Source organism: Coregonus lavaretus (genome assembly GCF_964263955.1).
Source record: "Coregonus lavaretus genome assembly, chromosome: 2".
NCBI classification, from domain to species: Eukaryota; Metazoa; Chordata; class Actinopteri; order Salmoniformes; family Salmonidae; genus Coregonus; species Coregonus lavaretus.
In genome coordinates this window covers 50,102,049-50,239,611 of record NC_139989.1, presented here as the reverse complement: position 1 = coordinate 50,239,611, position 137,563 = coordinate 50,102,049, and the positions used below count along the sequence as shown (strand labels likewise).

General features: G+C 43.5%; 6 protein-coding genes and 1 pseudogene across 8 annotated transcripts; 3 read left to right on the top strand and 4 right to left on the bottom strand.

The window, feature by feature from the left end:
- The first annotated feature begins 23,080 nt into the window (after positions 1–23,080).
- Positions 23,081–45,451, top strand: LOC311146227 (serine/threonine-protein kinase SBK1-like). Its single transcript, XM_084182734.1, has 4 exons — positions 23,081–23,314; positions 27,933–28,171; positions 32,651–32,853; positions 41,609–45,451. Exons 2-4 carry the CDS (start codon positions 27,985–27,987, stop codon positions 42,392–42,394), a joined length of 1,176 nt encoding a protein of 391 aa, XP_084038860.1. The 5' UTR covers positions 23,081–23,314; positions 27,933–27,984; the 3' UTR covers positions 42,395–45,451.
- Positions 45,452–51,357: 5,906 nt separating this feature from the next.
- Positions 51,358–61,403, bottom strand: LOC311148564 (uncharacterized protein). 2 transcript variants are annotated; one of them, XM_084185549.1, is made up of 6 exons: positions 61,314–61,403; positions 56,595–58,645; positions 56,162–56,255; positions 56,020–56,069; positions 55,657–55,728; positions 51,358–52,411 (listed from the first exon to the last, which is right to left on the bottom strand). In XM_084185549.1, exons 2-5 carry the CDS (start codon positions 58,641–58,643, stop codon positions 55,687–55,689), a joined length of 2,235 nt encoding a protein of 744 aa, XP_084041675.1. In that variant the 5' UTR covers positions 58,644–58,645; positions 61,314–61,403; the 3' UTR covers positions 51,358–52,411; positions 55,657–55,686. The 2 variants fall into 2 exon arrangements, with proteins under 2 accessions (XP_084041675.1, XP_084041676.1); XM_084185550.1 differs by having other exon boundaries at positions 61,022–61,369.
- Positions 61,404–61,643: 240 nt separating this feature from the next.
- LOC311144469 (uncharacterized protein) lies at positions 61,644–81,803 on the bottom strand. Its single transcript, XM_084180494.1, has 23 exons — positions 81,536–81,803; positions 80,418–80,495; positions 80,199–80,264; positions 79,598–79,749; positions 79,251–79,335; positions 78,933–79,104; positions 77,882–78,098; positions 76,744–76,849; positions 71,557–71,661; positions 71,264–71,320; positions 70,977–71,045; positions 70,750–70,839; positions 70,527–70,636; positions 69,851–70,361; positions 69,625–69,729; positions 66,858–69,497; positions 66,542–66,689; positions 66,264–66,381; positions 65,836–65,995; positions 65,475–65,576; positions 65,093–65,179; positions 64,735–64,894; positions 61,644–63,781 (listed from the first exon to the last, which is right to left on the bottom strand). Exons 1-23 carry the CDS (start codon positions 81,659–81,661, stop codon positions 63,765–63,767), a joined length of 5,481 nt encoding a protein of 1,826 aa, XP_084036620.1. The 5' UTR covers positions 81,662–81,803; the 3' UTR covers positions 61,644–63,764.
- Positions 81,804–85,706: 3,903 nt separating this feature from the next.
- On the bottom strand, positions 85,707–93,536 carry LOC311142935 (splicing factor U2AF 65 kDa subunit-like; annotated as a pseudogene). The gene is made up of 12 exons (XR_014615227.1): positions 93,488–93,536; positions 92,535–92,709; positions 92,303–92,406; positions 91,892–92,043; positions 91,649–91,765; positions 91,400–91,538; positions 91,198–91,277; positions 89,465–89,555; positions 88,417–88,539; positions 88,228–88,314; positions 87,881–88,123; positions 85,707–86,098 (listed from the first exon to the last, which is right to left on the bottom strand). The product of XR_014615227.1 is annotated as a splicing factor U2AF 65 kDa subunit-like (transcript).
- LOC311142927 (dehydrogenase/reductase SDR family member 7C-B-like) lies at positions 92,488–100,016 on the top strand. Its single transcript, XM_084178678.1, has 7 exons — positions 92,488–92,761; positions 98,029–98,185; positions 98,312–98,424; positions 98,621–98,831; positions 98,916–99,008; positions 99,175–99,321; positions 99,432–100,016. The coding sequence occupies exons 2-7, from the start codon at positions 98,032–98,034 to the stop codon at positions 99,644–99,646; spliced, it is 933 nt and encodes a 310-aa protein (XP_084034804.1). The 5' UTR covers positions 92,488–92,761; positions 98,029–98,031; the 3' UTR covers positions 99,647–100,016.
- Positions 100,017–101,622: 1,606 nt separating this feature from the next.
- Positions 101,623–128,956, top strand: LOC311139424 (heparan sulfate glucosamine 3-O-sulfotransferase 6-like; the record flags this gene model as incomplete). Its single annotated transcript, XM_084174300.1, has 3 exons — positions 101,623–101,905; positions 125,469–125,814; positions 128,335–128,956. 3 exons carry the CDS (start codon positions 101,623–101,625, stop codon positions 128,954–128,956), a joined length of 1,251 nt encoding a protein of 416 aa, XP_084030426.1.
- A 1,396-nt stretch (positions 128,957–130,352) lies between these two features.
- LOC311150466 (germ cell-specific gene 1-like protein) lies at positions 130,353–134,981 on the bottom strand (the record flags this gene model as incomplete). The annotated part of the gene is made up of 5 exons (XM_084187966.1): positions 130,353–130,665; positions 130,877–130,988; positions 132,665–132,817; positions 133,580–133,627; positions 134,681–134,981. The coding sequence occupies 5 exons, from the start codon at positions 134,979–134,981 to the stop codon at positions 130,353–130,355; spliced, it is 927 nt and encodes a 308-aa protein (XP_084044092.1).
- Between the last annotated feature and the right edge of the window lie 2,582 nt (positions 134,982–137,563).

The window sequence follows — 137,563 nt, the reverse complement described above, 5'->3', positions numbered from 1 at the left end:
CTGGATAAGAGCGTCTGCTAAATGACTAAAATGTAAATGTAATGTTATGTAATGCCAAAAAGATAGTCTGAGATCATCAAAGTATCCAATTGTTTACATGTTTCCCTTTCACAAACACCTCTCCTCTGAGACAACTGAAACATATACTTTGCGTTCATTTCACAGGGGACCCAAAGGATTACCCCTCCCTGGAGTTTCTCTTTGGATTGATGACATCCCCCCAAGGCACATTGTTCACCCAAATAGCAGGCAGGTAATCTGTGTGTGAATCATTGCTATACATTTACTTAATCTGGTTTAGAGGAAGAAAAATATGACCTGATCTGATTACTGATAAAAGAGAAGCACCAACACAAGAGAATCTACAAATGAAACCACTTAGGCCTCCATGAAAAATGCTTGTTTCAGTCATTCTGGTATGAAGTAAGAATGTCAGGGCACATTCACACAGCATCAGTAGTGAACTACATAACACATCATTGATTACCCACAGTGATATACCAGTATACCCTCAAGTGTATATGGTTTATATATATATATATATATATATATATATACACATACATACACACACAAACTCAAGCACACTATCATAGAAAAGTTATTCAAATGCGTATCTGCCCTCTCATTGGCTAGAATGGTCCCACCTGATCTCATCTGCCTACCATCGTTGAGGACATGTATTTGGATTTAACAAGTGACATCAATAAGGGATTATAGTTTACACCTGGTCAGCCTGTCATGAAAATATCAGGTGTTCTGTTTTGTATACTCAGTGTATATCAACATATTGTGTTACAACGCCCCCTGTTGGAATTAAAGTAGGCCTACTGTGATTTTACTGTCAAGATGTGTTGTTACAATGTTTTCAAGTGAAATGACTACATGTGTCAAATCAATTGGTTTATTTTTGCAACGTGTAGCATTGTTGACAATGCATAAAAACGTATTTTTTTCTGAAGTGACGAACAGCTCCCTTAATTATTTTATGCTGGCGGTAATGCTGTCGCCCGAGAAATATAACAGGTGTTTTCCGAAATTGTTCTTCAAAAGCTACTTACTTATTTTTTGCGTTTGTTCTTATAACGAAAGTCACACAGCTACTTACTTAGTTTTGTGTTTATAGGCCTCATGTTTTTTCGGCATATTTGGTTCTTGCCTTATCCTACTTTTTGTTTGTTGGAAATCTAGGCACCATGTTGACACGTTGCGAAGGGAGGTGACAAGCATGACCATTAAAAGGTTATCTGCACAAAAAAGGAGCCGCAGTCTAGTGTAAGTGATAGTATATAGTATATAGTTCACACATTTTTCATGGCTGCCTATAGTATACTTGAACTATAATTTGCTGACTTATTATGAACGTTAGTGTGCAACATCTTTTACTTGAAAAATACGAAAATGTGATTACATTTTATTCACTCACATCAATGAGAAGCCAGTGTTATTAACAATAGTCAAATAATAATGAACGTTCTATCTTGTTCATATAATTTATTCATCTCTTTACCACTAGATGCCAGCATTTTCATTTAACTGCACTGCTGATACCAACACTGCGGACATAGATAATGTAACTGCTAGTTACATTTATAATAATCCTAAACTGTGATACCCTGTTCTTTATCCACAGGGCTGTTGAAAGAGACCGGGTGTTCTCTGTTTTTATGTAATCACAGAATGACTGGCTCCTGCTAAAGCATCCAGCTGACATAAATAGGATTTTAGGGATTTTGTCATCAGAATTTCTTGGTGACAGGAGAAGTCCACAGATCCCTGCATGTTCAGGAACATGAGATGAGACAAATTGTCAGATTACTCCCTGGCGTCAATGCCCAATCTGAGCTAAGGTACTGTCAGCTGTAGCGGTGGAGGGCTCAAGTATAGCAGCAGCTCTGCCTCTGGTTCCATGTGAAGGGATTTAAGAGACAAGCTCCTCTATTCATGGCACGGCTGTATTCTTTTGTATGCAGGCTGTGGGACATTGTAGACACTGAAGGCAGGCTGCATCTGAAACACTTAGGCGGTGTGACTGAAGAAAAAGCAATCTAAGGATGGGCTGAGTCTGCCAACTAGACTGACGTGAGAGAAACATCCAGTAGGGGCCAATAGATGTGATAGCATACATACATTGAGCTCCACAGGAGGATGCTGAGGAAGGACGACTCATAATAATGGCTGGAACGGAGTAAATGGAATGGCATGAAACACATGGAAACCATGTGTTTGATGTATTTGATACCATTCTACTAATTCCACTCCAGCCATTACCACGAGCCTGTCCTCCCCAATTAAGGTGCCACCAACCTCCTGTGTTGAGCTCTCTTATCCACCTGACTTCAGCCTAAAACTCTTCAACCTCTGAAAGGTTATTTGGCAATAATCTATTTGGCAGAAGAGAGAGACACCGTGGAAACACAACAGACCAAAGTACAAGACAGTGTTTGTTTTGTTAAGTAAAGTTCAATACTCGCCACCACTGTGGAACTAGTTGGTATTCCACCCCTACACTCTGTCTCTGTGTTCTGTTTTGCTGCTGTGTTCTGTTGGACGCCTCAGTGAAGCGTTACTTCCAGGCCAGCATGGGCTCAGTGGGTGTTCCTGTGCCCTGCGCTGCCCTGTGATGCCTTTGCACTGCCTGCCGCTGCGTGGCTGGACTGGAGAGCAGGTTGGCGGGCAACTTCTCATTCCTCCACCTCGTCTTCCCAGCTGGCAGCGGGCACCTTATCACCAGACTCAGATGATGGAGCATCCGCTCATCTCTGTCTGGGTTTCTCCTCACTGTTTCCAGTTCATCATCTTAGGCTAACTTTTACTTCAGTTTTGTTTGTTTTGGTTCATAGATAATGACATTTCTTGTATGTAATAACCACTGAACATTTTGATTTGTGAGCAGCAGGGCAGTGCCAATTCACTTGCCAATAACACCCAGTGCCTCAATGAGAACAGTGAACCACAGCAGGTCATTGTTTTTGAACATCTGTCAAAAATAAAGTCAGCCAAAACTCTCTTGAGCACAGCATGTTCAGGAGCTTTGGCTATGCCACAAACCATAAATCAATTCATCACCCAACTGTGGGGCCAACAGCAGTAGAAAACAAAGGGATTCAAAATATATCCAAAGCCTATTTTCAGGGAGGCATCGTTGAAGTTGATGTAACACAGCTTTAGAAAGAGAACATTATGCAGAGGGTCCTGGAGACTGGAGAATAAGCACACAATCCCCCTGGACAATGACAGACTTTACCTTCCCACAAGCCATTGCTATTCCAGGATTATGACTACTCTTTCTTTCCAAAATGCCCCTGACTAAAAACTATCTAGACTAATGCCCCTGCTAGACTATCTAGTCTAATGCCCCTGCTAGACTATCTAGACTAATGCCCCTGCTAGACTATCTAGAGTAATGCCCCTGCTAGACTATCTAGAGTAATGCCCCTGCTAGACTATCTAGACTAATGCCCCTGCTAGACTATCTAGACTAATGCCCCTGCTAGACTATCTAGACGAATGCCCCTGCTAGACTATCTAGAGTAATGCCCCTGCTAGACTATCTAGACTAATGCCCCTGCTAGACTATCTAGAGTAATGCCCCTGCTAGACTATCTAGAGTAATGCCCCTGCTAGACTATCTAGAGTAATGCCCCTTCTAGACTATCTAGACTAATGCCCCTGCTAGACTATCTAGAGTAATGCCCCTGCTAGACTATATAGACTAATGCCCCTGCTAGACTATCTAGACTAATGCCCCTGCTAGACTATCTAGATTAATGCCCCTGCTAGACTATCTAGACTAATGCCCCTGCTAGACTATCTAGAGTAATGCCCCTGCTAGACTATCTAGACTAATGCCCCTGCTAGACTATCTAGATTAATGCCCCTGCTAGACTATCTAGACGAATGCCCCTGCTAGACTATCTAGAGTAATGCCCCTGCTAGACTATCTAGACTAATGCCGCTGCTAGACTGTCCTTGGTCCATTATGTACTGTAAGTAATTAATGCAAATGTGAAACTCATGCAGTATAAATGTGCAATGACTATCCGCGATATTGTGCAAGGGCATTGTTTTTGTATGCCAATTATAGCCTGCAGTGCAGCGCGCAACAAACTCCAGACAAAAAGGGAAGTGCTTCTTTTGACAGTGAGATTAATTGCAGTATATCTTGTCCTTTGATGCATTATAATGCTGTGTTATGTTACTGAGTTCAGCCAGTCTCTTCTAAGTAAGTGTTGTGGCTCTGGCTGTGTCCTGGTGGTGGCTGGTGACTGGCTGTCCTGGTGGTGGCTGGTGACTGGCTTGTTGTTGTTGTTGTACACTGAGTATACCAAACATTAGGAGCCTCAATTCGTTGGGGCATGGACTCTACAAGGTGTCAAGAGTTCCACAGGGATGCTGGCCCATGTTGACTCCAATGCTTCCCACAGTTGTGTCAAGTTGGCTGGATGTCCTTTGGGTGGTGGACCATTCTTGATACACATGGGAAACTGTTTAGAGTGAAAAACCCAGCAGCATTGCAGTTCTTGACACAAACCGGTGGCCTGGCACCTACTACCATACCCCTTTCAAACTGCTACAGACCTATATCCATCCTGCCCTGCCTTTCGAAAGTATTTGAAAGCCAAGTTAACAAACAGATCACCGACCATTTCGAATACCACCGTACCTTCTCCGCTATGCAATCCGGTTTCCGAGCTGGTCATGGGTGCACTTCAGCCACGCTCAAGGTCCTAAACGATATTATAACCACGATTGATAATAGACAGTACTGTGCAGCCGTCTTCATCGACCTGGCCAAGGCTTTCGACTCTGTCAACCACCGCATTCTTATTGGCAGACTAAATAGCCTTGGTTTCTCAAATGACTGCCTCGCCTGGTTCACCAACTACTTCTCAGATAGAGTTCAGTGTGTCAAATCGGAGGGCCTGTTGTCTGGACCTATGGCAGTCTCTATGGGGGTGCCACAGGGTTCAATTCTTGGGCCGACACTTTTCTCTGTGTATATCAATGATGTCACTCTTGCTGCTGGTGACTCTCAGATCCACCTCTACGCAGACGACACCATTTTGTATACATCTGGCCCTTCATTGGACACTGTGTTAACAAACCTCCAAACGAGCTTCAATGCCATACAACACTCCTTCAGTAGCCTCCAACTGCTCTTAAACACTAGTAAAACTAAATGCATGCTTTTCAATCGAACGCTGCTGGCACCCGCCCACCCGACTAGAATCACCACTCTTGACGGGTCTGACCTAGAGTATGTGGACAACTACAAATACCTAGGTGTCTGGTTAGACTGTAAACTATCCTTCCAGACTCACATAAAGAATCTCCAATCCAAAGTTAAATCTAGAATCGGCTTCCTATTTCGCAACAAAGCCTCCTTCACACATGCTGCCAAACATGCCCTCGTAAAACTGACTATCCTACCGATCCTTGACTTCGGCGATGTCATTTACAAAATAGCCTCCAACACTCTACTCAGCAAATTGAATGTAGTCTATCACAGTGCCATCCGTTTTGTCTCCAAAGCCCCATACGCTACCCACCACTGTGACCTGTACGCTCTTGTTGGCTGGTCCTCACTACATGTTCGTCGTCAAACCCACTGGCTCCAGGCCATCTATAAATCACTGCTAGGCAAATCCCCGCCTTATCTTAGCTCATTGGTCACCATAGCAGCACCCACCCGTAGTCTGCGCTCCAGCAGGTATATCTCACTGGTCATTCCCAAAGCCAACACCTCCTTTGGCCGCCATTCCTTCCAGTTCTCTGCTGCCAATGACTGGAACGAATTGCAAAAATCTCTGAAGCTGGAGACTCTTATCTCCCTCACTAACTTTAAGCATCAGTTGTCAGAGTACCTTACCGATCACTGCACCTGTACACAGCCCATCTGAAATTAGCCCACCCAACTACCTCATCCCTATATTGTTATTTATTTTATTTTGCTCTTTTGCACCCCAGTATCTCTATTTGCACATAATCTCTTGCACATCTAGCATTCCAGTGTTAATACTATTGTAATTATTTGGCACTATAGCCTATTTATTGCCTTACCTCCATAACTTGCTACATTTGCACACACTGTATATATATTTTCTGTTGTATTTTTGACTTTATGTTTTTTACCCCATATGTAACTCTGTGTTGTTTTTATCGCACTGCTTTGCTTTATCTTGGCCAGGTCGCAGTTGTAAATGAGAACTTGTTCTCAACTGGCTTACCTGGTTAAATAAAGGTGAAATAAAAAAATAATAAAAAAAAAGGCACTTCAATCTTTTGTCTTGTCCGTTCACCCTCTGAATGGCACACATACACAATCCATGTCTGAATTGTCTCAAGGCTTAAAAATCCTTCTTTAACCTGTCTCCCCCCCTTCATCTACACTGATTGTAGTGGATTTAACAAATGACATCAATAAGGGATCATAGCTTTCATCTGGACACACCTGGTCAGTCTATGTCATGAAAAGAGCAGGTGTTATTCATGTTTTGTATACTTCAACTACTGCAGCTTCACAGTGGGACTTGGCAGAGCAACAAAGAAGATCAGAGAGAGAGGAGGATTGGGAAGTGTGTGATGGAGAGGTGGCGTGCTGCTCACATCCTCTTCAGTTCAGTCACACACAGGCTGGCATGAAGATACACAATGCAAGTGTGTAGCACTCTCACATCCGAGGCTAACAGAGGCTCTACTGTGGGGTTAAATAGCAGCAATAAAATATAAATAACAGTCAGCTTTAATCCCTGTCGGGCCTCTGAGACTGGTGGAAATCTATTTGTTCCTTTTCCAATCCTCAGATTACTCCTGTGGTACTACCCAACAGCAAATATGCTGTCTGATCACTGAGAACAACTTGGCAATGTGTATTTCAGTTATTTATAGACAAAGGAAAATGCCACATTTGCAAATACCAGTCCCATTATGATTACACAATACAAATATGGACAATGTACATAGACGTTTCATATGGATAATATCATCTGATCATTTAATGAGATTTCAAAACTTTAACTGCATTAAATCACAATCTTTTAACAATCTCCTCAAATGAGGAGATGCACTGTAGCTAACCCTACACAGTGAACAGTCACAGAGAACAGCCCAGTCTAATGGACTCAGCTCTCATTCTCAGATGGATATGGGATCTAATCATGGGGCTATGGCATAACGAAGATCACTTTGAAAACAGCTCTCTGAAGTCAGTTCAAAGTGACATTTCATTTACTGCATTCCCTCTGTGGATATAAATAAATAAGAGCTTGAAGAAAAAGGACAGGAGGCAGCTTTTAATCCTGTCGCTTTAATTCGGCAGGCGGGCAGAGAGTGGAAGCGGGGTGGCATGGCGTGCTGGCCTGCGAGGGGAGGGGAGGACAGGGAGCATGGCTGAAGGCTAGGCAACACAAAGTCCTCAGCCAGCTGCCCCGAGGTCGAGGACGGTCAGAGGGGTGGAGAGCCTCACTGCTATAGGGATGAACCACTTTGACTTTTACTGTGACTAGAGAGTGGCTCATCCCATCTGGTCTCCTGCAGTAGGAGTAGTATTGTTTGTGTAGGGAGTTACTTGCAGACCGCTCCACCAAGGCAGTGTGTGGTGTGGTTAGAACATACTGTATGAAGAGCACTGTGCACACTGTAGTACATCAGTTCAAATATATGACAAACCTCTACTTTGTTTAAATTGAGGCCATGTTTTGGATACCACACTATCCATGTATGTGCGTCATCATGTCACAAAGCATTCAAATACTGGTTTATATTTGGTTGCAGATGCGTCATAGTCAGTGCAATCCTTAGGTGAACCTGTCTATTATATATTAGGAAATTCGGTTCATTGAGGTGACTTTCTGACTCACTGACTTGTTCAGTTCCTCTGCTAGAGATGAGCTGAGAGCTCTTTATGTGTCATGTTTATGTGAAATCTTATTGGTTACATTTGGATAGGCAGGATTTCATTATCTTTTGTACTCTGGCAGCAGCAGCAGCCTGCAGAGACAGAGTTGAATTTCACACTTGCTGAACATTTGCAACTGATTATTTAGAGAGTACTTTAGCTGAGAAAATGTTACTGCCAAACTTCTATCAAGACAGCCAGTTTCATTTGCCTTGTATCTTTGATGTGCATCATTGACGTACGTGTCGGCTGAAAGAGAACCCTTGGTACCATACATTCTGAATGGTTCTGGTAATTAAATCACTGTCACGTTTCTACAAACAGCAAGAGAGAACACCCCAACGTTCAAGGCTGGTTTCCACTGAGATGATTAAAAACCTATCGTCTTTCTCATCTCCCTGGCTCTGCAGCCACAGGAGGTCAGCCTGTGGCAGATACACATCAGCCTCTACTGAGTGGAATGAATTGGGAATAGCTGGACTGTGCAGTGGTGATACAGTATCTCTCCCTCTTCAGTTCCTACCCCTGGCTGGCTCGGGCATCCATAACCCCCCTTTTCACAGGGACGGGAGGTGGCTGGTGCTGCAGTTCCTTGATAATAAGACAATGTTAATATTCTGTGTGGTGAGCTATGCATCAGAGCGCGGGTCAGAGGATTGGAACGGCACGTCGTGGGAATACCCGTGAGTGCAGCTGTGTCGGTTTGTCGGAGACATGCTGTATTTCTTAACACTTACACACACAGGCACACATCACACACATGAGACCCACACATGAAACCCACACATGAGACACATACATGAGACCCACACATGAAACCCACACATGAGACACACACATGAGACACACACATGAGACACACACATGAGACATACACATGAGACCCACACATGAAACCCACACATGAGACACACACATGAGACACACACATGAGACATACACATGAGACACACACATGAGACACACACATGAGACACACATGAGACATACATGCAACTTGTCGTTTAGTCATGAAGCTGTTGTGATTGACTCCCATGATCCCAGAATACTACAATACACTTAACTAATTAAAGGCATGTTTGCACGTCATGAACAGCTACTGCTATCGCCACAGTTATATTCACAAAGAAGGGACAGCAGTGGCCAGATTGTCCATGTCTAAAAATGTCTCTCCTGGTGTGCACTTGCACGTGTCAGTGTTGTGTAGTGTCTGCTACACGTGAAGCTCTCGTTGGCCTCAGTGGGCAGCTAACTGGCTAACTCCACTGTTTCAAACACATACGCCACACGGCAGATGTTCAACAACAGGAGAGCTCCAAAAAGCAGAAAGGTTTTTCACAACTGTGTTTGTATTCTACACACATTAGAGGTTTGGTCAATAGAGCCCAGGTATAATCAATATAAATGATTCTGCCTGACAGGCTGACAGAACCCATTATACCAGGCCAGTTACATAATTCAGTGGATTTCCTGTGTTCCCATAACATACTGTACTGGGTGGGGTGCTTTAATCAAACATACCACAGTCCAGAACATTGTTGTTTTAGGCCCCACTACAGTCACTGTTTGGTAAACAAAAGAGAGTGGAAATGAGGTTGGGGATTGTTACTGGTAATTTGTGACCTGGTCAGATTTGGGGTGATCCCTGCGGTTCTATGGTTCAGTGGAAAAAGAGTGTTCTGATGTTGAACTCTATGATGGCAGGTTGCCAGTTAACCTCTCAACACTCTAATAATATTACACACACACACGCTCACGCACACACACACACACACACACACACAGACACACATACACACACACACACACTACATATGCCCACACACACATAACATGCACATACATGCATACTGACACCATACACACACTCTCACACACACACACACACACACACACACACACACACACACACACACACACACACACACACACTTTCACACTCACCACATGCTGATGCTACTGTCCATTATCTATCCTGTACATACAGTGAGGGGAAAAAAGTATTTGATCCCCTGCTGATTTTGTACGTTTGCCCACTGACAAAGAAATGATGAGTCTATAATTTTAATGGTAGGTTTATTTGAACAGTGAGAGACAGAATAACAACAAAAAAATCCAGAAAAACGCATGTCAAAAATGTTATAAATTGATTTGCATTTTAATGAGGGAAATAAGTATTTGACCCCATCTCAATCAGAAAGATTTCTGGCTCCCAGGTGTCTTTTATACAGGTAACGAGCTGAGATTAGGAGCACACTCTTAAAGGGAGTGCTCCTAATCTCAGTTTGTTACCTGTATAATGTTATGTGGGCAGCTTGTCTCTCCCTTTTCTGTTTCCCTTCCTCCTTGTTTTGTCCCCTCTTTTTCTGTTGTTTGTGTGTTTGTCCCCTTTATGTGGGTGTGTCTGGAGTGGAGCAGGGGGCGTGCTCAGGATCTGCCTCTCCTGTGCAGCTGCGGGTTGTTTCCAGTGATTCCTGCCTACGCAGCTGCATCCTATTCTCTCATCAACCTGCACTACTTATTCCTGGGCATGGCTCTCCACCGGCGCCAGATCGTTGTTCTTACCAGAGCGGTAACTTGGCTCACCAGTAAAGTTATTTTGTCTTTGTCTTCAGCCTGGCTCTCCACTCTCCTTTACCTGTCGTTTGTTTTGTCTTCAGTTCGGACATACCTCCCAACCTGCCTGCCTTCCTGCCGGTCGGTCTGCCTGCCTGCCTGCCTGCCTGCCTGCCTGCCTGCCTCAGCCTCTCCTTCCTCCGGAGCCGACTAGCCCACTCTGTTCCTTTACGTCAGTTGTTTTTGGACTAAGACAATTTGAACTTTTATTAAAACATTTTTGTTTCTTCCACTCCCTTTGTCGTGTTGGTTTCTCTGAGTGCTGGGTTGAACCATAGCCATAACAGAACGATCTGGCCATGGACCCAACAGAGAAACAGCACGGGGCAAACAAAGACAGCTTCCAACAAGCTATCCAGGCTCAAGGAACGTTGCTAGGACAGCATGACCAGTTGATTCGGACTCTTGTGGAAGATAATCATCAACTGCTGAACCAGGTGACTCAGTTAACTACACACGTCTCTAAATTGTCTGTTATCAGTTCTCCATCTCTCTCTGACCCCCAGTTTGATGCACCCCAAGTTGTTTCCTCGGACACTAGGCAGGCTTCGTTCCGTCGGGAACCCCCTGTCACGTCGCCTGAACCGTTCAATGGAGAATTGGACAAGTGCCGGGGATTTTTGCTTCAGTGTGACTTGATTTTTCGGCAGAGACCACTGTCGTTTTCTACTGATTCATCTAAGGTACATTATGTTCTGGGGCTGTTAAGAGGGAAAGCTCTGGTTTGGGCTGAGGCTGTGTGCTCAGATCAAACTTTGACTGGATTGACTTTTGCTGATTTCTCTGCTAAATTGAAGACTGTTTTTGACCATCCTGACCATGTGGGTAATTCCTCCAAGATACTTTTTAATTTGAGGCAGGGTTCTAACAGTGTGGCAGAGTACTCTATTGAGTTCTGGACGTTGGCAGCGGACTCCAAGTGGAACAATGTGGCACTTCAAGGAGCATTTCTAAACGGTTTGAATGAAGCCATTAAGGATGAACTGGCTGCTCGTGATGAGCCACATGATTTACATTCTCTCGTCTCCCTGTCCATCAAGCTAGACAATCGGTTGCGGGAGAGGCGTCGGGAGAGAGGCGATCGGCCACATCTAGGAGGACGAGTTCCCCAGCCTTCAACCACTCGAGTCTCGCCTCTCCGGAGTCGGCAGCTTCTTGTTCCTGATTCCATCCCGAGCACAGAGGAGGAACCTATGCAAGTGGGTCGAGCTCGACTACCTCCAGCTGAGCGGCAACGGCGCCTCCAGGCGGGTGAGTGCCTGTACTGTGGAGACGCCACACACATTCTGGCTACATGCCCTAAGCGGCCAAAAGACAAGGCTCGCTCGTAACGGTGGGTCTACTTGCGAGCCCAGAGTTAGATCCTGAACCCATCATTCCCCGATTACAAGTACCTGTAACCTTACGTTTCCAGAGTCATTCCCTGCCACTCTCAGCTCTCATAGACTCAGGTGCAGAAGATAACTTTATTAGCCACCAGTTCGTTACACAAGCTCGTATCCCCATGGAGCCACTACCTACCCCCATCCGGGTCACAGCCCTTGATGGGCGCCTCCTCGCGGAGATAACTCATCAAACCACCCCCGTTTCCCTAGTGATTTCTGGCAATCATTGTGAAAGCATTCAGCTAAGAGTTATGTCTGGCTCAGCTACCTCCCTAATCCTTGGCTTCCCCTGGTTGGCTCTTCACAACCCACAAATTGATTGGACACGTCACACCATTCTCAGTTGGAGCACTAACTGCCATTCCGAGTGCCTGAGGTCAGCGGTTCCCCCCACTAAGTGTAACCCAACTCCTCCCTCAGCTCCTCTTGATCTGTCATCTGTCCCCAAAGAATACCATGACTTAGCGGAGGTTTTCAGTAAGGACAAGGCTCTGTCTCTACCACCACATAGGCCTTATGATTGCCCTATTGAACTGCTCCCTGGTGCTCCCTTGCCCTCTAGTCGGTTATACAATCTGTCCCGACCGGAAAGAGAGGCAATGGAGCAGTACATTGGTGATTCTCTGGTCTCGGGCATAATCCGTCCCTCGTCGTCTCCTTTGGGTGCAGGTTTCTTTTTCGTGGAAAAGAAGGACAAGTCGTTACGCCCCTGTATCGATTTCAGGGGTTTAAACAACATAACTGTTAAAAACAAGTATCCCCTTCCACTCATCAACTCAGCTTTTGAACCTCTGCATGGCGCCACAGTGTTTTCCAAGCTCGACCTCAGGAATGCTTATCACCTTGTCCGAATCCGAAAGGGAGATGAGTGGAAAACCGCTTTCAACACTCCACTGGGACATTTTGAGTATTTGGTCATGCCCTTTGGGCTTTCAAATGCCCCTGCGGTTTTCCAAGCCATGGTGAACGATGTTCTTAGGGATTTTTTGAACCGTTTTGTCTTTGTATACCTGGATGATATTCTTGTTTTTTCCAAGTCACCCGAGGAGCATGAGTCACACGTCCGTCAAGTCCTTCAACGGCTCTTGGAGAACAAGCTGTACGTCAAGGCAGAGAAGTGTGAGTTCCACAAACAGTCTACATCGTTCCTTGGATTCATAATTGAGAGCGGGCAGGTGAAGGCGGACCCCGAGAAGATCCGGGCAGTGACGGAATGGCCCACACCCACCACCCGTAAGCAACTTCAACGATTTTTGGGCTTTGCTAACTTCTACCGTAGATTCATTAAGGGTTTTAGTAGAGTGGTGGCACCCCTTACAAGACTCACATCTCCTAAAGTCCCTTTTCGGTGGTCCCCTGAGGCGGAGCAGGCGGTAGGGGTTTTGAAGGAACTGTTTTCCACCTCCCCCGTGTTGATACACCCCAATACCTCTCTGCAGTTTGTTGTGGAGGTGGACGCGTCGGACTCAGGTGTGGGAGCAGTCCTCTCCCAGCGCTCCCCCACTGACCAAAGGCTTCACCCCTGTGCTTTTTTCTCCAAGAAATTGTCACCCACAGAACGGAATTACGACGTTGGAAACCGGGAACTGCTGGCGGTCAAGCTTGCACTGGAAGAATGGCGGCACTGGCTGGATGGAGCTGAATTGCCGTTTGTGGTCTGGACTGACCACAAAAACTTGGCTTACATCCAAGCCACTAAGAGACTCAACTCACGCCAAGCCAGATGGGCCCTGTTTTTTAGTAGGTTTAACTTTATTCTTACATACAGACCGGGGTCAAGAAATGTTAAACCAGATGCTTTGTCCCGCCAGTTTGCTGACCCTTCGGAGACCAGCGAGCCTGAGGCAGTCCTGCCTTCCTCATGCGTCGTGGCGGCTGTTCAGTGGGAGATCGAGTCTCTTGTGAAGACTGCACTTGCCACGGACCCGGGACCGGGTGATGGACCTCCCAACCTACTCTTTGTTCCCGAGACGGTCCGGTCTCAGGTGTTGCAGTGGATTCACACCTCCCGTTTTGCTGGTCACCCTGGGATGAGACGCACGTTGACGCTGCTTAGGAGACATTTTTGGTGGCCTTCAATGGAAACTGACGTTCGGGCTTTTGTGGCAGCCTGTTCAACCTGTGCTCGGGGCAAAGCCTCCCATCAGTCCCCTTCGGGGCTGCTGCTACCCCTCCCAGTTCCCAGCCGTCCCTGGTCCCACATTGCCATGGATTTTGTCACCGGCCTACCCAAGTCTGAAGGTAATGATACTATACTTACCATTGTGGACAGATTCTCTAAATCTGTCCACTATATAGCATTACCAAAATTACCGTCTGCCAGTGAGACAGCGGACCTCCTAGTCCAACATGTATTCCGTCCCCATGGAATACCTGTGGACATCGTATCTGATAGAGGCCCACAGTTTACTTCCCGTGTTTGGAAGGGTTTCTGTTCTGCTTTGGGTGCTTCCGTTAGTCTGTCCTCAGGGTTTCATCCCCAGACCAACGGTCAAACAGAAAGAGCCAATCAAAACCTCGAAGCAACCCTTCGTTGTGTGGCTGCTCAACATCCATCATCCTGGGCTAAACATCTGCCCTGGATAGAGTACGCCCACAACTCCCTCACCGCCTCTGCCACCGGTCTTTCACCCTTCGAGGTTACCATGGGTTATCAACCCCCTCTGTTTCCTGCTCAGGAGAAGGAATTGGCTGTTCCTTCGGTTCAGGAGAACCTCCGCCGCTGCCAGAGAGTGTGGAGCGACGCTCGGGAAGCATTGCTTCGGACCACCGACAGGAACAAGACAACAGCGGATAGGAGCAGGACTCCCGCACCTGTGTTTCATCCTGGTCAAGAGGTTTGGCTGTCATCTAAGAACGTACCTCTTCGTACCAAATCACGCAAGCTGTCTCCTCGGTACCTGGGTCCGTTTGTGGTGGAATCCATCATTAACCCCGCTGCGGTTCGTTTGAAGTTGCCTTCAGCCATGAAGATACACCCTACCTTCCACGTCTCCCAACTGAAACCTGTGTCCTCCAGCCTTTTGTGTCCGCCGGCTGATCCACCTCCACCTGTTCGCCTCATTGACGACCATCCGGCCTACACTGTCAGTAGGCTCCTGGACTCTCGGAGGCGGGGTAGGGGTCTCCAATACCTAGTCGATTGGGAAGGTTATGGACCAGAGGAGAGGTCTTGGGTCCCTAAGCGTTTTGTGTTGGATCCTCAGCTGATCACGGACTTCCATCACGACAACCCTGACAGGCCTGGTGGGTCGCCAGGTGGCGACCATTGAGGGGGGGGTACTGTTATGTGGGCAGCTTGTCTCTCCCTTTTCTGTTTCCCTTCCTCCTTGTTTTGTCCCCTCTTTTTCTGTTGTTTGTGTGTTTGTCCCCTTTATGTGGGTGTGTCTGGAGTGGAGCAGGGGGCGTGCTCAGGATCTGCCTCTCCTGTGCAGCTGCGGGTTGTTTCCAGTGATTCCTGCCTACGCAGCTGCATCCTATTCTCTCATCAACCTGCACTACTTATTCCTGGGCATGGCTCTCCACCGGCGCCAGATCGTTGTTCTTACCAGAGCGGTAACTTGGCTCACCAGTAAAGTTATTTTGTCTTTGTCTTCAGCCTGGCTCTCCACTCTCCTTTACCTGTCGTTTGTTTTGTCTTCAGTTCGGACATACCTCCCAACCTGCCTGCCTTCCTGCCGGTCGGTCTGCCTGCCTGCCTGCCTGCCTGCCTGCCTGCCTGCCTCAGCCTCTCCTTCCTCCGGAGCCGACTAGCCCACTCTGTTCCTTTACGTCAGTTGTTTTTGGACTAAGACAATTTGAACTTTTATTAAAACATTTTTGTTTCTTCCACTCCCTTTGTCGTGTTGGTTTCTCTGAGTGCTGGGTTGAACCATAGCCATAACATATAAAAGACACCTGTCCACAGAAGCAATCAATCAATCAGATTCCAAACTCTCCACCATGGCCAAGACCAAAGAGCTCTCCAAGGATGTCAGGGACAAGATTGTAGACCTACACAAGGCTGGAATGGGCTACAAGACCATCGCCAAGCAGCTTGGTGAGAAGATGACAACAGTTGGTGCGATTATTCGCAAATGGAAGAAACACAAAAGAACAGTCAATCTCCCTCGGCCTGGGGCTCCATGCAAGATCTCACCCCGTGGAGTTGCAATGATCATGAGAACGGTAAGGAATCAGCCCAGAACTACACGGGAGGATCTTGTTAATGATCTCAAGGCAGCTGGGACCATAGTCACCAAAAAAACAATTGGTAACACACTACGCCGTGAAGGACTGAAATCCTGCAGCGCCCGCAAGGTCCCCCTGCTCAAGAAAGCACATATACAGGGCCGTCTGAAGTTTGCCAATGAACATCTGACTGATTCAGAGGAGAACTGGGTGAAAGTGTTGTGGTCAGATGAGACCAAAATCGAACTCTTTGGCATCAACTCAATTCGCCGTGTTTGGAGGAGGAGGAATGCTGCCTATGACCCCAAGAACACCATCCCCACCGTCAAACATGGAGGTGGAAACATTATGCTTTGGGGGTGTTTTTCTGCAAAGGGGACAGGACAACTTCACCGCATCAAAGGGATGATGGATGGGGCCATGTACCGTCAAATCTTGGGTGAGAACCTCCTTCCCTCAGCCAGGGCATTGAAAATGGGTCGTGAATGGTTATTCCAGCATGACAATGACCCAAAACACACGGCCAAGGCAACAAAGGAGTGGCTCAAGAAGAAGCACATTAAGGACCTGGAGTGGCTACCTCAATTACCTTGTACCCCTGCACATCGACTAGGTACTGGTACTCCCTGTATATAGCCATGTTCTTTTCTACTCCCTCTTTTAGCCATGTTTTTTTTGCTCATTATTTTTATTCATTTTTCACTGTGTATTTATTCCTTGTGTCACTATTTCTATTCTTTATTTAATTTTGTATGTTATCTTTAACTCTGCATTGTTGGAAAATGACCTGTAAGTAAGCATTTCACTGTTATGCTACACCTGTTGTCTACAAAGCATGTGACAAATACAATTTGATTTGATTTGACACAGTCGCTGTCAGGCCTTTTCAAAACACTTCCACCGCACTGGCCCTGACTAATTCCCCTTCCAATGCAAACTCTCCATTTGAGAGGGCCTAATTACATCAATCTTCCACTGCTCCTTTCCAAAGCCCTGAAAGAGTAACACAGTGTTCAGAAAACACAACAACAGATTAACATCAGCTCAGAGAAATGAGGCCTGGCTATCTCAGAGGAAATGGCTGTACAGAGCAGAGGTGTAGGAGGAAGGGCAGTGTACACTAGGTCTGAGTAGTGTTGTTGTTTAGGAGGCAATGAGAGAGGGAGTGAGGAAGGTAGAGATTAGGACACTGGGCTGCAGCCCAGGGGGATGTCATGACGGGTGGGGAGCACTCTGGGAGATTGCCACAGTAACCTTCAGAGAAGGGGCCCCAGCTGTTTGACGGCCTGGCTCTCTAATAAACCTAGTCAATGTCAGTCAGTCACACTGAATAACAGAAGCCAGCGTCTGTCTGGCATGCAAATCAGTCCAAATGAAATGGAATGGATGGTTACATTTTCTCCCTGGTCCAAGTCTCATAGTCTGTGAAGACAGCATTTGAGATCGCATGTGTGGATGAGTGTGAGCTAGTGTGAGGTTGTGTGAGCTAGTGTGAGCTAGTGTGAGGTTGTGTGAGATCGTGTGAGATCGTGTGAGCTAGTGTGAGATCGTGTGAGCTAGTGTGAGCTAGTGTGATATCGTGTGATATCGTGTGAGATCATGTGAGGTAGTGTGAGATCGTGTGAGATCGTGTGAGATCGTGTGAGATCGTGTGCCTTTATGTGTTTGTGTGTGAGACTTATAGAAGGCTGGTGCTGGTGCCGAGATTGTGCCACTGCTGCAGGTGTTCCTCTCTCTCTCTCTCTCTCTCTCTCTCTCTCTCTCTCTCTCTCTCTCTCTCTCTCTCTCTCTCTCTCTCTCTCTCTCTCTCTCTCAATTTAATTCAATTCCATTGAAAGGACTTTATTAGCATGGGAAACATTTACATTGCCAAAGCAAGTGAAATAGATAATAAGCAAAAGTGAAATAAACAATATAAAATTAATAGTAAACATTACACTCACAAAAGTTCCAAAGGAATAGAGACATTTAAAATGTAATATTATGGCTATAATATCTCTCTCTCTCTCTCTCTTTTTCTTCTTCTCTCTCTCTCTCTCTCTCTCTCTCTCTCTCTCTCTCTCTCTCTCTCTCTCTCTCTCTCTCTCTCTCTCTCTCTCTCTCTCTCTCTCTCTCTCTCTTTATCCCTCTCTCACGCTCTCTGTCTGTCCGTCTGTCTGTGTGCTCTGCTCTCTACAGCAGAACCCTGGGACCTCATTATTCAAGCTCCAGGGGAATTGATCAAACAATGCATTTAAACAGGGAGCCATGATAATCAGCCAACAGCCATCTAATTAACGGTGCTCAGGAAAACATGTATATTTCTGCAGCCGTCTGCCACAACATTCAAACATTTTCCACCAGCATTTTAAACCCAAGGCACATTTATATGTTTTACAGCTCAATAAGTTAGTTGTTTGTGTTGCACAGAGGGACACAGAGAGGGTTTTTGTAAACTGTCATGATGAGGACCCGAAAAGAGAATTAGTCCTTTATACTGTACCGATGGAGAGAACATTCAGACTGTCAACACAATCTGTTACTATTGTGTCATATAATTTATTTCCATTCATCACATTTCATTTGCATGTTTATGTCATGAGTGCTCTCTGATACAAGTAATGGCGCCGGAGGGAATGGCTGCCGTTTTATGGACTCTTAACCAACCGTGCTATTTTGTGTGTTTTTTCGCATTGTTTGTAACTTATTTTGTACGTAATGTTGCTGCTACCGTCTCTTATGACCGAAAAGAGCTTCTGGACATCAGAACAGCGATTACTCACCTTCAACTGGGAAAATAATTGTATTTAATGAGTTGGACAAGAGGGATTTGCTCCAGACACCCGACAGGGCCCTCATCTCTGTCATTCGCAGTAGAAAGAAAAGGAGATATCGCGGAAGGAGATCGGGGTGCTTGATAAGGAGCCGGCAAAGAGTGGCTAATCTGCCTTTGCCATCGATACTATTGGCCAACTTACAAATGCTTGATAATGAAGTGGATGAACTACAAGCACGTATACCCTACCAACGGGACATTAAAAACTGTAATATCTTGTGTTTCACCGAGTCGTGGCTGAACGAAGACATGAATAACATACAGCTGGCGGGTTATACACTGTATCGGCAGGATAGAACAGCAGCCTCTGGTAAGACAAGGGGTGGCGGTCTATGTATATTTGTAAACAACAGCTGGTGCACGATATCTAAGGAAGTCTCTAGGTTTTGCTCGCCTGAGGTAGAGTATCTCATGATAAGCTGTAGACCACACTATCTACCAAGAGAGTTTTCATCTATATTCTTCGTAGCTGTCTATTTACCACCACAAACTGATGCTGGCACTAAGACCGCACTCAATGAACTGTATACGGCCATAAGCAAACAGGAAAACGCTCATCCAGAGGCGGCGCTCCTAGTGGCCGGGGACTTTAATGCAGGGATATTTAAATCCATTTAACCTCATTTTTACCAGCATGTTAAATGTGCAACCAGAGGGAAAAAAAACTCTAGACCACCTTTACTCCACACACAGAGACGCGTTCAAAGCTCTCCCTCGCCCTCCATTTGGCAAATCTGACCATAATTCTATCCTCCTGTTTCCTGCTTACAAGCAAAAACTAAAGCAGGAAGAACCAGTGACTTGGTCAATAAAAAAGTGGTCAGATGAAGCAGATGCTAAGCTACAGGACTATTTTGCTAGCACAGACTGGAATATGTTCCGGGATTCTTCCGATGGCATTGAGGAGTACACCACATCAGTCACTGGCTTCATCAATAAGTGCATCGATGACGTCGTCCACACAGTGACTGTACGTACCCCAACCAGAAGCCATGGATTACAGGCAACATCCGCACTGAGCTAAAGGATAGAGCTGCCGCTTTCAAGGAGCGGGACTCTAACCCGGAAGCTTATAAGAAATCCCGCTATGCCCTCCGACGAACCATCAAACAGGCAAAGCGTCAATAAAGGACTAAGATTGAATCGTATGTGAGAATGCTATTCATTGACTACAGCTCAGCGTTCAACACCATAGTGCCCTCAAAGCTCATTACTAAGCTAAGGACCCTGGGACTAAACACCTCCCTCTTCAACTGGATCCTGGACTTCCTGACAGGCCGCTCCCAGGTGGTAAGGGTAGGTAACAACACATCTGCCACGCTGATCCTCAACATGGGGGCCCCTCAGGGGTGCGTGCTCAGTCCCCTCCTGTACTCCCTGTTCACTCATGACTGTATGGCCAGGCACGACTCCAACACCATCATTAAGTTTGCCGATGACACAACAGTGGTAGGCCTGATCACCGACAACGACGAGACAGCCTATAGGGAGGAGGTCAGAGACCTGGCCGTGTGGTGCCAGGACAGCAACCTCTCACTCAACGAGATCAAGACAAAGGAGATGATTGTGGACTACAGGAAAAAGAAGAGGACCGAGCACGCCCCCATTCTCATCGACGGGGCTGTAGTGGAGCAGGTTGAGTGCTTCAAGTTCCTTGGTGTCCACATCACCAACAAACTAACATGGTCCAAGCACACCAAGACAGTCGTGAAGAGGGCACGACCAAACGTATTCTCACTAAGGAGACTGAAAAGATTTGGCATGGGTCCTCAGATCCTCAAAAGGTTCTACAGCTGCACCATCGAGAGCATCCTGACTGGTTGCATCACTACCTGGTATGGCAACTGCTCGACCTCCGACTGCAAGGCACTACAGAGGGTAGTGTGTACGGCCCAGTACATCACTGGGGCCAAGCTTCCTGCCATCCAGGACCTCTATACCAGGCGGTGTCAGAGGAAGGCCCTAAAAATTGTCAAAGATTTCAGCCACCCTAGTCATAGACTGTTCTCTCTGCTACCGCTTGGCAAGTGGTACCGGAGCGCCAAGTCTAGGTCCAAGAGGCTTCTAAACAGCTTCTTCTCCCAAGCCATAAGACTCCTGAACATCTAATGAAATGGCTACCCAGACTATTTGCATTGCCCCCCCCCCCCCCCCCCCCCCCCCCCCCACACACACACACACTTTAATAACTATACCTACATGTACATATTACCTCAATTACCTCAACTAACCGATACCCCCGCACATTGACTCGGTACCGGTACCCCCTGTATATAGCCTCGCTATTGTTATTTTACTGCTGGCTCTTTAATTATTTCTTACTTTTATTTCATATTATTATATATAGTATTTTTTGTGTGATTTTTTGGGGTATTCTTTCTTAAAACTGCATTGTTGGTTAAATGATTGTAAATAAGCATTTCACTGTAAGGTCTGCACCTGTTGTATTCCGCGCATGTGACAAAATACATTTAAAAATAAATGTATGCACTCACTAACTGTAAGTCGCTGGATAAGAGCGTCTGCTAAATGACTAAAATGTAAATAAAATTACGATTTGATTTGATTTGATGTTCAGGAGACCAGTGTGCCACAATGGGAAGCAATTTTCCCCGCCACACACACACATACTCTCTCTCTCTCTCTCTCTCTCTCTCTCTCTCTCTCTCTCTCTCTCTCTCTCTCTCTCTCTCTCTCTCTCTCTATGTTATGACACAAATATTAATCTCTCTCTCTCTCTCTCTCTCCTCTCTCTCTCTCTCTCTCTCTCTCTCTCTCTCTCTATGTTATGACACAATATTAATTCTCTCTCTCTCTCTCTCTCTCTCTCTCTCTCTCTCTCTCTCTCTCTCTCTCTCTCTCTCTCTCTCTCTCTCTCTCTCTCTCTCTCTCTCTCTCTCTCTCTATGTTATGACACAAATATTAATTCAAACCCATGCCTCCAAATAAATCAATGTATGTTTTCTGTTGCTGACGTGTGCATGTCTAATGGGCCTGTTAACAACCGTCCGGCTATGCCAGACTGCCAGTTGGAGAAATTGTCCCGTCTCTCACTTGAGGCAAACCCAGTTACCAGCAGAATACCAATCCACTGCTGTGACGCAGGTCCTGCGTCTGGACACGCTCGGATGAGGATGAATCAGACCAAACCAAAATGATCTGGAGGCAATCCGGTTAGTAGTGCAGTGGAAAGGGATTCTAATAAGCCACAGTTGTGAGTAGCCTGTCCTCTGTGTCCATTTATAAATGGATGCTCATAAAAATATAACAAATTAATGACTCTGGTCACATTCTGTGACTGATTTTATGCATTTGAAAAAAAATTTTGAGTGGATGCAATTGCCTACCTGTCACAATATTTGACAATAGCTTGACACATGCATCCATTGCTATCTACAAATGAACAGCACACCAATTCCCTACCCTCACATGCCAGCAATTTGCAATTTACTAATAATGGTAACAATGCATAAATGGAATTCTGGACTAGCCTATTCAGCAATGCATTGGCCTACTCTCAGACTACTCTCTGGCTCACTCCACATAATCACAGCTTTACACTGGTTCAATGTAAAGAAGAACCACTGGGGATGGAAAGAGCTGCCAGTGCAGATCATGGTCAGCAGTACACTTTAATCTTTATGTGAGAATGCTTTTACTGCCTTGCCATGGTGGAATTCTGCCATGACCCTGAATCAAACTCTCTCAGATACATCTTCTCTGAGACCAACACTATAGGCTACTCCCATATTTTATTTTATTCCTCTTGTGTTTCTATTTTTTATATTATTTTTTAACTCTGCATCGTTGGGAAGTGCTCGTAAGCAAGCATTTCATGGTAAAGTCTACACCAGTTGTATTCGGCGCATGTGACAAATACAATTTGATTTGATTTTGACACCTGCCGATGGCAACACCTGTTCCCCACACATTTGTAGGCTATTTAAACGTCCTGGGTCAAATATTACTCTAATACACTACATTATATCTGCTCCACTCGTGTTCTATTTGTTGTTTATTCCCATTGCGCAAAGAGAGAGAATGTTGGGTTCTGTATGGAGACAGAAGACACTCTCCCTCCCTTATGTCGCGCCGCTGCTGCTTCGCTCTGCTCTCGGATTGGACGGCCGCTGCGGAGGGCTGGCGTTAATGCAGCCTCGCTGCCTGGCAGTAGTTGCATCTAGCAGCCGTAGGCCAACAGAGACAATAGGGCAAGTCAGGCTGGCAGAGGTACTGACGAAGCAGACAGAAGCACCAGCAAGGTGAAATTGTGCGCCGCTGTGCATATCGGCAACAAAGCGTTGAATCTACACTACTCAGAGATACGGTTTTGCATAGGAAATCAGTACCGGTTATCCTGTTATACAATTAAAGTTTCTGCTGAACGAAATGACAGCACCAGCTATTGCATGCAGTGCAATCTGAAAGGTAAGAGACATTGATAACAATGAATCATCTATGTTGGTTGGATCATTACAATTTCAGTCAATTTCTCAGTGCTTTTATTTGGATTTTATAGACCTGTTTTGGTTATTGATTTTCCTTGCATTGCATAAGGTTTCACACATATTCATTATTCCAGTTGGTCTATTTTCATCCCATACTGGCATGTTTACAAGCAAGTGGAGGTGCTTTAAATTATGGTTTAGAATTAGCTACGTGGTTTTAATTTTGTGCTTACATCTCTCAAATGGTTATTTGTTGTGCATTATTGTCTTACAGTAGCCTATTATTCAATACATATATGGCATCATAACATGTAGCCTGAGACAAGTATAGTAAACAGTAGGAGAAGGACAATGGGTATGATAGCCTATGGCTGAAGCTATTTGGCATTAGATAGCATCATAGTAATATTGTAAGAAAAACATTGAAATAGCCTTGAAATGAATTGCAGTTATATTTATGTATATTAATGAATACCTGTGAAAAAGGCCATTTGAAATATAAATGATGCACTCAAGTGCTACATCTCTCATTTTAAACTGTTGTGTATTGGTATGGATGTTCCTATGCTCTCCTCAGTGCCTTGTCTATTCACTCTCTCTCTCTCTCTCTCTCTCTCTCTCTCTCTCTCTCTCTCTCTCTCTCTCTCTCTCTCTCTCTCTCTCTCTCTCTCTCTCTCTCCCGCTTTCTCTCTCCCTCTCTCGCTCTCTCGCTCTCTCTCTCTCACACACACACACACACACACACACACACACACACACACACACACACACACGTTTACCTTTAACACACATCATTTTCTATTCTTAACACCTAACGTTCCATATGAATCATCCATGCTACTTGTAGACACAACATGTAATTGTTCTCGTCAGACTCTTGTTCTGGGACAGGTGATCCAAAGACTTGTGTTTTTTGTGGTCACTTAGCCAGAGCATTCAGAGGATATCCATTCTACCCTTTGTCTTTGTCAGCTTCATCTCGCACTGGCCATACAGCACTATATCTCATGGAGAAACAGCTGTAGCATTCAGAGCATATGCAAACTATATTCTTTGTGAAGTGTCCCCTCACTGGCCATACAGTAGATGTCATGGGGATCCTATTCAGATACTCAGCATTATCCTGAGCAGCAGGTTGGATGACTTTCCTCTCAGACAGACAGTGACAGTGTTATGTAAGTAATGTGAGTAAAAACAGTTGACCTTGCTGTTGGTGGAGGTTGGAGAAACCCCTCAGGTGATTTGTAATAGTTTGCGAGAGACAGACAACAGAAACCCATCCCTTTCTTACGACGCAAACTCCATTCTAGATGTACCGTTATATCATTCAAATTGTGAGCTTTGTGATTTGAGAGCATTGTGGGTATTGTGTTACTGGCACTCACCTGTTTGTATTTGACAATAATACCCCCAGGGCATCAATGTGCCAGTCTGTCTGGCATTTCTCCAGGACTGTGAGAGGAAACAACATTGCCACCCAGTATACCTAGTCCTTGGGATATAGCCTATTTTACTAGGGGACAGACCCCAGGAGAAGGACTTCTGCACTGTTATATCTTTTGGTCTAAATTGCTCTCTGTTACAACACCAAATAAACCATGTTGACCCTTATTATTCATAAGTGTTATTACTCATGACAACTAAAGCACCCTCCACACAGGCTGACCTATTCAGCACATTAGTTCTGGTATTATACAAACACACAAAGCTATATTCACGTTCCCTTGCTGTTTGGAAATGTAGGACAATGTGACTTTTTTGAGGACGGTAAAATGGGCTGTGTTAGCTTTGTTCAAACATTTACAGCAAATGGAGGCAAATGGCCTCCACTCCTCAGTTAAACAAAGGAAACAGTACATTGGCTGGATGTTCTGTTGGGGTTTAGGACATACTCCAACAGCCTGCCAACATGGTCAATGGCCCAGGTAATTGCAATCTCACTGCATGAATGGACTTCAGTCCAGCTGTAGTAGGACTTCTCTAAGAAACTGTTATACCTTAGTTGGAATACCTACTGTACTGGACAACAACACAGAGAACATGCTATGCACACAAAATAAACTATAGATGGAGGCTGTGTCGCATTCATGGATGAATACATTTTACTACATCAAAGACCATGTCACAATTCACATTTTAATCTAAATGGCTAAGTAAGACATGACAGTGAAAGTGTGTTACAGAGGACATGGGACAAGTTTATAAGAGTGCCAGACTCCTCATTTAATCATGGACTGGGCAGCAATCATCTGCATCGTAATTGTGGGAGACAGGCAGTGCCATAAAGAATAAATCACAAAACTGTGATCACATTTCAGTTCACAGTTCAGTCTCTTGATTTGTGTAGATTTTGACATATTCATCAATCATTTACATTGTTGTTCTCCCTCTAGAAAATCATACTTGATCAGATCAAATCTTTCTAACAGAACTTGAGATTCACAATTTACATTGTGTACCTACAAATGAATCACTCCAGCTCATATTAAACTAGAGTGATGGTAACATTTTGTAGGTGGATTACCTCTTTACTACCAGATCTATTGATTAGACATTAGACATTATTATTAGGTGTAAATGCTCAAGAATGGACTTTAGCAGGCAACATTGATCAGCTGGCCAAGGCAGCTCTTGCTTTGCTGCTCTTTCTGTTGGGGTTGTGGTGTGTTTGTGTGAGTGAGTATGAATGTGTCTGTGTGCACGTGTGTGAGTGTGGAGAGCTGGAGGCTCACTTTGTGCTGGTTGTCACGTGTCCTACATATAGTCACATAGCACCCAGACAGTAAGTAAATATTCCTGGCATCGCCAGCAATTACCTACAGCCTGCCTGCCTGTCTGCTCTCTTTGAGCTGTGAGCTGCAGCAAGGCGACAAAAAGGTCCTCAGTGTCCAGGCCTCTCACTGCACTGCCCAGCCCCTCCCCCATCTGCAGAACTGCCCAGGCCCCTCCCCCACCTGCAGAACTGCCGCTCGGGCCCTCCCATCACCAATCCTCAGCGACCACCTTTTCTCCAGTGTGTTACGCAAAGACCAGCGTCACATGGGGATACAGAAGGAGGAGGGGTGGGGATGAGGGCTGTGACTCAAGGTACACCAGTCAAACTGTGCTCCGTCTGTGCTTTGAATACAGATGAGCTGAATCCCATTGAGGAGAAACATGGCACGGTGGACACAGTGCTCTATCTGTGTGACAAACGGAGCTTGGCGCTCCCAGAGGTCCTCCTGGGAATAGCGGTGGCATGAATATTCCGGGGACGGGTAGCGGGGACAGGGAGTGGGGATGGGGGGCAGGGAAGGAGCGGGCCTGGTGGCTGCTGTGGGGCTGCGTCAGGGCTGCAACAGAGGAGCAGAGCTTAATTACCGCTGTTTGACTCTCCTTTCATCTCCAGGCTCTTTGATATGACACAAACCGTGTGTGTGTGTGTGTGTGTGTGTGTGTGTGTGTGTGTGTGTGTGTGTGTGTGTGGCTCTGGTTCATCTTCATATGTAGAAGAGAGACGGGAGTGGGCTGCCTAGACTGTTGTGTTTTAATGACCTTGTCAGTGGGATGCTGACTGGACTGCTGCTGGTAGTCATAGTACTGCTCTGATGGACAGCCAGCTGGTTCCCCTGTTGAAACAGCCCCCTCGGTGAATTGTCACATATGTATAATGCATCAACTCACAGAAAAACAAGTACACACACACACACACACACACACACACACACACACACACTGTGGAGCCATCCCTGAGGCATACACAGATGGACTATCCACAGGATGTTCCTCGCATCCTGTCTCATTCAACACATTCTTATCTTCATTAATGAGAGATGGCACAATTCTGCTGTACCATCAGGGCTGTGAAGTTCATTTAGTCATTCAGAGATGTGGCTGCCCTGGATGATGAAAGGATATTGCAAATGAGTGTTTCTTGGCTTGTCGTTACATGGTCTTGCATCAGACGGCTGACTGAAACAGATCTGCAATGAGCTGAGCTGACAAACTTTCACCGGCAGGCAAGATAACGAAAGTGCCTGTCAAGAATGAACCACTGTTCTCACTGTGTCTCTCTTTTGCCATGCAAGTGAATGTTGAGTTGATGCTCTGAGTAATTTGAGGCTCAGACCTAGACTAAAGGTTTCATGGATCTCACAGAACTCTAACAGGAGACATTTTGCAACCAAGTTTTGGAGGGCATAGAAGAGTAACAGAAGAAGCATAGCCGAATGATCTGAATCCGGAGTGGAAGTGACTGATTTGTGAAGTGGAAAGGGAATTAGCTGTCTCTGTTCTTTCCTATGCAGTGGTTGTGTGTTCCCCAGCACTGTTCTCTGGATGGAAACAGAGGGCTGTGATCTCAATCACTTGAAAGGGGCTCCACACAGCGGAAAGTAGATCTGTGTTTAACGCAGGATGCAATGGTTATATAAGAGCTTATTTGTCTCGGATACAAAACACTCTTTGATGTTGTCGATAAGCGAGGTGTGTGTCTCTGTGTGTAGATAGAGGTGGGATACAAAAGCGATGGGTGTATCCACCATTTTCATTGTATAGCCTATGTGCCTATCGCTCTTTAATCTTGCATTCCTTCCTGCTCCTCCTGTTAACTTCCTTAGGAACTGCAGCAGTCACCAGATCCCTGTGCTCCAGGCATCTCTCCCAGGTAGAATGAGCTCCTCTCCCCATGGGTCCCATGGGTCTGGGTCCCACGCCTCCATCGACATCCTGGAGGAGCTGCAGCTCATTGCTGCCCAGAACCTGGAGAAACTGGACATCAACAAGTACTATGAGGTCATCAGAGAGCTGGGTAAGGGTACCTATGGGAAGGTGGACCTGGTCATCCACAAAATCAGAGGTGAGTTTGTCTGTGATGGAAGCTACCTGTGCCTTTGAGAATAACCAATGTGTCATATTCATGTCAGTTGGTCTATTTCCGACAGACCATCAACAGAGCGCAACAAAACAGAAACATTGCTTGCTGATGTGAAAACAACCAAATCATATTTTTTCTGGGGTTTTATATCAGTGTTTATAATTAGAAAATTCAGTTTCACTCCAGATTCCATCTAAAATGTAAAAAATAAAATAAAAAATGTTTTCCATGTCACAGTAATCTTACACATCTTTGAAGTATTTAGATCGCTCCACTCTTTAAAGAATTCATTTGTGGACCATCATTCTAGTGAATGCAGCGTCCCTAGTTTCGGATAAGCAGTGAAGCACAAACTCCATCCAGATTGCTTATCAAAATGACCTATTTTAACAAATCTTTTCAACCTTTGTGACATAAAATCCAAGCCAAAATGTCAACCATCTGCTCAGTCCACTTTACAGTCTTGTTTAACAAACTCAAAAGTGGGGGGAAAGCAATTTACCCTCCTACATCTAGAGGAATAATGAAATACACAAGCCACCAAAGTGCACAGTTTAACTGTCTGTCCTCAGCTCTTTTAAAAAGCAGTGAAAGGGCACACCATCAGGAACTATCCAAAACCACTATTACTGGATTGTCATTAGACCTAAATCATGTACAAAGACACTTACATGTTAAAACACCAGTATTTACCCAGCTCTCGGATCTCACGCTGCCGCCATATTACATTCCCCAATTCCAACATTTGACGCTATCAGCTGAGGACATAAATAATAAAGATTTATTGCCGTCAGAGATGTGTTGAATAGTATTTATATGATTACTTCTAAATCATGCTGCTGTGTAATTGGGTTTTAGTGAGTCAGGCCAATTTGCTACGCTATCAAAGCTCTGGGAATTAGGGTGGCTGTAAATTTGGGTATGAGTATAATCTTAGATTAGCATGATTCATAGGGGAGACCAATCTTCATTTTATAGTTTGATTATAGCTTTGATAATGCTCACTCAATGCATAGTACAGGTGGATATTAGCTTGAATGTAGAGCTGTAGTTCTAGAATAATTCATTGCATATCAGTCATCATGAGGGATTAACCCAATTCATCAAAAATGTATATTAGGAAATCAAATCATTTTGAAGCAAGCTATCATAACAGTTCTTCACTTTCAAATCTGATTTAGTTAAAATTAATATTCACAATTTCTCTGTGAGTGAATATCCATCTAAACCCCTGCATAATGTACAGTATGTTCAATTACTATTTACTGTTCACTTTTGTATAAGTCTATAGAGAGACGATATTAGTTATCTTGTATTTGCAGTGCAAATATTTTTCTAATACATTTTTCAATATTGATTTTAATAGTTCAACATTCCGTTTTTACCATATCAATGATCTTATCATTTGGTATAGTTTTAGTTTTATTTATTCACGCAAAAAAAGACAAGTGAAAGACAAACAGTGCCGTTAAAAAAACAAGGTACAGTAAAGATGTGTGCAGGTGAGGTTAGAAACCCAAGAGGACTTTTATGAAAACCAAAAAATATACAGTGCATTCGGAAAGTATTCAGACCCCTTCCGTTTTTCCACATTTTGTTACGTTACAGCCTTATTCTAAAATTGATTAAATAAATAAAATCCACATCAATCTACATACAATACCGCATAATGACAATGATTCAGACCCTTTGCTATGAGACTCAAAATTGAGCTCAGGTGCATCCTGTTTCCATTGATCATCCTTGAGATGTTTCTACAACTTGATTGGAGTCCACCTGTGGTAAATTCACACACCTGTCTATATCAGGTCCCACAGTTGACAGTGCATGTCAGAGCAAAAACCAAGCCATGAGGTCGAAGGAATTGTCCATAGAGCTCCGAGACAGGATTGTGTCGAGGCACAGATCTGGGGAAGGGTACCAAAAATTGTCTGCAGCATTGAAGGTCCCCAAGAACACAGTGGCCTCCATCATTCTTAAATGGAAGATGTTTGGAACCACCAAATCTCTTCCTAGAGCTGGCCGCCCGGCCAAACTGAGCAATCGGGGCAGAATGGCCTTGGTCAGGTCAGGGCCCGTGTAGGTCAGTTGGTAGAGCATGGCGCTTGCAACGGCAGTTGTTGTGGGTTCGTTTCCCACTAAGTCGCACTCACTAAGTCGCTCTGGATAAGAGCGTCTGCTAAATTACTAAAATGTAAAATGTCAGGGAGGCATAGGTTCACCTTCCAACAGGACAACGACCCTAAGCACACAGCCAAGACAACGCAGGAGTGGCTTCGGGACAAGTCTCTGAATGTCCTTGAGTGGCCCAGCCAGAGCCCGAACTTGAACCCGATCGAGCATCTCTAGAGAGACCTGAAAATAGCTGTGCAGCGATGCTCCCCATCCAACCTGACAGAGCTTGAGAGGATCTGCAGAGAAGAATGTGAGAAACTCCCCAAATACAGGTGTGCCAAGCTTGTATCGTCATACCCAAGAAGACTCGAGGCTGTAATCGCTGCCAAAGGTGCTTCAACAAAGTACTGAGTAAAGGGTCTGAATACTTATATAAATGTAATATTTAAGTCATTTATTTATAATACATTTGCAAAAATGTATACAAAAAACAACAATTTAATCCATTTTAGAATAAGGCTGTAGCGTAACAAAATATGGAAAAAGTCAAGGGGTCTGAATACTAAACAGATTGTTCAATCAATTAAACAAATAAATTAAACAAAGCTCATGGTGGTGTCTTTCAAACGACTCATAAGGTATAAAAGGTCAGACGGTCCATTGAGGTTCAACAGCAGGAGCATTCTCTGGCTAGTGAATTGAGAATTGACAACAGCCGTTGCAAGCCTTTTGTCTGGCTTTGCATTGTTGTTTTTTTCCGATGACTTGTCTGGAATTCTGATCTGTGCCTTTGTATTATGCAAGAACAAATGGGAAACGTCCTCTTGCAACTGACCTTTCCTACAAGTGGTTGCATGCTCACTAATTTGTGCTCTGACCAGAGCTGAGGTGGTGCTATTGGAGAAGCTTCTCTTTTCCCCTGAGCTCACAGACCCACTGTGGCACCAGGGAGAAACAGACATTGAGGCGTTTCAATCTGGCAATTTTCCACCTCATAGTCTTGGCCTTGTCCCTTTCCCATATTTCCTCTGCTAATTTCTGTGTTCCTGTCGTTTGGGGAAATAGGCTGTGGTCGGTAGAAGATACATTTCCTTCCAGATTGCTCTGCTCTATTCCCCCCAGACGACAGAATCCATTTCATGCTTCCAGTGTCTTTACATTATACAGTGAGTATACAAAACATTAGGAACACCTTCCTAATATTGAGTTGCACCCCCTCCCCACTAACCCCACCCCCCCTCCCTTTGCCCTCAGAACAGCCTCAATTCGTCGGGGCAAGGTGTCGAAAGCGTTCCACAGGGATGCTGGTCCATGTTGACTCCAATGCTTCCCACAGCTGTGTCAAGTTGGCTGGATGTCCTTTGGGTGGTGGACCATTATTGATACACACGGGAAATTGTTGGGGGTAAAAATAACAGCAGCGTTGCAGTTCTTGGCACAAACTGGTGCGCCTGGCACCTAATACCATACCCCATTCAAAGGCACTTAAATATTTTGTCTTGCCCATTCACCCTCTGAATGGCACAAATACACAATCCATGTCTTCAATTGTCTCAACACTTGTGGTTCTCTGTAGCTCAGCTGGTAGAGCACGGCGCTTGTAACGCCAAGGTAGTGGGTTCGATCCCCGGGACCACCCATACACAAAAAAAAATGTATGCACGCATGACTGTAAGTTGCTTTGGATAAAAGCGTCTGCTAAATGGCATATTATTATTATTAAAAATCCTTCTTTAACCTGTCTCCTCCCCTTCATCAACACTGATTGAAGTGGATTTAACAAGTGACATCCATAAGGGATCATAGCTTTCACCTGGATTCACCGGGTCAGTCTATGTCATGGAAAGAGCAGGTTTTCTTAATGTTTTGTATACTGAGTGTATATGAAGTCCAAGGATTTACAGACAGGCAAAGGAAAAGCAGCTCCCCCCCCCCCCTAATCATTGGCTCTAATTTTATTAGTGTTGCACTCACTGGCTCTATTTCAGTATGTGTTTACTGCTACATTTGTATATGTAGTCACTTTCAATTGACTGCCAAATCCCCTGCATCGAAGCTGAACTGCCCATGCAGTGCTGTCCCACCTCTCTGTAGGTAGTGTTGTGACTAAACTATTCTGACAGAGGCTTTGGAATATTTATAAATCCCCCTCAGCGAAATATGTAGTCTGGGATGAAATCCTGTAACTTCACTAAATTGAATTAATATGAGACAGGTTTTTGAATTAATATCAGTATAATTGATTTACAAGCCTAAATTTGGTGCAGCTAACAGTCTCATAGGACTCTACTAGGAGAAAATTGATGGTGGAACATTTCTCATCCAGTACTGTACGTTCTGTTCTAGGCACTAAAATGGCTCTGAAGTTCTTGAGGAAGAAAACAACCAAACTGAAGAGCTTCGTAAGGGAGTACAGCATCTCTCTCTACCTGTCTCCCTGCCCCTTTATCATCAACATGTTCGGCATTGCCTTCGAGACAGACGACTACTACATCTTCGCTCAGGAGTATGCCCTGGCAGGAGACCTCTTCGACATCATTCCCCCTCAGGTGAGATGAAGAGAAACAGAGATGTATTCATCTGCTCTTACAAAAGAAGGCTCTCAACATAATGTCTGGAATATGAATAATTGTAAAAGCTATTTTATTTCCAGCTGAAGGATAATGTACAGATTTGACATGATAAATGTTCATGTGTAAGGTGAATGTGAGATCTAGGTGTTGTGTTAGAAATAGCTCCGATAGCAACATAATCCAAGTCATTATCTAACCACCATCCATTGAAGAATATTTTTAGAAAGTTATTTTCTACACAGTAAATTTTGAAGTGTTAAAGTAACACTTAAAGAGTTAAATTTAACACTATTTCTGAGTGTATATGGTCCCACCCTGAAATAGTGTTAATTTGACTCTTTTCATAGTGTTAACATTTTAGAGTTAAATTAACTCTAAATAGAGTAAAAATTTAACACTCGCTTACACTGAATAGTGTTATTTAAATTTTACACTAAAGGTTAAATAACACTGGAGAGTGTAAATATTACCCTTGGAAGAGTTAATCATTTACTCTTCTAAAATAACAAATCAACTCTGATTGAGTTTGATTCCAGTCCAGTTTAACACTGCATGGAGTTGACACTCAAGGTTAAAATAACTCTGATAAGTGTTGATGTTACACACTATTGTGTTGATAATTGACTATCTTGCAGTGAAAAACAAGCTCAAATAGAGTCAAATTCTAACACCGTATAGTGTCACGGAAATAAATCTCAGCAGTATTCATTTTACACTTTTTTAGTGTCAAATTACACCAAATACTCCATTAAGTGAGTAAAAATCACAACTTACCACAAAATAATGCATTTCAAATTTTTATTAACAGCTCAACTATGTCAGGCTAAAATATATTAAGAATACAAATCCCTTTTTAAAACATTGACCTTAGGTTTCCATAAAATGGCAATAGGGAACAACATACAAGGAGGAATCTGTCGTTCCATACTTCATTTGAACATCAAAAGGTTTAAAGTAACACAGTTCAGTAATGTTGATCACCTTTTGAACCCTGTCTGGATGCATCCTGACCTTAAAGGCATAGTAATGGTAATCAAAACACACTGTTTCCATCAGTTTTCCACAGAGCAATACACAGTCATCTTTCACAGCAATAATTTTGATTTTACAAAATACAGGCATCTCAAATGCTACCTCAGTACAGATAATGAAGTCACGGCGGTACTCTGTACCATGATGTTTGATCCACTTGGCAGAAAACACACTGGTAGACAATACAGACCCAAATTTTAAAGCAATCTCGGGACCTTCTTTGAGCTCACTAAGTGTTACCATCTTCCCCGAACCTAAAGTTAATCTTTCCTTGCTAAAGGACTCTCGATACATTGCCATACAACTTTGGTGCTTTTTGGCTAATGTTTTTGTTACATTTTTAAAGCTTTTTAATTGCTTCTTAAAAAAATTATGTTTAGCTTCATAACGCATGCACCACATGTGCAGAACTGGGCCGATGTTTTTTATATTACGAGGGTAATGAATCATGAAGTGATGCTTTGGTAAGAGATTGATTGCAGGAAACAACTGCTTGAAGAGCTGATGATGATCAATGATTAAATGTTTGAGGTAAATGGTCATGCCTTCTGTAAGGACTGGGGAAAATACAATGTTAACAATGTGTAGAAGCAAAAGTAGAAGATGCCAGTGCTGGTCATCTGACTGTATTAAATCACCAAATAGCAAAGGCATATTACGTAATAAGCACCAAGACTGTATAGCATTCAACCCCAAATCATTACTTCCATCAAACAACTTTACTCTAGGTGGACGGTTTCGCTGCTGATTGTATCCATAGTCAAAAGCATGTATTCTACCAGCCAGTTGTTCAGCATTTAGGAAGTTTTCCTTAATGTACTGCAGGACAAGTTTGACTTCAAACTGAGCAACTCCTTCTAAAATATCGTGCATTATATCTACAGAAAAATTGTTGGCTGTATTAAAATACTGTAGTGAATTCAGCAGACAAATGCGTTTGACACCATAGATATGAGGTAGTGTAGGATCTGTTTGTAAAGTTTGACAGTGCAGTTTGTGCATCTCGATAGTTCGTAGTACAACTTTTGGATCATCTTCACAGAACACAGTTTGAAAACAATCTTTCTCAAGGAGACAGAAACGACAACAATACCTTGCCCCAAATGACTCCACAAAGCCAAATAAACCATGCAACCCAAGATTATCACCAGTGACCTGAACTATGGTACCGTGAATCACATCTTTCAATCTGGGAACTTTAAGTCCCTCTGTCTCGAGTACTTTAAGATCACTGACAAGTGGCTCAAGTATCAAATTAAAACCATAACGCTTGATGTCCTGCGCATGGAAAAGAGCACCCAAATGAATATTTATCAATGATGAATTAAAGATTGGGGGAAAATTCCTTAATGTAAAGTATATAGCACCTAATTTGTGTATACCCTTTTTAGACCCCAAGGGGTTTGCTGTTTCAAAGTCGTCATAAAATAGCTGGATCTGTATGGCATCTTTTTCTATAGAGAATAAGGGACTTTTTTTAAAATAGGCGGCATCTCTCAAGTCTGCATACACACCTTCCTTGGGCATGTGCCTGGGCTTGAACATGTCTGCAAGTTCTGGGTTTTGAAAAATGGCCTTTAGTGTTTCTAAAATAGGAATATATGCAAACTTGTCAGTTACAACGACCTGATCGTATGTCCCAGTTGTTTTGTTTCTTCTGCTGTCAAATCTTGTGCCAAGCACCTTTTCAACAGGTTCTACGATTCCCCATTTCTCTTTGAAGTGTTTATTTCGTTTAGCTTCTGAATTTAAGGGTGTGAAAGGGTTTTCCAACTTTTGCAAAGATTGTTCTATTCTGTTCTTATTTTCAGTTTCCTGTGGAGATAAGCACTGCAAAGCTGCATCTGTAGCTTGACTTTGAATCTCAAAAAACACTTCTTCCATGGAGGAAACAAAACTATTTACAGTAGATTGACTTAATCCAGCTGCTTTTAGTTGTGCAACAGCAGAGGCACACATATCTAGAGTGCTCCTGTTGGACTTTTTTAACAGAGTAGATGTGGCTACCTCGTGTTCATTAACTGTCCGTGACGTTGTAGCTGTCTCCTCTACATTAGTGGTCACTGCCTCTCCAATGCTGCTTAAATAAACATCAGGGTCAACCTGTTGGTCAATATACTCAGTGTGTTTTGTGTTTAAATGTTTCCTAAAACCAGAAAACGTACCAAACGCACAGCCACATCCAGTCTGAGCACATTTAAGCCGGAGATTTTTTCCAGGCAAGTAACCGTGAACTAATCGTAAATGCCTAACAAGCATATTTGAACTCGATAACTCAGCCTGACAAACAAAACACTTCATGTTCGAGGAGAAACTTCAAGCACTAATGAAGTAACCTCGCCCTGATTTCAGCAACACGAGGGCTCTCTTTGACCTTGCCAGCATCGATGCTGTACACTGTAGTTTGGATGAAAGTGTACATGTTGTGGAGCATGGTGTTGTAGGATGTGCCAAACACAAAATGTGCCTTAAATAGTTCGTCAAAAGCAACAAGAGAAGAGGTTGACCTGCAAGGTATGGCATTCTTGTCGATAATGATGAAGAACTGGTGGATTGCATTCTTCTTAACTCCAACAGCTAGGAGATAGGGCTGAGCGCTAGTAGTGATGGCATCGAGATGCTCTTGAATGTTTGTTCCGGTCTGCGAAGACAAATGAGGGAAAACTGTAGTTAATGGCCAAGTAGTTGTAGAATATGCAGAAAGAGCCAATACACTACTCTTATTGAATATGAATATTGAATGAATACTTGTAGCCTAATATTAGGTGTTCATACCACAAATTAGAAAAAATACAAACCTTCTTGAATACCACAAGATGTTTCTCTGCTTGGGATGCGGAAACCTTTCCTGGTCTCTTCCGACCCTGAGCGGAGGGTGGAATCAGGTGTATAAGCAGTAAAACCGATGACAGATCACTGTCCCAACCTGTAACAACACAAGTTCAATGTTAACACACTTCAGTTACGTTGTTTTCTTTACAAAAGACCCCCCAGACAGACAGCAGTTCTACATCACAAGAAGTTCTCTAACTAAAACATCCACAGGGCTGAGTCAAATCTCAAAAGTTTTGTTCAATATACTGCTACAGAACGTACTCGTAAATCTTTCACAGATCCAGCTTCTTAGTATTATGTTGATATTTAAATGTTTACACATAATGTTGATATTGCAATACAACACAAAAGGTAGGCTTACAAGCATCTTACCAAAGTCAACATCCAATTCAGTGCCATCCTCAGGAGGATCAGCTGCCAGCAAGAGTTCTTCAAGCTCACTTGTGGATGGAAGCTTTCTGCATTGTTTGATGATCTTTTTCTTGAACGTGACCGGCCACCTTTCCAGAAGCTTGCTTGAGGTATCCTCTCCGAACATTAGAACAAAATCCTGTTCAACCTGGAGTGGGGTGGTGTTGGTGACAATTTCAGTTATTTGACAGCCAATCAAATTGTATTGCGTGCTAGTTTAGCTAGCTAGTATCACTACAATGTCTTACAAAACAATTCACTTGTCATAGTATTTTCAAAATAACATAATTACCAAGCTTTTGACGTCTTTAAAACGTGGAAACTCAGACAGTATGTTGCTTGACTGCTGGGGGTCGAGGATCATTTTGCGGCGATACACAAACGTCAGTTCCATTTTCTTCTTGATTGTGTCTGCATCAGCAGAATGTTTCATCAGTGAGATTGCTTTGTTGCACTCATCATCAGTCAGGGCAGTCTCTGGAACAAACTGGGATTCTCGTCTGACAGTCGGTCCTCCAGACATGTCTTCACCAGTTGATCCTTTGGCTGATTCTACACAACACGGGAAAATTTCAATCATGTCAAAAGTTTTAGTAGCCTGGCTAACTTTTAAAGGAAGTACTCCACTGTAAAATATACTTTTTGAGCTGTAAACTAAATGATATGAATGATATGTTTGATGCTAGGGAGTGTGGCAAGCTGGTTTAGCCAAGGCCAAATGGGAAGAAGGCCAAATTACAGGTGTTGGCCATCTGAGGGGCAGAGGACAGCAAAGGGGGGGGGTGGTTACATGATATATATGAATGTATATGGAGCGTGATAAAAAGGTGACCTTGAAATTGTGGCGTTAATGGCGACGCAAGGAAAAAATGTGGGTGCACCTACATTTTGTGCTGGTGCACCTAAATAAAAAAGTTAGGCGCACAAGTGCAACCAAGACAAAAAGTTAGTGTGGAGCCCTGCATCAATGCTGGTGTTAATATTGACATTATTTCTTCACAATTTATGAAATCTGCAGTTTGTGGGTTGAAAAATGTATGAAAATGCCATCTACTGGTTTAAATCACCCTAAAGTTTGCAAGGCCAGTTTGCCAGGGGTTGCCTCGACCAGTCAGTGTCGAGGCAACCCCCCCTTATGTCACAGTCCTTTGTAGGTCTCTGATGCATATTTTCTTTAAATTTGCTAAGAGGGAGGGAGCTAGCAGAATTGAAGGATGTAGTTACACATTATACTATATGTCTGAGAAATAGTGCAACAAATGCAATTATTGATCTAGCAACTGTTTTGTTCCATACATTTTCCAGTATTACCTCCGAATGATGATCGCCTGTCTTTGGCGGTGCCTCTCTGAATAGTTTTAATCCTCCAGGCCAAGTACCCAGTTCCACTCTCGCCATCATAATAATGCTCCTTGAAGGATGAAAGGATAACAAAAATGGATACTTCATTGAAAACAACATGGTCTGGTAGGATTCAAAAACTTCCAATAATATTTAACATTACAACTATTACTGTGTGCAACTCACATAGCCATTCTTAGAGAATGGGTCACTGAGGTACGGGAATAAGGTCACTATTCCTTTGGCATACATTTCTTTCACCTGTCTGGGTGGAGATGTACTGCAAAATTGAAGAAGAAAGGATTGTGCAGTCATATTCACTTAGATTCAGATTTAGATTTACAGATTGAGAACACAAGGACTATTAACAAATTACCCATTCATTTCTGTCATGTCAGCTGCCAGCATGTTCACCATTTTGCGTCTTGTTTCATCCGTCAAGGACTTGGTTCGGTTGTATTCATTTATTATACGTTCCCCACCGGTTTTGTTGGTAAGAGCTGATTCCACCAACTTAAAACAAAATGCATAACAATTCTGCATGTTATGTCCACTGCAAATAAACTGGAAATAAACTAATATGATGTCAGAGGATGTCCCGATCCAATCTCAAAGATTGCAAGTGCTACAAAAATCCAATGAAAAAGCCAATAATGGTAAGAAACTCCCTCCAGACAGCGACAATAACTTGAATGTACTCGAAGTGTGCACTGTATTATCAATAAATAAATAAAAGTATCTGATCAGGACTCAATATCAGCAGATACTTTTTTTAATCGGATAGGGCGCTTAAAAAAACTTGATCGGGACATCCCTAATCAGGACTTCAAAAATGTTTTGAAACCATGTAATTTACAATGTATATTAATGTAATTTTAATTCTCTGAGAACAGATTCAAGAACAGAATTTAAAATGTCAGAATTGTCTTACTTGCTTGGCTTCTGTATCCAGCCTCTGGCGTTTTCTGGAGGGGCTATCTGAAATAATGACTGTATCCTCAGAGTCCAAGGTATCAAGGGATGATGGTTGGGATTGCTCAGAAGAGGCCACCATGGAGACAGATTCTAACCATGATTTTTAGAAGAAAAAGAATTATATATAGTTCCCTCATAATCTAAGACACTTATTTAATAGACACCATGAACTTCATAAAACAAAGAAATAACGTATTCATTAATTAGTCTAATTAACTGAAACAAACCTGAGTCATATTTGATGGTTAGCACCCCAGTTGAGGGATCCTTTATAATATCCTCAAAAACATCATCATCCAATTCAGTCCCTGAACTGTCAACAATTTTCACACCTTCTGTTACAGCTGGGACACCAAACTTTGCAAATGCTAGAAAAAACAGGGATAAAAGCTTGTGTAAACAAAAGTAAATCATTATTTATATAATAATTTCACTGTGTACACCTACCTTACCCTATAAAATAGGTTTTAAACAAACACTATTAAGTGATTAAAATGTTTTTTTTTGTAGCATCATAACTATACCTTAAGCAATGCATCCACAATTAAAGTGTAGTTACCAAGGGCAAAACAGAAGAAATTTAGACGTACAAAAATGGACCAGTTCCAAAAACCTGAGAACTTAACATGTCCCATCATTTTAGGAATATTCCAGTATATCAATTTTAAACAGCTAAATTCAGACAGTTATTACTAACATTGTCAAATTCTTACCTGCAATCAAAAAGTCTTTCAGATTTGGCTCAGTTATTCTGACAAATTTTTGGACATCTCCAAGTTTAGCTTTAAGCAGCATGCTCCCTGCAAATAGTATCAGTACAATTTCTCACAGTTAAAAAGTTGATGGTCTTATTTTAGCAGTATTTCCTCAAATATAAGAAAAAATATTGTTTCAAGCCACCAAAGTGCTGAGAAATGATCAGCACTTTTGCAGAAATGGCCAGTTAAATTGAAGTTACTGTCAAACACATTAAAAAGGATAACGTCTGATTTTCATCCTTGTAACATTAATGTTACCGCCTTGCCCGCACAATTACTGCAATTGTTGGGTCTTGGTATATTATAGAGTGTGGTCTAGACCTACTCTGTCTGTAAAGTGTCTTGAGATAACTCTTGTTATGATTTGACAATATAAATAACATTGAATTGAATAATGTTAGCTAAACGTTACACCATAAGTGTGTGCTAAGATAGTGCTTAAGTATTTTAACAGTACTGCTGCTGCTTTGAAACCCGAAAGTCATTTTGTATAATATCCAGGAAAAAAATAAAGGCACACCGCTTAAGCAGTGTCCAAGGTTAATGTCTACCCGCCGTTAACATAATAAATCCATGCCACCCGCACATAGTTAGCCAGTCAAGCTAACGTAGCTAACTGTAGCTAGTTTAGCCAACTCCCCTTAGTCTTTGCTATGTTCCTGTAATATCTGAACGTTAACAAGAAGTACACAATCCCCCCTCCACGTTGTATTAACATAACTTACAATAAATCGGGCTGACATTGTCTAGTTTGAACGTTATGTTCGTCAGTTAATGTTAATTAACGTTAGCTTAATACTGCTGGCACATGGACTGGACAGAAGTCAGTCACAACATGTTAACGTTAGCCTTTTTAAAATTCGACATTTTAAGACCTAAAACCAACTAGAGTGCACTGTTAGCAACGATATAAAGTAATTCTTAAATGCTGCTTCTGTTAAAATGACAAATAATGTGTGTATAGTCGCTTAGGAGAAACTTACCGCAGTCATTCCACATGAAGAAAATGGCGCCGTGAAAATGTGTGGTCCGTTTGAGACGAGTCGTAGGTGGGCGGAGCTTTCCAGAGTACGTCTGACACTGCGTCTTTTAACAACGTACTTTTTCACCAACACTGGGCGGTATCTTACTCCAACTGTTGTAGTAATAACTCTGTAAGAGTCAATGTACTTTGACACTGCATATTTAACACTATGGAATTTACTGTGTATAACTAATGTAATACCTGATATTCCACAGGATTAAATGCAGTCAACATATACAGTGGAGAGTTACATTAAATCCTTGGCTTATGGCTGAACACACATTCTGATGGACGGTTTAAATGTTTTACTTGCTGGTGGATTGTTTGACCTCAGTGTGTAATCTTCTCTGTTTAGGTGGGTCTTCCAGAGACGGTGGCTAAGCGTTGTGTCCACCAGGTGGCCATCGCCCTGGACTACCTGCACTGTAAGAAGCTAGTCCACCGAGACATCAAGCCTGAGAACATCCTCATCTTTGACAAAGAGTGCCGTAAGGTCAAGCTGTCAGACTTCGGCATGACGCGGCGCGCCGGCTCCCCAGTGAAGCGTGTCAGCGGTACCATCCCTTACACGGCACCGGAGCTGTGCGACGCCTCGCAGCACGAGGGCTTCTGCGTGGACTACAGCATGGATGTGTGGGCCTTCGGTGTCCTCCTCTTCTGCATGCTCACCGGCAACTTCCCCTGGGAGAAGGCCCTGCCGTCGGACGCCTTCTACCAGGAGTTTGTGCGCTGGCAGCGGCGCCGGACGGGCACGGTGCCCTCTCAGTGGCGGCGCTTCACAGACGAGGGGCTGCGCATGTTCCGCAGGCTCCTGTCCATCGAGCAGGAGCGCCGCTGCTCCGTCAAGGAGGTTTTCAGCTACTTCAACCACCACTGGATGCTGGACAATGAGCCGGGCGGGAGTAACGCTGCGGGAGGACGGTTGGGGGGCAGCGGGCCCCAGGTGGAGCTCAGCTCGTCGTCATCTGAAGAGGACGTGCTGGTGGACAGGCTGAAGCAGCAGAGCCTGATGGAGCCCGTAGGCGGACACTACTCCTCCACCGGCTCCCCTTCCTCCACCGGCAGCTACGAACGTGTCTCCCGTGACAACGGAGGGGGCGGACGCATCCTGGTGGCCACGCCCATTGAAATCTGTGTGTAGAGATTGGTCGTTACCTTCCAGGCTACATGCACACACATATACACACTGTATAAACACTTACATTAGAAGGTCAAATAACAGAGAACGATCTTCCTGGTTAAAGGAAGAGGTGGGAGAACAGCCTGGTCTCATAGACTAGACATAACATAGTAAATGTAAATCCTCGACACTGAAATTAGTATTATATGTTACGTTTGGTATGGTAACATAAGACAGATGGTTATTTAAATCAAAAATGAAAGTAGGGTAGTTGTTCGGGCGTATAACGCAAATGTCTAGCGACCCAAAGGTTGCGAGTTCGAATCTCAACTTGGACAACTTTAGCATTTTTGCTAATTAGCAACTTTTCAACTGCTTACTACTTTTTAGCTTACCCTAACCCTAACCTTAACCCTTTTAGTTAACCCTTCCCTCAACCCTAACCCTTTTAGCAAACCCTTCTCCTAACCTTAACCCCCAGGCTAGCTAACGTTAGCCAGCTAGCTAACGTTACATTTTACATTTACATTTTAGTCATTTAGCAGGCGCTCTTATCCAGAGCGACTAGCCTCCTAGCCACCTAGACAGAATTCGTAACATATAGTACGTTTAGCAAATTTGTGACATTGTACATTTTGCAAATTTGTAATATATAATACGAATTGTAATTCGTAACATATCATACGAAATGGGTGATGGACATCCACAAATTATACATACCATACGAAAAGTAGCATATCATACTAAATGGAGTTTCTCTGATTTATGTACAGAATAATACGAAATGCTCTGAGACCAGGTTGGGGAGAAAGGAAGATGAGGAAAAATGATGGTTGGTGCTTGGTGTCCTGAGACATCCTCAGAGGTTTGAAGGAGGTGGTTGTTTCACTATAGATTCTGACAAACATTCCTATTGACGATTCACTCTGAGGGAATGACAAGAGACAATCACAACCAGTACTGATTACTGAACAGATGTGTGGACTTCTGCAGGCATTAATTGATGTATTGTACTGTAGCTATATTCAGACTAAAATGTACAACAAGATCGGACAGAGACAACAAACAAGTGAAGGACAAAACAAACTTTTACAGAAAAGCAACATAATATACTAGTAAGTTGAATTGGAGTTGACCAGACCCTGTCGTAAAGCAATATGTTCAAGCAATTTCTCTGCAAAAATGGCTTCTCTGATAAATGGCTCATTGAATAATGGAAGAAATTAAACAATTTTGAATCTGCTGTAATTGCATCAGTAAAAGACAATTGGAGAGTGTAAAAATTGGCTATCATTGTGACTTTTACCATAGTGCAATGTGAACCAATGGTACTATGGTGTGTTTGCATTGTATAACCTTATGTTCTGTGGGTATAAGAGCTTTATGTAATGTAGTTTTTGTTAATATTATTTATTTGAGTCCTTGATTTCTGAACATATATTTTTGCTATTTATTTTATAAAGTAGCATCAGAGATTTGACTTTTTTGATACTTGCCAATGTTTTACTGCTAGTGCAATTTAAGCAGCCATTTTGAAAAGGGAAACTGCATTTGACCTTCCCCCATAGCAATGTTATATAATCCCATGGAACTGCTTTTCATCTCATGTGAATGGGTTATGTTGATGTTGGCCATTACCTCTTTAGCAGTAGCTATAGTGCATTAGTATGTCAGTCAGAGAGTTTAGTTCACCTCCTCTTGTCTGCATGCTACACTTGCTAGGCCTGGCACACCATGACAGTAGTACAGTAATTGATGAGAACACCAAGGCTGACTTTACATGATAGACTGCAGTATACACAACCATTAGTAGCTTAATGCTACTATGGTTTTACTTTAGTTTATTGACTGTTGTGTCATGATGACATGAGGAGGAAATGTCCATGTTTTATGTAAAGCAGAGAGTAGTTTAATTTTGTTTTCTCAGGTATACCATTTATAATGTCTCATTGTGTTGTTCACATATTATACCATATGGGTAATACACCTGTTATAAGACTATGATAGTATATGGCCAATACACACCATATACATCCTCCTATGGGGATCATTTAAAACCTCCAGCTACTGAACCTAAATGTTCTGTGGCATGTTATACCATAGATCCCTGATCTATTGTATAACACATTTGTTATATTTTAGCTTTGTTTAACTGTAGGTAAAAGGGCAGAATCCTAAAGTTTAATTTCCTTGACTGGTCTTTGATTTTATACATTAGTTTGGCAAATTTGTACATGTAGATGTCAGATGAAAGCATCAAAGGATGAATGGATGAGCATTTTTTTTAAATTGCATGGTTAATAAAGAAAACATTTGTGAAATCAGCTCCTACAGTAATTGTGCCAGTGAAAAATATGTGCAAAAAAATTGTTGTATAGTGAAATTTTGCTGTAGCACAAATTTGCATAATTGTTCTCAAAACAAAATCTAGGGCTGAAATAGCAAAAAAGAATTGTTCCTTTGTATTTGACGTGCTATATTTGTATAAGCTTCCATCACAAGATCACAGACGATGTAGTGGGACTATGGGGATACTACCTACATGTCCTCAAGTGCGTTAGGGATGTGACTTGAATGATTTGTATTTTTTATTTTGTGTGACTTACCTTAAAAAGGGAAACATTTCAAAAGCTGGAAAACAGGATGGAATACTGGATATAATGTCCACCATGGACAATCTGAAATACATGAGGCATTTAGAAGAAATGCACAACAGTTCATTTTGGAATAGACTCTCTGTGTGTTGTGTTTTTCAGAAATGTTTGCATGAATCAATATTCCTCAGTAGAAACACACTAGACTGATCAGGAGAAAAAGGAATACTGCACTTTTTTGTCTTCTAATTGACCTCAAAGCATTTTGAAAGCAGCAGTCCAGTAGAAATGTATCTGTTTTGTTATTAGTAATGAGATTTCCTTGTATTTCTGTGGCGTGTAATTTTACCACCCTGCAGTGTTGTAGAGTTTTAGTCTGTAGAACATGCACTGCTAGAACTCGTCTCTTATTCAGTCCATTCAACAGAACGCAAAAAAAACAAAACTTTCCTCTCCATTCATTCAAAATGAAATAAAGCAATCCGAAATTAAACTTGAATCTGTTGTGTGGGTTTGAAGTGTGCGGTGCCTGAGAGGTTGCAGCATGGCTGGCTGGTGGCAACAGGAAGGAGATGTGCTACTAGACTAGATCACGGTGGAAATGACCACTCTGTATTTTGTTGAAATTATATTTAGTCTGGATGAATCATGGTTCTCGTGTTTATTTAAAGGGTATTTTAGAGAGCCCACTCGATGATGCCCCACTAAATTCTGTAACCACTGATGCATTTTTTCTTCTCAGTTGTAATGAACAGTAAAGGGATTCTATCCAAAACAGGGCTGGTCTGTATTATACAATGGATTGAGCATCCCAGGTTTTTGGCAAATGTGACCCAGGATTTCTAGTTAAACCACGTTAAACCGTCACTACTAACCAATAACTACTAGCAAAAGTCTTATGTAGTCTAATAATGTACAGTGTAGTTCGGAGACTACTGGCCACAAAATGTAGCTAGCTCATTTGAAAAATATTTTCTATTCTCTCTGGGGACTACACTGTGTATCATAACGCTGACGCGTGTAGAGATAATGAGAAGGGGTGAGTGAATAGGGTGAGCATCAGTGCTTGAGACAACCAGTACCATGGCAGGCCTGTGGATTTGCTTGGATACAGCACAGCAGGGAAACCAACAGCTCACCCTGGCCAAGGCAGTGCTGCTGCTGCTGGAGTGGAAATCATCAGGACTGCATGTTCAGCATAGCAATTACTGTAGAGCACTGCCCTGCACACCTCACTGCCTCTCCACTCCACAGTCATGTTTACTGTCTCTAGCCGTGGCTAGCAGGGGGGAGAGTGGCTGGGAGGATAACGGTTTGATACATCCTCAAATACTATCTGAATGTTACTTCTAATGAAAAAAATCTATGATGTTCAGTCTCCTTAGCTAATCATGCACACGGATTGTATGACCACAGGGATGAGCTGTACAGATGTAGGACCTTAAATCGATCACCCTGCTGCAGGAGAATTTGTAGTGTATTCAAGGTTTAAAAAGGCTTCTGAAGTTTGTAATTTCCATTTTCCCTTTTCGAAAAATGTATCAACCACGACAAAAATGTCTGTTAGTTATAATCCACATAATAATTCAAATTTCCTGTTGCTGTGTGAATAAAAAGTGTGATACTGTATCCAACTCTGATGGATATTAAACTGGCCACAGTGGGATCATCCCAGGATTTAGCCCTTAGGAATGTCTAATTAGCAGGCTGAGAGTTGGGAGTGTGAGTGTGCCTGTTTAGCCTGTGTGGAAGAGCCTGTATAAGAGCCTTGAGCAAGTGTGTAAGAGCGTGTGAACTTGTTGCCAAGTAGAGAGCGGAATGGCTTACAGGTCTAGTGGAACTGTACATTTCAAGTCCTGGAGGTTGGAAAACCTTGAGGGGTAAACATGCAGGAGGCTTTTCACATCCACAAGAGCATATTGGTGGGAGCAAGTCCTCCACAAATAGACATCTCAAATCAAATCTCAAATCAAATCACAAATGCAGATATTATTGCAGATGCAGCGAAATACTTATGCTTCTAGCTCCAACAGCGCAGTAATATCTAGCAATACAAAAACAATACACACATAATCCAAAAATTAACAAAAAGACAAAAAAGAGGGAGAACAAGAAATTAAGACATATCAGAACAGCAATGTCTCACACAGAAAAATATGTTTTGGAAAAAACAGATAACTGGTGTGAAATGGACTCAAATTATAAAAAATAATCTGACTCAGATTATAAACGATAATCTGACTCAAATTATAAAAGATCAGCTGACTCAAATTATAAAAGATTATCTGACTCAAATTATAAAAGATAATCTGCCTCAAACTATAAAAGATCATCTCCATTAAGACATTCTCCATTACAACATGAGTAACTATATTTCAAAGAGTAGATTGGTTACAAGACAATAAAATATTAATGTGAAGGAGATTCCACAACCTCTCTCACTGAGGATACTACTGAGCCAAATACTGAAATACTCAACAATATGGCAGCAATAAGCATGCATGTTTCTATTACATTACATCTTCAAGGACATACAGTACAAGGTCATTGAACCCAGGGGAGAGAAGAAGCCATCCCTCATGTTACAACATTTATCAATCTGTGTCCAACACTGTCAACCTGATGCACTCTAATTCTCCAGGTTATTTTTGGGCTTCCACAACACAAGCCAATCTGTAATAGTGTGGTGAAATATTGATTCTCGATTGCGTGCTGCCAAAATGACTCGCGCCGCTGACACAGTACAGAGCTGTAACCTATGTCACCGTGATATACTGTGGGCGCACTTACATGATTTGCAACGATGGTGTTTGATCTATACTGCCTGGATTGATGCTGCCTGTTTGGCGGTGCATGTGTGCCTCAAATGTGTGACATCTGATTATGTAACAGAGTATTTGTGAGGGCAGATATTTTGGCAGAGAGATAAGAGTTAAAATTATGTTATTTTGTGTTCTCATGTTTTGTGCATCAGGCACGTGCACAGCAGGGGCGTAGGCATGGGTGGGCCTGGGTGGATACTTTTCTTTGTCTTTGTTGTTATGAACCCACTGCCCTCAAGTCATCCTTAAATTCTCATCTATGCTTCAGAATCAAAACGTTGCTCGTTTTGATTGTTGACCAATGACCAATCATCAGCATCGGGGCGCGCATATCCAGATTAGTGACCAGAAAAAACTGGTTTCATTTTGCCAGGCAAAAACATAGTAGGCCTACGTTTATCATCCATATAAAATACAGTTTAGGAATCTACTGACTCTTCTTTGCCAGAACAATAGGCTACCTGACGATTTGATTTATTATTTTCATAGTTCAGGCTAAGTTTGGGTGGCTACTGTCTAAAGATAAGCAGCTGCAACATGCCTTCAATATTATGGGATGAAGATGTGACATATTCTGCTGAATTTATTAAGATATTTGTGAGAAAGAACAGGGCTACCCTGCTGCTAACGAGCACTCTGCAGGCAGGCTGCACTCCAAAATGATGGCGCGGTGCAGACATAACATGCTTTCCATCAGATCCTACAACCTCTACTTATAATATGCTACAAGTAGGCCGTTTGAATGCTCTGGACTCCAGAGAAGTGACATGATATACCCCAAGTTGATATTAGCTGCTAACATGAATTAATTTCAGCTCCAAATGCAGGTATAAAACACAGTTTATTTCTGTAGTCTATATTGCGTTTTGAAAATGCATCACTGTTTATGGCTGTAATGACAGGCTACATTTGCACAGCGATTGTGCGCATTTTCGTGTGTGCACAAGTGCATGTGCTTGCGTTGGGGTCGCAGGTTTTGTACCAGTCCTTTATGGGGGTCGCGGGTCAAAAAGTTTTAAAAGCACTGGGATACATGATAGTGGCAACAAATGGAGTTGGGTTGGATATAGCCTAGTAATGGTAGGCTACAGTATTTCTTATCTTCTATTTCGACTGGAATTGTGTTGGTCATTGTTAATGCAGCATTTATTCCAGTTCAAAATAGTTTAGCTAAATAGTTTACTCATCAGATTGTGTTGCTTTCCTCTGTTCTTGTAATAATTGCAGCGGGACATTTTTTTTGGGGGAGCCCTTTTTTTTCACTGACCCCAAGTGGTCTGTACATGACCCTGTTGTGCATCCTTTATTTTGTGATCCTGGATGAGGAGATTCTGAGTGACCTGCAAAGGCATTGTGCTGCTGTGCTGCAGAGATAGTGGAAGGGATTGAAATCGAATGAGCCTGTCAGAGTCCTGGGAGCTGAGATAACACCGCGCCCAGAGCTAAGGATGCTGCATGCAAAGAGAGAGCGAGAGAGAGCGAGAGAGAGAGGGGGAGAGAGAGGGAGAGTGAGAACGAGATGGAGGGAGGGAGCGGGAGAGAGAGAGGAGAGAGAAAGAGAGGGCGAGAGATGGAGAAAGAGAGAGAAAGAGTGAGAGAAGTGTGGGCCTTAGGCATAAACACTATAATGAAACAACCTAGCGTGACAGCGCTCTCCCTGTCTCTATTAACTTAATCTCTAAGATAAACAAGAGCGATTATTCATCTTAGATACAGCTAAAACGCCTGTCCTAACAAAACACTTGATACAGAGTTAAAATGAGAGCTCTAATAGGTCACTCCATTCACTGCAATGGCCCAAAGTCTAACAAGGTTAGCGATTATGAGGCTGGCATTTTGCTGTGTTTACAACTTACACCTACGACATATGAATTTTTCTTATACCCAGTTAACATTTGACAAGGCTTTAATCATGGAACTGCCCTAGTTACAGCATTATCTGATGTGTTTTGCTGTGTTTACAACTTACGCCTACGTTATATGAATATCTCTTATACCCGGTCACAGCATTATCTGATGTGTCAACTTGTTGGGTTCCACACATTGGTGACAGAGGACAGGGGTTGGGGAAATACTTACAGTAGGAAAAATTTGAAATGTCATGGTAATTATGCAAGAAGCAATATTTCCACTGTCATAATAGCTGAAATAAAGCCCACAGTATGTTGGATGATGAAAGTGTTTCATAAGTGTCCAATGAGGCATAATACAAGTTTGGTATTTTCCACCAAACTCTTCAGCATCTGTCATCTTCAGACAGGCATCCAGCATCAGAGGCCTACAAGTGTAGGATCTTAATTTGATCTAAATTGTCACAGCAAAATAATCCTGCAGCAACTGGATTTTAATGTTTTAGTCCATAATGTTGCTTGATCGATGGTTAGGCTATTAGCTGGCCAAAAGTAGGCTACATGAAAAGTGCAACTGTTAATATATAACAGAGTGTTAGTGTGGGTTTTCAGTGAATTTATGTAAATCACGAAGTTCATCGGCACTTCCTGCGGTGCAGGAGCATTCTCAGCAACAAAAGTGCAAAAATTAAGATCCTACATCTGTATGCTAAGGTGTCAAACTGTTAGCATATGGAGCTGCCATTCCAAAATGTGTTAACCCTTGTGATAAAAGACAGCTAAATATAGTCTCATCTTCAATGGGGAGGAAACACAACAGCTGTTTGAATATTCTCTGTGAAATTGGCTGCTTAAAATGTACATAGATTTGCTCAGTTAAACCCTCTGCATGGAGACAAAGCCACAGCTCTCTCTCTCACACACAGGAATGGAATGCCAGTCTATTTTAGCAGGTGGGAACACTGTTCTATTCTGAGTTCAACAAGGTGAGATACAAGGTGAGAAATGCTCTGTGAGCAGCACCCACCAGGTCAGGATGACACTCAGTTAAAAGCAAGGCAGACACGTGCAGTAAAATGCTGAGAGCAGATTCTTCCTGATAATAGAGGTAGAGGAATAGAATAATAGTTCACAGGAGTCTGAACAGTTTGCAGAAGTATTATTCATACAAGGAGAGGATGAATGGTTCAACCTGAACGTAGCAGTCTAGAATAGGGCAGTTATCTACAAGTACTGTACTTACATAAAGAGAACATAAACATCACGGATACATCGACTTCCCTTTGTTGTATGCTACTCAAATTCAACATATGTTTGAGCATTTTTATATAGAATATATTAACCTAACCTGTCCCACTGAATCACAGCCACATCTAATAAGAGAGATTAAGTATGATAAAAGTGATCACATCCTAAAACAGGTGACGTACACAGGAATGTCAGCTTTTATTCAAACAGGTGACAAAAAGGCAACAGGTGCAAGCTGTTACAGACAATTAATTCCATGTGTTAGACATCTCTTCCTCACACATATGTAAGACTGGAACACCCATACATTTCCTTAATGGACTGCGTTAACAGAACCCAGTATAAAATCAGAAATCTCTGGAGCCAATGATATCAAGTCAAATTCAAAATCACTTCCCACTGGGCACAGACGTCAATTCAACATCTATTCCACTTTGGTTCAACGTAATTGAAACGACGTGGAAAAAATGTTGATTCAACCAGTGTGTGCCCAGTGGGTTGAATGTACCAACCTTTGCAAACTTTGTGCAAAACAGACATAGTACCTTTTCCTCATTGAGCAGCACTACCACCATGTCAGTTGAACATTACTAAATAAATATGCACAACATGATTAAATCATAAATAGAAAATAAATATGTCTTTATGACTGCATTTAGATAGGCAGCCCGATTCTGATATTTCTGTCACTAAATGGTCTTTTGACCAATCAGATTTGAAAAAGATCTGATGTGAAAAGATCTGATGTGATTGGTCAAAAGACCAATTAGTGGAAAACATATCAAAATTGGGCTGCCTGTGTAAACGCAGCCATAGAAGCCGTTCTGTAGATCCATCACTTCCTCTGTTGCCATTTAGTTCCGAATGATTACCAAAGCATACCACCAGGATAATCTGAGATGCAAAAATACATATTGTAACATACAGAAATGTGAATCCATATAGTAACATACAGAAATCTAAATTTCTAAGTAGCAATCTTGCAAAACAAGTCATATTATCAGGGGTGTGACTGGTTGGCCTTTCAATCACTGTTAATTAGGATGAATACTGAACTCAAATATTGTCCTCTCAAGGTTCCTATCAAATAAAGGTTAATATCAAATAAGGAAACAATAGCAAGTCTGTCACACATGGTGAACATAACAACAAAAACATGTCAATCATCATTTCAGTATTAAAAGGTAAAAATACCAAATATAGATATAAAACTTGAACAAAATAAAACAGAAGTCTTTCAACAAAGCAAACAGCACAACAAACCTGGCGACGCAACTGTCAAGCTTCTACAGTGGAGACAGGCCAAAAAGACTACGACCATCTGGAGGCAGACACACAATAAGAGCATTTGGCTTCATTGGTACAATCAAATCAGAATGATTAGTAATACTAAAGTAACATGGAATCAATGTAAACATTCAAGAGATAAAAGAAAACATGAATAGAATGTTGCAGTTCTTCCACAGCCTCTTCTCTGGGGTGAAGGAGAGTATCTATCCGATGGCTGCTGCCAATGTGGTTTAGCTGTCAGGGAGACACAAGGGACAGTGACATACTGTTATAGAATTGGGGAAAAAAGTATAAATTACTCAAGTTTACAGTACAGCTTATATAGAAGCTAGGGTCACACATTGAGGTGAAAAAGACATGGGTGTGAAAGTACATATTTTCTGCACCATATTCACTCATTTATCTCTTGTGAAGCCTCAAATAAAAATTTTAAAATGTTACAACTGCAGAGCCGATCAAAACAGTTTCAACATGGTAGGTTTTGAATGTTAACCCAGAGGCCCTTGCAGCAGATTGAGGATATTATTTTAGCACAGAGGGCAAAGCAGTCTCATTGCTTTTTCACACCTTGTTCTGCCAAGCGTCCCAATCACTAGGTAGGTTTTCATGTTCCACACAGCTCATCTCACTGAGGGAGAAGAGAAGGTCTACCTATGAGTGCCAAGATATCAGCTGAATTTCACACTCATCAACAGCAGAGCGACTGGCTGTACCTCTAAACCTTCCTGTTAGGATTCTTAAATTGAATTCAAACCTCTTCAAACTTCAATGTAATCATCATGGCTTTTCTGCCATTTCTGTGCACATTCCATGTCAAACTGACACTGTCGATAGTGTGTGTGTGTTCTTTAATCAACTAATAATCCAACTTTCATTTGGAATCCTTTGAAAAACATACAATTTCCTGTAATTCTACACATTTTGCCATGGAGGTTAAATAAAATGTTGCTTTTTAAAGCAACATTTCTTCTGCAATTGTATAATAATAATAATAATAATATGCCATTTAGCAGACGCTTTTATCCAAAGCGACTTACAGTCATGCGTGCATACATTTTTGTGTATGGGTGGTCCCGGGGATCGAACCCACTACCTTGGCGTTACAAGCGCCGTGCTCTACCAGCTGAGCTACAGAGGACCACACATGTTGTAATGGAGCTGAGAGAAAATGTTGCAGATTTTAAGCACATTTCCTGCAATTCTACACATTTTAACAGATTAGTGCTGTATTCCTATGCTCAAACATTATAACAAAATCAATGGGGGCCTGATTGTCTAGCTCAAAGATTATAGGCTATTATGAAAAAATATATAGGTCCATTATATTTTCTACATACAGTGGGGGAAAAAAGTATTTAGTCAGCCACCAATTGTGCAAGTTCTCCCACTTAAAAAGATGAGAGGCCTGTAATTTACATCATAGGTACACGTCAACTATGACAGACAAAATGAGAAAAAAAAATCCAGAAAATCACATTGTAGGATTTTTAATGAATTTATTTGAAAATTATGGTGGAAAATAAGTATTTTGTCAATAACAAAAGTTTCTCAATACTTTGTTATATACCCTTTGTTGGCAATGACACAGGTCAAACGTTTTCTGTTAGTCTTCACAAGGTTTTCACACACTGTTGCTGGTATTTTGGCCCATTCCTCCATGCAGATCTCCTCTAGAGCAGTGATGTTTTGGGGCTGTCGCTGGGCAACACGGACTTTCAACTCCCTCCAAAGATTTTCTATGGTGTTGAGATCTGGAGACTGGCTAGGCCACTCCAGGACCTTGAAATGCTTCTTACGAAGCCACTCCTTCGTTGCCCGGGCGGTGTGTTTGGGATCATTGTCATGCTGAAAGACCCAACCACGTTTCATCTTCAATGCCCTTGCTGATGGAAGGAGGTTTTCACTCAAAATCTCACGATACATGGCCCCATTCATTCTTTCCTTTACACGGATCAGTCGTCCTGGTCCCTTTGCAGAAAAACAGCCCCAAAGCATGATGTTTCCACCCCCATGCTTCACAGTAGGTATGGTGTTCTTTGGATGCAACTCAGCATTCTTTGTCCTCCAAACACGACGAGTTGAGTTTTTACCAAAAAGTTCTATTTTGGTTTCATCTGACCATATGACATTCTCCCAATCCTCTTCTGGATCATCCAAATGCACTCTAGCAAACTTCAGACGGGCCTGGACATGTACTGGCTTAAGCAGGGGGACACGTCTGGCACTGCAGGATTTGAGTCCCTGGCGGCGTAGTGTGTTAATGATGGTAGGCTTTGTTACTTTGGTCCCAGCTCTCTGCAGGTCATTCACTAGGTCCCCCCGTGTGGTTCTGGGATTTTTGCTCACCGTTCTTGTGATCATTTTGACCCCACGGGGTGAGATCTTGCGTGGAGCCCCAGATCGAGGGAGATTATCAGTGGTCTTGTATGTCTTCCATTTCCTAATAATTGCTCCCACAGTTGATTTCTTCAAACCAAGCTGCTTACCTATTGCAGATTCAGTCTTCCCAGCCTGGTGCAGGTCTACAATTTTGTTTCTGGTGTCCTTTGACAGGTCTTTGGTCTTGGCCATAGTGGAGTTTGGAGTGTGACTGTTTGAGGTTGTGGACAGGTGTCTTTTATACTGATAACAAGTTCAAACAGGTGCCATTAATACAGGTAACGAGTGGAGGACAGAGGAGCCTCTTAAAGAAGAAGTTACAGGTCTGTGAGAGCCAGAAATCTTGCTTGTTTGTAGGTGACCAAATACTTATTTTCCACCATAATTTGCAAATAAATTCATTACAAATCCTACAATGTGATTTTCTGGATTTTTTTTCTCAATTTGTCTGTCATAGTTGACGTGTACCTATGATGAAAATTACAGGCCTCTCTCATCTTTTTAAGTGGGAGAACTTGCACAATTGGTGGCTGACTAAATACTTTTTTTCCCCACTGTATTTTATATTTGGTTTTAGTCATTTAAATGTACACAAAGCATTTTTCTATCCCAAACAAATAACAAATAAATGCAATGGATAAAACATGTAATCCCACGACCCACCTGGACCCCTGCCGCAACCCACAAGTGGGTCCCGACCCAGTTTGGGAACTACTGCGCTAGAGGATCATTGACACGAACTTGCTTGAGTTTGATGTCACTTTGAACAATAGCGAAATCTTACCCTAAATCCTGTTTTTAACATAATATGGGTAAAGATGCTCAACTTAATTAGTGTATTTAACAAGAGAGGAGAAAACAATCAAATCAACACACTCTTAGGGAAGTTATTTGTTCCAAACGCTAAAACAAGCTCTAACACAATGCACTACCACAGATCTCTCACAGTCTGACTGATGAGCATCAATGACTAAATACCATTCTATTTACAAATAACCCCAGAGTCCTTCCAAAGGACGAACATTTAAAGTTAGTACATTTGAAACCGTCTGGTCTCAAATGATGAATGTAACATGTCAAGGGCATAGAAAACCACATACCTTCCATGGTGGCCAATTCCTTCTCTCCTGTCATCTGTTGGCTGGCATGTTCACACCTCTGAATGATTTATTCTGGAAAGGAAAAAAGTGCAATATTTTAGAAACACTGCGATAATAGCCTAGATCTCAGATCAAAAGTAATGATCTTTAGGCAACACTTTATTTTAAGGATCCATAATAAACCATTTATAAGGCATTTACAAACCGTTTGCTCACCATTTATTAATCATTACTGTCATGTGCCTTTTACTGAGGAGTTAATAAGATAGCTATTCACAAATGTATTTATATTTCCTTAAACATCTTGTGTTGTGCACTTATTCTTTTACCAGGTACTGCTGGAAGGACAATTGTTACAGCTACCTTGTGCTTTGGACATCTCATGGAGAAGTTTTCTTCGTTAAGCACACAGCCTGCAAAGATAGATTGAAAATAAAGCACTTAGTCAACACAATGATTCTTCATTGACAGAATTGTACATAGGCAGAGCAGGACATCTTCCGACCTGACTGAGCTGCACAGCTGTAGTGGTACTTATTGGGGCACCCTTTCTGGAAGCAGCCCATGGTTGCACCTGCTGCGTGGCATGTGGAACACACCTGGAGAAGAAACAAACTGTAAAAAAGCACGGTCTGTATTTGAGAGGCCAAGGACACAGTGAAGGAGTAAGGCATTGTGTGTTACCTATTCACAAGCATAATGGTCCTCTGTCTATCTGAGCTACTTCAGTTTGACCTTGTTTATATATTTTGATAAAGTGAGGCAGACAAGCTACATATGCATTTCAGGAATGTCAGAAGACACCAATGCATTTTGATTTAGCAGACACAGTAACATGATCATATTTTCTGTTATGTTCTTCTCTATGTTGCACTCGAAATACGCAAGCACAAATGCACATTATCTCGAACAAAGACGTAGCATTGAATTTGACTCACTGTTTCTTGGGCGAACCTAACAGCCTCCTCCAAGCCGTAGAGCTTTCCTTTAACTAAGAAAACACCTGTGGACCATATGCCACAGTCCTCGTGGATCCAGCATTCATTGGTGTTGTGGGGCACCACTGGCGGACTGTGGCCGTTCACCACGCAGCCGTTTGTTCTGAGCTTTTTGGCTGAAGGCAATGTGGAGCTTTCACAATCACTGACAATGATGCAGCAGTCGTCATCTACAGCTTCTATACTAGGCACATTGCTCAGTTCATGTAATCCATTCTTCTCTACCTGACCCCATAGGCCTATCTTACAATCTACAGACAGTTCACTGTCCTTGTGTTCTTCCTTCTGGGCCTGCTGTTTGCCTTGTTCCTCCAAAGCAGGTCCAGTTGGATAGTAAGGCCCGTGAAGGTCCCCTAGGCCCACAGCATTAGCTGACCCACCACACAGGCAGCACACCATTAGGGGCTGACACTTACTCTTTGAGCTGAGGCGACCCAGACGATAACAAGACGTCTTAGGAACAACACCAGACAAAGACCCAGACCCAGTTGGTTGTTGTTGCTGTCCTTTGTTCTGCCTCACATCCTTCTCCTCCTGCTGATCGTTGATCACTGTACAAGCAGAGTACTCTCTCTGCTCCATGTGGACAAAAGGGCAAAAGTTCTCTGATTTACTGGCCCTTTTGTCCTGCTTGTAGTTTGCATATTTCAGCTTGATTTCTGCCTCTTCATGGGAGAACATGGAGGATGAGCCAGCTTGTTTGTGTTTCTCCCTCCTTCGTTTTGTTTTACTTGCTGCTGCTTTTCTACTACTTGAGGCCTGCTTTGCTGGGCTTCTCTGGTGGGTTTTCTGCTTGGTTCCTGACCTTTTGCTCCTGGGTGAAGAGGGCTTTGTCCACTCCTGTTGGATGTATTCCACATGTGTGGCCTTGGGCCTTGACTCTGTAGCAGGTGATGATCCTCTCTGTGGCCTTCTAGAGGAACGTAGGCTCTCAGAGGGGTCCTGTCGAACTGTCCGACGGTCCACATCAGAGTCATCAGAATCTACTACACACCTGTACAGGTAGACAGTTGGCTGTAACCAAGACTCATCCTCTGAACTAGATGACTTCTCCTTTGAGTCCATTGTGTCGACAGAATGTTCCTTGGGTAATAGTCTACTCAAGTTTTTGGTATGGATTTTTGAATGATGGCGAGTGACATTGTTGGTGGGCTTCTGAGCGCTGACCTCAGGCTGTATTGTTATAGGATGTGGAGAAAGGCTTTTCTTTACAACATTACTAGCTTCACCTGTCAGCCTTTTCTCATTCTGAACATCAACAGGTAAACTGGGAATCTTTTTCTTTTCATTGGTGATGGGAACTTCAATGACATCACTATCATCACTTGAGATATCCACAGGAGAACTGACAGATTTCCCATACAAAGCAGCTAATTCCGACAGGTTAAGAACAGGTTTTGCGTTCACCGACATCCCCTCTGTGCTTTCAGATGAATCCTCTGAGTATGTATTGTCAGGACTGGGGGAACTCAGTGTCTGGGGCAGTAGAAAACAACCTTTAGCTTCACCCAAAGAGACAGCGCCAGGGGACGGAGAATCCACTAAGGGACTAACAGATCCCCTGTCTAAATAGTCCTGAGGTGAGGGTGCTTCCTTAGAACTGGAAACAAGCAAAATGACATCAGAGTCACTCTGACTCTCTTCTCCCTCAATACTTTCAGAAATGGGGCTCTCTGCATTTAGGCTCTCTGTAGGGTGTGGCTCGTACAACCCTGAGTCCCGTAAGCTTCTGTCCATACCATTATGTAAAAGGGGGGAGCGAACACAAGTCCTAGTCCCGTAGGAGAGTCTGACACCTGTGTCTGTTAGTGTTTTCTCAGAGAGGAGCTGCATGCAGGGCATGGACACATGGTCGTCAGTGATGCTGTGCCAGCTGGGCTTCTTCATCAGGTCCAGAACCTCTGTGGTCCTGGGATTCAGATGACTCTTCCCACATCTCTTTGAGAGATCCAAAGCCATAGGAAGAGGGTCTTGAGATGACAGCTCCATAACTGTAAGACAAATACAGTCACAAAGATGGGTTAGCCCATACTCTGAGGTTATTCAGTAGGCAAACTTCAGGCCTAGCCTACAGTGCTTTGCAAAAGTATTCATCCCCCTTGGCGTTTTTCCTATTTTGTTGCATTACAACCTGTAATTTAAATGGATTTTTATTTGGATTTCATGTAATGGACATACACAAAATAGTCCAAATTGGTGAAGTGAAATGAAAAAAATAACTTGTTTCAAAAAATGCTATAAAATAAATAACGGAAAAGTGGTGCGTGCATATATATTAACCCCCTTTGCTATGAAGCCCCTAAATAAGATCTGGTGCAACCAATTACCTTCAGAAGTCACATAATTAGTTAAATAAGTGTCACATGATCTGTCACATGATCTCAGTATATATACACCTGTTCTGAAAGGCCCCAGAGTCTGCAACACCACTAAGCAAGGGGCACCACCAAGCAAGCGGCACCATGAAGACCAAGGAGCTCTCCAAACAGGTCAGGGACAAAGTTGTGGAGAAGTACAGATCAGGGTTGGGTTATAAAAAAATATCAGAAACTTTGAACATCCCACAGAGCACTATTAAATCCATTATTAAAAAATGGAAAGAATATGGCACCACAACAAACCCGCCAAGAGAGGGCCGCCCACCAAAACTCACGGACCAGGCAAGGAGGGCATTAATCAGAGAGGCAACAAAGAGACCAAAGATAACCCTGAAGGATCTGCAAAGCTCCACAACGGAGATTGGAGTATCTGTCCATAGGACCACTTTAAGCCGTACACTCCACAGAGCTGGGCTTTACGGATGAGAAAAAAGCCATTGCTTAAAGACAAAAATAAGCAAACACGTTTGGCATGTGGGAGACTCCCCAAACATATGGAAGAAGGTACTCTGGTCAGATGAGACTAAAATTGAGCTTTTTGGCCATCAAGGAAAACGCTATGTCTGGGCGGCAGGTAGCTTAGTGGGTAAGAGCGTTGTGCCAGTAACCGAAAGGTCGCTGGTTCTAATCCCCGAGCCGACTAGGTGAAAAATCTGTCGATGTGCCCTTAAGCAAGGCACTTAACCCTAATTGCTCATGTAAGTCGCTCTGGATAAGAGCGTCTGCTAAATGACTAAAATGTAAATGTAAAATGTCTGGCGCAAACCCAACACCTCTCATCACCCAGAGAACACCATGTTTTTCATCAGCAGGGACTGGGAAACTGGTCAGAATTGAAGGAATGATGGATGGCGCTAAATACAGGGAAATTCTTGAGGGAAACCTGTTTCAGTCTTCCAGAGATTTGAGACTGGGACGGAGGTTCACCTTCCAGCAGGACAATGACCCTAAGCATACTGCTAAAGCAACACTCGAGTGGTTTAAGGGGAAACATTTAAATGTCTTGGAATGGCCTAGTCAAAGCCCAGACCTCAATCCAATTGAGAATCTGTGGTATGATTAAAGATTGCTGTATACCAGCGGAACCCATCCAACTTGAAGGAGCTGGAGCAGTTTTGCCTTGAAGAATGGGCAAAAATGCCAGTGGCTAGATGTGCCAAGCTTATAGAGACATACCCCAAGAGACTTGCAGCTGTAATTGCTGCAAAAGGTGGCTCTACAAAGTATTGACTTTGGGGGGGGTGAATAGTTATGCATGCTCAAGTTTTCTCTTTTTTTTGTCTTATTTCTTGTTTGTTTTTTTCATCTTCAAAGTGGTAGGCATGTAGTGTAAATCAAATGATACAAACCCCCCCAAAATCCATTTTTATTCCAGGTTGTAAGGCAACAAAATAGGAAAAATGCCAAGGGGGGTGAATACTTTCACAAGCCATATAGGGCAGAATTTCAAAAGCAGCTTTTCTACATAATAGCAACAGATGTAGGATTTTAATTTGAGGCAGTTTGCTACAGCAGGAACATAATCCCGAAGCAACAGGAAATGTGAATTATTAGCTATGTGGATTATAATTAATGGACATGTTTTGTAGGGAGTGATACATTTTTCGTTTGGGCAAATCATGTCTGACATTTTAAAGCTAAATTACAAACTTTAGAAGCCTATTTAAACCTCGAATACACTATTAGGTTTTTATTTCCTGCTGTGCAGCAAAATTCTCAGCAACAAAAGGGTTATCAAATTAAGATCTTACATCTGTAGTATTACTGCATCACTATAACAACAATGTATCGTTAAACCAAGCATTCATATTATTATTGATGATTCTTAATTTGCAACTCGTGACAGCAAATTCAGTCTACAAAATTTAAGGTTGCATTGCGTGATAACATTTGGAGATAATAATTCAGAAATTGATTTTATCTCTGTCTAACGTCGTTACTAGAAAAAAAAATGGGAGCTGCCCGTTCAACATAGTACCCGGTACCTACCCTTCGTCGTTCCTTGCTGCAGGTGAGTGCACTGATGATGGTAGCACTAGCTGGCTAGTGGCTAGCTAGCTACTTGCATCCAGGCCTTTGTAAACAGTGTGTAAACAAAGCCGCAATATAACCACAGCTAACGTTAGCCAGCGACTGTGTTGACAACCCGACTTTATCTAGCTAACTAGCTAGCTGGAGTTAGCTCGCTATTCATCCATAATAACATGTGTTATAACAAACATGTTGCCAAGGACCCCTTATATTGGGAAATAGTTGTAAATCAACTAACTATTTTACCTACCTTATTGAAATTAATAAAGTAAGCTGATAGGGTGCTCCCTTTCCAAAAAGGGCATCTCGTAGTTTACTTGCATTGGTGAAGAACTCAGCTGGCAGCTGGTGGTAAACGAGCAATGCATTATGGGAGATGAGAGTTGTGTCAGTTTCATTTGATGTGGAATTTAACAAATATTTGATCAATATTGATAAATGTATCAATTTTCATTCATGATAACGATGTTTTTTTTAATTTATTTTTTATAAAATATAATACATTCATATAATATTTTGTATATTTCCCTGTCCTCTGATGATTTGATTATGTGATGATTATTCATTAACAGACTGATAAAAGGTCACACATTTATTAAAAATAAATACATTTAATTTATAATTAGATTACTTGACATGTAATAAAGAACAGCAAAATGTGTACTAGCAGGACCAAGATAAACGCCTCCAAAGAAAACCACCCATACACAAACAAATACAGTGAGGGAAAAAAGTATTTGATCCCCTGCTGATTATGTACGTTTGTCCACTGACAAAGACATGATCAGTCTATAATTTTAATGGTAGATTTATTTGAACAGTGAGAGACAGAATAACAACAAAAAAATCCAGAAAAACGCATGTCAAAAATGTTATAAATTGATTTGCATTTTAATGAGGGAAATAAGTATTTGACCCCTCTGCAAAACATTACTTAGTACTTGGTGGCAAAACCCTTGTTGGCAATCACAGAGGTCAGACGTTTCTTGTAGTTGGCCACCAGGGTTGCACACATGTCAGGAGGGATTTTGTTCCACTTCTCTTTGCAGATCTTTTCCAAGTCATTAAGGTTTCGAGGCTGACGTTTGGCAACTCAAACCTTCAGCTCCCTCCACACATTTTCTATGGGATTAAGGTCTGGAGACTGGCTAGGCCACTCCAGGACCTTAATGTGCCTCTTCTTGAGCCACTCCTTTGTTGCCTTGGCCGTGTGTTTTGGGTCATTGTCATGCTGGAATACCCATCCACGACCCATTTTCAATGCCCTGGCTGAGGGAAGGAGGTTCTCATCCAATATTTGACGGTACATGGCCCCGTCCATCGTCCCTTTGATGCGGTGAAGTTGTCCTGTCCCCTTAGCAGAAAAACACCCCCTTAGCATAATGTTTCCACCTCCATGTTTGACGGTGGGGATGGTGTTCTTGGGGTCATAGGCAGCATTCCTCCTCCTCCAAACACGGCGATTTGAGTTGATGCCAAAGAGCTCGATTTTGGTCTCATCTGACCACAACACTTTCACCCAGTTCTCCTCTGAATCATTCAGATGGTCATTGGCAAACTTCAGACGGCCCTGTATATGTGTTTTCTTGAGCAGGGGGACCTTGCGGGCGCTGCAGGATTTCAGTCCTTCACGGTGTAGTGTGTTACCAATTGTTTTCTTGGTGACTATGGTCCCAGCTGCCTTGATATCATTGACAAGATCCTCCCATGTAGTTCTGGGCTGATTCCTCACCATTCTCATGATCATTGCAACTCCACGAGGTGAGATCTTGCATGGAGCCCCAGGCAGAGGGAGGTTGACAGTTCTTTTGTGTTTCTTCCATTTGCAAATAATCGCACCAACTGTTGTCACCTTCTCACCAAGCTGCTTGGCGATGGTCTTGTAGCCCATTCCAGCCCTGTGTAGGTCTACAATCTTGTCCCTGACATCCTTGGAGAGCTCTTTGGTCTTGGCCATGGTGGAGAGTTTGGAATCTGATTGATTGATTGCTTCTGTGGACAGGTGTCTTTTATACAGGTAACAAACTGAGATTAGGAGCGCTCCCTTTAAGAGTGTGCTCCTAATCTCAGCTCGTTACCTGTATAAAAGACACCTGGGAGCCAGAAATCTTTCTGATTGAGAGGGGGTCAAATACTTATTTCCCTCATTAAAATACAAAAAACATTTTTGACATGCGTTTTTCTGGATTTTTTTGTTGTTATTCTGTCTCTCACTGTTCAAATAAACCTACCATTAAAAATTTAGACTGATCATTTCTTTGTCAGTGGGCAAACGTACAAAATCAGCAGGGGATCAAATACTTTTTTCAGTCACTGTAATACTTTTACATTATAGACTCAGATGGTACATAAATAATTGTTCTTGTATTTCACAGGGAAGAAAAGCAAACTTAATCTGAGTTGTCTTTAGAAATATCCTCGTTCAATAACTGGATTGGACATAGCAGTGTAATAATTCTATACATTTCACAAACGTCATGAGATAAATGTTAATCGGCATTACAAACGTAGACAGGCTAAATAGTAGAGTGCGTTTAGATACACTGATGTAAAAATACAGAATCCTCAAATAATGCGCTTCTAAAATTCAAACATGTTTGACAATATAACTTTGGATCTCTAAGTGCTAAATGGTGTAAACATGGATAGACTGATGAACAATCCATGTTGTGCATTGTGTCTCTTCTTTGTTCAGCACCAGTTACCTTCCTTGATACTCTACAGAGAAAGAAACAGATATCAGAAATCATTACTATTAAGTCATAATGGTAAAGCTTTGTGTTTCAAAAGTGATTACTGTCAGGCCACATAAAGAATCACCAAACAGCTTTTCTAACATACTGGCATGGCATAGTATTTTGTTCGCTGACATTCCTACATTTAGCAAACATGCAGAAAATATAAGAAAATTACACCATTCACTAAACTTGCATAATTCTATCATTCATAAATACAGAAGATTATTCACAAGGTGCAGCCATGCCTATAATGTTGGCTACATTACCAGGACAGTCCATTCTATTTTTCAGTCTAACAGAACTAGGGAGTATATGATGGATGAAAGAAGGACGAAAACCATTAGTTGCCTCCAGTATAAGGATTAAAACCAACTAGTTAGTATTGAGAGGTCAAACTGCATGTATGAGGAAGAATAACTGACAACAACACCACTAAGAGACACTGTAAAGGCCCATGAAAGGGCAAAACAGATGTTTCAGATATTTCTTATACATTTTCACCCAAAGGAGATCTCTATAGGGTTATGCTGCACCACTGTACAAGATGACTTCTAATAAGAGCCTCTTTCTTTAACTTATGTAAGAAATCGACAGAACGTCAAGGGTTATTAAAAATCTAAAGGACTAACTGACATGCTACAGCAAACCGCACAGATGACAGTCAGAGGATTCAGATACATCCAATATTATTAAGATACATAACTGAATGAGGTTCATCACAAATTGTCAGTATTACGCAATTAATAACATCTATACAATACAGACTAGTGATGCTGCCAAAACCAGAGGTGGGTGGGGAAACTTCCAGCAAGACTTGACTGTCATGCAGGTATTGGCCTCAGAGTGGCAGCACTCAACACCTTGTCATTTTCACATCAGAGGTTCATCTCTGAATCCCTGAAGGCAGGGCCACCAGTATAATGTCATGTATACCATTATTATCTGTGTCCACTGCAGGTGAGAGCTCTCCCAGTGCTTTGTGGGCCAGCCTCAGGTTCTCCCTGAGCTGTCCCAGGTCTCTCTCTGCCTTGGCCCTCATGATGCTCAGCTCTGTGTAGATGTCCTTGTACGTCTCTGTCGCATACCTCTTATCCTGCGGGGAACAGGGATTAGGTTATAACCAGGCACTATTACCAGGATAAATAGAGTATGACCCATGCTAATAAATGTACAGTAATACATGGTAATAGCATGACAATAGTATGTTGTCCATCTTATGTCTACTCTTCATACATTTATACAGACAGAGGCTATTGTTATTCTGCCAGTGTGTATTGTGTTGTGCTCTCACCCTGTGGGCTGTCTGGAGTTCGTCCTTGAGCGAGATGATCTTCTGCTTGAGGCACTGCACCTCTGACTCCTTCACACGCAGGGTGATCTAACAGTCACAGAATCACAGTTGATGCCCCAGACACAGATACAATACCAGAAGACCAAGGTGCCATAGATCAGCACAGAATGTACAGCACATGAGTATGTCATATGTTTTAGAGGTTGTAAGTTGGTCATGTTGTTAAGGGTGACATCTAGTGGCGTTACCAGTCAACGGCACATACAATTTACATCAAACTTTACTTGACTGGACTAGATAAAGATTATATCCAACATTTTTAAAAATACTTAAGCAACATCAGAAATAGGTATTGTACAGTGAAGTACTATTGAAGACTTACCTCCAGCTCATACACATCTCTCTCCTGACTAAGAGGGAAGGCGTCCTGCTTAGCCAGAGAGCACAGTCTGGTGATCTCTGCAGCTAGATGGCCACTCAACTCCTGGAAAGACAACCACAGTCATCATGACTAACACTGCTACTTTGTATTTGATGACAAAGACAAAATTGGGAAAAAATAAGGGAAATGTAAGGGACCCTCAAGGTTTTGTTGCAGAGTGTTGTAACAGTCTGATATAAAGTTTATAACAGTATGCGTTATGCATTCCAGTATGTGTGTTAAGACAGAGGACCCGGCAGCCGATTTAGTTGGCTTGGAGCAGAAACATTTGTGATGGGTACATGGTCACAATGTGACTGACCTGGTTGCGAGTCCTGAGGTCCTGGTTCTCCTGCTGACACTGACACAGAGCCTGTCTCTCTGCCTCCAGGGCCTGGCCTAAATGGGAGCTCTCCAGACACTTTAGAGAGTACTGCTGGGACAACACATCCAGCTCCCTGTGACAGGAGGCCAGCTCCTCACTACACACACACGGGTGCACACACAAAAAAACACGATCCTGTGAGCTGAAAATCACGGCCAAGACTAGACACAAGGTGCACTGTGTGTTCAGATACAGACAGACAGATATAGAGCCAAGGACAGGGAGTATGCATGTGCCACACTGCCCAGCAGCCATAAGATTATCAGTCCAAAACTCAGTGTTTGTCAGCCAATCCAGTGTACTATCTGGCCATGTGCTTTCCTTGATGATTTGCAACCACATAGATCAACAGGTAGTACATTTACCTGTGTTGCCTGCATATTTCTCCAAGATTCACGTCTCCTGCATTGTTGTTTTCATGGCATGCCCTCTGTAACTCTCTCTTGAGTTCGGCACGGTGAGTGTTCTTCATTGCTTCAATTACTAATGCCACAATAAAAGGGGATATGTTCACTCCATTAGAGTGGCATGGGAATGTGAGCTTATCAATATTCTGAGAAACTCTGCCTTAACACATACTGTAAATAACCTAAAAATGTTTAACCTTTAAAGACACAACACACACACACACTGCCCCCCTCACCTGTGATAGTGGCAGCCGTCTCCTCCTCCAGCAGTCTGTCTGTGTCTATCTGCAGGCGCTGCAGGTCCTGCTGGTGTCTGTGCTGCAGCTCTCCCAGGATCCTCTGCTGGGACTCCTCCATGGTGACAAAGCCATGCTCATATGTGGCCTGGACAGACGCAGTGGACTGTTAGGTGATTCATCCACAGATCCATTGTCATAATGGTCACTCTACTCCCTGGGGTTGGTTCATTACATCTTAATTCTTGTGAATTCAGGAACTACCAAAAATCCCATTGATGATTATTGACAATTGTTATTATGGGCGTTGTCCTACCTTTAGCTTTTCTATGTCCTCCTTATGTTTCAGCTGGAGAGACGCCATTCTCCCATCATGCTCTGCTTTAATGTCGGCCATGACAGACAGCTGCTCCTCCAGATCCTTCACACGACGTCTCAGTGATGATAACACAACCTCCAGCTCCTCTTCCCCCAGAGTGTTTGCTTCTTCATGGGGTTCAGCAGTGCTCCTCTCCTCTACATCCTTATCAGTATCAACTTCCTGGATTCCTTTCTCTACCTCATCTAGCTTACTCTCCACCTTTATCATTGGACTCTCCATGCTATTGGTCAGGTAGTCACCCTCCACCACTTCCGCACACCTTCTAACCCTGCACACTTCCTCTACTGCAGTCACTCCCTGGTTTGGGCTTTCCACCTCCATTTTACCTGCAGCATTTATTGCAGGCGTCTCTGTCTTCTGCTCACTTGCAGTGTCTAGTAGCTTTGTGTCTGTTTGCTGTGAGTCTATGTGTTCTCCCTGCCTCAGGGTGGTCATCCCTAATCCCACTGAGGAACTCCACTGTCTCTCCAGGTCTGACAGTCTGGCCCCAAGCTGCTGGTTTTCACTCAGCAGCCCAGCACATCTGCTGCACATCAAAGGAGAAGCAATGAGCAGTCCCTGTTGAGTCTCTTGAAGTTGGCTTTTGTGTAGAGTGTTAAGCCTACTGAGACGATAGGATGAGAAGGCTTCCATGGCGGTGCAGTGTATGGAAGCTAACCGGGGCTCATTTACATTGTGGAAATGACAAAGTCTTTGTGCCAGGGACTGGAGCTCGTCATTGGCCGAGGCTCCGACTGAGGAGGCGATTTGGTTGAGCAGGAAAATTCTCTCCTGTGTGATCTCTGTGAAATGTCGGCTTATGAAGTCATCAGTGTCATTATGCTGGTTGTACACATTCGATATCCTCTCATCATCCTCTTCCTCTTTCATTTCTGAACCTTTTTCACCTGCTATGTTTCCAATTATGTCCAGGTCTCTCAAAGACCTGCATCCATTCATCCTGTCCAGGCCTCCAGTGTCTGTGTTTAAATCTTTCTTATTATGAGAGAAAAGACTATGAGCTAGGAGGAGCATTTGCTTTTCCACTACCATCTGTTCTAAAATCTGACTTAGAATCATATCTGTGAGTTTATCCTCATTGGACTGAGATGGGTTGACCTTCAAACCGTTCAACAGCCTTCCCCAAAACTCCTCCTCTAAGTGAAACTGCCTGACTACTGTCTGGTTCACCTCCAAACACTTTCTATCTAATGGCACCTTTACCACATTCATATCTGACCTGTCAATCACCTGCGCTACTCTCCCTAAGGTTCTGGACATCAACATGATCCCTTCCACCACTTGCTGAACCCTTTCTTCACCTGAAACCAATATTACCTCCTCCTGCCATTTGCCTTCACTGCTACACCTCAATCCACTTTCTTTCTCCACCGTCCTTTCCTTCTCTACTTCCTCATTAAACCTTACGATGTCAGCCTCTGCCTCCATGGCTCTCTGGGTGTACAACCTCTCAGCCTCTCTGAGTTCTGTGTTGTGGGCCTGCAGCTCCCTGCAGGTCTGTTCTGTGTGCTGGAGCTGTCTCTCTAGCTCTAATTGCTTGGCCTCCATGGCCTGCAGACACTGTTGAAGGTGTTCCCGCTCCTTCTCTCCAAGGTGGTGTGTGTTGATATTCTCCTCCCCAGCTTCCTCCTCTTCATCCTCATCTTCCTCCTCCTCTTCTGCTGGGAAGCCCAGGCCTTTGAAAGTGACCTTCCTGAGCTGCAGCTGTACCTCTGTCTCCTTCAGACGCTGGTCCATTGAGGCTAGTAGGGACTGGGCCTCCTGGAGCTGCTGATCTCTCCTGCGCAGCTCCTTCTCCAGGCCCTCCACTTTGGCCTGGCTGTGCTGCTCCACCTCAGGGAGGAACTGGGGCCCACTGTACTGAGTGATAAGCTCTGCTTTCAGTCTCTCTATCTCTCTGTCTGCCTCTGTCAGCTGGTTGAGCATCTCCTGGTTGCGCTGGTTGAGGGCCTCGTTCTGGCTGCTGAGCAGCTCTACCTCCTGGGATAGTCTCCTCATCACGATGGCCTGGTCTGGGTCTACGTACTCCTCCGTGGGCCTGGGTGTCTCAGAGCATAGCAGGTTGTCTATTGTCATGCTGTTTGCTCTTTCCTGAGTTTCCTCCATGCTCAGTGAATCTGGGCTCCATGCACAACTCTTTGTGTGCGATTCTGGAATCGATGTCTGTTGATGTCTTCCGTTTTCAAACTGTCTCTGAGAGCTGGTTTCACTGCCCAAGTTAGGCCCTCTGTTCTCACTTCCATTCTGAGGCACAGAGTCAGATGAGAGTTCTGTGTCTGAGGTTGGTGACATGACAGGTGTGTTTACTGATATAGAGCAGTCAGGGAACAGATTCTCCAGCTCCTGGAGGTATCCCTCGGTACCATGCAGCCAGATGCTGGGTGGTGGTGATGGGTGAGTTCCAGGGGAGCTGTGTTTCTCCAGAGGGCCTGATGACAGGGACAGGCCAAGCTGCTCCTGTATGTTCTGTCTCTTCAGCTCCTGTTGCTGGAGGAGCTCTCTGGTCTCCCTGTACATGTCAGTCAGGCTTTTCAAAGAGGGAAGATCAGCTTCTGGGCACAACGGGGCCTCAAGCTTATAGGAAGAGACAAGACAATCATTTATAATTAGGTAGTTATCATTGTTGAAAAGTGGAAGAATTGTAGATGGAAATATAGAGCATATCTATACTATGTATAGGCTAATATATATTTTGCCTTACCGGCAGGGAGGCATGATGCTGGCGTCCTAATGCAGTGCTCAAGTGAGCCTCCAGCTCAAGCCTGCGATGGTCCGACTCTGCCAACTGGCCCTTCAACTCCTCAACCTTTAATCACAAGACACAGAGATACAGTACGTCCACCGTTAAGCCAACCAGCAGCAGAGAAAGCATCTCATAACTTTAACATTGTTCCTGTTAGGAATAATGTTGAGATACACAGACTCACCCTCCTGTTGCAGGTCTCCAGTAGAATCCCCATATCCTCTTTATCCTTGCCCTTGGACTCAGTGTACAATGGAACAGTCTTCTCCTGTCTAAAGGCAGTCCTCTCCACCTGCTGCCAGCATTGTTCAATCTCCCTCTGCACCCTCTGGTGAGTCTTGGGTGACCTGGGACTGATGTCTCTCATAGGGAAGCCTAGCATGCTGTCATACCTCCTCCTCCTCTCCTCTCGCCTCCTCTTCCTCTCCAGGTCCCCTACCTCCATCTGAAGAGGCTCCTTTGTCTCCTCCTGCTGCACCTCCTGCTCAGAGGCTAGCAGGACCATAGGCCTGAACTCAGCCCAGTCAAAGGTCTTGGAGCGCCCTTCGCGTCTCCTCTCACGGATGCGGATCTGTTTGGGGCCCTGGACTCTCTCTGTAGGGACCTCAGAGGAGGGGGAGGAGTCCTGGGTCACGTCTGGCTTAGGGTGGGCCAGGGACTCTGATGGGCTGCAGGGGATACGATGGACTGGCAAGCTGCTTTACAATCACAACAGAATAATACAAATACTTACTGACCGAGGAAACGAGGTATTCTGCCTAAACAAAGGCACAGACCTTCCCATCACTACTATAGAATGGTGGTAGGCTACTAATGTATTACTATGTAGTAGTGCGGGTGGTATGACAGATGGCATTTACCTGGCTACATCAGGAGCTTTAGATGGATGGACATTCTTCATGAGGGCCTGGATCCAGTTTCTCCGTATCCCTGCAGTCATGGCTGACAGAGTAAAGACACACTTCTGGGTCTGAGGGAAGATATTAGGAATATTACTTTGATTGAGTATAGGAGACTTATGTATAGAATGGATCAACATTCATCTGTTGATTTAGATTTTTGTAGATATAGATTTAGTCTTACATGGATCTGAAAGCCGTAGTTCCTCTGGACCTGGTACTCTGAGACATTATGACACTTGGTCAAGTCAATCTCCCCGTCCAGATCTGAGTTCTAACAAGAGAAGATGACAAACATCAATTCAAAAGACTTGGGATGAGAAAATACCAACAACATGTTTCTCTGTCATCACAAAATCACATCTCTGTGTGCACTGCATTGAATAAAAATGAAAATGAACATGAACTTGCCTCCTCTGCAAGGGAATCCTTGTAGTACCTCAGACTGTCAGCTGACAGCACAAACCAGTATTTCCTCCACTAGAGGGGAGCAGAAATACATTATAAGGGATAGTAGATACAGAAACCTACATAATACATTTGAACAGTCAGGCTTCACCTTCATAGTAAGGACCCACAGCACCTGCAAAATCACTAAATGTACATGCACACATTCAGCATCCATGTGCCTTTGGGGTAGAAATGTGGGAATGTGTTAAGTGAAGTAAAACACATTCTTGATCTGTCCATTCCTATACCTGATCCCCTTTATCCAGTTTCATCATCCACCCTTTCTTGAAGTTCAGCAAATCAGGCTGCAAGGAAGATAAGATAGTAAGTTAGTCAGGAGGCCAATGAGGCACGGTCATACAGTTGTTTTCAGACACTTCAACATAAAAGTAAACTGCTGTCAATCCACTTGGGGCTTTCATTTATACTTGTTTGAATTATGAGAGCATCCTTGTTTGAACTGTGACAGTTTTCTGACATGTTTTACAACTTGACCCCATGCCTTCAGTGCACAGGAATTCCAAAAGTAACAACCACTCACAGTCATGACAGACTCTGAGGTCCTGCGGTCCAGTGACTTAGCTCTTCTCTGAGGAGGAGGGACGGTGAGTTGACCTGGGCTTAGATCTCCACACGACTGCAGTTTCTGGGTGTAACAACAGGACACTATCAATTACTGAAGTAACAATGTAGAAGGTGTAAAATGGGTTAGCAAATGTGATCATATCCTGTATTACTGTAAGCTTGTTGCAAATAAAAAATGAGATTAGGTTTTTTCCCTTTACTCTATCATGACTGAGACAGCTTGGACGTGTGCATTGTATCAAGCAGAGAACCTACGAGTCATGGCAGGTCTCTGGCAGGCAGTGTTGTGAGATGTAAGGCTTATTGTGGGACACAGCAGGAGAGAGGAACTACTCTTTATACAGGGGCTATTAAACCTTACTCACATTAAGAATGAGTTCCACTCTGGTGACTGGGCTTGGCTGGGGAGTGTATGAAAAGACTTTGGAGGCTGTATTATCCCTGATGGCCCCTGGCATCCAGTCTCACAAGCCCAGGGATGTTAAAAGTCCCAAATCTGTCTTGACAAGATTCTCACATCCCTGTCTGTTACCTACCAAAGCTACCTCATATTGGGTTTCATCCTGGCTAACTAAATAGCTCTAACAACACATCAGAGAGTCCCTTTTAAGTCTAGATTAGCCACCGCTAAATGAAACTAGAGTCAGCGGCACCATATGAAACAAGATTATTTTCTCATTTACTTGAGCCTTCAAAAGCCTCATTCTTTTCACTCTTACGTAATAAAAAAAAAAGACTTCAGTAAATACAGAACATTCTTTGTCTGTGCCCAGCTATTTTCATAGAAAACTATCCAAGTACACATAACAGTAACATCAGGGAGAGAACACTGCTCCCTGCAGCAGTGTGAACTAGCCTCCTGGCGACAAACACTGACCATTCTGGACTGTTGCTGTCTTCCGATGAAGTCCCTTTTCCCTAGGATAGGATGGGAAAAGGGAAGTGGGACTATCTGGGGAATCTGAGCCTGGGGTCAGAGTGAACTCTGACCTCTAACTCCAATACCCCCCAAAAAACACTGGAACTGAAGGAACATCAATTATCACATGGGATAAGATGTTCAGCCGGGCAGGAACTTAAGAGGAAAATCCTACAGAGGGAGACTGTATATTTAATCAGAGATTAACGTTCAACCTTTGACCCTATGGGATGGCCATACTGTGTATGGTGTGTCTAACTAAATCATATTACTGGGTTCAACAGTTCATACAGTATCTCATAATATAAACAGAAAGATATACAGTACACCAGCTATAGTCTGTGAAACATCAACTACAAGCGGCCGGTTGCACCTTAATTGGAGAGGACAGGCTCATAGTAATGGCTGGAACGGAATTAATGGAATGGTATCAAACACATCAAACAAAATGGTTTCCATGTGTTCGATACCATTCCATTTACTCCATTCCAGACATTATTATGAGCTGTCCACCCCTCAGCAGCCTCCTGTGACATCAACAGTATGTTGTCTACATCTAGTACAACGTGCATACTGTGTACCAGTATGGACTGTACATGTGTTCTATACTGTACTGCTAATCCTAAATACTGGTCATGTATTTGTTGTTGTCAGGAGTAGACAGACTGGTACTTATGCTTTGGTCACCACCTTAATCACCAGGAGCCAGTCTGAGAACATGGTGACTGTCATTTCACAAACAGATGTGCACTTGGCTCAGGAGATACTGTACAGTGGTAGCGCCCAGCTTCAAACACATGACCAACAGCATCTCCCTATACAGTGAGGGAAAAAAGTATTTGATCCCCTGCTGATTTTGTACGTTTGCCCACTGACAAAGACATGATCAGTCTATAATTTTAATGGTAGGTTTATTTGAACAGTGAGAGACAGAATAACAACAACAAAATCCAGAAAGACGCATGTCAAAAATGTTATAAATTGATTTGCATTTTAATGAGGGAAATAAGTATTTGACCCCCCTGCAAAACATGACTTAGTACTTGGTGGCAAAACCCTTGTTGGCAATCACAGAGGTCAGACATTTCTTGTAGTTGGCCACCAGGTTTGCACACATCTCAGGAGGGATTTTGTTCCACTCCTCTTTGTAGATCTTCTCCAAGTCATTAAGGTTTCGAGGCTGATGTTTGGCAACTCGAACCTTCAGCTCCCTCCACAGATTTTCTATGGGATTATGGTCTGGAGACTGGCTAGGCCACTCCAGGACTTTAATGTGCTTCTTCTTGAGCCACTCCTTTGTTGCCTTGGCCATGTGTTTTGGGTCATTGTCATGCTGGAATACCCATCCACGACCCATTTTCAATGCCCTGGCTGAGGGAAGAAGATTCTCACCCAAGATTTGACGGTACATGGCCCCGTCCATCGTCCCTTTGATGCGGTGAAGTTGTCCTGTCCCCTTAGCAGAAAAACACCCCCAAAGCATAATGTTTCCACCTCCATGTTTGATAGTGGGGATGGTGTTCTTGGGGTCATAGGCAGCATTCCTCCTCCTCCGAACACGGCGAGTTCAGTTGATGCAAGAAAGCTCGATTTTGGTCTCATCTGACCACAACACTTTCACCCAGTTCTCCTCTGAATCATTCAGATGTTCATTGGAAAACTTCAGACGGCCCTGTATATGTGCTTTCTTGAGCAGGGGGACCTTGCAGGCGCTGCAGGACTTCAGTCCTTCACGGCGTAGTGTGTTACCAATTGTTTTCTTGGTGACTATGGTCCCAGCTGCCTTGAGATCTTTGATTATTTCCATCTTGATTGTAGATAGCCTAGCCATGGGCGGCAGGTAGCTTAGTGGGTAAGAGCGTTGTGCCAGTAACCGAAAGGTCGCTGGTTCTAATCCCCGAGCCGACTAGGTGAAAAATCTGTTGATGTGCCCTTAAGCAAGGCACTTAACCCTAATTGCTCATGTAAGTCGCTCTGGATAAGAGCGTCTGCTAAATGACTAAAATGTAAATGTAAATAAGATCCTCCCGTGTAGTTCTGGGCTGATTCCTCACCGTTCTCATGATCACTGCAACTCCACAAGGTGAGATCTTGCATGGAGCCCCAGGGAGATTGACAGTTCTTTTGTGTTTCTTCCATTTGCGAATAATCGCACCAACTGTTGTCACCTTCTCACCAAGCTGCTTGGCGATGGTCTTGTAGCCCATTCCAGCCTTGTGTAGGTCTACAATCTTGTCCCTGACATCCTTGGAGAGCTTTTTGGTCTTGGCCATGGTGGAGAGTTTGTAATCTGATTGATTGATTGCTTCTGTGGACAGGTGTCTTTTATACAGGTAACAAACTGAGATTAGGAGCGCTCCCTTTAAGAGTGTGCTCCTAATCTCAGCTCGTTACCTGTATAAAAGACACCTGGGAGCCAGAAATCTTTCTGATTGAGAGGGGGTCAAATACTTATTTCCCTCATTAAAATGCAAATCAATTTATAACATTTTTTACATGCGTTTTTCTGGATTTTGTTGTTGTTATTCTGTCTCTCACTGTTCAAATAAACCTACCATTAAAATTATAGACTGATCATTTCTTTGTCAGTGGGCAAACGTACAAAATCAGCAGGGGATCAAATACTTTTTTCCCTCACTGTAGATACAACAGCTCCCTACAGATACAACAGCTCCCTACAGATACAACAGCTCCCTACAGATACAACAGCTCCCTACAGATACAACAGCTCCCTACAGATACAACAGCTCCCTACAGATACAACAGCTCCCTACAGATACAGCAGCTCCCTACAGATACAACAGCTCCCTACAGATACAACAGCTCCCTACAGATACAACAGCTCCCTACAGATACAACAGCTCCCACAGATACAACAGCTCCCTACAGATACAACAGCTCCCACAGATACAACAGGTCCCTAAAGATACAACAGCTCCCTACAGATACAACAGCTCCCTACAGATACAACAGCTCCCTACAGATACAACAGCTCCCTACAGATACAACAGCTCCCACAGATACAACAGGTCCCTACAGATACAACAGGTACCTACAGATACAACAGGTCCCTAAAGATACAACAGGTCCCTACAGATACAACAGCTCCCTACAGATACAACAGGTCCCTACAGATACAACAGGTCCCTACAGATACAACAGGTCCCTACAGATACAACAACTCACAGTTAAAATATCTGTCCTTTGCCTTCCTTTGATTCTGATGTCAATTAAAGCAGCAGTATATCCAGATAGGATATGAAAGCCTTGGGTGGCATTGTACTGTAAGATACCATCACTGTTATGAGTTAGCAGAGGTTTGTCTGGGACATTGTACTGTAAGCTACCATCACTGTTATGAGTTAGCAGAGGTTTGTCTGGGTCTCACAGGCAGATCCCTAATTACATAGTATCCATGTTTAGGGTACATGGAAAATGTGTCTAAGAGGAATGCCATTCTGAGATTACAACACACAACATGAAGTGCAGATGGAGCCCCGTCAGAACATTAAAACCAGTTTAGTTAGAGAACAAAACACAGTAGTGAATTATTCACCTTCTTCTCTCTGTCTTACTCACACTAACACATGCCTCAACACGGCTGATGGGAGGACTGACTTAGCCATGCCAAACTCTCATCACCTGCATTTCGGTACGGAACTAAACACACATACATTGACACACGTGGCACACACACACACCTGACAGTGTTGACACACACACATACATTGACACATGTGGCACACACACACACCTGACAGTGTGGAATGTAAGAGTACCGCTTCATCCCTGTCCATGAGCCTTACACACTATGCAATCAGGCCAGGGCCGAAACGTGTGAGGTGACGTCTTTGCCTCTCCAACACCTGGTCTTATGAGTCATGTCCAAACAAGTCCAATGGAGAACTAGCGGGACCAGATGTGCGGTGTGCATGTGTACATTACCTTAACAATGATGGACTCCATCAATGATGTGTAAAATACCAATCTATATGTGTATTCATTGGACACTGTCCTAAAGGGGTCTGCCAAAAGGGCAATGCTTGCCTTGGGCCCTCCTGGTGGGTAACAGGTGTTGTTATTCTTAAATGCTATGGTTACTCTTTGGATTATGAGGTGTGGTTCGAGTGATGGTGTTAAAGTGGAGGAATGTGACAAGCCTTACAGGGAGTGACTGGGAGGACTGATTGCAGTGTAAAAAGACTGGGATGGTGTGACTAATACCTCTCTCTGGTTGCTGCGAGCTTCACTCCTGCCCTTCCTGGATCCAGCCTGACCCAGGTCCTCTCCCACAGCACACCTCCCAGCCTTCCCTGGCTCATTGTAGCAGCTGAAAAGCAGGAAAATCAGGTCTGTCATTCAACAAACAGCCATGGCGTCCTCCATGGCCCATCACAGGTGGGCTGTGACATCACTTCCAGCAGGAACAACGTCAGGATGACAGATGAATTATGTCACCACCGCTTGCTCTGTACTCCCAAGCTGGGCCTAGCCTGATGACATCCATGTCACCTACATCCATCTAGTGCTATTGTTGAGTTGGAAGTTCAAGTGACATCCTCACCTCCAGTGTCATGTTTTGTTTAGAAAGAGAGCAGATATTACATAGATGGAATTCCCTAGAAGGAATCTGATATTGAAATGTTGTATATATAACCACAAAAGCGAATACTATCTTTAATAAACTGAGGGTGTAGCATCTCTCCTGTTATAACAGGGATGGTAAATTCCTGTTGAGGCATGTGTGTATCTGTATGAGTTGGCACAAACATAATACTGTGCCCTCAGTCAGTATAATGTCTTGCCTTGACATTTCTCCTACTTTCTGTTGACTGGCAGTTTGTGAGGAACTCAGAAATAGAATTCCTGAAAAATATCTAATTATACAATCCTTTAGGAATTTCAAGGCCTTATTCGGGGCAAGGATTCTGTCTGTCCCTAGAAGGCAATGAATGAAACACACAGACCAAGGAGGTATTCCCGTCACATAGCCCAAATACTATATATTCTGTTAGTCAGGGCACAAACTGGGAGTGCTTCTATAAGCTAAATTTAAAAAGCGTTTCCTCCCTAATGGAAGGATATGGGTCTTTGATGTGCTGTTGGGCTGTGTGTAATGTGTGTACCATTTTATACAGAGAGAAACAGGGAGGCATCTGCTGTCCTTTAGTGCTAATTGCTAGCACATTTGGTCCTAGCCCCTGCCAAACCAGTTTTATGCCTGTTAGCATTTGCATGACGACACACAACAAATACAAAACAAAATTAATAACATTTCAACTAATGTCCAAGAACGTTGCGTTCATTATAGATCTCCCAATATCAGACACAACTGATTACATTTCTGCTCCATGATTCTCACCTTCTCTCTGCCCTGTTGTTCTTGTTGGCAGGTAGGAGGCCTCTGTATGGCGTAGGCTCTGTGGGCTGGCTGTCGCTGCTGGTGTCAGTCCCCTCGCTAGCCACAGAGTCCAGGGAACTCACAGAGCTACTGATGCAGGAGCCGTTGGAGAGTCGCAGACTACTGTCAAAGGTCAGGGAGTCACTGGAGGCTGAAGGGAGGTAGTGGGGATCATGACCTGAGGAGATTTATTAAATAAAGAGGGTTGTTTTCAGACACTTTTCTCAGTGACTGCACAGGTTAGGTCTATGTTTTTCGTGATACTGCAGGTCATTGCTTGTGGACCGAAACACAAATAGCAGGACAGTGGCAAGATTTTTATGAGAATCCTGTTCTGAAAAATCTAACTTTTAAGACTTGTTATATGAGGAATATGGTCAGATAGTCACTATAATGTCTCCCATCTAAGGAAGTGTCACCTTTGACCATAGTAGACATTTGAGGGACACCACTACATAGTGTCACTCCAAAGTTGCACCTAGCGGACCACAACTCATTAAAGAGATGCATATAGTTTGTTTTCCGTTTCATCTGCTCCCAAGCCATGGAAAAGCAGCTCTAATATCTGTAACCTACATCAGCCTAACGAAGTCCCCTACAGGCAGTCTGCACTACAGGAGTTGGTCCTGCTCTCTGTTATAACCTAGGTCCAGACACACCAATAAGTCTGCCTCCACATAGTTAGTGTGCACTTACCGTTCATCACATGACCGCTATTAAGAGAAATGTCTGCTCTGCTCGCATAATTCATCTTAGTTGTGTCTGTGAAATATATTAGAGATTGTTTACCATGAGCCTTGCATCCTTTTCTACAGTCTTTCAATAACACTACTACACTGGTAATGAATCTGTCCACTAATAAAGGCCAACTTTCTCATCCTGTATGCATGACCACCTGCAGGAAGTTAAGACAGTGTTAGAGGGCAGGAAATGGCTGTGAATGTCTGACAGACATAAAAGCCTGTCTGAGTGTGTGTGTGTATGTGTGTTGGCTGGTGTCTTTCCTCCACACCTGCAGGGGTCTCGTCCTGGCCCGGGGGATCAGTATCTGTCACAGTCCAGACAGGGGCCGCATCCGGACCCTCACCAGGCCGCTTTCCCTGCCACAGGCTGGAGCGAGGGTCACCACTTTCCATGACTGAGAAACTGGGCTCAGTGGCAGCCATCTTTGCTGGGCTGGGCTCCTGATGGAACACAATCTTCATTATCATAATGTGTAAAGGCATAACACATCGTTGACATATTTTTCTGCAGTATTTTCAAACATGTATTTAGGCCACCGGTGACCAGGTATCTTGGTCACAATGTTATGAAAAGAAGAAGTTGTCACCTGGGAAGTAGTGGGTTCTACTTTACGTTTCTTCTTCTGATTCTGCTTATAGGTCCGTGGGTAAACAACTAGTTGTTCACTCCAGCTGGTAAAAGCAAAACAACACGGACAGGACAGGGATTCAAAGTATTGTCCATCAAATACTAGAATTTACAGAGAAGTTAAGTAAGGAGTGATACCGTATCATACTGTAATATCAGAGAAGTTAAGTCAGGAGTGATACCGTATCATACTGTAATATCAGAGAAGTTAAGTCAGGAGTGATACCGTATCATACTGTAATATCAGAGAAGTTAAGTCAGGAGTGATATCATATCACACTGTAATATCAAATAAGTATTACTGACCCATTGATGATCTCCTTGTTCTCCCCCCGGATAAACAACTCCTGTTCAGGTGTGATGACGCACAAAGCGTTCTTCTGGCCTGTCTTAGGCTCTGCGTCAATCACCTCTGTACACAGATTCATGTTCACTGTGCCTTGTGGCAGAGTGCTTGTCTAAAGGAAAGATACACAATGTCAATCATTTTGTCTGACTGGAAATTCTGGCACAGATTATGATGCTATTCATGGTATCTTTGGTACACCATCTTTAAATATAACAAAAGATATATAATTATATTTTGGAGGGTTAAAGGTCATCATGAACAAGACGTTACCCGTTGCAACTGAGTTTTAATATAGGCTATATAGAGTGACATGAAAGAGAGCAGAGGAGGAGGTTTCAGAAGATCAGTGGGAGAGGGGGATGTGGCATTAGAGGAGAGATTAAGCCCAAGTCATTTGCTATGGTGCTACACACAACATCTGGCCAAAAGATGCAGTGAATCCACTCATAACACATTAAAACATACATCAGAACAATTTACTGTAGTTCACCTCTATTTATGTTGGCTGGTCTAGTTTGCTTAGCTTTTTGGTGTGTGTTCAAATACAGAATCTCTTACCAACTTGTCCAGTGCAAAGCTCAAGCTGCCATGTTCATACAGGATGAAGAATCGACGCTGCCATTTCTGCCATTTAGAGATAGAGTTGTTATGGATAATGTTACAATAATGCCTGAAAATATTGAATAACTTGTAGGTTTATCAGAATATAGTCTAGTACGATTGATATATTTGTGTACAACATAGTCCAAGAATAGATCGTTATTTTCATTCTCTTACCCTTGATCTCTGAATTGGATTGTCAAAGTCTGTCCCCTCAGGAGCCAAGCAGAGCCAGCCTCCATAGATGGGTTTGGCCTGTCAAGAATGGGAACACAAGGAGAAATGAGTTGGGTCCTCTGAAATGCAAAATGCTCAGGATCTGATCTCAAATAAGCCTACTTGATCTTGACCTGTGAAGGTTCTATCCCATGAAATAGTTTTTCTATGCCATCCTATGGGGCTTGGCTTTTTCTGGCAGGGAGCGTCAATACTCTTTGATTCACGTTTTGAATGACAAAGGAATAACAATCCTATCTTTTTAGGGAATGTCCTTTGTAGGTTTAGCCAGTGCCAGTTCGTGCTTCAGTGTTCTTATAGTGCTATGCTGCATTTACAAAATGTGTCAACAGATTAAGTATGTCCATGCAATAGGTCATAAATAAGAGGCAGGGGTAATCTTGTTGACATGGAAAAGAGAAGATAAACTGCTCTTTGTGCTCTATTTGAGATGTCCCCAAAGACTGGAATGTTCTGACTCTCTGCCAGTTACTCAACTCTTAGTCAGAGTGTTGTTCCTTGTGTTATGAGTGCTTCTCAACATGAGATAGCTTCTCAACATGAGATAATTATTTCCTCAAAAATTCCAACAGACTTGAATACTTTATACTTAACCTTCACACCTGAATCAGATGCTTTAAAACAGGAGCTTACTTAGCTGAGGCCCATTGAGCAATGGCTCTAAATTTACAAGGCACACAGAGATGAGCACAAAAGGACCAGATAGCAATGGTGTATATGTTTTCTGAAAGAATAATAACCTGTTGTAACATATGGCATGCTGAGTGCTGACAGTTGAGGTCTCTTTACAAAAGTGTGTGAGGCGTGTGGTGACAAATATTGGACTCATGCATTGGGGCCATTCAGTCAAATTGGTTCATTTTCTACAACATGTAAGATATTGCGTCTGTTCATTCAATTTCACAAATGAACGTGATACCTGACACAATATGAAGGAATGTCTCTGTCTGATATAACATTGAGTGCATGCCTATCTGTTATCCCTGTCATCAACATTCAGAAGACTAATAGCCAAAGTATTAAAACTATAAAAACATAAAATGTGTTTGTTCACTTACCTGGTCCTTACAATGATCAGTCGGAAGATGCAGCTCCTGAGACTTGAAGCAGTTCTGACATTTACTTTTATAAAAAATGTTGGCTTGGAATTTATTACACGGATTCGCACTCTTTTGTCCAGACATTTTGTCGTATATAGGCTACTACTATGTGAATCCGAAATGCTCGCCAATTCTCTCTTCTTTGCAGGGCAGTTTATCCGGTTCGAAAATCTGTCAAATCCTGTGCGCTTTGAGCTCTTCCCGACCGGTCGAAATCTGGGACGTCCTAGGCAGCTGAGGAGTTGGCTATATAAATCCAACCTGGACTCAGGGGTAGACGTAATATAGCAAACGAAAATATGTGATATGCATATTAGTATGATATGTTACATTTGGTATTGTAAGTTTTCATTTGTGGATGTCCATCATCCATTTAGCATGATATGTTATGAATTACAATTTGTATGATCTGTTACAATTCGTATGATATCTTATGATTTGCAATTCGTACAATATGTTACGAATTCCAATTTGTTGTGGCTAATGTTAGCTTGGTGGCTAACGCTAACGTTAGCTAGGTGGCTAATGTTAGCTAGGCTAGGGGTTAGTGTTAGAGGTTATGGTTAAGGTTAGGGTTAAGGTCAGAGATGGGCATTAGCTCTGTTACATGTATTTGAAATATGTACACTACTGTTCAAAAGTTTGGGGTCACTTAGAAATGTCCTTGTTTTCGAAAGAAAAACAATTTTTTTTGTCCATTAAAATAACATCAAATTGATCAGAAATACAGTGTAGACATTGTTAATGTTGTAAATGGCTATTGTAGCTGGAAACGGCTGATATTTAATGGAATATCTACATAGGCGTACAGAGGCCAATTATCAGCAACCATCAGTCCTGTGTTCCAATGGCACGTTGTGTTTGCTAATCCAAGTTGATCATTTTAAAAGGCTAATTGATCATTAGAAAACCCTTTTGCAATTATGTTAGCACAGCTGAAAACTGTTGTGCTGATTAATGAAGCAATAAAACTGGCCTTCTTGAGACTAGTTGAGTATCTGGAGCATCAGCAATTGTGGGTTTGATTACAGGCTCAAAATGGCCAGAAACAAATAACTTTCATCTGAAACTCGTCAGTCTATTCTTGTTCTGAGAAATGAAGGCTATTCCATGCGAGAAATTGCCAAGAAACTGAAGATCTCGTACAACGCTGTGTACTACTCCCTTCACAGAACTGCGCAAACTGGCTCTAACCAGAATAGAAAGAGGAGTGGGAGGACCCGGTGCACAACTGAGCAAGAGGACAAATACATTAGAGTGTCTAGTTTGAGAAACAGGCGCTTCACAGGTCCTCAACTGGCAGCTTCATTAAATAGTACCCGCAAACACCAGTCTCAACGTCAACAGTGAAGAGGCGACTCCGGGATGCTGACCTTCTAGGCAGAGTTGCAAAGAAAAAGCCATATCTCAGACTGCCCATCTTAATCTTTTATTGGCCAGTCTGAGATATGGCTTTTTCTTATTAATGTAGATATTTCATTAATAATTGGCCGTTTCCAGCTACAATAGCCATTTACAACATTAACAATGTCTACACTGATCAATTTGATGTTATTTTAAATGGACAAAAAATTGCTTTTCTTTCGAAAACAAGGACATTTCTAAGTGACCCCAAACTTTTGAACGGCAGTCTATTTGAAATAATTCTGAGTATTTTGTATAACACTGGGCTGAACTACACTCCAATGTATTTTGTAACAAGATACTTTCGAGAGCTGTAATTTGTATTTTCAAAATACAAAATACGTTTCTATAGCATTTTTTATAGTGGTTCACAATTTTCTGGCCCCCTTTAACTCTGCATTAGTATCAGAAGTCTGATGGCACTATGGTGTGATAAGAGCGTCTGCTAAATGAACTAAATATAAATGTATAAGAAAAAATGGACAATTGTAAAGCATGCTAATAAGTATTATTGAAATGAGCTCCACCCCGAAACAAGGTACAAGGTACCTTATTATTACAAGGTAATAATACCCAGTGTGCTTTGCAGTTCATTTTGGTATGTTCATTTTCACATATACATTTTGATCATTTAGCACACACTCTTATCCAGAGTGACTTACAGTCATTGCATTCAACTAAGGTAGATAAACAACAACATATCGCAGCACGTAAGACGTTTCTTTAACCATTACTGAGAGTGTTGTTGCTGTTCGGTGCCGGCTACTTGCAAATATATTTCTGTATTTTGTATTTTAAAATACATAAATATATTTCAATTAAATACATTTCAAAATACAAGTATTGTGTAGTTTAATATGATACATTGATCTTTATGGTATTTTGTGTAATTATATTTTGTAATTGTATTTTGTACATTTTGCCCATCTCTGGTTAAGATTAGGGTTAAGAGTTAGGTTAAAGGGTTAAGGTCAGGGTTAGGGAACGGGTTAGCTAACATGCTAAGAAGTTGCAAAGTAGCTAAAAAGTAGTAAGTGGTTGCAAAGTTGCGAATTAGCTAAAATGCTTGTCCGTGATGAGATTCAAACACGCAACCGTTGAGGTTGCTACACGTTTGTGTTATATATACCGTCCTTTCCTTTCTGCCTTAAGTAACCTTTAGTATTATGTAACCATACCAAACTTAACATATTATACTAATTTGAGTGTCCCGGATTTTCGTTTACTATGTTATGTCTAGTCTATGAGAACAGTCTGACAAAGCTCAACATTGCTGCCTTCTACTGACTAAAAGCTGAACTGATAATCAGTCTGGTGTATGTTTACAGTATATTCACATTTCCTCACCTGATCTGATCTCACAAGATGCCCCTGTCCAGAAATGGACATCAGCCCTACATCACAGCGACAATAATGACATTATAGACTGACAGAGGATGCAGGCATTTATTCAAGGTAGGTTATGTTGTACATAAAAATGCTTTCAGTTTTAGCACATTCAAAACTACATTTACAAAAACAGTATTTATAATTCATTTTAATCAATGCACTGCATGTATTTAGTTGAAAGCTGATTTCTAATTTACCCATAATTAAGTATAGTGTTTTTGTTGTAATCGTATGAGATATACAGTACATTGTAAAAAAATTCAAAGGTACTCTCACTGTAATGATGAATGATATGAATTAATGTACTGTCATACAACGACAATGTTGGATCAACTGACATCTGCAATTTTCATGAAGCTTAAAAACCCTTTGGGTAATAATAAATTAACCAATTTTCTTCCATACAAATGCAAAAGCATCAGATAACAAAAACACAGAATATACAGTAGCTACATACATTATTTACATAAATTAAAAGCACATTTTCTAAAATCTCCTCATCCTTTCCTGTAGGACCAAATATTTCTTATTCCAAAAACTATGCATAATGTCAATTTCTATTGCCGGTATGGTATTTTTGTGACCTTGTAATTTTTTGCTGCAATCTAACACAAATTCTTAATCCAGAGCACCAACACAAAACAATCTGCACATTTCAAGGTTATGGGTTTAAACCGCTGTGAAAATGCCCAAATCATTACTTTGTAGAATTAATTGTTTTGTTCACTGTTTGTAATTATTAGTGTTGAGAGTGTTTTTCTAACACAAGTTTTAGGTGTTTGAGTTTTAAAGGGCTACTTCTGGATTTTGGCAATGAAGCCCTTTATCTACTTCTCCAGAGTCAGATGGATACAGTTTTTATGTATCTACGTGAAGGAAGTTGCTAACTAGCATTAGCGCAATTGCTAACTACCTCTAACTTCCTTCATACTGGATGCAGAGACATAAAAATGGTATCTGTGAGTTAATCTGAACCTGGCGAAGTATGTAAAGGGTTTCATTGCCAAAATCCAGAAGTATGCCTTTAAGGGAGGGGGGGGAGATACAATAACACCTCACTGTTAGTTACTTCTCAGAATCACACAGTGAAAGTATGATAGCTATCAAATATAGCTACATCTCGAGTTAACAATTCTTGAAGTTAAGAGACAAAATAAGAAAACAGCTTGTGCTCAGAATAGAATTTCACTTTTGTATCATCTCATTGACTCTAGAGTTTCAAGAAAGACAGCAACACTGGCTATGTTATATTAGTTTGGTTTTAGATCTAAGTACACATGACATTCATACTACTTCTGCAAAGGGAATCCTACACAAACAGCATGAGTGTAGATTCATTCACTGCACACAGATACTCTAACTGATATATTACACCAACAAAAAGTATCTAAAAGACATGTAAAAATCTATTATTCCCCCCCCAAAAAATCTGTACTACTGTAGTAAATGAGGATAGGGTTACAACGTACTAGCTGTGAATACTGGAAAGAACACACGATACTTGCCATCACTGAAGAGCTGAAACCAGGTTTGAGGAAGCAGGAAAGGGGAGGTCCCAGCTAATTCCAGGTATTACCTCCTGTTTCCCCTCTACCCTAAGAACTCCTGTCTGTGATACATGTCTGGATCATAGTATTTGGTGACCACCACTCTGTTGGCAAACTTGCGGCCAGTGAGGGCCTGCATGGCTTTCTGACAGTCTGCAGCAGAAACATACTCCACAAAGATCTGAAACAAAAATAACCATCAACCTCATCAGGATCCAAATAGCAAATGTATATACAGTGCATTCGGAAAGTATTCAGACCCCTTCCCTTTTCCACATTTTGTTACATTACAGCCTTATTCTAAAATTGATAAAATAAAATACTCATCAATCTACACACAATACCCCATAATGACAAAGCAAAGACAGGTTTTAGAAATATGTGAATTTACAGAAAACAGAAATGCCTTATTTACATAAGTATTCAGACCCTTTGCTATGAGACTCGAAATTGAGCTCAGGTGCATCCTGTTTCCATTGATCATCCTTGAGATGTTTCTACAACTTGATTGGAGTCCACCTGTCGTAAATTAAATTGATTGGACATGATTTGGAAAGGCACACACCTGTCTATATAAGGTCCCACAGTTGACAGTGCATGTCAGAGCAAAAACCAAGCCATGAGGTCGAAGGAATTGTCCGTAGAGCTCAGAGACAGAATTGTGTTGAGGCACAGTTCTGGGGAAAGGTTCCAAATCATTTCTGCAGCATTGAAGGTCCCCAAGAACACAGTGGCCTCCATCATTCTTAAATGGAAGAAGTTTGGAACCACCAAGACTCTTCCTAGAGCTGGCTGCCCGGCCAAACTGAGCAATCGGGGGAGAAGGGCCTTGGTCAGGGATGTGACCAAGAACTCGATGGTCACTCTGACAGAGCTCCAGAGTTCCTCTGTGGAGATGGGAGAACCTTCCAGAAGGACAACCATCTCAGCAGCACTCCACCAATCAGGCCTTTATGGTAGAGTGGCCAGACGGAAGCCACTCCTCAGTAAAAGGCACATGACAGCCCGCTTGGAGTTTGCCAAAAGGCACCTAAAGGACTCAAGAAACAAGATTCTCTGGTCTGATGAAACCAAGATTGAACTCTTTGGCCTGAATTCCAAGCGTCACATCTGGAGGAAACCTGGCACCATCCCTACGGTGAAGCATGGTGGTGGCAGCATCATGCTGTGGGGATATTTTTCAGCAGCAGGGACTGGGAGACTAGTCAGGATCGAGGGAAAGATGAATGGAGCAAATTACAGAGAGAGCCTTGTTGAAAACCTGCTCCAGAGTGCTCAGGACCTCAAACTGGGGCGAAGGTTCACCTTCCAACAGGACAACGACCCTAAGCACACAGCCAAGACAACACAGGAGTGGCTTCGGGACAAGTCTCTGAATGTCCTTGAGTGGCCCAGCCAGAGCCCGGACTTGAACCCGATCAAACATCTCTGGAGAGACCTGAAAATAGCAGTGCAGCGGCGCTCCCCATCCAACCTGACAGAGCTTGAGAGGATCTGCAGAGAAGAATGGGAGAAACTCCCCAAATACAGGTGTGCCAAGCTTGTAGCGTCATACCCAAGAAGACTCAAGGCTGTAATCCCTACCAAAGGTACTTAAATAAAGTACTGAGTAAACGGTCTGAATACTTACGTAAATGGAATAGTTTTTTTTATTTTGAATACATTTGCAAATATTTATAAAAACCTGTTTTTGATTTGTCATTATGGGGTGTTGTGTGTAGATTGATGAGGGGGAAAAAAACAATTTAATCAATTTTAGAATAAGGCTGTAACGTAAAAAAATGTGGAAAAAGTCAAGGGGTCTGAATACTTTCCGAATGCACTGTATGTTACTTCAACAACAATTCATACTTCATGTGGTGTATTACAGTTTTTTATTTAGTTCAGACCAATGACTTATGTTTAACAATATTGAAGAGCAGAGTCTCATGCTGTATTGAATAACCTCAGGTCAGACTCTTACCTTGCCACAGCCAGGGACCTCCACTCCGTCGACGGGCCGGGGGATCTTGATGGAGCACACGCTGCCGTACTTGCAGCACTCCTCTCTGATGTCCTCCAGGATCTCCTCATAGTCCTCGTCGTCCACCAGCTCCTCAGGCATCACCATGTTGAGCAGGCACAGCACCTCTGTGGGCAGCCCAGACTTCTGAAGTCTCTGCAGCCCAGGCACCTGCAGCGTCACCGGGGTCTCGATGATGGCAGTCTAGGGGGGAGGAAGAAAAACAGGCCAGACAGACGGCATATTTAGACTGCTGATACTCAGATGTGTTTCTTGCAATTCAAAATGCACAAGGGAACTGCACTCACCGGATTGGCGTTTTTGGCCCCCACACTTGCTCTCTGAACGATTAGCTTTTTGTCACCTAGTTGCATGCCGTTGAGCCCAGCCACTGCCTGACAAACATACACAGAAACGTTTAAACCTTTAAAAACAAGATTGATTTGACACCAAAACAAGATAACGATAACCATGAGAAAGCATTTGCTCATCTGTACCTGATCAGTCGCACTGACGTCTACATATTCACAAAAGGCATAACCTTTGGACAGTGACGTGGCACTATCCTTCACAAGGTTGAAAGCTTTGAGTGGTCCGAATGATGTCAAGAGCTCCTTCACCTGCACAAGAGATGAAGACAAGCAGAGGCATAAGCAGGGTAATATGAATCCACCACATATTCTACTGAATGAATTCTAAGCCTCCATTTAATAGTCATGAGGAGAGAAATCATACCAAGGTGAATGGCCTGGAGAAGTGCAATAAATGACATGGTCAAAGAAAACAAAATATGTGTTTCTTATATCTGTATTTAAAAATAAAAAAATGTGTAGAATGTGTATCAGTTTCAGTGTGATGAGATTAAGATTGCTTAATTGCGAAGCAAATCAATTGTTTGTTAATAATTTGTTAATAATTTGTATATGCATACAATGGCTGGTGTTTTATAGAGTAACTATTTAATTATGACAAATACTAAATCCACAATAATCCAGGGAAACTATATATAAGGTTTTTGAAAGAGCCCTGAATGACTGATTTGCTGCATGGCAAAAACATTAACAGGCACAGACAGACAGTACTGGATTAACAAACTTTGTGTAATGTATTTATTTCAGTGCATTTTATTCATATTTTACCAGAACATTCAGTTTACTTAACAATAATATAAAGTTACTAAACAGTAATAACACGGGTTGTGCTGAAAATTGTGCACAGGCTATAAAATCGAATACTTATATTTGCTTACTACTTCAACTGATCCATCAAAATGATGAACCCATCATCAAAGTAAACTGATTGGATATCACTTCATCTAACTCACTAAGGCACAAAATGCACCTGTTTAATACAGTCTTAACTTAATTTTTAAGGCTGAGAACCACCCCAAAACCTAACATATCGGGTATCTGATTATTTTATCCCAACCCTAACTAATTTGGTCCTTAACGCGTTCCAAAAGAGTGATGGGAGAGAGAGAAAGAGTAGCCAGGAAGGGAACCTGCTGGCTAGGAGTGTATCCGTAGGAGGAACGGAATGTCTTACTTGCCTTGTGTTACATGTTGGCATGGCAGCAGTAGATCAGTACTACTGAACAAATTATGAGCGCAGACTTAACGATCTTACAGGCCCCTAGCTGGGGACAAAGTGGGGGAACAAAAATGAAAGAGCTGTGAGTATCAAAGCAGTAGCAGTGACTGCAAGAGTAAAAAAGAATAAGAAAATAAACACCAGGGTACAATCAGGGTACTGTTTAGAAAGAAATCATGAGGAATGGAAAGTTAGAATCCAATTCATTTAGTGCACAACAACATTGCAGACCTCTGCCATTTCCCAATCTCTCTGGAACTTGGAGTGAAGATGTAGCACAGTCAGGGCTTAATATATGTTTGGTGTGAGGAATCATGGAATACGGTTGTTGGCAACCATTAGACTTAACCAGGAATTTTACTCAGGCCTGCATATTGTGTGTAAACCTAAATCTAGGATATGTTATCTCGCTGAATCTTATGAACTGGACTTTGCTTACCTTTGTCAAATAAGCATCCTTACAATGAGAAATTAGCATACAGATGAACAGTTACACTTTTATAAAGAAGATTTATCACTCACTGGAGTACTGATAATCAAGCCTATTCATGCACCTATTCATATAATTATAGCCCCTGCAAGCAGGTGGTCAAGCATTTATCCCATTCAAAAGTATGTTTTCATGGGACCATTAGTGACTATAAACTACTTAACTGATAGAGACACTATTGTTATTTCTGAAATCAAGTGAATGAGATTGAAACTGGGTTGATGATTATGCATAAATAATGTGTAAATATACATTCACAATTTAGTTCAGTCATGAAATCCCTAGCTGAGTTTTTATTCAAACACATTACAGCGATTCATGGAGTGAAAAATAATGTGTTCACATTAACTAATGCTAATGAATAATGCTAATGAAATGTAATCTCATGATTGCTAACAGAAGTGTAACAGCAAACTGCATAAAATGAGGAGTTACTCGCATCTTCTCAAATATCAGACATAAATACTACATTCATATTTTGATTTCGATACAACACTGGCCAAATTGTAGACACAATGAAAACAGAACCTGCAAGAATATGTAATTCAATTGAAGGTAAATTATTCAATGTTTTTCAAACAGCAACTTCTCCTTTGGGTAGGGAATACATTGTGCTGTGCACAAAAGCACTCACACACCTGCAGGGTGTGACTGAAGCAAATGCTGTCAGTGCTGAATGTGTTAGTTCTTATAAGCATCTCTACACTACTAAAGCCTGCCATGGCCTGAGGGCCAGGGAAAGAGTGTCAGTTACAGTTAAGTTCATACTGTCTACTTTAGGCCAAACGTTATTCCCATTGTTACTCCCTAGTATTTTTTTATTCACTTGTGCCTATAAGCTTTATTTAGCTGACTGTATCTAAACCAGTGGAGGACGGCTCATAATAATGTCTGGAACGGCGCAAATGGAATGGCATCAACCACCTGGAAACCATGTGTTTGATGTATTTGATACCATTCCACTGATTCCACTCCAGTCATTACCACAAGCCCGTCCTCCCCTATTAAGGTACCACCAACCTCCTGTGATCTCAACATGGTTGTAAGTGTGAAGGACAAAGGTCACTTCTCCCCCACCCAACCAAAACAGAATACTGTAAGTCTGTCAATTCAGTGACCAGTTCAAGAAAGTAATACAAATGAGAAGGGTAAGGTATGCTTGTGTTGTCAATGTGAAATTACTGTTTGAGTAAAGTACCTGATCATCATTGAGATAGTTGGGTAGGCCTCCAATAAACAGTTTATGTGGGGAGTCTGGTACCACTGTGGACACGACACCTACAGAGACAAAAACGACAATAAACACGTTAAACTGCAATATACTTGTACTGTAGCTGATATCTACTGGTGCCATGAATGTGAACTACATAACTAAGAAAGCATGTTGCTACTGTACAAACCTGGGACATGAAAAGCAGGTTGTTCTGAAATGCCAGGTAGAGGCCGGTAGTCATGTGGTCGTCTTATCTTCAACGATTGACCTTGGAAAATGATTCCATCGAAAGCCATGGCCTGTGTGGTCTCATCAATAGACCGGAACTGGAGAGGAAGATGCCAAACAGGGAGTTAAACTTTCTAAGTAAGTTATGCAAGGCAACTAATGTTACACACCAACATATACAGAAGAGAGAGGACATAAGGCAACCTACCTCTAGGAATGCAAAGTTCTTATCCTGATTTATCTGCACAGCAAGCACAGGGATGCTAACGGCTTGCGATAGGCCTGCAAGCCTCATTTGGGCATTGAAGAACTCTGCCATAGACTCCTAAAAACAGAAATAAATAAAGGAAAAAATAACAGCTGAAACCCATACAGTAACTACATAAATACCTTGAAATACGATGTTGTCACTTCAATGAGCAAGACAATGTAAGTCCTCTCGGAAGTTTACCTCGGTCACACCAAAGGGAATATTGCCAACATAGAGACGTCGAGCCTGCCTAGTCATCTGACTGCCAACTATGGGCACTTGGGTGGGTGTTACTGCCAACCCAGTCGTGGCAGCTGATGCCAGCAGGGCTATTGTGGGTATCTGCCCAGCCGCTGAAGGGAAAAGTAGAGAGTAAGAGAAACTTCACACAACCTTAGTAACTGGCACTGTTCTTGACAATTAAAATCGAAACTAATCTTATTTGTCACATGTGCCGAATACAACAGGTGTAGACCTTACCGTGAAATGCTTACTTACAAGCCCTTAACCAACAATGCAGTTTTAAGAACTTGTATGAACTTGACAGGAATTAAATGAAGCCGGGGAACATCACAGGGGGACATTAACTGGCAAAGAGAAGCTGACAGATACCTTGCATAGCTTTGTACTGCAATGGTGTGATGTGTTCAAAGCCAGGGGGAGGCACATCCCAGTATCTGCAGGTCCTTTTCTTCCTTGTTCTTCGTGGAGAATAGCTGAGTAAACAGAATACATGTTGACTCATTGTTGGCAAAGATGACACTGAAAAGGCAATACCTGAGTATACCTGACATGCTGCTTTCTGTCAGTGAGTGGCTCCAGGTACCAGGGGCTGAAGACTCACCTGTGCTTCTTGTGATCCCGTGAGGTGCTCCTCCGCTCCCGGCTCTTCCTGTCTCGACTGCGGCTTTGCTTCTCTCGGCTCCGGTTGCCCCGGTCTTTGCTCCAGCTGCGATGTTTCTCACTGCGGCTCTGAGACCTACTGCCGCTCCTCTTCTTGCGTCTCTCCTTCTCTCTCTCTATGTAACGTTAGGTGGGAAGAGAAAGGATGGAACATAAGCCCAGCTTTTGGTAGCTATATACAATCATATTTCAGCATCATTAAGCCCAACGGATCATACACCTGACATACCTAACATGCAGAGAGGGGTTGTAATAAACTTGTATGATCTCTTGAACATAATTGCATAAACTTCATTTGATCGGGGTAAAATACACAGAAGCTTCTTCCGGCGATGTGAATAGATTTGACCAAAACTGAGTTCATAACATTCTGGTGGGATGCTTATTATGGACCAAGATATAGCTACCGGCAAGCTGACTAGGCAAACGAAATTGATCAGTCAGTCTGGGATAGCTAGCTTGATTATCTTGGTAACAACTAGCTAGCTCTAGCTGGCTAGTGCAATAGGTCAATGAGTGCGTCTAGATATCTGGTGCAGCTCTAGTTAACTAGCTAACTAACTATCAATTTATCTAGGTAACTAACTATCAATTTATCTAGGTAGCTAGTTAATTCACTCGAACTATAGCCATGCCATGTTTGCTAATCAATAAATGAAGTGGCTAATGGTTAAGTTAGCTAGCTAGTCAAATAGGCTACATCTGCATACAGCAGGACTAGCTCTGCTAGCAAAGCTAGCTAGCTAACTTGACAACTGGCCACATAACCACAGCAATGCATGCTAGTTAGCTAACTGAGCTAGCTAATGTTAGTTAGCGACCTAAAAGCTTCTAGTTAGCTAGAATAATTGCAACTCATCCAACATTGAAGGCTGAAATAAAATGGGAACTCACCCTGTCGGTTTTCACTCAGCTGTTTTTCGAATTCCTCAAAATCAGCCATGATTAATGCAATATTTTAAACTGATTATATTCTGTATCTGCCTGACTGCCTTGACGCCAGAGTCCAGCTAGCTAGAATTGTAGTAGACCGCTTCATGGATTTTTCCAGTCGTCCAGGCAAACTGCTCACGCTATCCATTCCACAGAGTGATAGAACATAGCTACACAGTAGCAACCCAGATGAGAGAGTAGCCGAACATTCCAAGAGTGTGCAGATCAGGGAATTTCATAGAAACGATGAACATGGGGAGCGTTCATGAGCAATCACATTGTGGGGAGTTGTAGAGTTTTAGTCAATACTGTAATCAGTTTGAGAAACTGAATGCCAGGTGTGGATTAATTAGTAAAAAGCTGAGAGGATAACCACATGTTTTCTCTACAATGCTTATAATTAAATTTATTTGATACAGGTTGGAGATGGAGACTTTGGGTCAACATTTGGCATGGAATAAAACAGGTCAAAGAACCTGGGAAGCTGACAAAACAGTGCATGCTGAGCTGTGTGTGTATGTGTGTGTGTGTGCAGGGCTGGACTGCACATCTGGGGCCCGATGTGCCATGAGACTTAGAGAAAATCTTGCAGTTTTAAAGCATCTTTTATTTATTTTTTATTCTAAATATTTTGCCATGGCTTATGACATGTTCATATGCTATCTGGGGGGCCCTCAACCAACATGTTCATAATAAGTTATCTAGGTGGGCCGCGACCTCCAGGCGGCTCTCAACTTCCCAAAATAAAATAATAATATTAACTTTTCTTTTGGGGGAGCCTGGAGGTCGGGGCTCCAGGGCACGTGCCCGTTCGGTAAGCCGGCCCTGTGTGTGTGTGTCTTTCTGTCAGTGTGTGTAGGCTATGCATGTTACTGGTACGTCTGTGTGAGTGTGTGTGATTCAGTTCTGTTTCTATGCCGTATCCTTGCTTTGTGGTGCACTAAATGAAAACGGAGCTAAATAGAGCAGGGCCTTAGCAATGGGACACCATCTCCCCCACCTCCTCTGCCTCCAGGAGGCGTGAGCTGCCTTGCCATGCTAAACATAACATGTATACAACATGCATGGAAAATGACTGACTCAGCTGTGCGCTATTAAAAGAGCTCAAATCCCAAAGTATTGCTAGGGGGGACTGCTGGTCAGAGCTACACTCTGAATGGGCTGGGGCTGGGAACATTGCCCCACATGAGAAGACCTAACCAGGAATACTAGCAGACATTTTTCCACCAGAGATCTAGCCAACACAAACCGTAAGTGGAGGTTGTGAATGATATCAAAGCATACTGTAGGTGTGAAATGGAGACAGTCAGCCAAAGGCACCCGGCCAGGACAGTATTTGCACGTTTTGTGTTGAGACACAGTGAAACTTGTTACTTTAACTGTATGGTTCCATGTTCTGATTTGATTGTAGTTGTGTAGGAATGGCAGGATAACATCTATGATTACGGTCTTTAGTTGTTTTCACATTGTGTCTTTGTTGCATTTGTTACATTCATGTTATTCTTGGATCTATTAAGTTTATCTTGGAGTTGTGCTGATGTTACTGTACAGCTTTTGAAGATAATGTTGCTATAGTATTTTTAGGTCAGGGTATATTTAGAGCCTCCCTTAGGACAGACACACACTGTACATGGTAAACTGTGGCTTAAGTGCTATTACAACACCCAGTAGAACAAAAACTGTGGACCAATCCCACTTAAACTGTAGTGGGACAAACTGGGATTGTCAAATGTGGTGATTGCAAGGAGATAGTAATCTGAGGAGAGAAAGTTACTGTATCTTATACTATATGAATGAACTATGAAATGTTGAGTCACCTTGACTGTCTGACAGACAGCATATTCGGTATGCCTCACATTGACGCTGTCTTAACTGAAGATGAGGTTCACTTTGCCCTTTGTAATAATTTGAGGTCATGTATCAAGGAGTATGTTTAGCTCCTTCTGATGAAACAACCAGTCAGCATTTACTAGAGTGATCATAAGTTATATCTTCTAACTTGCTCTGTCACTACAGTACATGGTCAATATATGTTTCTTCTGTTTCCATTTCAGAGTTATAAGAGTAGTTAACTTAAAGGCCCAGTGCATTCAAAAACGTGATTTTCTTGTGTTTTATTTATATTTCCACACTATGAGGTTTGAATAATACTGTGAAATTGTGAACATGATGATAATGCCTTTTAAGTGTAAGAGCTGTTTGAAAGGACCACCTGAAATATCAGCCTGTTTTGGTGGGATGGAGTTGTGGCCTGCCTGGTGACATCACCAGTTGGTAAATTAGTTAATAGGCTAATAAGAAAGACAGCTCCAACCCTCTCAGCCAATAACAGCTAGTTTTTAGTTTTCCCCTCTCACTCTGACCACTCCCAGACAGTCCTAGCTATATTCATACTTGAGACATTGCTATTTTCTAAAAAGCTATTTTGGTTTCTTTTTGACCATTTTAATTGAAAACAATCACAGTAAGGTACTTAATTGTTGCCCAGAAATGATTTGAAATTGAGATCAAAACGTCTGCATTGGACCTCTAACGGTTGTCTTTAACAGGGTATTTTGGATACCAAAATCATGGACCTGGAATATCTGTTGGTATGAAATACATTTTTGAGAACGTTCAATATTCTCACTTTGATTATACACTGCTCAAAAAAATAAAGGGAACACTTAAACAACACAATGTAACTCCAAGTCAATCACACTTCTGTGAAATCAAACTTTCCACTTAGGAAGCAACACTGATTGACAATAAATGTCACATGCTGTTGTGCAAATGGAATAGACAACAGGTGGAAATTATAGGCAATTAGCAAGACACCCCCAATAAAGAAGTGGTTCTGCAGGTGGTGACCACAGACCACTTCTCAGTTCCTATGCTTCCTGGCTGATGTTTTGGTCACTTTTGAATGCTGGCGGTGCTTTCACTCTAGTGGTAGCATGAGACGGAGTCTACAACCCACACAAGTGGCTCAGGTAGTGCAGCTCATCCAGGATGGCACATCAATGCGAGCTGTGGCAAGAAGATTTGCTGTGTCTGTCAGCATAATGTCCAGAGCATGGAGGCGCTACCAGGAGACAGGCCAGTACATCAGGAGACGTGGAGGAGGCCGTAGGAGGGCAACAACCCAGCAGCAGGATCGCTACCTCCGCCTTTGTGCAAGGAGGAGCAGGAGGAGCACTGCCAGAGCCCTGCAAAATGACCTCCAGCAGGCCACAAATGTGCATGTGTCTGCTCAAACGGTCAGAAACAGACTCCATGAGGGTGGTATGAGGGCCCAACGTCCACAGGTGGGGGTTGGGCTTACAGCCCAACACCGTGCAGGACATTTGGCATTTGCCAGAGAACACCAAGATTGGCAAATTCGCCACTGGCGCCCTGTGCTCTTCACAGATGAAAGCAGGTTCACACTGAGCACGTGACAGACGTGACAGAGTCTGGAGACGCCGTGGAGAACGTTCTGCTGCCTGCAACATCCTCCAGCATGACCGGTTTGGCGGTGGGTCAGTCATGGTGTGGGGTGGCATTTCTTTGGGGGGGGCGCACAGCCCTCCATGTGCTCGCCAGAGGTAGCCTGACTGCCATTAGGTACCGAGATGAGATCCTCAGACCCCTTGTGAGACCATATGCTGGTGCGGTTGGCCCTGTGTTCCTCCTAATGCAAGACAATGCTAGACCTCATGTGGCTGGAGTGTGTCAGCAGTTCCTGCAAGAGGAAGGCATTGATGCTATGGACTGGCCCGCCCGTTCCCCAGACCTGAATCCAATTGAGCACATCTGGGACATCATGTCTCGCTCCATCCACCAACGCCACGTTGCACCACAGACTGTCCAGGAGTTGGCGGATGCTTTAGTCCAGGTCTGGGAGGAGATCCCTCAGGAGACCATCCGCCACCTCATCAGGATCATGCCCAGGCGTTGTAGGGAGGTCTTACAGGCACGTGGAGGCCACACACACTACTGAGCCTCATTTTGACTTGTTTTAAGGACATTACATCAAAGTTGGATCAGCCTGTAGTGTGGTTTTCCACTTTAATTTTGTGGGTGACTCCAAATCCAGACCTCCATGGGTTGATACATTTGATTTCCATTGATAATGTTGGTGTGATTTTGTTGACAGCACATTCAACTATGTAAAGAAAAAAGTATTTAATAAGATTATTTCATTCATTCAGATCTAGGATGTGTTGTTTAAGTGTTCCCTTTATTTTTTTGAGCAGTGTATAATCACTCATAGAATTGGAATTTAATTCTTATTCTATGTAATCACTCCTCGCTCATCCATTAGTCAATCCATTGATTATTGATTCATCTTGAACATGCTTTCATCATATCATATAATGGACTTTAGACCAACGTGTATTTCTATAAGAATTCACTGCATACTTCTGAAGAATACATTTACTGCCTGTATTTTCAATTCAATACTTTCAAGTTTTCTCACTAAACACTAAAACATGGCACTATATGCTACTGAAAATGACATTCCCATTGGTATTTTCCAGAGTATGGACCCAGCTGCCATTCTGCTGGTGCCTGTTGTGGTGGTGGTAACAGCAGTGGTTATTTTTCTGCACAGTCTGGTGCTCAAGTTCTTGTCCACAGGAACGGTACGCAACAAGGTGGTCGTGATAACAGATGCCTTAACAGGACTGGGAAATGGTAAATCCCTTGTTTTGATTTTGAAAAACAAAGCTCAGATATGAAATGCAAGTAGAAATCTGTTATTACATTGTTACTAAAACAGTATTCTGTCTGTACATTTATTAATTCAAACCTTCTTTGCAGAATGTGCTAAGTTGTTTCACGAGGGAGGAGCTAGAGTCATCCTTTGTGGAAAAACTTGGGAAAAACTTGAAGGTTTTGCTGATAACCTGACTAGCGCTGCAGACCCTAAAATCGTAAGTATGTCATAGCTCTTAAACCCCACAGAGCAATGATATGGTCTTTATAGGCCTGATAAAAAGTTTAGTTTTATTGGCATCTATATGAATATGTATAAATTGCAAAGTGACCATGAATATCCTAAAGATTAATAACAATATATTACGATAATTTGGTCCTGCATCATTGTGAAATCCTCTTTCCCTTTCCTAGACCTTCCCTCCTAAACTTGTTCTAGTGGATTTCGGTGACATGAACAGCATGCCAGATGTGATCGCAGAGACGCTGGAGTGTTATGGCTGTGTGGATGTGCTCATTCTCAACAGCAGCCTGAAAGTCAAGGCCCCAGTACAGAGCACATCACTGGAGATGGACAAGCTAGTCATGGACAATAACTACTTTGGACCTATCACAGTGGCTAAGGGTACTATATCACAACAGAGCATAATTGAACTCAGTTAAAATGAATTTGAGTTTGAGAGTTGTGTTATATTGGTCCCTTCCACAGGTTTGCTGCCATCCATGATGTCGAGGAGGACTGGCCATGTGGTTCTGGTCAACAGCATCCAGGGCAAGCTGGCTATGCCTTTCCGTGCCACTTGTGAGTTCAGTCATTTTCATACCGACAGTAGGCCTACTTCTGAATGTAGTTTGATGAAGTTTGAATTAACAGGTATTCAGATGTTCAGTATGAATTCCCTCAATAATGAAACACAATTGTACGAGCAGGAGATCAGGGTCTGAATTTGTCTTCTGCTGGGTTTCAGATGCTGCCTCTAAGCATGCGGTCCAAGCCTTCTTTGACTGTCTGAGGGCTGAGGTCCAGGAGTATGGCATCTCTATCAGCACTGTCAACCACACCTTCATCAGCTCCCCTCCACCTGCCGAAAAGACCAACAAGTCCATCTGGTCAAGTAAGCTGCTGTCTCAGTTGATGCTCTTAAAGTTCCTAACTGTGTATTGTGCTGGTCTGACCACTCTAACCAACTTTACCCCCCCCCCCCCCCCCCCCCCCCCCTCCCAGTCTTCTCCAAACAGAAGGTTATGGGCATCACACCAGCAGAGGCTGCCAATGAGATCCTGAAGATTCTGAACAGCAAGAAGAGAGAGGTGGTCATGGCTCACTCCCTCCCCAAGATGGCCATCTACGCCAGATCCCTTTTCCCAAATGTATTTTTCGCTGTGATGGCTGCAGGAGTGAATAATGCTGCAGCTTTAGAAGACTCAGAAGCGCTGTAGTCTACATAGCATTGGACTGACTCTGGATTCTGGATACACACCACATAGAACTGGGGATAAGATGATGTGTTGGACCAGCACTTATTACTGTCAAATATGGAGGAGCAGCTGAGACCGGAATGAAAAGAGAAGAAGACAAAAATATTATTGAAATGACAGAATGTTTTCAATGCTGAATGGACGCAGGTGTCGGAAAAACATGTCGGAAAACAATTTACTTGGAAACTAAAATGACTTGGGTATCTCATAAGGGACAATACTTGCTTCAGTAGAACTGTCATATAGCAGAAATTAGGGAAACTGTTGTTTATTAATTGGAACCATATATCAGGCCTACTGAGCCTAGAAATAAACCTTGTTTGGCCCTCTGTCTTCTTGTCTTTACTTTTCATAATATATATAACATTGGTAAAGAGACCACTTTGTAGCCTACAGATGGAATTGGAGACTCGTAATTGTATTTTGTGACAGAGGTGGACGGTAATTGAATTACAATCTCAACTCACATAGTCATGAAGTAACCATTTTACGCCAGCTAGTGGGCATCAATGGAATTGCATTGGAAAAGACGGCGCATGGCCACGAGCGACAACTGACTCTTGAACAAGAATATCGATATGGTTTTACGAAAACTGATTTTTCGCGTCTGTGCATTGAACAGAACACCTCATTCTGTAAAGGTTTTGAATACTCATATGTCTGCCTTCAGTGTATTGAGTCCTAACACCGACTTCAGAGTAAAACATGACCGACACAACGTCTGCTTTTCCATCAACCTGGACGGCGAGGGTGAGCGTGAAACAGAGCAGGGATTGCCATTTACAACCAGGTTACAATAACTCGAGGCCGGTGTTCATGCATGACCTACTTGGGAACGTTCCTAGTTAGGAACGCATGACTGTGGGGAATATAATATGTTACACGTATAAATAAGATTTTACTCTCTTGGCACAGGGCATCAGCATAGCGCGGTGCTGCGCTACAAATTCACGAGCAAGAAGGAGGTAGTTCTATATCGTGGAGCTCCGCCCCATAGGGGAGCTCTGCTCCTATTGGTTTACCCACTGCCCTAAGGCAGCATCAGCCTGAGACAAAATTATGCACACACCTGCAGCCAATAGGAGTACAGGTGTCCCTATAAGAGGGGATGCCTCCCCTCAATCAGCCTCCCTTTATCTTCAGCGACTGGACTATACTGAAGAAGCCATGAAGAGAAGACTCAGGACGAAGAAAACGCAGTCGATTTTCCAGATCATCGACGTTGTCCTTACAATGAGCACACCTGGAGATTTTCCATGATACGGGCTCTGAGAGGTCAGAAGACTTGTCTTTCGCTGCAGCCTCTCTGAGGTCGGATTTTCCCGGACTCATTGAGAGGGCTGCCAGACGTTTGGAAATACCGCTGCATCCTATTCCCTCCGCACCGGAGGTGGATTTAATGGAGGGCGGCCCCTATTCCCGGCCAAGGAGAGCGGCAGAGACACTGGCTCCAGCAATGCCCTCATTGGCTAAATACGTCGAGGGCTCATGGGAGGCACCTCTGGCGGCGCGTTCGCCGGCTAGATCGTACCTCCCATTCACCAGAGTGGAGGGAAGATACCAGGGCCTTACAAAGGGAATCCCCAGGTTAGAGAGCGCCATGGCTGCGTACCTCGTACCGGGTTCGAGTCCCTGGCCCTCTTCCAAGAAGGCCACCTTGCCGACACAGAAGGACCGTCTCACAGCGCAGCTGTTAGAGAAGTCCTTTACGTTGGGAGCCCAAGCTGTAGCAGCAGCTAATAACATTGCCCTCCTAGCGGCCGCTCTGTCCCGTTTAACCATGGGTAAGAACGAGCTGGACACAGAGGAGGTGGAGGAGGCATCCATAATTTCTGGCGCCATTCTCCACCCTTACACAAGCTTCGGCTGTCTGCGCGGGGAGGTCCATGGCCACTTCGGTGGTCGCGGAACGACACCTCTGGTTGTCGTTGACGACCATGAAGGAAGCAGACAGGACGTCGCTTTTGAACGCCCCCCTCGCTGACGACGGACTCTTCAGAGTCGCCGTCAAAGAGGCGACAGAGAGGTTTTCAAAACTCGACGAGGAGAAGAAGCAGCTGGCCAGACACCTGCCATTGGCAGGGAGGTTAGGCCCTGCGCCCCAGAGACCGTCCACCTCCACCGCCCAGAGTAGGCCAGGGTCTACTGTGAGGCGGCGTATCCAGCGCCAGACAGCGGCTACAGGCGGCAGGAGAGCGGGCCCCGCAGGCCATAGCCTCGGTCAGTGCAGTTCAGACTTGCGCTGCGTTCACAAGGGGCCGGAATACTACGGTTACGGGTTTAACCAACGTATCGGCGCCCCCATTTCTCTCAGAACGCGTTAATGTTTCCTCTCCCTTTCATGGGAGGCCCGCCTTGGGCTGTTCCATCACCTCAGTGCTGGGGAACAGCGGCGGCAAGGGCCATCGAGGAATACAGGTCCTTCCTACTGAATGTACCACAGCTTCGCGCTCGCCCGCTTTCTCTGCATTGCTAGCAGTGGCGGCGAAGCTGTACCCTCTCACGCTGGCTAGACCAGACGTTGCAGAAGGGTTATGCCATCCAATTCCATCGGACCCCACCCCCATTCAGGGGAGTGGTGGAGACGGTGATGAAAACGCCCGAAAAAGTGGGCGCTCTGGTTTCAGAGATTACGGAACTTTTGGCGAAGGAGGCGGTCACCGTAGTTCCCCAGGAGCAAAGGAACAGAGGGCTATATTCGCCCTACTTCCTGGTGCCCAAAAAGACGGGGGGAATGAGGCCGATATTGGATTTACGCATTCTCAACTAGAGCGTAACCAAACGGCCCTTCTGAATGCTCACGACAAAACGTCTACTGGAATGTATCCAGAAAGGAGACTTTTGTACAAGCATAGACCTAAAGGACGCGTACTTTCATGTGCCGGTGTAGCCGCGTCACAGAAAGTTTCTGTGATTCGCCTTTCAAGGGGTGGCGTACGAATACACGAGGATGCCATTCGGGTACGCCCTGGCACCTCGCACGTTTTCCAAGTGTGTGGAGGCGGCATTGGAACCGTTGCATCATCAGGGAATAAGGATACTAGCCTACTTAGACGACCTACTGGTTCTCGCCCCGTCAGCAGAGCTGGCGTTCACTCACACGACACAACAGTGATTCATCTCACACGTCTGGGGTTCGCTGTGAATTGGAAAAAGAGCGCCCCCTGGCCCAGTCATCAGATTGTCTACCTGGGGTTACAGCTAGACACTGTAATGATGAGGGCTCGAATTTCGGACCCTCGAAGGGTAGCCTTGTTGCTAGCCCTGAGAAAGTGTCGTCCGAATCACACGGTAACGGCGCTGTCGGTCATGTCACTCTTGGGTCTCATGTCGTCAGCCCTTTCCGTGGTTCCGCTGGGACTCCTGCTCATGCGCTGGATGCAGTGATGGTTCGCCCAACTAAGACTAGCCCCAGTGCGTCAACGTCATCGGTTGGTGGTGGTTCCCCTCTCGCTCAGTGCAGATCTGAACTATTGGAGAGACCTGCGCGTTCTCACGCACGGAGTCCCGATAGGCAAAGTGTCCTCCTACATTCCAGTGTATACAGATGCCTCTCTGACTGGATGGGGAGGGACATGTCAGACCCAAGCGATAGGAGGTGTGTGGCCTCTTTCGAGTTGCCACATCAACCTCTTGGAGTTGGAAACGGATCGACTGGTTCTGACCCACTTCGCGTCTACCCTTCGGGGTCGCGATGTGTTGGTCTGGTCAGACAACCGGACCCAAGTAGCTCACATTAATCGCCAGGGAGGAGTCAGGTCTCCTGCTCTCCACCGGGCGGCAGAGGAATTGTGGATGTGGGCTCACGAGCACCTTCGCTCATTGAGAGCAGCACACATTCCGGGCTACTTGAACGTAGGAACAGACCTCATGTCGCGAGGGGGTCCTCGAGACTATGAGTGGCGTCTGCATCCGGACATTGTTCTCCAAATTTGGGAACAGTTCGGGAGAGCCGAGGTGGATCTATTCGCGTCACGCGTGAACGCGCAATGTTCCCTATGGTTCTCTCTGAGGGAACAGGACGAACCGCCACTGGGAAGAGACGCATTTGCGCACCACCCGTGGCCGAGAGTTCTTCTGTATGCATTCCCTCCGCTGTCCTGCATTCTCCCACTGTTAGCCAGGGTGAGATCAGGAGATCGGCCAGGGGCTCCATGGTTTGCGGAGATGAGTCAGATGTTGATTGCGCCACCTTGGCCAATTCCACATCGACGGGACGCATTGTCTCAGGCGGGGGGCTCGATAGGGCAAGTGCCCATAATCGGCCAACCACTGAAGGCTTGGCTCCTGAGAGGGACAGGCTAGAGCGCCGTGGGTTATCTGATTCAGTAATCAGGAACATACAGAGTTCACGTGCCAGTTCCACTTCCAGGGTGTATGCCAGTAAATGGAAAGTTTTTTCACAGTGGTGTGTCACACAGAATGTAGACCCCATGAGCTGTCAGGTTGAGAGTGTTCTCTCTTTCCTGCAGTATATGTTTGATAAGCAGCGATCGCCCGCCACCATTAAGGTGTTTGCAGCTGCGATTTCAGCTTCTCATGAGGGGTTTGGCAGAGACAATGTCTTCAGCCACCCTCTAGTGAAACGTTTCTTATTGGGAATGCGGCGGCTTAGGCCAATGCCTAAAGCCACGCTTCCTCAGTGGGATTTGGCTTTGGTACTCGAAGCGCTATGTAAGTAATGGCCTTGCCATTAATGGCGATCTGAGCAGAGCGGTGTTACGTCTGTAGTATCTGAACAGTTTATAATTTTGGCTGACGTTTGCAAATGGTGTGTTAGAGGAATTTTACTCTGCTTTGCTGAAACATCTGGAAAGCATTACTATAGTGGCCCCCTGAAACAGAGGAGACTTGGATATGTGGAAGTCAGGGATTGGTCTATCAAAATCCACCCATATTATGTTACATAGGCTAAATACCATGGTTGGAACAAAGGACGGGGAGAATAATAATTTTTAGATTGGGTTAGTTGTTCTCCGGATTTCTGCAGAAATCTGTAAATTGACGCTGGAACCTTTGATATAATAAACCTTTATAATCAGGTACAGTGTCGGCGGATTTCTTGTCTACACAGCATATCAGCATCGTTGTCTCGACACCACACGTCCTAACCCGGCATTTGTGCCGAAGGTTATTAAGAGCTCATATAGATCACAGACCGTGGAGCTGTGGGCTTTTTCTCCCCCTCCTCATGGGGAGAGGAGTGAGGAAAGGCTCCATCGCCTGTGCCCAGTGCGCGCTTTGGCGTGTTACGTTGAGCTCACAGCAGCGATTAGGTCATCGCCTCAGCTGTTTGTGTGTCACGGTGCAGCTGGACTAGGTAGACCACTTTCAAAACAGCGCTTGTCTCATTGGCTTTGCGAAGGCATTGAGACAGCTTATGAGGCAGCGGGGCGACAATTGCCTCAGGGTATAAGAGCTCACTCCACTCGTGGAGTAGCGGCTTCTACTGCCCTTTTCAGAGGAACAGGGGTGGAGGATATATGTGCAGCGGCGTCATGGTCGTCACCGTCTCCATTTATCAGTTTCTATCTCTTGGATATGTCTTCTAACTCTTTGGCTCAGTCTGTACTCAGCGTGGCTGAGGGGAGGACTTGAGCTAGGAGAGAGGAATGCAGGACTGAGGAGACAGGTCTCTTTCAGGTCCGCTTCTGATAGAAGGACATATTTTGGCATGACTCCTGACTGACATGTTCAGTACAGTAGAGGGCATGTATTGATCTGCCCACCAGTGAATAACTGGGTTGAGGCGGAATGATGACGGATAATAGTAGTAACCTTGGTTACGGTACTATTAGACCGGTCATGACAATTTTGACGGAATGTGACGTCATCTATCTGCTTGTTCAGATTAGTATGAATCATGTTCTGGGATCTGCCCACTAATCTCTGGGCTTCCATTGATTGAGTGAGGCGGCCTACCGTGTACACAATGTAGAGTGACACTTTGTGTCATTCCATTAGTGGTCGGTATCATTGTGACAGGATATTGAGGTACCATCTATCTGCTAGTACAGATTAGTATGGCCCGTATTCTGGTGATCTGCCCACTAGTCACTGGTGTTGCCATTGGACTAGGTGGGGCAGGTTTTTAACCGATGACGCAGTATATTGTGACACTTGTATTGTCATACAGTGGTTGCAGTACTGCGGGACTTGGTTGCAGCTATTGCTAGGCCTGACCTTTTCGTTTCGAGTGTTGGGCTCGGCAGGGAGTACATTTTGGAGCGCTACGCTCCGCCTTAAACCAATAGGAGCAGAGCTCCCCTATGGGGCGGAGCTCCACGATATAGAACGATAGTTACCGGAGTGTAACTCCAGTTCTATGAGTGGAGCGGAGCCCCATAGGACTTAAGGCCCTGCCGACCCTCTCTAGTCTCGCTGAAGATAAATATCTCGGGAGGCTGATGGAGGGGAGGCATCCCCTCTTATAGGGACACCTGTACTCCTATTGGCTGCAGGTGTGTGCATAATTTTGTCTCAGGCTGATGCTGCCTTAGGGCAGTGGGTAAACCAATAGGAGCAGAGCTCCCCTATGGGGCCCGCTCCACTCATAGAACTGGAGTTACACTCCGGTAACTATCGATCTACTGTCAACTAATGTACCGGAGTCATTCAGAGGCAAAGGTGTTGCAGCTCTTCTGTCAAAGGTAAACTGTAATGACTATGGAATCCCATTCCCGCCACCCCAAAAAATGTAAAGGCACAGTGTGTCACGGATTCAGTCGAGGCTGCTCCTCCTCCTTGCTCGGGCAGGCTTCGGCGTTCATCGTCCCCGGAGTACTAGCTGCTGCCGATCGATGTTTCGGTGTTTGTCTTGTTTGGTCTTTATTGTTTATTGTCCAAAAAAAAAGAAGAAAAAAAAAAAAAGAAGCTCAGTCCGGCGGAACGCAATTATGACGTGGGGGACAGGGAGCTGCTAGCGGTGGTCCAAGCCCTGAAGGTGTGGAGGCATTGGCTTGAGGGGGCTAAACACCCTTTTCTCATTCTGACTGACCATCGTAACCTGGAGTACATCCGGGCAGCGAGGAGACTGAACCCTCTTCAGGCTAGGTGGGCCATGTTTCTTACCCGGTTTGTATTTAAGCTCACTTATATACCAGGGTCACAGAACGCTAAGGCAGACGCCCTGTCCCGACGATATGACACAGAGGAGAGTTCCATTGAGCCCACTCCCGGCCGACGCCCTGTTTACTCACGTCTTCCGGCACTACGGGGTGCCTGAGGATATAGTGTCTGATCGGGGTCCCCAGTTCACCTCTAGAGTCTGGAGGGCGTTTATGGAACGTTTGGGGGTCTCGATTAGCCTTACCACTGGTTTTCACCCTGAGAGTAATGGGCAGGTGGAGAGAGTAAACCAGGATGTGGGTAGGTTTCTGAGGTCCTATTGCCAGGACCGGCAGGAGGAGTGGTCGGGGTATATCCCCTGGGCACCCTGGCATCAGAGCCAGATCGAAGCCCCTGCGGTGGATGAGTGGTTTCGGCGCTCGGAGGAAACATGGAACGCTGTCCATCTGCAGCGGGCTATCAGACGGCAAAAGGCGAGCGCCGATCGCCACCGCAGTGAGGGTCCGGTTTATGCACCGGGAGATCGGGTCTGGCTCTCGACCCGAAACCTGCCCCTTCGCCTGCCCTGCCGGAAGCTGGGTCGGCGGTTTGTGGGGCCATTTAAAGTCCTGAGGAGATTGAACGAGGTATGTTATAGGTTACAACTGCCCATTAATTACCGCATTAACCCCTCGTTCCATGTGTCTCTCCTCAGGCAGGTGGTAGCTGGTCCACTCCAGGAGAATGAGATACGAGAGGCTCCTCCGCCCCCACTAGACATCGAGGGGGCTCCGGCGTACTCAGTCCGTTCCATCGTGGATTCGAGGCGTCGGATGGGGGGTCTGCAGTATCTCGTGGAGTGGGAGGGGTACGGTCCGGAGGAACGGTGCTGGGTCCCTAGGAGGGACATTGAGGGATTTCCACCGGAGTCATCCGACTCGCCCTGCTCAGCGTCCTCCTGGCCGTCACCGAGGCCGGGGTCGGCGCACGGCTGGAGCCGCGCATCAAGGGGGGGGGTACTGTCACGGATTCAGCCGAGGCTGCTCCTCCTCCTTGCTCGGGCAGGCTTCGGCGTTCGTCGTCCCCGGAGTACTAGCTGCTGCCGATCGATGTTTCGGTGTTTGTCTTATTTGGTCTTTATTGTTTACACCTGTTTCCCATTATGTTGGATTGTATTCCCTATATTAACCCCTGTCTCTCATTGGTACTTTGTGTGTTATTGTTTGTTGTCATTCCGGCAGCTCTTGTATGTACGGGTCTTTGTGCTTTCCTCCCGGTTTGGAGGTTTGTTGTTTTGTACGTTGTTTTTACTGTGTTCAGTAAAAAACGTTGCCAGCCGCTCTGTGTCCTGCTTTTGACTTCGCTACCGCATACACGTCGCGTGACACAGTGCAGTCCAAAACTTATTTTTCCTGTGTTTTATATATATTTCCACACAGGTTGAAATAATACTGTGAAATTGTGAAAATTATGATAATACCCTTTTAGTGTAAGAACTACATTTCATTCTGTTTTGGTGGGATGGAGTTTTGGCCTGCCTGGTGACATCAACAGGTGGTAAATTAGTTAATAGACCAATAAGAAAGAGAGTTCCAAACCACTCTACCAATGACAACTAGTTTTCAGTTTTCCCCTCCCCACTCAGACCACTCCTAACAAAATTCTTGCTTGAGGAATTGCTCTTTGCTAAGAAGCTATTTTTGTTTCTTTTTGAACATTTTATTTGAAAACAATCACTATAAGGTACTTACTTGCTACCCAGAAATGATTTGATATTGAAAAAAAAATAAGTCTGCATTTGACCTTTAAAATTATTATACTATCTAAACATTTCTCCTGTGGGGATGGGGGCTATTTTTTTTAAAATGTAGGGCAAAACACACATCACAACAAAAGAGACAACACTACATAAAGAGAGACCTAAGACAACAACTTAAAATGGCAGCAACATGGCAACACAACATGGTAGCAGCACAACATGACAACAACACAACATGGTAGCAACATGGCAGCAGCACAACATGGTAGCAGCACAAATATGGTACAAACATTGTTAGTCACAGACAACAGCACGAAGGGCAAAAAGGTAGAGACAACAATACATCACGTAAAGCGACAGTAAGTGTCCATGATTGAGTCTTTGAATGTAGAGATGGGGATAAAACTGTCCAGTTTGAGTGTTTTTTGCAGCTCGTTCCAGTCGCTAGTTGCAGCGAACTGAAAAGAGGAGTGACCCAGGGATGAGTGTGCTTTGGGTACATTTAACAGAATGTGACTGGCAGAACGGGTGCTGTATGTGGAGGATGATGGTTGTGTGGTATCTGAACAATTTATGACTTTGCTGACGGTTGCAAATGGTCTTAGAGGATGTTGACTCAGCTTAAGGGAGCATCTGGAGAGTAGTTCTATAGGGGCACCCTAAAACAGAGGAAGTCTGTTAGGTAGAGTCCTGGGTTTGGTCTGTAGGGGAAAACACCCATATCAGGTTACATAGGATATATATACTATGGTTTGGGACAAAGGAGGGGAGAATAACCTTTTAGAGATTGGGTCCGGTTATTCTCCAGATATCTGCAGATGTCTGTAAATTGACGCTGAAATCCTTTGATATAATAAACCTTTATAATCAAAGTACAGTGTCAGCGGATTTCTTGTTCTCACAGCATCTCAGCATAGTTCTCGACACTACAGTTGCAGTAGGTATCTCAGATAGGGGGGAGTGAGGCCTAAAAGGGTTTTATAAATAAGTGCCGGATATACAGAGATGGCCAGTTTACAAAGGAGTATAGCATGCAGTGATGTGTCCTATAAAATGTTGCGATATTAAGTCCTCGCCCTAGGGAGTAGGCCTTTGCATCTGTAATTAAAAAGTTACTCACACAGCATGCCATCACTATTGTGTTGATTGATTAATTCCAGTCAATAATTTTGGATTGAAAAGGTCTAGGTAGCTTAGCAACCGAAGTTAGAATATAAACAAAATTTGATCACATTCATATTTTCTCTTAACACAAATAAATGGGCCTATATTAGGCTGTAAATACACTGCAAAAAAAAATTAAGGGAACAATTAAACAACACATCCTAGATCTGAATGAATGAAATAATCTTATTAAATACTTTTTTCTTTACATAGTTGAATGTGCTGACAACAAAATCACACAAAAATTATCAATGGAAATCAAATTTATCAACCCATGGAGGTCTGGATTTGGAGTCACCCTCAAAATTAAAGTGGAAAACCACACTACAGGCTGATCCAACTTTGATGTAATGTCCTTAAAACAAGTCAAAATGAGGCTCAGTAGTGTGTGTGGCCTCCACGTGCCTGTATGACCTCCCTACAACGCCTGGGCATGCTCATGATGAGGTGGCGGATGGTCTCCTGAGGGATCTCCTCCCAGACCTGGACTAAAGCATCCGCCAACTCCTGGACAGTCTGTGGTGCAACGTGGCGTTGGTGGATGGAGCGAGACATGATGTCCCAGATGTGCTCAATTGGATTCAGGTCTGGGGAACGGGCGGTCCATAGCATCAATGCCTTCCTCTTGCAGGAACTGCTGACACACTCCAGCCACATGAGGTCTAGCATTGTCTTGCATTAGGAGGAACCCAGGGCCAACCGCACCAGCATATGGTCTCACAAGGGGTCTGAGGATCTCATCTCGGTACCTAATGGCAGTCAGGCTACCTCTGGCGAGCACATGGAGGGCTGTGCGGCCCCCCAAAGAAATGCCACCCCACACCATGACTGACCCACCGCCAAACCGGTCATGCTGGAGGATGTTGCAGGCAGCAGAACGTTCTCCACGGCGTCTCCAGACTGTCACGTCTGTCACATGTGCTCAGTGTGAACCTGCTTTCATCTGTGAAGAGCACAGGGCGCCAGTGGCGAATTTGCCAATCTTGGTGTTCTCTGGCAAATGCCAAACGTCCTGCACAGTGTTGGGCTGTAAGCACAACCCCCACCTGTGGACGTCGGGCCCTCATACCACCCTCATGGAGTCTGTTTCTGACCGTTTGAGCAGACACATTCACATTTGCGGCCTGCTGGAGGTCATTTTGCAGGGCTCTGGCAGTGCTCCTCCTGCTCCTCCTTGCACAAAGGCGGAGGTAGCGGTCCTACTGCTGGGTTGTTGCCCTCCTACGGCCTCCTCCACGTCTCCTGATGTACTGGCCTGTCTCCTGGTAGCGCCTCCATGCTCTGGACACTACGCTGACAGACACAGCAAACCTTCTTGCCACAGCTCGCATTGATGTGCCATCCTGGATGAGCTGCACTACCTGAGCCACTTGTGTGGGTTGTAGACTCCGTCTCATGCTACCACTAGAGTGAAAGCACCGCCAGCATTCAAAAGTGACCAAAACATCAGCCAGGAAGCATAGGAACTGAGAAGTGGTCTGTGGTCACCACCTGCAGAACCACTTCTTTATTGGGGTGTCTTGCTAATTGCCTATAATTTCCACCTGTTGTCTATTCCATTTGCACAACAGCATGTGAAATGTATTGTCAATCAGTGTTGCTTCCTAAGTGGACAGTTTGATTTCACAGAAGTGTGATTGACTTGGAGTTACATTGTGTTGTTTAAGTGTTCCCTTTATTTTTTTGAGCAGTGTACATAGCTTAGGCTATAAATACATTACGTTTGTTTCCCTTGGCTAGAGGGAACCAGAGTGCATAGGCTTCTCTAGGCTACGTGCAGCTGTGGTTGTCATCAGTAGGCTACAGTTGATCAGTCTGAAACACATATGAATTGTGCTCGAGTTGACAAATCATGAGGCAAATCAGTCTAAACAACAGTACTTTGTCCCTCTTTTCAACGCTTTTGTGTCAATATTTGTTCTTTAACCAAATCAAAAGTGCTGGGGCAAATGCCAGCTTGCCACACATTTGCTCTGCTGATCTCTGTACAGTGGGTAGATGGAAATCGCCACACAATGCTACAAATAAAGAAACATATACTATATGTATAATATACCATCTCTAAATTGTTAGATAGTATCTTGAAATTTTGACTTATGTATCTTACATTTTTAGATAGTATCTAAAAATGTTAACTTACTTATCTCGAAATATTTAGATAGTATAGACTTTTTTTTTATGTGGTGGGAATGGGCTTCCATACATGACTCATGATGGCTGTGGTAAGAATAAAATAAATGCATGTTTGGTCATAATTTTTAATTGCAATATTATTATTACTTTTGAATACATTTTTAACCATTCTCTCCTCTGTACAGGCTGCCATGGATTTTCTGGTGGAAGAAAACCTCAAGGCCCATATATCTTGTTGGTATATTAAGAAACATATTGAGGAAAACCTTCTTGGTTATAAGGATCTTATTATATCCTGAATAAGCTGCATCCTTGATGAATAGTGGTTGGAAAGAATGGTAATTGCAAAAATACTAAATACTATAAAATAATGTATTCAATAATGTATTCAGTATATTATATATATATACATAATATTGTAATATATAATTATAATAATACGTATGGGTTATCAGCCTGCTTAGTCTACCTCTATTGCATTCTCTGACCATGCCTTTGAGAAATACTTATTTATTCAGATGTACGTTCAATAAGAGGCCAAAATAAGTCACCTCAAATGTAGCCTACTATCTCCATCTGAAAGGAAAAAATCTTTGAATAATCCTTTATAAAGTTGTATGTTGTATTACTTGCTTTGTATAATTATTTGTAAATAATCTAATATTTGTTTGTACATTTTACATTGATTTAACAATTGTCATTTCTATAATAGATTACATTTATATCCTTGTCATGTCTTCAGTACAGAGCTACCCAGTCTAGTCCGGGTCTTCATAATGTTTTGTTGTTCTCAAGAAATATAACACCTGCAGAATAGAGGAGAGACTTTCTTGATTGAATCGTTTGTACAGAATAAAACTAGGATGAAGAAACACGTTTTTTTTTGCAAATCAGATTACAGTTTTTAATCTAGTCATAGATAGGGATCCTGTATTAATCTCTGAATACTCAAGAAGTAAAGAATAATCTCCTTTAAAAGATTATTATCTGGAAGTGACAGTGGGTTTAAGGGCTTTAGTTCTAATCAAGAGGATATTGCCTTTCAGGACAGCAGTATAGTGCTCAGACCTTATAACTCTACAATTACTACTAGGGGGATTTGGAAAGTGAACCTTATCCTTTTGACCGGTTTTGGAAAGACAAAATACGGTTATTGTAATGATACCGCACTGATGATACAAGGACAATGTTTGTTGAAAGAACTGCTTTTACTACAGTACGTTATAGACACTTTTTTGTTCCAATTAATGTAACATTTTGTATTAAATATTCATTGGACATGTTGAGGACAGTTATATTGTGTGATAATGAAGAAAGATTATTGTGGGCCAGTGGGGACTAATTCATTTTCTGGGGGTGTTTTAAGCTTACATGATTGGGTATTGACCAAAGATCCTTGAAGAGCAATACACCTTTTAAAAATAACGTGACATAACCATCTCTTAGTACTCAGCTCAGAGGTCAAGATTATTATCTGTGATTGCAGGATGGGGAGGCGTACAAGGTAAAAATGTCACATGTGGGCAACATTAGCATACCATTGTGAACATGTCTCTGCATAAGTTTAAGAAGATCTCTAGGTAATCTGTTGGATTCAGACAATTGGATTGAGATTCAGCCCGATGGAAGAGAAGAGGAGCAGGTTCTATAGAAACAGTTAACAATTACTATTATATTCATTTCTCATAGTATACCAATCTATTTAAGAACATGTTTTGGAAAGTTTACCTTTACAAAGCACTAGGAACTAAAACAGAACCACAAGCCATAAAATAAATATTGGGAAGAAGTATTACAGCGCAGTGTTGATTTAACCTCACAACAGACCAATTATGACTTGCCTAGGAGCAGCTGTGAGAAAGACTTAAGTGATTTCAGTTGCGTAAAAATCTATTCCTGGTAACTTCAGAGAAGCAGCTCTGCTTTGTTATTTTTTTATTTCACCTTTATTTAACCAGGTAAGCCAGTTGAGAACAAGTTGTCACGCACTGGCTCTGGGACTCTGTTATGTTGAGCCAGGGTGTGTTGTTTCTATGTGTTTTGTGTGCTAGGGTTATTATCTAGTTCATTTGTTTCTATGTTGGCCGGTGTGGTTCTCAATCAGAGGCAACGTGTATCAGCTGTTGCTTGTTGTCTCTGATTGGGAACCATACTTAGGCAGCCTGTTTTCCACAGTGTGTTGTGGGATCTTGTTCCGTGTATGGTTAGTGTTTGTAACCAAGGACGTCACGTTATCGTTTGTTGTTTTGTTCTCTAATAATTAAAGTATGTTCACTCATCACGCTGCGCATTGGTCCACTTCTTCTCAAGACGATCGTGACACAAGTTCTCATTTACAACTGCGACCTGGCCAAGATAAAGCAAAGCAGTGCGATTCAAAACAACAACACAGAGTTACATATGGGGTAAACAAAACATAAAGTCAAAAATACAACAGAATATATATATACAGTGTGTGCAAATGTAGCAAGTTATGGAGGTAAGGCAATAAATAGGCCATAGTGCAAAATAATTACAATTTAGTATTAACACTGGAATGATAGATGTGCAAGAGATGATGTGCAAATAGAGATACTGGGGTGCAAATTAGAAAAATAAATAACAATATGGGGATGAGGTAGTTGGGTGGGCTAATTTCAGATGGGCTGTGTACAGGTGCAGTGATCGGTAAGGTACTCTGACAACTGATGCTTAAAGTTAGTGAGGGAGATACAGTAAGAGTCTCCAGCTTCAGAGATTTTTGCAGTTCGTTCCAGTCATTGGCAGCAGAGAACTGGAAGGAATGGCGGCCAAAGGAGGTGTTGGCTTTGGGGATGACCAGTGAGATATACCTGCTGGAGCGCAGACTACAGGTGGGTGTTGCTATGGTGACCAATGTGCTAAGATAAGGCGGGGATTTGCCTAGCAGTGATTGATAGATGACCTGGAGCCAGTGGGTTTGGCGACGAATATGTAGTGAGGACCAGCCAACAAGAGCGTACAGGTCACAGTGGTGGGTAGTATATGGGGCTTTGGTGACAAAACGGATGGCACTGTGATAGACTACATCCAATTTGCTGAGTAGAGTGTTGGAGGCTATTTTGTAAATGACATCGCCGAAGTCAAGGATCGGTAGGATAGTCAGTTTTACGAGGGCATGTTTGGCAGCATGAGTGAAGGAGTCTTTGCTGCGAAATAGGAAGCCGATTCTAGATTTAACTTTGGATTGGAGATGCTTAATGTGAGTCTGGAAGGATAGTTTACAGTCTTACCAGACACCTAGGTATTTGTAGTTGCCCACATACTCTAGGTCAGACCCGCCGAGAGTAGTGATTCTAGTCGGGTGGGCGGGTGTCAGCAGCGTTCGATTTAAGAGCATGCATTTAGTTTTGCTAGTCTTTAAGAGCAGTTGGAGGCTACAGAAGGAGTGTTGTATGGCATTGAAGCTTGTTTGGAGGTTTGTTAACACAGTGTCCAATGAAGGGCCAGATTTATACAAAATGGTGTCGTCTGCATAGAGGTGGATCTGAGAGTCACCAGCAGCAAGAGCGACATCATTGATATACACAGAGGAAAGAGTCGGCCCGAGAATTGAACCCTGTGGCACCCCCATAGAGACTGCCATAGGTCCAGACAACAGGCCCTCCGATTTGACACATTGAACTCTATCTGAGAAGTAGTTGGTGAACCAAGTGAGGCAGTCATTTGAGAAGGCAAGTTGCAGCGGAGGGTGCAGAGCTGGTGGCCGAGGTAGTGGTAGCCAGGTAGAAAGCATGGCCAGCCGTAGCAAAATGCTTGTTGAAATTCTTGATTATTGTATATTTATCGGTGGTGATAGTGTTTCCTAACCTCAGTGCAGTGGGCAGCTGGGAGGAGGTGCTCTTATTCTCCATGGACTTTACAGTGTCCCAAAACTTTTTGGAGTTAGTGCTACAGGATGCAAATTTCTGTTTGAAAAAGCTAGCCTTTGCTTTCCTAACTGCTTGTGTATATTGGTTCCTAACTTCCCTGAAAAGTTGCATATCGCGGGGGCTATTCGATGCTAATGCAGTACGCCACAGGATGTTTTTGTGCTGATCAAGGGCAGTCAAGTCTGAGGAGAACCAGGGGCTATATCTGTTCTTAGTTCTGAATTTTTTGAATGGGGCATGCTTATTTAAGATTTAGAGGAAAGCACTTTTAAAGAACAACCAGGCATCCTCTACTGACGGAATAAGATTGATATCCATCCAGGATACCTGGGCCAGGTCAATTAGGATGGCCTGCTCGCTAAAGTGTTTTAGGGAGCGTTTGACAGTGATGAGGGGTGGTCGTTTGACCGCGGACCCGTTACGGATGCAGGCAATAAGGCAGTGATCGCTGAGATCCTGGTTGAAGACAACGGAGGTGTATATAGAGGGTAAGTTAGTCAGGATGATATCTATGAGGGTGCCCATGTTAACGGATTGAGGGTTGTACCTGGTAGGTTCCTTGATAAATTGTGTGAGATTGAGGGCATCTAGTTTGGATTGTAGGATGGCCGGGGTGTTAAGCATATCCCAGTTTAGGTCACCAAGCAGTACGAACTCTGAGGATAGATGGGGGGCAATCAATTCACATATGGTGTCCAGGGCACAGCTGGGAGCTGAGGGGGGTCTGTAGCAAGCGGCAACAGTGAGAGACTTATTTCTGGAAAGGTGGATTTTTAGAAGTAGGAGCTCAAACTGTTTGGGCACAGACCTGGATAGTATGATAGAGCTCTGCAGGCTATCTCTACAGTAGATTGCAACTCCACCCCCTTTGGCAGTTCTATCTAGACGGAAAATGTTGTAGTTGGGGATGGACATTTCAGAATTTTTGGTGGCCTTCCTAAGCCAGGATTCAGACACTGCTAGAATATCAGGGTTGGCGGAGTGTGCTAACGCAGTGAATAACTCAAACTTAGGGAGGAGGCTTCTGATGTTAACATGCAAAAAGCCAAGGCTTTTACGGTTACAGAAGTCAACAAATGATAGCGCCTGGGGAGTAGGAGTGATACTGGGGGCTGCAGGGGTTAACCTCTACATCACCAGAGGAACAGAGGACGACTAGAATAAGGATACGGCTAAAGGCTTTAAGAACTGGTCTTCTAGTGCGTTGGGTACAGAGAATAAAAGGGGCAGATTTCCGGGCGTTGTAGAATAGATTCAGGGCATTATGTACAGACAAGGATATGAGTACTGAGGTAAACCTAAGCATTGGGTAACAATGAAAGAGATAGCATCACTGGAGGCACCGATTGAGCCAGTCTCCGCGTGTATCGGGGGTGGAACAAAGGAGCTATTTGAGGCAGTTTGAGAGGGGCTCTGCAGTGAAATTGTATAATAATACCTAACTGGAACAGCAATACCATTTGGTTGCAGCTAGCTAGTTGCGATGATCCGGTGTTAAAGGTCCAGTGATTCAGTGATTCCGGCAGAAAATCCTATATGTTCTGGGTCGATAACGTGCTGTGCAGACTGGCCGATAATAGTCCAGGCTAGAGCTGGCTGGTAGGTAGTGCAGGCCACGGACAATGGTGAAAAAACCGCTAACGGTGGCTAATAGCAAGTAGCTAGATTAACAATTCAACAGATGACACCTATCACTCAGCAGCAAACTTACAGTGGACAAATATCTCTATCATCCATCTAACATGATTTGAGTGTCACAATAGTATTGCAGTGGTACAGTATAACATATTACTGTTTGCTGACAAAACTTACCATGTGCTGGTATTGATAAGAAAAGGTGGGGGAGGAGCAATGATTCAAAGCTCATATGGTATACTGTGGTAACACACACGCACTCACGCACACACACACGATCAGAGATGTTTTGGGCATGTGAGGCTGTGGAATGCAAGCCGTAGGAACGTGAATTCAGGAGAGGGTATCAGCAGCATCCTCACATCTTCACCCATAATTTCTCCACCCTATAATCCAACGTGGTCATTTTCCAGAACAAACAGGGATTTATCTGAGATAACAGACGGGTAGACATGTCTCTGCTTTCTAAAGTGATCTCTAATCCCTACGTATTTACAATGCACCGGGTCTTATTAAACAATGATCCCAGATGTGATGCAGAAACCAGGTCACCCTGCACTGCATGCAGCAGGTATCCCACATGACTGCAACGCCTCGATCACACCGACAGCGTTATTGCATTTTGGTACACCAGAAGTACATTCATTTCCAATAGAACGTTGCATTTACCTTGCAGCATTGCGTTGCAGAGGCAGTTGCAGTGCGTTCTGTGTGGTGAATACATTGGATTTATCCAACGTATGCATCAAACTGTTTGCGTAGACAGCTTGACAGAAATGGTAGCAGAAGGTGAATGTTGAACTTTTGTTGCACACATATCCAGATGATGCTGCGGATCATTTTGCACAATGACGCTGTCGGTGTGATCGAGGCGTTAGTCGCTTTGGATAAAAGTGTCTGCTAAATGGCATATAAGTATCATAGTGATAGAGTATACAGTGCCTTTGGAATGTATTCAGACCGCATGACTTTTTCCTCATTTCGTTAGGTTACAGCCTTATTCTAAAATTGATTAAATAGTTTTTTCCCCCTCATCAATCTACACACAATATCCCATAATGACAAAGCAAAAACAGGTTTTTAGACATTTTTGCTAATTTATAAAAAATAATCAAACTGAAATATTACATTTACATAAGTATTCAGACCCTTTACTCAGTACTTTGGCAGCGATTACAGCCTCGAGTCTTCTTGGGTATGACGCTACAAGCTTGGCACACCTGTATTTGGGGAGTTTCTCCCATTCTTCTCTGCAGATCCTCTCAAGCTCTGTCAGGTTGGATGGGGAGCGTTGCTGCACAGCTATTTTCAGGTCTCTCCAGAGATGTTCGATCCGGTTCAAGTTCAGGCTCTGGCTGGGCCACTCAAGGACATTCAGAGACCTTTCCTGAAGCCACTCCTGCGTTGTCTTGGCTGTGTGCTTAGGGTCGTTGTCCTGTTGAAAGGTGAACCTTCGACTCAGTCTGAGGTCCCGAGTGCTCTGGAGCAGGTTTTCATCAAGGATCTGTCTGTACTTTGCTCCGTTCATCTTTCCCTCGATCCTGACTAGTCTCCCAGTCCCTGCCGCTGAAAAATATCTCCACAGCATGATGCTGCCACCACCATGCTTCACCTAAGGGATGGTGCCAGGTTTCCTCCAGACGTGACGCTTGGCATTCAGGCCAAAGAGTTCAATCTTGGTTTCATCAGACTAGAGAATCTTGTTTCTCATGGTCTGAGAGTCTTTAGGTGCCTTTTGGCAAACTCCAAGCGGGCTGTCATGTGCCTTTTACTGAGGAGTGGCTTCCGTCTGGCCACTCTGCCATAAAGGCCTGATTGGTGGAGTGCTGCAGAGATGGTTGTCCTTCTGGAATGTTCTCCCATCTCCACAGAGGAACTCTAGAGCTCTGTCAGAGTGACCATCAGGTTCTTGGTCACCTCCCTGATCAAGGCCCTTCTTCCCCGATTGCTCAGTTTGGCCGGGCGCCCAGCTCTAGGAAGAGTCTTGGTGGTTCCAAACTTCTTCCATTTAAGAATGATGGAGGCCACTGTGTTCTTGGGGACCTTCAATGCTGCAGAAATGTTTTGGTACCTTTCCCCAGATCTGTGCCTCAACACAATTCTGTCTCGGAGCTCTACGGACAATTCCTTCGACCTCATGGCTTGGTTTTTGCTCTGACATGCACTGTCAACTGTGGGACCTTATATAGACAGGTGTGTGCCTTATATAGACAGGTGTGTGCCTTTTTTTTTTTAGGGGGGGGGGGGGGGGGGGTAGAAGGATTACTTTATCCTATCCCAGGTATTCCTTAAAGAGGTGGGGTTTCAAATGTCTCCGGAAGGTGGTGAGTGACTCCGCTGTCCTGGCGTCGTGAGGGAGCTTGTTCCACCATTGGGGTGCCAGAGCAGCGAACAGTTTTGACTGGGCTGAGCGGGAACTATGCTTCCGCAGAGGAAGGGGAGCCAGCAGGCCAGAGGTGGATGAACGCAATGCCCTCGTTTGGATGTAGGGACTGATCAGAGCCTGAAGGTACAGAGGTGCCGATGCCCTCACAGCTCCATAGGCAAGCACCATGGTCTTGTAACAGATGCGAGCTTCAACTGGAAGCCAGTGGAGTGTGCGGAGGAGCGGGGTGACGTGAGAGAACTTGGGAAGGTTGAACACCAGACGGGCTGCGGCATTCTGGATGAGTTGTAGGGGTTTAATGGCACAGGCGGGGAGCCCAGCTAACAGCGAGTTGCAGTAATCCAGACGGGAGATGACAAGTGCCTGGATTAGGACCTGTGCCGCTTCCTGTGTAAGGCAGGGTCGTACTCTCCGAATGTTGTAGAGCATGAACCTGCAGGATCGGGTCACCGCCTTGATGTTAGCGGAGAAGGACAGGGTGTTGTCCAGGGTCACGCCAAGGCTCTTCGCACTCTGGGAGGAGGACACAATGGAGTTGTCAACCGTGATGGCGAGATCATGGAACAGGCAGTCCTTCCCCGGGAGGAAGAGCAGCTCCGTCTTGCCAAGGTTCAGCTTGAGGTGGTGATCCGTCATCCATACTGATATGTCTGCCAGACATGCAGAGATGCGATTCGCCACCTGGTTATCAGAAGGGGGAAAGGAGAAGATTAGTTGTGTATCGTCAGCGTAGCAATGATAGGAGAGGCCATGTGAGGATATGACAGAGCCAAGTGACTTGGTGTATAGGGAGAATAGGAGAGGGCCTAGAACTGAGCCCTGGGGGACACCAGTGGTGAGAGCACGTGGTGCGGAGACAGCTTCTCGCCACACCACTTGGTAGGAGCGACCGGTCAGGTAGGACGCGATCCAGGAGTGAGCCGCGCCGGAGATGCCCAGCTCGGAGAGGGTGGAGAGGAGGATCTGATGGTTCACAGTATCAAAGGCAGCAGACAGGTCTAGAAGGACAAGAGCAGAGGAGAGAGAGTTAGCTTTAGCAGTGCGGAGAGCCTCTGTGACACAGAGAAGAGCAGTCTCAGTTGAATGACCAGTCCTGAAACCTGACTGGTTTGGATCAAGAAGGTCATTCTGAGAGAGATAGCAAGAGAGTTGGCTAAAGACGGCACGCTCAATAGTTTTGGAAAGAAAAGAAAGAAGGGATACTGGTCTGTAGTTGTTGACATCAGTGGGATCGAGTGTTGGTTTTTTGAGAAGGGGTGCAACTCTCGCTCTCTTGAAGATGGAAGGGACATAGCCAGCGGTCAAGGATGAGTTGATCAGCGAGGTGAGGTAGGGGAGAAGGTCACCGGAGATGGTCTGGAGAAGAGAGGAGGGGATGGGGTCAAGCGGGCAGGTTGTTGGGCGGCCTGCAGTCACAAGTCGCAAGATTTTATCTGGAGAGAGAGGGGAGAAAGAAGTCAAAGCATAGGGTAGGGCAGTGTGAGCAGGACCAGCAGTGTCATTAGACTTAACAAACGAGGATCGGATGTCGTCAACCTTCTTTTCAAAGTGGTTGACGAAGTCATCCACAGAGAGAGAGGAGGGGGGGGGGGGATTCAGCAGGGAGGAGAATGTGGCAAAGAGCTTCCTAGGGTTAGAGGCAGATGATTGGAATTTAGAGTGGTAGAAAGTGGCCTTAGCAGCAGAAACAGATGAAGAAAATGTAGAGAGGAGGGAGTGAAAAGATGCCAGGTCGGCAGGGAGTTTAGTTTTCTTCCATTTCCGCTCCGCTGCCCGGAGCTCTGTTCTGTGAGCTCGCAATGAGTCATCAAGCCACGGAGCTGGAGGGGAGGACCGAGCCGGCCGGGAGGATAGGGGACACAGAGAGTCAAAGGATGCAGAAAGGGAGGAGAGGAGGGTTGAGGAGGCAGAATCAGGAGATTGGAGGGAGAAGGATTGAGCAGAGGGAAGAGATGATAGGATGGAAGAGGAGAGAGTAGTGGGAGAGAGAGAGCGAAGGTTGCGGCGGCGCATTACCATCTGTGTAGGGGCAGAGTGAGTAGTGTTGGAGGAGAGCGAGAGAGAAAAGGATACAAAGTAGTTGTCGGAGACATGGAGGGGAGTTGCAGTGAGATTAGTAGAAGAGCAGCATCTAGTAAAGATGAGGTCAAGCGTATTGCCTACCTTGTGAGTAGGGGGGGACGGTGAGAGGGTGAGGTCAAAAGAGGAGAGGAGTGGAAAGAAGGAGGCAGAGAGAAATGAGTCAAATGTAGACGTAGGGAGGTTGAAATCCCCCAAAACTGTGAGGGGTGAGCCATCCTCAGGAAAGGAACTTATCAAGGCGTCAAGCTCATTGATGAACTCTCCAAGGGAACCTGGAGGGCGATAGATGACAAGGATATTAAGCTTAAATGGGCTAGTGACTGTGACAGCATGGAATTCAAATGAGGAGATAGACAGATGGGTTAGGGGAAAAATTGAGAATGTCCACTTGGGAGAGATGAGGATTCCTGTGCCACCACCCCTCTGACCAGATGCTCTCGGGGTATGCGAGAACACATGGTCAGACGAGGAGAGAGCAGTAGGAGTAGCAGTGTTTTCAGTGGTAATCCATGTTTCCGTCAGCGCCAGGAAGTCGAGGGACTGGAGGGTAGCATAGGCTGGGATGAAGTCAGCCTTGTTGGCAGCAGAACGGCAGTTCCAGAGGCTGCCTGAGACCTGGAACTCCAGGTGTGGGGTGCGTGCAGGGACCACCAGGTTAGAGAGGCAGCAGCCACGCGGTGTGAGGCGTTTGTGTAGCCTGTGCGGAGAGGAGAGAACAGGGATAGGCAGAGGCATAGTTGACAGGCTGTAGAAAATGGCTACAATAATGCAGAGGAGATCGGAATGAAATGAACTAAACATCTGGGAAAGGAGAGAGTAAAAACCAAAACTCCCAAATATAGCTCTCCCAACTTCACCTCAGAAACTATAATTGTTTCACTGAACCACCCGAATAAAACTCTCCCAACTTCCACTTTAGAAATTAGAATTGTTGTGAACTACAGCGGTTCAATGTTTCAAGGAATAGACTCAACTTACTTTATTCAGCTAGCTAACTATGACGCTATAGCTAACTAGCATGCTAGCATCCAATAACACACAGTTTAAACGTTGGCTAGCTAGCACAAATATATTGTATTTAGCTGCTACAGTACAGTTAGCTGGTCGTGTTGGCTAGCTAGCAATGGCTGCTGTGTTGACTTTGTTTGAATAACGGCGGCGCTGCGAACAAATGTAGCTGGCTAAAAGGATATTGTATGTAGTTGCTACCGTTGCTAATAGCTACTCGCCAGCTAGTCCAGGAGGTGAGTTAGCTAGCTAGCTAGCTTCGTGCTACACCCGGCACCGCCGAATACAATGCTAACCTACAATAACTACCCACAACAGCCCACAATGCCTACCTATAATACCTAATAATATACAGCCCACGATGCCTACCTATAATACCTAACTACAATCTAAATACATAGTTTAAGCCTTACTCGACAAAGCCCAAGCTGTGTATAAAGCCAAACTTACCCGACGCCAGCTGTCTGGGTGGCAGACTGCAATCAGTAGCTGTAATTAAGTACAGCAGCTACCAACCACCTAACGTTAATGCCTCGGATAATGAGGTTAGAAAAACAGCTGAATGGTAGGTAGCTAGCTGGCCCAATTACAGGTACTCTTAAGCGTGAAATAACATTGGAAACAGAGCTATCCACAGTTGCTAAAAGTTACCAGTAGCTACCCGCTAGCTAGCTAGCTTTGTTGGTCCAGGTAGTGGGTTAGCTAGCCTCGTGCTTCGCCGAATACAATACTTACCTACAATAATTACCTACAATAACTACCTAAGTAAACTACCTACAATACCTAACTACAATACCTACCTACAATCTAAATACATGGTTTAAGCTTTACTCAACACCATATAAGAAGCCAAGCTTACCTCCTGCTAGAGAAAACACAACCTCTCCCGACCAGGAACAGCAGCTATACAATATAGACAGTATAGACAATATAGACAATATAGACAGGTGTCTCTAAAAAATTAATAATAAAAAAGTGATGTCATTGTATCAACGTGGAAAACTGATTGGATTGGAAAAAAGTAATCAACATAAGGGAATTTAGTCTTTATTTCACCCAACTTTGAACCTAAATCCAAATGAAATGGTGCAATTTTTTTGGGTTTCATGTTGAATTCACGTTAGTTGACAACTTTACCAAATGTAAATCAAAACTAGACGTTGAAATGACGTCTGTGCCCAGTGAGTTATTTTCACTGATATTTCCACAGCATATTATTTGATCCAACATGAATCTCCTGGTGCCTTGATTTATGTAAAGCTTCTCTCCACGTGAAGGCTTGTGAAGGCTTCTCTCCACGTGAAGACTTGTGAAGGTTTCTTTCCACGTGAAGGCTTCTCTTCAGCCTCTTGAGCCTATTGTTTGTTGTAGCGTTTCACTTATAAGGATGTGCATTGGATTTCTGGTAAACTACATCTGAGTTTGAATCAGAAATTGCATTATTTTATTATAATACCACGGATTGCTCTTTAAAGGTTCCACCAGAGTACACAGATCATATTATATTAAGGGACATAAGTGGAGTTGGCTCCAATATCAGATAGTACAGTGACCATTTCCTGGTAAACCATGTAAGCTTACAATAAACAGTTTCATGTTCTGAGGAGATTTTACAGTATCGAAAGTGACCCATATGACCCATAATGCAGTCATTTTTGGGCTTTCCTTCCATTAAAAATATTTTCACTATGATGCTGTGAAAACAAGCAGAATCAGACACAAACCCCCTCCCTGTATTACTTAATACCTCTGTACGGGGCTTTCTGTCTGTGGATGCAAAGAATATTCAATCATTGCAAAACAATAATGTGGGTTAAGTCATGCAAGGCACCCCCCAAAAAATCTGCATGGTCAGCTGTTCCCATATAGGTCTCAAAAACTGTTATATGAATTGCAATAAATCACAAAACACAATCTCTTTAAAAAGTATCCCACTTTATTCACACATAAATCAATATTGTTTTAGGTAATTGTCACCTGAAAATGATGTCAGAGCTGAATTGAGTTGCCTTGTGGTGTTATTTCCCTCTTGACCAACATAATACCATAGCCTGAGGAAGAAAGCAAATTGCCTGTCTAATGCAAACATTGAGAAAGAAAGTGATCCTAAAGCTGATGTTACAGGATCATGGCTCAGCAGTTTAAGTTTGAGCAGTGAAACCCGCCTTCTCTACCATCCCTCCAATCAAGGTAGCACGGCACTGACAGATGCGCGCAGCATCTCCAGATGATGGTTAATATAGCCGTGTCAGAGAAGCAAGAACGTACTATACTAACTGTGTGTGGAAACATTCCACCGTCGGTTATATCCAACAAAATATTGGTTTTAAAAAGAGAAGGAACAATTTCTTGCGATGAACAGTTTAGAGATCAACAACCTGTCAGTATGGGATGACAAGCGTATTTGGCCCGCGCTTGGAGCAGCCGGCGCACCATGTTTTTGGGCATGGGATCATGATTCTGTGCTTTTGCTTACATGAATAACAGATGTACCGTAAGAAGGGATGTGTTGTTCATAGAATGGCCTCAATTTGTTTGCGGAAGAAGGTATGGCTGGTTCTCATCACCTTCAACAAGACGTTCCGCGATTCCTGCATAAACTTCTATTCATGTTCTCCCTTGCTGTGGTTTGCGCGTCGCTATACTTCATTCTCTCCGGCTGCTGTGATTCTATTCTAGTCGATACTGCGAAACACTTGAAGCAAACCTCTCAACTTTTAACTTTGACTGAGCTGTTCCAAAGAAAGAATGCCTCATTTGAGAAGAGGGCTACCGATGTCGATGTGCGCTCAGCATCCCTCGTCGGCAGCGCAGGTGCGATGGGTGCAGTTGGTGCGCAATCAGCCAATATTGGTAAGGACTGGACGGCAACAAGGAGACTACCCCAAGCAATCATCATAGGGGTGAAAAAGGGCGGAACACGAGCTCTTTTGGAATTCCTAAGACTACACCCCGACATTCGAGCACTTGGCTCTGAACCCCACTTTTTCGACAGACATTACTCACGTGGGTTGAATTGGTACAGGTATGTACCTACTGATGATGATGATAATGGTGATGATGATGATAATGGTGATGATGATGATTAGAATGATTAGAATGATAATGCTGAAAGTAGCGCCACGCACATACACACATTTGTGATTGGTTGATAAAAATTGTTGATATTTGATTGACAGGGGGATTTCATTGTTTGCGCTCAGGATGTCACGTTTCAATGAAGTTGCTGATGAAAAATAATCGATTCTGATTATGTTTACAACTTGCAAAAGGTGTAGAATAATGCACATTCCTCCTTGGAATTGCTGCTTGAGCATGGTAGTGTATGACAAGTAAAAAGGGGTTATTAAATGGCTGAGAGAATTTCTCTATCGGCTGTCTGTCCTACATGGTCCATCCATACTATCTTAAGAACAACTGACAGCAATACTGTAAAATCTGTATTTTTAGATTATAGTAACACAAATATTATGGAGCAATGTTATCTATGCCATTATTATTTTATCATTTTGACTGTCCTCCAAAAAAAAAAAAAAAAAAATGAACCAAACATTCCCCCAACTCCTGAACCTAATATCTGCTACATGATCAATCAATCAATCAAACTTGATTTATATAGCACATTTCTTACAACAAATGCATTTCAAGGTGCTTGGGCCAACAATGCCCCACCATATGGCCTTTGTTTTCTCCCTTGTTTTCTCCCTTGTGGTGAGCGGTTATTTTTCCGTTTTTAAACAACTAATTGACCAACTTTGGTTCAATTATTTGAAATCCCATTTTTGTCTCGTTTTTTTCTGTGAGCTCAATGCGCACATTGCACAATTTCTCTAGAGATAAATCAGATCCAGCCTGTAATGTGCGATGTAGTAGGACGTTTTAGTTTCCAACAGGCCAATATTCTATAGTTTAGTGCATAAAAGGTGAGAATTAACTACAGTGACCATAATATACTGCGCATGTACTTGTCCGGTCTGTGTTTCTTTCACGCCTGCTATGGAAGAGACAGAAGAATGGGCGATCATGAGGTGATATAGAGAGCAGCTGTTGCTTCACGAGGGTTTATCTCTACCTGAAAATACACGTTCTAAGTGATTGATAGTTGGTATTCAGCAGTCATAAAAGTATGCCTTATTTACTTTGAAGAACTATAAAATTGTGATTTTGTCAGACAGCATAAGCAGCAGCTCTATAGATATGAGATGATGACTTGGAATTAAATAATAAAGTTATTTATAAAAAAATTATATACACAACAACTGAAATATTTTATTAAAATAATGTGAATAAATTATGGTTAATACGTGATAAGCAGTAATGGGCAGTCACTACCATCATGGGACTTTTATTTATTGTTTTATTCTGTCTTGTTACAGCATTCAACCCACATAATGCATAGTGCATTTATGTTTAAAAAAAAAATCGAAACCGAAATCGAAAACCGTGCTAATTTTTTTATAATGAACCGAACCGAACCGACCTCAAAAAGCACTAATCGCTCAGCACTGTTGATGTCTGAAGTATGATACTGTCTGTTCCCAAAATGGAAATATTAATCAAGCTGCTTGATCAAAGTATTACATTTACACTTTAGTCATTTAGCAGACACTCTTATCCAGAGCGACTTCCAATTAGTGAGTGCATACATTTTCATACTGGCCCCCCGTGGGAATCGAACCCACAACCTTTGCGTTGCAAGCGCCATGCTCTACCAACTGAGCTACAGGAGGGCCAATATAGGACCACATTGTCTAATGAGAACCCCTGGAGTATGCATCGTTTCTGCTGAGAGGAAAATAATCAAGGCTCTTTATTGAAACACTACCCATGGAATTGAACTCGATCTTGATAATGGTTAGATAACAGTTCCAAGGGAGAGAAGCTGAGTGCAAATGCCAAGCGAGTTAATGCAACACAAAAGCTGCATATTCTGCCAGCGCCAAAATCTGTCTCCGGGGAAAATCAAAAGTGGACTCACTAATGGACTTTGCTTGTATTTGTGTGCTCCCTCCCTCCTCCTTTCTCCCAGTCTCTCTTTCTTCCTTCCATTCTTTCTCTCTTTTCCTTCATCTGGATTTCTATTCAGGCAGACAGCCAAGTGTGTCCTCTCTCTCTCCCTGGTAGCACATGCTATTACAAGGGGTGTGTACAAGAGTCAGTGCCCCTCAGCCCTCATTTAATTGAATGGGAGTGTATTGACATCCGGCAGGGAGGAAGAGCTGAGTGAGGCTGGTGAGCACACTGGAGAAAACGATATAACACCATGTCAATTATTAAGAACCAGCAGGCCTGTTGGCCTCATTGGCACAGTATGACATAGAGTTCTCTGGGGAGTGAGCATGACCAGATAGTTCATGGTGTTAGGGGGATGATTCAATCCCTTTATTTGGCTATAGGCCTCAATCAATAGTACCTTGGATTGGTTGATGGTTATTCAAAGAATTAACCCTCTCTTTGATCTAAACAAATGGATATGGTTAAATTCTCTTTTGGTTGTATTTTGTGTCTTTGATACAAGATTGAAAAGCCTCGCTCTCCCCCTCAGGAACCTGATGCCCAAAGCTCTGGAGGGCCAGGTGGTCCTGGAGAAGACACCCAGGTACTTTGTGACGGCGGACAGCCCCAGCCGGATCCACGCCATGTCCCAGGAGGTCAAACTGATCGTGGTGGTGCGTGACCCTGTGACCCGCGCCATCTCTGACTACACCCAGATCGTATCCAAGACTCCGGGCGTCCCCAGCTTCGAGACCCTGACGTTCCGTAACGGGACGGAGGAGGCGTTGAAGGTGGACTCCCTGTGGAGCCCCATCTGGATTGGCCTGTATGCTCTGCACCTGGAGAGGTGGCTGGCCCACTTCCCCCTGGAGCAGATCCACTTTGTCCATGGGGAGAGGCTGGTGAGCGACCCTGCTGGGGAGCTGGGCAGAGTCCAAGACTTTCTGGGCCTTCAAAGGATCATCACAGACAAACACTTCTACTTCAACAAGACAAAGGGTTTCCCCTGCCTGAAGAAGCCAGAGGGCAGCAGCAAGCCCCACTGCCTGGGCAGAACCAAGGGCAGGCCACATGCTGACATCCACCCTCAGGTCATCCTCAGGTTACGGCAGTTCTACCAGCCACACAACCTGCGCTTCTACCAGATGACAGGGCAGAACTTTGGCTGGTAGGATGGGAGCCTACAATGAGGTGGAAAAAAGATGGTACCATCCTCACCATTCAAAACACAGGCTGCACAAAGAGGATACAAGATAAAGCTTGAATTGATGTATTTTGTGACGGTCCTGATGTCATCTGGAGTAACTCAAGTCCTCATGCAACCTGTATTGGCAAACAAATCAAAACAGTCACACTTTATTTTGTGACAGTTAAACCACAAGAAGTAGAGAGAGTAATGACATAGGCCTACTGTGTAACACCATGGACATACAGAGGAAAGTGACAGCGACATCCATGGTTGGAAAGCAGGTCCTCAGAACTCTAGTGTGAACTTACCCTTTACTCCACTAGATGGCAGTCTTTCTCCAACAGAGGCTTAGACGATATTGAGGAAATACTGTAAACTACTAGGACAAATTTGGATTTGTGGTCATGATCATCATACACATTTTTTTCTGTAGTTAGATTGAGCAAGTATTACCATAAGAAATGACATGGCATCCCTTAATTTAAATCCAAGACAATTCAAGGCAGCTGCATGGACAGATACTTGAAATATTTAGTAGAGCCCTGCATTGCTCCGTTCATTCTGTAGTCGTTTGCAGTTGGTTAACATTTAAATATTCCCTAGTTATAACAGGCATTTAAACCCATTTCCTCAATATTACCAAGAATCATAGACAGATTCACAGTCTGTATTGTCCTTCATTTCTGACACAGTTTGTGTTCCATACATTTCCTGTGCATGTTTATGGGTACTGCCTTTTTCTTCATTACATTCTGAAGCAAATATCAAGATCCAACTTTCTCTCAAACACATACTTACATACAGCACATACAAACATAAGCACCATATTGTTGGAAATAGCCGTCTGTACACCAAGCATCCATATGGCAACTAGACTTGGCTGATCTTCGCAGCCCTACTGTGGCAACAAAACCATGAACGCAGCTTGTAAAAACAGCTTTACCATCTGCTCCTGAATAACAGTCATGATAAGAATAGTCATGGCCTTGGCTCTAGACATATACAGGAGGAAGTTGAGGAGAAGTGTTGTTTATTCACTCAGCGCCATGTTCCTTTAAGCATCATTATAGTAATGTTCTTCTCAATGGGATCCATTATGCCCTATACAGTCCAGTGAGTTTGGATGCTGTATATGAGAGCCAATTTATGGTCCTTTTAATGAAGTGGTCACCAAGCCTGGTCCTGTAAAGCCTTATAGATCTCGGGGGCCCTGTTCTGATACTGTGAAAATGCATCCTTTCTTCCTCCCCTTTACGTTTTGGATGGGAACTTATCCAATCATGTTAGAGCAGTCATAACCTCAATGAAGGGAGGAAGGAAGGTACATTCGAACAGTATTGGAATGGGGCCCTGCAGGCCCAGGGTTGGTGACCACTGTCTTAGCAGTAGGCCTCTCCCTGTGGTTCTGTCATGCTGTCCAGGCCCACTACATAGGCTGCTCCAGTGGAGGGTTTGTGCCCATTGACGGGGAGGTCCAGAGGTCCAGCATTTCCTCCTCCCCCTGCAGGCACAGCTGTCAGGTACATGTCCCACATCTGCTCTGGCAGGTCCATCTCCAGCAGCTTCTGCTTGATCCTCAGGTTCTTCTCAATGTTCCGCCGCTTGTACTTGAACTCTACGATGGTCTTGGTGTACCTGTTCAGTGCTGTCACCGCAGAAGCCATGCAGGCAGCGAAGGAGCTCCATGCTAAACTGGAGAGGGGGAAGAAGAAGTACAGAGGGTGTGATGAACCTCAGCATGCATGCTATCTCCATCATGACTGTGCTACTGTACATGGCCTCAAAATGCTAGCGTCATTTAAAATGGCACGAGTATCACATAGCTGGATATTAGACTTTAATCAGAGACAACTCCTATTGTACAGCACCTAGTGTTATGGTAAGTGACCTAGTCAGTACATACATGTAGGACCAGCTGTAGTCCCAGGTCTTGGGCCTCCAGTCCTCCGGGCCCATAGCCACAGCTATCTGAAAGGCCGTGGTGAACATCATGTGGGCAACCATCCCCAAAAGGCCTGGATACCAAGGGACACGACACATAATACAAAACGCAAATAAAGGTGGTGAATGAAAACCTGAGATAATATATGAGACTATATATTTTTTTAGTATAATGGTTGTACCCTTCAAAAGCACTGGTGGAAGTGCAGCAACATTTTTTAAACCTGCAATTGATATTAGTAGCCACAGCATGGCAGTATTGTACAAGTTCTGAATTAAGGGCTATCAGTTTGGATATCTTTCACTTGTTTTAAAAACCCTGCATGAAGACAAGTGTTTGTGCGAACAACATTGAATGACAGTCTATGGATTTTCACCACGATCATGCTTCTTTATTTACTGGATATTCAGTTTATAGTATTACTGGGGAAGCTGATAGTTTACATTAATACTGAATATTGATGCGCAATAATTGCAGAGTTGCAGCCATTCCACTTCATAACAATGATTGATAGAACAGAGAATGATGAAGAATCAAAGCCCACCACAGCACAGTGTTCTCTCTACTCTTGCATTCTCTGCTGCCTCTTGGCCATCTCTCAGCTGACATTCTGCCCGTCTACAGATGCTTTACTTGGGATTAACGCCCTAACAACCAGAGGAGGGGGTCAGGGGATGGTGGGAGGGGAGGGGTGGGGGTACTCCTCTGGGTAGGCCTTGTCATGGCCCAAAACCGCTGCCCCAGCTCCAATCCGATTAGTCCAGAAACCAGCAAATCCCCAGAGGCATTGGACATACAGAATATAGACCACTGCTCCACGCGCTACGCTAGCACCGTGCTAGGCTAGCTTCCCTACAACTGTACCTCCCTGAGCAAGGCTCCCATCCCACCATGCTACTATTATTGCTCTGCTTTTCTGCTAACAAATTCATATTCATATTCACATTCATATTTGTACCGCAGACCCAAGGAGAGTTCAGCTGTAGGGATTCCACAAATTCTGTGGTGCATAAACCACATTTTAAACGAGTATATTCACTCCTACTTACCCCCACAATACAGTTTGACAGATGATAGCAACACAATAACTATGATTGAAAATACAGTGAGTGAATCTAAATGAACATGACTCCTGATTGACATACATTTTCTCAGCATCATCTTGATTCCCCTCCTATCAGCTTCCGAAATGGTCTTTGAAAGATGAAAACTTAGAACAGATTCAGCAGTGTACTGAATATCGTGTCTGTAAAGATGAAATAATCCATTTAGGATATGGACTAGCCACTGTCACACTGGCTGGCCTCTGCCTGCCTGCCTGGGATGGTTAGTGGGTTGCATGCATGGTATTAGATGATGTAATCCCCCTGGTGGGTAGTGTTACACACAGACACGCTGGCCTCTGCTCTACAGTGGAGCTGGGACTCCCAAAGCCTGTCTACTGCAGGCTCTCTATCCAATTTGACCAGCCCAGTGCCAGCCTTAGTGTGATAGCGTGGCAGGGAGGTTGACATGTCCTCTGGTCATTGAGAAACAGAGCCAGGGGATGTCCACTCACTAGTGTGCCCCCTCTGTGAAGCTTACTTCTTAAGGATGCAGGGAGATAATCAACTCCTTAATGGCTGGTGATCAGCTTTGAGTGACTGCATGAAAGTATTCTTTGATGACTTGTTCGTTTGACAAATGGTCACAATGGTAGAATGCACATTTTAAAAAATAAATATGACTGTGTACATCATTCCCAGGCACCTGACAGGGCGGTGAACATGGCAGCAAAGGCATTGAGCTTCAGCTTGTTCATGACGCTGAGGCAAGGACACAGCTCTAACCACATGAGTACACCACCCGTGAACAGCAGGATGAGGTACAGACACTCAGCTGTGATACACAGCCACAGGACCCCTGGGAATAGAAGGAAGAGAGGAGTCAGTCAGAGTGAGCGCTACTGTCGCCTCTTTAATCCACTTCCCTCTACTAAATAATCCCACCTATACGAAAGAAGACATCAACTCCACAGACCACAACAGGAAGAGACCCCTGACCTCTCTACGCTTCCCCCTCGCCAGCAGAACTACCTGATCCTATAGGCCTGCTCTGGTGGGACTTGGATAGAGACGACAGGTGCCACTGATAATTAGATGAAAGCTGCTTTTAATGTATAACTACTACAACAGCTTTACTCTTGTTTTTAGACTGTTGTTTTGTATTTCCTATGGAAGCCCCGATTGCAGTCACAGTAGATTATGTTCCAGTAAAAAGCATGAGTTGACGTGCATTCCAAAAATAGTTGGAGAGGTGTTTAAGAAATAGTATATATAGGCTACCAATAATGTAATGAGTAATGGGGTAGTGTAGTGTTTACCCATTACATTAGAGGGAGCATATATAGAGTGTTTGACTATCTTTATTTATTTTCACAGTAGATTATGAAAATAGTTGATGGTTCGTATAGATTCTGTTAGGAGAGTGAACAAGGGGACGGTTGCAAATGGCATCATCCTATAAACTCTCTTGATATAGTGGCCTCTTGACAAGAACGCACACAATTGTTATTTTTGATGACTGGACTTATATAAAGTTGTGGTCAAGAGGAAAATATAGATTTACAAGGGCTTCACACTACTAGACTGAAAGATAATCATTTTAGAAATGGGTTTTACCTACCTTTTTCATGGTCAGGTGCAATGTCTTTAAAGTCTCTGCAGTTAAAACCTGGAAGCAGATAAACAGTAATTTAGTTCATGTAGCCTAGTCTTGTTCTATTTCCTATCTTCTTATGTAAATTGTAGTTGTAGAAATAGCTAATGCAATACATTTTTCTTTTACCCTTCTTCATTATTTTATATAGATGAAATATAAATGTGTTAGTATGCACAGAACATCAGCTAAATGGTTATAATCAGGACTTTCACCTTCACGTTATTTGACCGATTACTCCCCAAGATAAATCACTTACCACTTTTAAAATGTCTCAGACCCTATCCATTATTTGATAGTGGTATAAGTTACATATGTTGTTCATTTTCAAAAAATTAATCAGCACTTCTCATATCTCCAGTCCTTTTTCTATCCCACTAAGCTGTTTGTTCGGTCACACCTCAGGACTGGCTACTGCTGACTCTCACAGCTGTTTGTTCTGTCACACCTCAGGACTGGCTACTGCTGACTCTCACAGCTGTTTGTTCTGTCACACCTCAGGACTGGCTACTGCTGACTCTCACAGCTGTTTGTTCTGTCACACCTCAGGACTGGCTACTGCTGACTCTCACAGCTGTTTGTTCTGTCACACCTCAGGACTGGCTACTGCTGACTCTCACAGCAATCATAGCAACAAATGTTGGGTAACAGAGTTTCTGCAAGCATTCCAATTCTTGCACTCAATGATCTCCATACTCTAAAACTCCTACTAAAACTGATACATCGTTATAACGTCAGTCTATTTCAGTAAAGTCAACACAAATTGTACATTACTTTTTGCTTACTTGATCAAATCTCGAAGACTAAAAAGACAAAAACACATGATGATGTAATTATGTAAGTAAATAGTGGACTGTCAAATCATTTGCATCTTGTTTTAGTCTCTCCCAATGTGCTTCCTCCTTCACTTCCTGTTGTAATGTACCCAAACCACATTAGGTTTAGAGAGCATGGTCACACAGGACTAGCTGCTGAGCGGCCAACATAGTCGCATGTTCTATTTCAAAGTTTCTGCAAGTTGTATATTCATTATTTTTACTGTTAAACATTGCATAGAACATTTCTTACCATTCATGTCAGCAGCCTGCTCACAGGAGAAGAAGATGCCGGTGTGGAACTTCCTCATCAGGAACTTCTCTTCTCCCGACTCCCAGATGTACTGCACCAGCCGGCTGTCATTGATGTTACTGCTGTTGAAGCGAATGCAGTATGACTGCTTGGTCTTCACCGGCCCCGTGCAGAAGGGCTTGACCACCTTCCTGGTCCCCTCGCACCAGAAACTGGTGGTCACTGCTGACAGGGCACACGTAAATGCCACAAGGTTGAGGGTGAGCGCCAGGGACCCCCGCCGACTGCACTCTGTCCCCATGCTGGAGGCTGGGCAAAATGAAATGAAATGAAAAGGCAACTAATCCAGGCTTTCGATATGTCGCCGCTGTGTTTCACCTCTCTAATATATCTCAAATCTTCATAATCTTGTGGCATTTACAGTTCCTTGGGTGATGCTGTATGTACATCCTTCCTTTGACTCTAAGGATGTGCTGCCTGCCACCTTTATTGAAGGATTCGTTCTCTTCCTTGCTTGCACTCCCTTATACTCCAATCCTCCAATCACTCTTTTTGTCTCTCCCTTGTTGATTTGAACTCTCTCTCTTCTCTTCTGATTGCTGTGGTCTCTTTTTCGCTCCCATCTTTCTCCACCCACTCACCAAATGCATAATTTATTACACAGGACAAATTATATGCTTGGCCTCTGTTTTATTGTCATATCTAAACCTAGCCTGTTTCTTTGAGCATAGTAATAAAAAAGATTACTTTGGGCTTATTCTTTAATCTGGAACAAGGCTCTCGCCAATGGCAATGTTGGACTGGACATGTTCTGGCATAGTTGAGCATTACTGATGCATGTTTTCACAAACTACAGTGAGTGTACAAAACATTAAGGACACCTGCTCTTTCCATGACATAGACTGACCAGGTGAATCCAGGTGAAAGCTATGATTCCTAATTGATGTCACCGGTTAAATCCACTTCGAACAGTGTAGATGAAGGGGAGGAGACATGTTAAAGAATAATTTTAAAGCCTGAGACAATTGAGACATGGATTGTGTATGTGTGCCATTCAGAGGTCGACTGGGCAAGACAAAATATTTAACTGCCTTTGAACAGGGGTATGGTAGTATGTGTCAGGCACACCGGTTTGAATGTGTCAAGAACTGCAACGCTGTTGGGTTTTTCACTCTCAACAGTTTCCCGTGTGTATCAAGAATGGTCCACCACCCAAAGAACATCCAGCCAACTTGACACAACTGTGGGTGTCATTGGAGTCAACATGGGCCAGCATCCCTGTGGAACGCTTTCGACACCTTGTAGAGTCCATGCCCTGACAGATTGAGGCTGTTCTGAGGGCAAAAGGGGGTACAACTCATTATTAGTTTTGTACACTCAGGGTATATTTCATCATACTCTACTCGCCATCATAAAGGTCAGATCAACTCAAAATGTGACAGTGACTTTAGATTGTGAAACACACATTATTGCATGAGGCTGCAGATCAAGCATCAACATGTGCGCATGCAAAGTAAATCTGTTCCTATTTGATAGCCTGGTGATTGGCTTATGCAGGATGTTACATGCAAATGTAGGCAAACTTCTTTGGGAAATAGGCTTAAGAGATGACAGATGTTGGGAGAACGGACCATAAAAACAAAGGACCCAGCAGGATTGTTGGAACAGGGAATGAGGAATGAATTCCTCATGGCAGAGGTTGTACAGTACACTGTGGAACTACCATGATAATGCTTAGTAATGATATTACATCTTATGTAATACCAAGACTGAAATGTACTCTCTTGTGACTTAATGGGGCAGTGTCACTTAATAGATCAAACAGAAAATAGGTCACAGTGTTTGACAGAGATGCCTCTGGACATTCAAATGGTGGGGTTGACAGGGGAATGAAACTGACATAATATTGGACACCTCCTATTGGAAAGTAAGGCAAACCCAGAGAGCTGAGAGTATATGATTGCAGCACAACAATGTTTTGTCATAAATTCTGTAATCATAATCCACATGTTGCTATATTGCCTTCCAGGTGCTATTCGCCTCAAAAAAGCACAAATACCAAAACGTTACTTTCAAATGAGTGAGCAATTTTCCTTTGTATTCTTGTGGTCATCTTTCAATTCTGTAGTACGTTGAGGGTTGGGTAATATTTTCCCTTGGAAATATAGTCTACCCTTGATTATGGGGCCATTTTAGTTGATGTAAAGTATTATGTGCAATGATATGCTTATGACCCAATTACTTTGAGTCCATACTGTTATTTGAGTTGATTTTGTTACATCATTTTGGAATGTACACTTGCCAAATGCCCAAAGTCTATATCTTCACCGGCTTCACAGTAGTGCTGAAAAACATTCACCAATAACTATCTACTTCCAACTCCTCCCATTCTTATATAACAACCAATCAAAAATGAACATGATTTCCCCTCTCAATTATACCTGTATTGTCATGTTTGAATAAAAAATAACCAGCAGTAAATTAAACATGCAACCTTAAAACTCAAAGTTTACAAAGGTATTTCAGCAAAAATCTGGATTATCCTCAATCTGAGTCATGTTATGTTTGCCAGGCAAACTGAGCACAATTGATGGATGAGTACACTGACCTTGTTCAACCCCATGTAGGTACACACTGCTCTGAATATGTCAGCACGCTCAGCTGTTGTCCCGGCTCCTGGATGTCATGAGAAACATGCATACACTGGGCTGTACAGAAGCAAGCGAACATAAAGTAAGAATACATCAAATAAGAATACATTTGGACCTGATGTACTTGTGAGAGTTTAGATGCCAATCTAAGGAATGTCCCTTTTTGCATCATGATGGTAGGCTGCTATGTCCTGAGGCTGTATAGGCAACATTACTCAATGTGTTGTTAAGG

Excerpts from the sequence above, each read along its gene's own strand:
- LOC311146227 (XM_084182734.1), top strand. The coding sequence starts at position 27,985 with ATGAGCTCCTCTCCCCATGGGTCCCATGGGTCTGGGTCCCACGCCTCC. Across the intron at positions 28,172-32,650 it reads GGTCATCCACAAAATCAGAG|GCACTAAAATGGCTCTGAAG; the intron begins GTGAGTTTGTCT and ends GTTCTGTTCTAG. Across the intron at positions 32,854-41,608 it reads TCGACATCATTCCCCCTCAG|GTGGGTCTTCCAGAGACGGT; the intron begins GTGAGATGAAGA and ends TTCTCTGTTTAG.
- LOC311148564 (XM_084185549.1), bottom strand. The coding sequence starts at position 58,643 with ATGGAGCTGTCATCTCAAGACCCTCTTCCTATGGCTTTGGATCTCTCA. Across the intron at positions 56,070-56,161 it reads CAGCTGTGCAGCTCAGTCAG|GCTGTGTGCTTAACGAAGAA; the intron begins GTCGGAAGATGT and ends CTATCTTTGCAG. Across the intron at positions 55,729-56,019 it reads TGAGATGTCCAAAGCACAAG|AATAAATCATTCAGAGGTGT; the intron begins GTAGCTGTAACA and ends TTTCCTTTCCAG.
- LOC311144469 (XM_084180494.1), bottom strand. The coding sequence starts at position 81,661 with ATGTCTGGACAAAAGAGTGCGAATCCGTGTAATAAATTCCAAGCCAAC. Across the intron at positions 80,496-81,535 it reads CTGATCATTGTAAGGACCAG|GCCAAACCCATCTATGGAGG; the intron begins GTAAGTGAACAA and ends CATTCTTGACAG. Across the intron at positions 69,498-69,624 it reads AGCATCATGCCTCCCTGCCG|CTTGAGGCCCCGTTGTGCCC; the intron begins GTAAGGCAAAAT and ends TCTTCCTATAAG.
- LOC311142927 (XM_084178678.1), top strand. The coding sequence starts at position 98,032 with ATGGACCCAGCTGCCATTCTGCTGGTGCCTGTTGTGGTGGTGGTAACA. Across the intron at positions 98,832-98,915 it reads ACCTATCACAGTGGCTAAGG|GTTTGCTGCCATCCATGATG; the intron begins GTACTATATCAC and ends TCCCTTCCACAG. Across the intron at positions 99,322-99,431 it reads CAACAAGTCCATCTGGTCAA|TCTTCTCCAAACAGAAGGTT; the intron begins GTAAGCTGCTGT and ends CCCCCCTCCCAG.